Raw genomic sequence first — 144,179 nt, forward strand, 5'->3', positions numbered from 1 at the left:
GAAAAGTGGGACATCAAAGCTATCCGGTGCGGCCTATAAAACGAAGGAAGGAGGAAATACGGGCTGAAAGCAGAGGTATGTATGCACCTTTAGCTGATTAATTTTTAGCGTTAGCATCATGACTTTTCTTATATGAGCTAGCAGCAACGGACTGTTGTTGTCGTTCCTATTCAGGGACAGCGAGAGTCGTTTGCACACGGTAACTATCCGCTTAATTGGGTGAACTTCTGAAGTAAACAAAAAGTACCGTATTTTTCGGACTATAAGTCGCAGTTTTTTTCATAGTTTGGCCTGGCTCCAGTGCGACTTATATATGTTTTTTTTCCCTTCTTTATTATGCATTTTCGGCAGGTGCGACTTATACTCCGGTGCGACTTATACTCCGAAAAATACGGTAAATAAGCAACATCTGTAAAGCAGAAAACCCAGAAATGCACGAATGGTGACAAAGTTGGTAACTTAAACTGTATTTATTTTAAGCTTTGCAATTGGTTAATTTGGCTGTAATGTAAACTATTTTTTTAAATGAAATAATGGATGCTCTTTGCGATGTGAAGCAATCAGAACATATTTACAGGCACATGGAGACTTGAGCCTCGCCGTGAAGAAACATGTAAGTTTGTCACTTTTGGAGTTTGATTGAAGGGCAATTTCTTCCCATTATCTCTGTTTTGTTCATCAATAAATACAATTAGAATGTAGAAAAAGTCATTTAGAGTTACAATGCATGCAGAAATTACATTTGTGCCATTTTGTGTTTTACACTACAGCATTTATTCAGACAGCAAGCAGCAGCAGCAGCAGAGAGACAGTTTCAACATGTAGATCCAGGTGAGTGTTTGTTATCTGTGACAGACTGTAGCAACAATCATTTTCAATTAAAAGTACACAACATATATGTTCAATGGTAATACATCTAAATATCAGAGTTATTTTTGCCACAATTATGTTTAAATACTCTCAAGAAATCCTGGCCTATTCATCAGAAATAGTTGTCTTACATTGGCTGCATTAAAATGAGCGCTTAGATTATTGTCTTACAAATAACATCATGCTGCAAGAGAAAATAATGGATTTTATTAATGGACGTTAACATTCATGCTCATACTAAAGTAGCTTTCAGTGCTGTGATAGGGACTTTTTAGCAATAGACAAGTAGTTAGTATAACTATTACTGGAAGTAAGAAGTTATACTTTACATATATCATGGGTTGCACCTTATCATGCTATGCTTTTATGCTTTGATATATAATTACAGTATATAATTATATATACAGTACAGGTAGGGGTGTAACGGTACGTGTATTTGTATTGAACCGTTTCGGAATGGGGGTTTCGGTTCGGTTCGGAGGTGTACCGAACGAGTTTCCACACTAAGTAGCGTACCGCGCGTTGTGTAAACAATGCACACCGATGCACAACACACGGCATGCTAGCAACGACCGGGCTAGGACAACATGCAAAAGCCAGAGCTGGAAGACCCTCCTGCCTCGTTAAGATCTCCCGTTTGGGAACACTTTGGCTGCGCGATACAACAATGGAGGACGGAGGTTTGCCAACATTGTTCAGCAGCTGCTTCTGACAACAAGTCAAACATGCTAACCTATTTGAAGCGTCACCACCGCATTCAAGCAGCCTCTCCTCGGCGAGTCAGGCAGGTGTTATGAGAGTAGCTTATGTGTGTGTGTGGCCCTTTAATATGTGACAGCATGTGAGGTGAGTGTGTGTGCGAGAGAGGTGAGAAAGCGGTAGCTTGAGTGCGGGGAGTGGCTAGTGTTTTGTTGGATTGGCTGTGTGCAAGACCTCAATAAAGCCACAATTTGCAACTAATCGCCGGACTCGTCATTTACCTTGGAGTCCGGAGCTGTGGAGACCCACTGCCGGGTAGAGTGAAGCGTTGCCCCCGAGAATACATCGGCCCTGGAGGAGTGTCTCCCCTGCGCTCCTCGACTACGGTCTGGGAGCCGGAAGCAGGAAAGGTGCAACACAGGGCTAAAGCAATAACAAATGTTTTTATAGCAGCAGATTTCAGACCATATTGCTTTAAAAACTAGATTTTGACCCACTTCTATGGTGGAAGAACAATAAACCCATATATCCTCTTAACTGCCAAGTTAGCCAGGCTGGGGGGGGGGGAAAGAAAGGTTAATCTGAGGCTGAGTTGACTTGAAACTGTTTAATGTTGCACTTTTTATATGTAGAAGAAAAGTTTTGTCATTTTATTTAATCTGAGCAACAACTTGAGGCAGTTTAATGTTGATTAACGTGGACCCCGACTTAAACAAGTTCCATCCATCCATTTTCTACCGCTTATTCCCTTTGGGGTCGCGGGGGTCGCTGGAGCCTATCTCAGCTACAATCGGGCGGAAGGGACTTAAACAAGTTGAAAAACTTATTCGGGTGTTACCATTTAGTGGTCAATTGTATGGAATATGTACTGTACTGTGCAATCTACTAATAAATGTCTCAATCAATCAATCAATCAATCAATCAAAAAAAGCACCCTATATGTAGAAAGGTTTTGTTAAGAAACCATTCTGAGCCTTATCTTATTTAGATTTTATTTTATATATGTTGACCACATTAACCCTGGTAGTGGACCCTGTGTGTATATGTATGTTATGCCATTGTTTACAAATTTGGTAAATAAATAACCACAAAATTTATATTTTGTTGTTTTCTTACTGTACCGAAAATGAACCGAACCGTGACCTCTAAACCGAGGTACGTACCGAACCGAAATTTTTGGGTACCGTTACACCCCTAAGTACAGGCCAAACGTTTGGACACACCTTCTCATTCACAACACAAATGATGGTCCCAACCCCGTTGATAAAGCGAGAATTTCCACTAATCAACCCTGATAAGGCACACCTGTGAAGTGAAAACCATTTCAGGTGACAACCTCTTGAAACTCATCGAGAGAATGCCAAGAGTGTGCAAAGCAATAATCAGAGCAAAGGGTGGCTATTTTGAAGAAACTAGAATATAAAACATGTTTTCAGTTATTTAAAGTACATAACTCCACATGTGTTCATTCATAGTTTTGATGCCTTCAGTGACAATCTACAATGTAAATAGTCATGAAAATAAAGAAAACACATTGAATGAGAAGGTGTGTGGCCTGTACTGTACTCATATGAACAGGGCATAGTGAACACTCAAAACAGAGTGAAAATTGAAAATGTTGGCCTTGTAATTGAACTAAAATCATCATTATTATTACATCTACATATATATTTCAAAGTTGTTCTGTGTGTGTGTTTAATTTTCATACAGGATAATGAAGCAGTAGCAGCAGACTCGGTGTTACAATCCAACAACCTGAAGACACATCTTCAGCTTCAACAGATGCCTGTGGATCTAATAAAGTTGTCCCAATTGATCGTGCTGACTGGTCACACCATTTGACTGACACACTAAGAACTCAATTACTTAGCCAAGGAAGTTAAAAGGTAAACTAGGCTTCACCTTCCCTAAAAGAGAGGATGGAGGAAGTTTCCACCACTACTCGTACTACTATTAGTGAACGGAGAGAAAATTAAGAGAACGTGACTCATGAATTCCCCCTAATTTCCCCCCCAAGCCATGTGCACTACATTTGTAGGTGTTACGTTATTATTTCATTCTCAGGGAAATTATTTAAATGGCTTATATTTTTTCTTCATATTGCATTTTTTTGTCTTTAAATGTCAAATAAGTAATTGCTAACTGTGTAATGCTGCATATCGACTTTTCTCTGGGGATGGGGGGTAAACTTTTCAGGCGGGGGAATTCACTTTCGCCTGGGGCGTCAAATAGTCTAGCCACCAAAAGTGTCCAATAAGACCAGAAAATGTCTCTTTTTTGAAAGTGTATCTTGCTGAAAGTCACAAAATTGCCAACGCGGATCCCTCTTGATACGTTGTCCTAGGCTTCGTTCACACTGCAGGTCAATTCCGATTTTGTTGTCAATATGCAACCTGTATCGGATTTTCTTCATGTCCGTGTGAAGAGTGAAATGTAGAATTTTTCATATTCCACCCAGGCCTCTTTCATATGTGGAAATAAATGGTATATACCGTATTTTTCGGACTATAAGTCGCAGTTTTTTTTCATAGTTTGACCGGGGGTGCGACTTATACTCAGGAGCGACTTATGTGTGAAATTATTAACACATTACGGTAAAATATCAAATAATATTATTTAGCTCATTCACGGAAGAGACTAGACGTATAAGATTTCATGGGATTTAGCGATTAGGAGTGACAGATTGTTTGGTAAACGTATAGCATGTTCTATATCTTATAGTTATTTGAATGACTCTTACCATAATATGTTACGTTTACATACCAGGCACGTTCTCAGTTGGTTATTTATGCCTCATATAACGTACACTTATTCAGCCTGTTGTTCACTATTCTTTATTTATTTTAAATTGCCTTTAAAATGTCTATTCTTGGTGTTGGGTTTTATCAAATAAATTTCCCAAAAAAATGCGACTTATACTCCAGTGCGACTTATATATGTTTTTTTCCTTCTTTATTATACATTTTCGGCCGGTGCGACTTATACTCAGGAGCGATTTGTACTCCGAAAAATACGGTATATGCGATGCGTCCTTAATGTGAACACTCTCGCACTCAGGTTGCTTTCTTCCAACAAGAACGTCTTTAAAAAGCGATAAACATCATAATAAGTTGCCAAAATAGGCGCTTACAAAATAAATAGTTGACGACATAACAGAAAACAGGTGAAAATAATATGTTTTAGGAACTCACGTGAAAGTTCCACCACTCTTCTGTAAAACGTCCAACTTGATTCTCACAACTTTTTAAAATTATTTCATTGTTTATTTTTACTACCAATTTTCTCTGTGCTTTTTTAATATATGACAGGCACTGTAATTGTTTTCTTTATAAATAAAAAAGTCAATGTAAAAGGACAAGATATTGTATAATTTTGTGAAACTTTACAATACACAAATAAAAACAAGTTTCGCATATTGCATAACAAAAATTATGCAATATATTATAACTTTTTATTGCTGTGTAAGGCTCCAACTTTATGCTATAAAATTACAGAATGTTCCCCATAATTTCACAACTTTCTTATTATGCTACAACTTATTTCTCATAGAAATGTCTTAATTATTTAATTAAATTATGATTTTTTTTCTTTCTTTCAATTGTTATGTCTTTATTCAACTTAAATTTTGTGTTATTTCACCTTTTATTCTTGTAAAAGTACTTAATTTTTGGAAATAAAACGGCCTTCTTTCATCTCCGTAATATCGCTAAAATTCGTTCTATTTTATCCACTAGCGACGCTGAGATCATTATTCATGCGTTCGTTACGTCTCGTCTCGACTACTGTAACGTATTATTTTCGGGTCTCCCTATGTCTAGCATTAAAAAATTACAGTTGGTACAAAATGCGGCTGCTAGACTTTTGACAAGAACAAGAAAGTTTGATCATATTACGCCTATACTGGCTCACCTGCACTGGCTTCCTGTGCACTTAAGATGTGACTTTAAGGTTTTACTACTTACGTATAAAATACTACACGGTCTAGCTCCGTCCTATCTTGTCGATTGCATTGTACCATATGTCCCGGCAAGAAATCTGCGTTCAAAGAACTCCGGCTTATTAGTGATTCCCAGAGCCCAAAAAAAGTCTGCGGGCTATAGAGCGTTTTCTATTCGGGCTCCAGTACTATGGAATGCCCTCCCGGTAACAATTAGAGATGCTACCTCAGTAGAAGCATTTAAGTCCCATCTTAAAACTCATTTGTATACTCTAGCCTTTAAATAGCCCCCCTGTTAGACCAGTTGATCTGCCGTTTCTTTTCTTTTCTCCTCTGCTCCCCTTTTCCTTGTGGAGGGGGGGGGGGCACAGGTCCGGTGGCCATGGATGAAGTGCTGGCTGTCCAGAGTCGGGACCCGGGGTGGACCGCTCGCCTGTGCATCGGCTGGGAACATCTCTGCGCTGCTGACCCGTCTCCGCTCGGGATGGTGTCCTGCTGGCCCCACTATGGACTGGACTTACTATTATGTTGGATCTACTATGGACTGGACTCTCACAATATTATGTCAGACCCACTCGACATCCATTGCTTTCGGTCTCCCCTAGAGGGGGGGGGTTACACACATATGCGGTCCTCTCCAAGGTTTCTCATAGTCATTCACATCGACGTCCCACTGGGGTGAGTTTTTCCTTGCCCGTATGTGGGCTTTGTACCGAGGATGTCGTTGTGGCTTGTGCAGCCCTTTGAGACACTTGTGATTTAGGGCTATATAAATAAAGATTGATTGATTGATTGATTGAATGTTATGAGGTAAAAATATGCGACCTGTGTTAGATTTTTTCATGGCAGTGTGAACGCTGCAATTATTAAGTTTTCATATCCGACCCAGGCCTCTTTTTGTATGTGGAAATAAATGGGATATATATGCGATGCGTCCTTAATGTGAACGCTCTCGCACTCAGGTCGCTTACTTCCGACCAGAACGTCTTTAAAAAAGCCATAAACATCATAATAAGTTGCCAAAATAGGCGGTTACAAAATAAATAGTTGACGACGTAACAGAAAACAGGTGAAAATAATATGTTTTAGGTACTCATATGAAAGTTCCACCACTCTTCTGCAAAATTTTCAACTTGATTCTCACAACTTTTTAAAAATAATTGTTTTTTAACTACCAATATTTTTTTTTCTATGTAATGACAGTCACTCTAATTGTTTTTCTTTTCTATTTTAAAATAATGTAAAAGGACAAGATATTGTATAATTTTGTGAAAACTTTACAATACACAAAAACAATTTTCGCAGTATATTGCATAACAAAAGTTATTTTTGTTTTTATTGCAGTATAAGGCTCCAACTTTATGCTATTAAATTACAAAATTTTCCCCATCATTTTACAACTTTCTTATTATTATGCTACAACTTATTTCCCATAGAAATATGGCTTAATTCTTTCATTTTTCCATTAAATTATGATTTCTTTTTTTTTAATAAATGTTACATCTTTATTCAACTTTATTTTTGTGTTATTTCACCTTTTATTCTTTTAAAATTACTTAATTTTTGGAAAAAAAATTTGAGGTAAAAATATGCGACCTGTATCTGATTTTTTCATGTCAGTGTGCACACTGCAATGCTGAATTTTGTATTTCCCACCCAGACCTCTTTTGTTTGTGGAACTCAATCGGATATAAATGCAATTTCGTCCTCAATGTTAACGCTTCTGCGCTCAGGTCGCATTCATCCGACCACAACGTCATCAAAAAGTAATAATCATCATAATTAGTTGCCAGAATAGACGGTTACAAAATAAATATTTGACAACGGAGCAGAAAACCGGTGAAAATAATATGTTTTAGGAACTCACATGAAAGTACCACCGCTTTTGTCTCTGACTTATTGTGCACAGACACGCTCTTCAAACATCGTAACAAAAATATTCCATAAAACTGCCAGAGCCAAAATACTTGTCCTCTTTCGTCTTAATCTTCTCGGCGCCAAATTGCACAAAATCCTTGAAATTGCCACAAATGCGCCATGACTGAGACCGACTTGAGCCGAAGCAACAGTCGTGGTCAAAAGTTTACGTACACTTGTAAAGAACATAATGTCATGGCTGTCTTGAGTTTCCAATCATTTCTACAACTCTTATTTTTTTGTGGTAGAGTGATTGTTGTTGTGATTTTTTTTTTTCCTTATTTAATTTTCGATTTCACCATTCTGTAAAATTTAAAACTAAATTCTCACAGCTGTAGAACTTTTTTTGTGAATTTATGCGATATATTGTTACTTTTTATTACATTCCTACAACTTTATGCAAGTAAAATTACATATTTTTCCCCTTAGCATTGCAGTCTCTCATAATGCTATTGTTTATTTCTCGTTGGATTATGACTTTTTTCATGTGAAATTGTTGTTTCCTTGTGAAAATGATATATACTCTTCATCATCGAGATCTCTTTATCATCTTTTAATTATCTAAAATTTTTATTTCCTGTGATTTAGGAATAGCCTCGCAAACTTTGAACTTCCGACCTTATTCTTGTGCAAGTTCTCGTAAAACAAACAAACAAATAAATTCCTCCTAACTTTCCGATTTTGCTCTTCTGTAAAATGTCCAACATGATTCTTACAACTTTAAAAAAAAATATTTTTTTATTGTTTTTTGTACTCCCATTATTTTTATTTATTTTGTGTCTGTACTTTTTTAATATATAATAGTCACTGTCATTTTTTTTTTTATTGTTTTGAGTAAAAATAAGTCAATATAAGATGACAGGATATTGTATAATTTTGTGAAACCTTTGCAATACACAAGTAAAAACACATTTTCGCAACATTAAAACGTTTTGTTTATACAAGATATAACTTTTTATTGCAGTATAAGGCTACAACTTTATGCTATAGAATTACCTAATTTTTCCCAGAGTTTCACTTTTTATTCTTGTAAAATTACTTAATTTTTGGGAATCTTATGAGGTTAAAAAAATAAGTTAGGATCGTACTTTTAACAAAACGTTTATTCTTGTTGTACTTTTTTACAAAAAAAGACGGAAATTAATGAGAAGAACGTTTCGGTTTTTTTTTTTAGATTAAAGAGGTCGTAATATTATAAGGAAAAAAGTCATAATGTTGCAGGGAAACATTGAAAAAACATGAGAATAAAGTTTCAGGAGGGAAAAAGTATTGACAATACAATTACTATTACGGGGCAAATATTGTAATTTATCAATAATAAAGTTGTTTTGCCACAATACAGTTGTAACGTTTCTTATAAAAGTATAGTATTATACCTTGGGTTGGTTTTATTTACCTCATATTTCCAAACAGGAAGTAATCTTATAAGAATAAAGGGTGAACTTGCACAAAAATAAAGTTAAACAAAGAAGTAACATTTAGAAAAAAAAAATCATAATTTCATGAGAAAACATCGTAATCATGCCATAATTTTAAAAGAAACAAGTTATAGCATTATAATAAAAATGTCATAATATATACCCTAACTTGATTATTGCGTGTGCGTGTGTGTGTGTGTGTGTGTGTGTGTGTGTGTGTGTGTGTACAGTGCATCCAAAAAGTATTTACTGTGCTTCACTTTTTCCACATTTTGTTATGTGACAGCGCTATTCCAAAATTGAATAAATCCTTTTTTGTCCTTTAAAATTCTCTCTCTCTCTCTCTCACTCTATCTATACCTCTCTCTCTATCTCTATCTCACTTTCTTTCTCTTTCTCTTTGTCTTTCTCATGCGTTTTCTTTATTTTCATGACTATTTACATTGTAGATTGTCACTGAAGGCATCAAAACTATGAATGAACACGTGGAGTTATGTACTCAACAAAAAAAGGTGAAATAACTAAAAAACATGTTTTATATTCCAGTTTCTTCAAAATAGCCACCCTTTGCTCTGATTACTGTTTTGCACACCCTTGGCATTCTCTGGATGAGCTTCAAAGCTTGAAATGATGAAATGGTTTTCACTTCACTGGTGTCATAGTTTTGCATTTGCATTCAGTGACAATCTTCAAAGTAAATAGTCATGAAAATAAAGAAAACACATTGAAATGAGAAGATATGTCCAAACTTTTGACCTGCACTGTTGCACTGTATATGTATATAATATAACATTGGGTGGGTGGCTCTTTTTTCCTAAACTTCGAGCTTTATTCCTCTAGTATTAAAGTTGTTTTTTTCCATTGTGGCGTGGCCCTAATAATCCTTGGTGTACAGTAGCACCCAAACAGTACAGATTAGTGACCAAAAAGCTTGACAAATCCAGTAAATCTTGGGCTGTGGAGCACGAGTTCTATTTAGTGTGTGGTTTTTTGGGGGGATTTTTTTTTTTTGCTTTTTCGTTTTTGTTATTGTGATTGATTACGGGTTATGATCGTGTGACGATGGTGCGGTGCGGTTTTTTGCTTTAGTTCACAGCAAGGAAGTACAAAGTGAAAGACAAGATGGAGTTGTTTTCATGACTTAATAAGCGAGTTGGCCAGTCCGGCCGGCTCTATGGACCTGACGCCGATCCACACAAATAGTCTCGTATCGTCCTCGCTGTCACAGCTGCTGCCCTTAATACATTTTTTATTACTCTGCGCGAAACTGATAGCTGCGTGTTTGCGTCTCGAGAAGTCTCGCTGTTCTTTGTCTATGTCAACATTTTGTAGACTAATTACCTGCACTGGTTAGTTTTCTGAGGACCACACTAGCAAGTTTACTGTAAAACTAGTCACCAAACCAGGTGACCAGCAAGCTGCCAGCAGACTACACATGTTGTGCTATTCACTCTTTTTCAATCAATCAATCAATCAATCAATCAATGTCTATTTATATAGCCCTAAATCACAAGTGTCCCAAAGGGTTGCACAAGCCACAACGACATCCCCGGCTCAGAGCCCACACAAGGGCAAGGAAAAACTCTCAACCCAGTGGGATGTCAATATGAATGACTATGAGAAACCTTGGAGAGGACCGCAGATGTGGGTGACCCCCCCCCCCCCCCCTCTAGGGGAGACCGGATGCAATGGACGTCGAGTGGGTCTAGCATAATATCGTGAAAGTCCAGTCCAGAGTGGATCTAACATAATAGTGAGAGTCCAGTCCATAGTGGGGCCAGCAGGAGGCCAGCAGGAGACCATCCCGAGCGGAGACGGGTCAGCAGCGCAGAGATGTCCCCAACCGATGCACAGGCGAGCGGTCCACCCCGGGTCCCGACTTTGGATAGCCAGCACTTCACCCATGGCCACCGGACCTGTGTCCCCCCTTCCACCAGGGAGAGGGGGTCAGAAAAGAAAAGAAACGGCAGATCAACTGGTCTAAAAAGGGGGTGTATTTAAAGGCTAGAATATACAAATGAGTTTTAAGATGGGACTTAAATGCTTTTTCCTCTTGAAATGACAGAAAGGATCTGTTCCTGGGTCAAGCTGCTGTCGTCAGTACTGTAACATTCTTAACTCTCATGTAAGTGTAAAAATAAGCGGACCGGCGGGCCAGATGCGGCCCGTTAATGTTTTCAATCCGGCCCGCCGGACGTTCTACATCATTTTTTTTTTAGACCTTTAACATCAAAACTGTCGCCGCCTTTATGAAGTGCAGTGCTGTTTTTAAATGACCGTAAGTCTTGAACTATAGAAAGTATTTCAATTAGAGATGTGTGATAATGGCTTTTTTGCCGATATCCGATATTCCGATATTGTCCAACTCTTAATTACCGATTCCGATATCAACCGATACCAATATATACAGTCGTGGAATGAACACATTATTATGCCTAATTTTGTTGTGATGCCCCGCTGGATGCATTAAACAATGTAACAAGGTTTTCCAAAATAAATCAACTCAAGTTATGGAAAGAAATCTCAACATGGCACTGCCATATTTATTATTGAAGTCACAAAGTGCATTATTTTTTTTAACATGCCTAAAAACAGCAGCTTGGAATTTGGGACATGCATGAGGAGGTTGAGGTGGGCGGGGTTTGGGGGGGTTGAGGTGGGGGAGGGGGGGGTGGTAAGCAGGGGGTGTATATTGTAGCGTCCCGGAAGAGTTAGTGCTGCAAGGGGTATTTGTTCTGTTGTATTTATGTTGTGTTACGGTGCGGATGTTCTCTCGAAATGTGTTTGTCATTCTTGTTTGGTGTGGGTTCACAGTGTGGCGCATATTTGTAACAGTGTTAAAGTTGTTTATACGGCCACCCTCAGTGTGACCTGTATGGCTGTTGACCATACTTACATTCACTTGTGTGTGTGAAAAGCCGTAGATATTATGTGATTGGGCCGGCACGCAAAGGCAGTGCCTTTAATATTATTGGCGCTCTGTACTTCTCCCTATGTCCGGGTACCACTCCATACAGCGGCGTTTTAAAAAGTCATAAATTTTACTTTTTGAAACCGATACCGATAATTTCCGATATTACATTTTAAAGCATTTATCGGCCGATAATATCGGCAGTCCGATATTATCGGACATCTCTAATTTCAATGGTCGAAATCTCTGCTTTTGAGTGATGTTCGAGTTATTACGGTAGTCTACGTCACAGCAGCTCAGACGAGGAACAAAGCAGAGTGGGCGGGGTTTGTTTTCAGAGCAGCCAGCCCGAAACGCGTGTGTCAGAAACAGATGCGGAAGCACATTTTTACGTGATAATACATCATATTGTAGGTGTTTATTACACTTTGCATTCATATTTTGCTGTTTGTTACATTTTTGTTGTGTTTTGCTTGATTGTAAAAGATACACAACTATCGAGGAGCTGGTCTGAGCAGTAAAAGATGAGCGATGTTCATAGGTTGTTAATATTCAGTGTTTTATTGTTCATAGTTAATATAGTAAATCCCACATTCTTTATTTTAATGTACATTTTGGGTGTCCCATTCAGTCAAAAACTGTAAAATTCCATTCCGTTTTTTTTAGTTGGTCTGTCATAACTTTTTTTAGAACTCAATGGGACTTTGTGACTTTTGGTATTAGTGTTCTAGGAAAAAAGGGACCCAAACACACATACTGTACAGCAGTATAACAACACATATAATTTATACACACATACACCTTGGCACCCCAGACAAAAAAAAATCTCTACTCTTGGCCCCCAAGTCAAAGTATTTGCCCAGCTCTGCTTGGAGGTGGAATTGAAAGGAAGCAGTATAAGCCATATAAACTATCTGAACAAAACAACATGTTAGCCTTGTGTTGTAGGAGGCATAGGAAATTAGTGTGATATCAAATGATGTGCCTCGTTAATAATTAATTGATTTAAGAACGTGACACATTTTTCAAAATAACCTTTGGGCCGCACTTATGTAAAATGTAGAATTTTTTTTCCCTCCATTGCCTTTTTATCCTCATAATTATGTTTTTATTTTTGTAGAAAGTTCATACTTTATTCTGGTAAAATTAAGACTTTATTCGCATAAATTTGCAATGTTTCTCTTGTGATATTCTGCCTTTATACTCATTGGGATTTTATTTTTGCAGGAATATTGACTTTATTCTTGTAAAGAATTTTATTTCATGTTGGTTAGATTTAATTTTAATACAGTTGACTTGTTTTTTGTAATGTTCGTTTTTTATTCTCTTGTTTTGTATTTTTAGACAAATCTTTTTATGTTGTTTTTGTGAAATAATTTGTATTTTTTTAAATCATAATAGCAAGATTTTATTACGACTGTGTTTTTTGTTTCCATAAAATTATATCATATTATATTCCTGTAATATTACAACGTTTCCTAGTAAATGTATGACTTTTTTATTGTAATTTTGCCTCTTTATTCTTTTAAATATGTTTATATTTTTGTACAATTCTTTTTCTTTTCTTTTTTTGTCTTAATAGTCTGATTTTATTCTTTAAATTAAGACCCTATTCTGGTAATACAATATTTGCTCATAAAAAGTATCTTTATTCTCTTAATTATGATTGCCTTTTTTAAAAACATTTTTACTTTGTTCTCTTAAAATAATTTTTCATAATTTATTTTCAGTAGTTTCATGAAATTAGGACTCTATTCTTGTAATATTACGGTATTTCGTCAAATTATGAGTTTATTCTTTTTTTCTTTCTATTTGTGTAAAAAAAATTTAGTTTGTTTATGTAAAATTATCTATAATTTCTTTTTTCTCTCTCTCTCAATAGTCAGATTTTATTCTCTTAAAATGACCACTTTTCTCGAAAGATTCTGGCATTTTTCTTTTTTTTTCCTTTTTTTATTCTCTTAATTTTGATTCCATGTTGGTATAAATTTCAACTTAATTTTTGTAAAATTAATATTTTTCTTCTTGGTGTAAAATTCAGAAAGTTTTTTTCTCAAAAAATCAAAACCTTTTGTTTAATATGTTTTATTATTTAATTTTCTTCTGAGATATTTAAAAATGATGACCTAGTAGTTTATGAAATGATATTAATGATGCATCATGGTCTTTAATGTCAATAGGATTATTATATTACAAAACATGTTTAAAGCCTGATAACATGAGATGAGTTAATATTCATTTATTTGCTCTGCATTCTATATCAAACATTGCATGCACTTCATTTTTTGTCTGTTGTTTTTGTCCAGCCCTCCTCCTCGATGTGCTGACGGTGGCAGGAGTCCAGCGACTGGTGAAGCGCAAAGGACCCTGGGAGATGGTGCCGAGCTTCCTGGACTGCGTGGCCATGGACGTGTACTCGTTCCCAGCGGCGCACGCCAGCCGCGCCGCCATGGTGTCCAAATTCCTGCTGTCCCACCTGGTGCTGGCGGTGCCGCTCCGCATCCTGCTGGTGCTGTGGGCCTTTCTAGTGGGCGTGTCCCGGGTGCTGCTGGGGAAGCACCATTTGACGGACATGCTGTGCGGCTTCGCGCTCGGCCTCTTCCACTTTGGCTTGATGGAGACGGTGTGGCTGTCGTCCAACACCTGCCAGACTATCATCTCAATTGGCACCCTCAGCTGGAGCCCCTTCCCATGATCCTCTTCTCATACTGCCAGGTTCTCTGTCAAAAGGACTTTGTTGGTGTCGTGTCCCACAGCATTCTCGCTGCAGGGCTGCATGGAAGACCTTAAGACACATGACTTGTTTTTAGTTTACATGAACTAAAAATGAGGCATTTTACTTATTATCATTTTCTTTCATCATAACTTTATTATAGGCGTCATACCTTTCGACAAAGCAGTATTAGGGCTGATATTAAAGGAAGAAAAAGTTGTTATAATAAAGTCGTGTGTTGTCCAGTTAATGTTAATTCTCGTAAAATCACAAACGTATTCTCCAAAAATTATTTAAAAAATAAAAAAAACTAATATTTTTAATAGTTAGTAATAAAACGTTTTATTTGGAAAATTCTGACCTTAATGAAGTATTGAATTACATGTTTTAAATATCATGACTCCTTTTGGCAAAATTACGACTATTTTTAAAATGGGATCTTTGTTCTCTAACATTATAGTTTTATTCTTGAAATATTACAACTTTATTTGATCATATAATTCGAATTTATTTGAGTAACATTTTAACTTTTTTCCTCTGATATTACATTTTTCTTCTTGTAATCTTACAACTTTATTCCATCTTGTATTAGAATTTATTCTGAGAGTTTTCTTTTTTTCCCTCATATTAAAATTGTATTTTTGCAATATTACGACTTCACTTTATCATATAATTAGAATTTATTCTCGTAAAATTGTATCTTGTTTTCTAACATTACAATTTTATTCTCATATATATATATATTCTCGACTGTCGTAATATGTATATTTTTTAATCAGCGTAAAATTACTACTTTTTTTTTTCTAAAACTGTTTCTCTTCATACAAATCCAACTTTATTCTCATGCATGCAATTTAAATTTTTGAAATTCTTTGACTTTTTTTTTCTTTCAGAGTGGCCCTAATACTCCTTTGTTGTGTATTCATTGAAAAACACATGGAAAGGGATGAAAAACAGTGCCGTTTGCTGGACCTGACTGGACACTGCTCCTACACAGTATGTTCCTTTTGCCAAACTTCTTCCAAACATTTTCTGACAGGTGTAGCATTAAACGTAACTCACTTTCTGAGGTCACGCATTTCTGTATGTTCATAATCTAAAGGGCTGAATTGTTTGATTCAAACTAGTACCAGAATTAGTGCAAACACGCATTGTTGCATAACAGCCATTTTCATGTATTGAGTTTTTGTCCGATGTCTTCAGTTGAGCTGCAGTTTTAACGATTGTGTGTTCCCAACATTTCTCAAATAGTTTTGTGTACATTTAGAGGAATTTTTTTTGTGCGGGTATATTATGTTTTTACCTATTTACTCCCCCATCCCACTAATAAAAGGAAGTAAAAGGTTATTGTTATTTCATGTGTGCATTTAGCAGTCATGGTTTAAACGGTTAAGAAGCATAATTCACATTTCTGCGCCAGAGCACTTCACACAAAGCTCGAGGGTTGTAGTTCTGTTTTTCTTTAGGTTTTTTTTTTTGTTGCTGCACACATTCATGCACTGATGCAACAACTGACGTTTCCTGTATGTTGCCACATGCAAAAACTCTTGGCAGGAAACACAGAGTACACTACAGAGGTCATGAAAACAGAAACTGCACGCAGGCACCAAGAAAATCAGATGTGATGCCAAACTCTGTCTGCAAAAAATCTATTCGAAACAATGAAAAAGACATGACACAAATTCAAGTCTTTGGTATATAAGACCTACAGTAATTTCTGAGCATAATAATGTACATTAAAATGGCCCCAATATGCATTTTCCCCATTTAAAACAATAGTGGAAAGATGTAGCAATGTCTTCCTCTAGTGGCCTTAATATGTTATTACAATGGTTTTGCCTCATGCTGGATGTATAATTAAGGAACTAAATCGACAATATGCTGTGCATACATACGCTTTTATTTTGATTGGCTTTTGAATTGTATATTTTATATCATATCGAATATTTTTCCTGTAGTTATCTAAGCCAACCAGCAGATTGTAAATTGTGCCCAGTAAGAGTCAGAGGTGGCAAGTACAAAACCCAAAACCAGTGAGGTTGGCACGTTGTGTAATTCGTAAGTAAAAAGAGAATACAATGATTTGCAAGTCCTTTTCAACTTATATTCAATTGAATAAACTGCAAAGACAAGATATTTAATGTTCGAACTGAGAAACTACATTTTTTTTGCAAATAATCATTAACTTAGAATTTAATGGCAGCAACACGTTGCAAAAAAAGTTGGCACAGGGCCATTTTTACCACTGTGTTACATGGCCTTTCCTTTTAACAACACTCAGTAAACGTTTGGGAACTGAGGAGACCAATTTTTAAAGCTTTCCAGGTGGAATTATTTCACATTCTTGCTTGCTTAAGTTCTTCAACAGTCCGGGGTCTCCGTTGTGGTATTTTAGGCTTCATATTGCGCCACACATTTTCAATGGGAGACAGGTCTGGACTACAGGCAGGCCAGTCTAGTACCCGCACTCTTTTACTATGAAGCCACGCTATTATAACATGTGACTTGGCATTATCTTGCTGAAATAAGCAGGGGTGTCCATGATAACATTGCTTGGATGGCAACATATGTTGCTCCAAAACCTGTATGTACCTTTCAGCATTAATGGTGCCTTCACAGATGTGTAAGTTACCCATGCCTTGGGCACTAATACACCCCCATACCATCACAGATGCTGGCTTTTGAACTTTGCGCCTATAACAATTCATGATGGTTCTTTTCCTCTTTGTTCCGGAGGACACGACATCCACAGTTTCAGAAAACAATTGGAAATGTGGACTCGTCAGACCACAGAACACTTTTCCACTATGCATCAGTCCATCTTAGATGAGCCCGGGCCCAGCAAAACCGGTGGCGTTTCTGGGTGTTGTTGATAAATGTCTTTCGCTTTGCATAGTGGAGTTTTAACTTGCACTTACAGATGAAGCGACCAACTGTAGTTACTGACAGTGGTTTTCTGAAGTGTTCCTGAGCCCATGTGGTGATATCCTTTACAAACTGATGTCGCTTTTTGATGCACTACCGCCTCAGGGATCGAAGGTCACGGGCATTCATTGTTGGTTTTCGGCCTTGCAGTGATTTCTCCAGATTTTCTGAACATTTTGATGATATTATAGACCGTAGATCTCTAAATTCCTTGTAATAGCAAGGAATAGAAATTATGTTCTTAAACTGTTCGACAATTTGTTAACGCATTTGTTCACAAAGTGGGGACCCTCGCCCCATCCTTGTTTGTGAATGACTGAGCATTTCATGGAAGCTGCTTTTATACCCAATCATGGCAACCACCTGTTCCCAATTAGCCTGTTCACCCGTAATATTTTCCAAAAAAGTGTTCGATGAGCATTCCTCAACTTTCTCAGTCTTTTTGCCACTTGTGCCAGCTTTTTGAAACATGTTGCAGGCATCAAATTCCAAATGAGCTAATATTTGAAAAAAATAACAACGTTTTCCAGTTCGAATATTAAGTATGTATTCAATTGAATATAGGTTGAAAAGGATTTGCAAATCATTGTGTTCTGTTTTTATTTACGATTTACACCGGTGTTGTTCAACCTTTTTTGAGTCAAGGCGCATTTTTTTCATTGAAAAAATCCGTAGGCACACTACCAGCAGAAATCATTAAAAAATGAAACTCAGTTGACAGTAAAAATTTGTTGTCACAATTGTTGGATATGACTTTAAACCATAACCAAGCATGCATCACTATAGCTCTTGTCTCAAAGTAGGTGTACTGTCACGACCTGTCAGATCACGCCCTGACTTATTTGGACTTTTTTGCCGTGTTCCTGTGTGTAGTGTTTTAGTTCTTGTCTTGCGCTCCTATTTTGGTGTTTTTTTCTCTTGTTTTGGTATTTTCCTGTAGCAGTTTCATGTCTTCCTTTGAGCGATATTTCCCGCATCTACTTTGTTTTAGCAATCAAGAATATTTCAGTTGTTTTTATCCTTCTTTGTGGGGACATTATTGATTGTCATGTCATGTTCGGATGTACATTGTGGACGCCGTCTTTGCTCCACAGTAAGTCTTTGCTGTCGTCCAGCATTCTGTTTTTGTTTACTTTGTAGCCAGTTCAGCTTTAGTTTCGTTCTGCATAGCCTTCCCTAAGCTTCAATGCCTTTTCTTAGGGGCACTCACCTTTTGTTTATTTTTGGTTTAAGCATTAGACACCTTTTTACCTGCCCGCTGCCTCCCGCTGTTTCCGACATCCATAAAACAATTAGCTACCGGCTTTCACCTACTGATATGGAAGAGTATTACACGGTTACTCTGCCGAGCTTTAGACAGCACCGACACTCAACAACAACACATAATTTGCAAACTATAATTACTGGTTTGCAAAAAAGATTTTTAACCCAAATAGGTGAAATTAGATAATTTCCCACGGCACACCAGACTGTATCTCACGGCACACTACACACAACGTGCCAACTTCACTGGTTTTGGGTTTTGGATTTTGTATATAATTAATTATATTTAATTGCCTTGTTTGTACTTTTATACTGTCGTTTTGTAAAATATGCACCTGTATTTTTTATGTTGTTTTTTCATCAATATAATAATAAACAATATAATGATTTTAAAATGTATTTTCAGAGAAGTAGTGAATGGTGGGCACGACAACCAAATGGAGGAAAATGCATCAGAAGAGGATTTTCAAAAATTTTGCAATTAATTTCTACATTTTGTTTAACTTTTCTTTTTTTTACAGAACACAAGAATCAACTCTTTCAAAAGTAAATTTCACTTTTTTTAAAGACGTAAAATAAAAATATGTATATATTAAAAAAAGGGTAACCAGAGGGTGTGTTCCTACTATTGTGGGATCACACTGCTCAGCCTTCCCGGGAAGGTCTATTCAGATGTACTGGATACGTCGGATAGAACCGTGGATTCAGGAGGAGCAGTGTGGTTTTTGTCCTGGTCGTGGAACTGTGGACCAGCTCTATACTCTCGGCAGAGTCGTTGAGGATGCATGGGAGCTTGCCCAACCAGTCTACATCAGTTTTGTCAACTTGGAGAAGGCATTCGAGGGTGTTCCTTGGGAAGTCCTGTGGAGAGTGCTCAGAGAAGATTGGGTATCGGACCACCTGATTGTGGCGGTCTGCTTCCTGTATGATCGTGTCAGAGCTTGGTCCACAATGCTGACAGAAAGTCGGACGCGTTTCCAGTGAGTGTTGGACTCCGCCAGGGCTGCCCTTTGTCACTGATTCTGTACATAACTTTCATGGACAGAATTTCTCTGCTCAGTCAGGGCATTGAGGGGATCCGGTTTGATGGCTGTAGAATTAGGTCTCTGCTTTTTGCAGATCATGTGGTCCTGATTGCTTCATCTGACCAAGATCTTCAGCTCTCACTGGATTGATTTGCAGCCGAGTGTAAAGCGACCGGGATGAGAATCATCACTTCCATGGTTCTCGCCGGGAAAAGGGTGGAGTGCCATCTCTGGGATGGGGAAGAGATATTTCCCCAAGTGGAGGAGTTCAAGTACCTCGGGGTCTTGTTCACGAGTGAGGGAAGAGTGGATTGTGAGATCAACAGGTGGATTGGTGCGGCGTCTGCAGTGATGTGGACACTGTATCGAGCCGTCGTGGTGAAGAAGGAGCTGAGCCGAAAAGCAAAGCTCTCAATTTACCGGTCGATCTATGTTCCCATCCTCACCTGTGGTCATAAGCTTTGGGGTTGTGACCAAAAGGACAAGATCACGGGTACAAGCGGCCGAAATGAGTTTCCTCCGTCGGGTGGCGGGGCTCTCCCTTAGAGATAGGGTGAGAAGCTCTGCCATCCGGGGGGAGCTCAAGGTAAAGCCGCTGCTCCTCCACATCGAGAGAAGTGGAGATGGTTCGGGCATTTGGTCAGGATGCCCCCTGAATGCCTCTCTGGAGGTGTTTAGGGCATGTCCGATCGGTAGGAGACCACGGGGAAGACCCAGGACACGGTGGAGAGACTGTCTCCCAGCTGACATGGGAACATCTCGGGATCCCAAGGGAAGAGCTGGAGGAAGTAGCTGGGGAGAGGGAAATATGGGCTTATCTGCTTAGGCTGCTGTCCCCGTGACACGACTTCGGATAAGCGGAAGAAGATGGATAGATGGATGGATTTAAACAATTTTTAAAAATGTTTTATTGGATGTGTATTTATCCTTGTAAAGTACATTTCTGAAAAGTAGCAATGTTTTTTTTATTTTTATTTTAAATAAGTATATATATATATATATATATATATATATATATATATTATAAAAATTGCCCAACGGGTAGCTGGCTCATGTTATGCTGAGGATCGCACACTAAAATATTAAAACATTTGTCGGGGCCATTTATAAATTTTTCATTTTCAAAAGCAATACATTATATATTGTATCCCCTCAATTTTGGTGAATGTTAAAGGTTTCTTGGACCCAAAAGGGTCTCAGTCATTAAAAAGTCAAAAATAAGTTGTAATATATATATATATATATATATATATATATATATATATATATATATATATATATATATATATATATATATAATGTGTATATACATACATACATACATATGTATATATATATACACTCATTATATATATATATATATATATATATATATATATATATTACATACATATATATATATATATACACATTATATATATTACATACATATATATATACAGGTAAAAGCCAGTAAATTAGAATATTTTGAAAAACTTGATTTATTTCAGTAATTGCATTCAAAAGGTGTAACTTGTACATTATATTTATTCATTGCACACAGACTGATGCATTGAAATGTTTATTTCATTTAATTTTGATGATTTGAAGTGGCAACAAATGAAAATCCAAAATTCCGTGTGTCACAAAATTAGAATATTACTTAAGGCTAATACAAAAAAGGGATTTTTAGAAATGTTGGCCAACTGAAAAGAATGAAAATGAAAAATATGAGCATGTGCAATACTCAATACTTGGTTGGAGCTCCTTTTGCCTCAATTACTGCGTTAATGCGGCGTGGCATGGAGTCGATGAGTTTCTGGCACTGCTCAGGTGTTATGAGAGCCCAGGTTGCTCTGATAGTGGCCTTCAACTCTTCTGCGTTTTTGGGTCTGGCATTCTGCATCTTCCTTTTCACAATACCCCACAGATTTTCTATGGGGCTAAGGTCAGGGGAGTTGGCGGACCAATTTAGAACAGAAATACCATGGTCCGTAAACCAGGCACGGGTAGATTTTGCGCTGTGTGCAGGCGCCAAGTCCTGTTGGAACTTGAAATCTCCATCTCCATAGAGCAGGTCAGCAGCAGGAAGCATGAAGTGCTCTAAAACTTGCTGGTAGACGGCTGCGTTGACCCTGGATCTCAGGAAACAGAGTGGACCGACACCAGCAGATGACATGGCACCCCAAACCATCACCCAACCATGCAAATTTTGCATTTCCTTTGGAAATCGAGGTCCCAGAGTCTGGAGGAAGACAGGAGAGGCACAGGATCCACGTTGCCTGAAGTCTAGTGTAAAGTTTCCACCATCAGTGATGGTTTGGGGTGCCATGTCATCTGCTGGTGTCGGTCCACTCTGTTTCCTGAGATCCAGGGTCAACGCAGCCATCTACCAGCAAGTTTTAGAGCACTTCATGCTTCCTGCTGCTGACCTGCTCTATGGAGATGGAGATTTCAAGTTCCAACAGGACTTGGCGCCTGCACACAGCGCAAAATCTACCCGTGCCTGGTTTACGGACCATGGTATTTCTGTTCTAAGTTGGCCCGCCAACTCCCCTGACCTTAGCCCCATAGAAAATCTGTGGGGTATTGTGAAAAGGAAGATGCAGAATGCCAGACCCAAAAACGCAGAAGAGTTGAAGGCCACTATCAGAGCAACCTGGGCTCTCATAACACCTGAGCAGTGCCAGAAACTCATCGACTCCATGCCACGCCGCATTAACGCAGTAATTGAGGCAAAAGGAGCTCCAACCAAGTATTGAGTATTGCACATGCTCATATTTTTCATTTTCATACTTTTCAGTTGGCCAACATTTCTAAAAATCCCTTTTTTGTATTAGCCTTAAGTGATATTCTAATTTTGTGACACACGGAATTTTGGATTTTCATTTGTTGCCACTTCAAATCATCAAAATTAAATGAAATAAACATTTCAATGCATCAGTCTGTGTGCAATGAATAAATATAATGTACAAGTTACACCTTTTGAATGCAATTACTGAAATAAATCAAGTTTTTCAAAATATTCTAATTTACTGGCTTTTACCTGTATATAATGTGTATATATACATATATATATATACATAAATATATGTATATATATATATATATATACATATATGTATATATATATACATATATATATATATGTGTATATATATACATATATATATACATATACACATATGTATATATACATACATAAATCCATCCATTCCACCCATCCATGGATGGATATATGTGTACATATGTGTGTATGTATATATATATATATATATATATATATATATATATATATATATATATATATATATATATATATATATATACATATATATACAGGTAAAAGCCAGTAAATTAGAATATTTTGAAAAACTTGATTTATTTCAGTAATTGCATTCAAAAGGTGTAACTTGTACATTATATTTATTCATTGCACACAGACTGATGCATTCAAATGTTTATTTCATTTAATTTTGATGATTTGAAGTGGCAACAAATGAAAATCCAAAATTCCGTGTGTCACAAAATTAGAATATTACTTAAGGCTAATACAAAAAAGGGATTTTTAGAAATGTTGGCCAACTGAAAAGTATGAAAATGAAAAATATGAGCATGTACAATACTCAATACTTGGTTGTAGCTCCTTTTGCCTCAATTACTGCGTTAATGCGGCGTGGCATGGAGTCGATGAGTTTCTGGCACTGCTCAGGTGTTATGAGAGCCCAGGTTGCTCTGATAGTGGCCTTCAACTCTTCTGCGTTTTTGGGTCTGGCATTCTGCATCTTCCTTTTCACAATACCCCACAGATTTTCTATGGGGCTAAGGTCAGGGGAGTTGGCGGGCCAATTTAGAACAGAAATACCATGGTCCGTAAACCAGGCACGGGTAGATTTTGCGCTGTGTGCAGGCGCCAAGTCCTGTTGGAACTTGAAATCTCCATCTCCATAGAGCAGGTCAGCAGCAGGAAGCATGAAGTGCTCTAAAACTTGCTGGTAGACGGCTGCGTTGACCCTGGATCTCAGGAAACAGAGTGGACCGACACCAGCAGATGACATGGCACCCCAAACCATCACTGATGGTGGAAACTTTACACTAGACTTCAGGCAACGTGGATCCTGTGCCTCTCCTGTCTTCCTCCAGACTCTGGGACCTCGATTTCCAAAGGAAATGCAAAATTTGCTTTCGTCAGAAAACATGACTTTGGACCACTCAGCAGCAGTCCAGCTGGTGTCGGTCCACTCTGTTTCCTGAGATCCAGGGTCAACGCAGCCGTCTACCAGCAAGTTTTAGAGCACTTCATGCTTCCTGCTGCTGACCTGCTCTATGGAGATGGAGATTTCAAGTTCCAACAGGACTTGGCGCCTGCACACAGCGCAAATTCTACCCGTGCCTGGTTTACGGACCATGGTATTTCTGTTCTAAATTGGCCCGCCAACTCCCCTGACCTTAGCCCCATAGAAAATCTGTGGGGTATTGTGAAAAGGAAGATGCAGAATGCCAGACCCAAAAACGCAGAAGAGTTGAAGGCCACTATCAGAGCAACCTGGGCTCTCATAACACCTGAGCAGTGCCAGAAACTCATCGACTCCATGCCACGCCGCATTAACGCAGTAATTGAGGCAAAAGGAGCTACAACCAAGTATTGAGTATTGGACATGCTCATATTTTTCATTTTCATACTTTTCAGTTGGCCAACATTTCTAAAAATCCCTTTTTTGTATTAGCCTTACACAATATTCTAATTTTGTGACACACGGAATTTTGGATTTTCATTTGTTGCCACTTCAAATCATCAAAATTAAATGAAATAAACATTTGAATGCATCAGTCTGTGTGCAATGAATAAATATAATGTACAAGTTACACCTTTTGAATGCAATTACTGAAATAAATCAAGTTTTTCAAAATATTCTAATTTACTGGCTTTTACCTGTATATATATTAGGGCTGTGAATCTTTGGGTGTCCCATGATTCGATTCAATATTGATTCTTGGGGTCAACTGTTTATTATCTACCGTCCAGACCTGTCATCCCTCAACAAGCGCAGCGAAATTGTAACAACATGCCGCCATAGACGAAAACACCTCCTAGGTAACACATGAACCAATCACCACGCCCCTAGGCCAGCCTGTACCCACCCACTCTGTGCCCTATATAAACCATGGTATGCGAATGCTCCCATTAAAATCTCCTGACGATTGAGGGTACCCCCCTCATGAAACAGGCCTGTAGAGATGAAATAGTCTTGTGATTTTTTTTTTTCCCCACACATACATATATTGCGCTCTACTACGGTATCGAGCACTATTTTTTGGATAACCTTATTAAGACATATATATATATATATATATATATATATATATATATATATATATATATATATATATATATATATATATATATATATATATATATATATATATATATATATATATATATATATATGCGTGTGTGTATATATATATATATATATGTGTATATATATATATATATGTGTGTATATATATATATATATATATATATATGTGTATGTGTGTGTATATATATATATATATATATATATATACATACACACATATATATATATAAATATATATATATGTGTGTGTATATATATATATATATGTATATATATATATATGTGTGTGTATATATATATATATATATATATATGTATATATATATATATATATATATGTGTATATATATATATATATGTGTGTGTATATATATATATATATATATATATATATATATATATATATATATATATATATATATATATACAGGTAAAAGCCAGTAAATTAGAATATTTTGAAAAACTTGATTTATTTCAGTAATTGCATTCAAAAGGTGTAACTTGTACATTACATTTATTCATTGCACACAGACTGATGCATTCAAATGTTTATTTCATTTAATTTTGATGATTTGAAGTGGCAACAAATGAAAATCCAAAATTCCGTGTGTCACAAAATTAGAATATTACTTAAGGCTAATACAAAAAAGGGATTTTTAGAAATGTTGGCCAACTGAAAAGTATGAAAATGAAAAATATGAGCATGTACAATACTCAATACTTGGTTGGAGCTCCTTTTGCCTCAATTACTGCGTTAATGCGGCGTGGCATGGAGTCGATGAGTTTCTGGCACTGCTCAGGTGTTATGAGAGCCCAGGTTGCTCTGATAGTGGCCTTCAACTCTTCTGCGTTTTTGGGTCTGGCATTCTGCATCTTCCTTTTCACAATACCCCACAGATTTTCTATGGGGCTAAGGTCAGGGGAGTTGGCGGGCCAATTTAGAACAGAAATACCATGTTCCGTAAACCAGGCACGGGTAGATTTTGCGCTGTGTGCAGGCGCCAAGTCCTGTTGGAACTTGAAATCTCCATCTCCATAGAGCAGGTCAGCAGCAGGAAGCATGAAGTGCTCTAAAACTTGCTGGTAGACGGCTGCGTTGACCCTGGATCTCAGGAAACAGAGTGGACCGACACCAGCAGATGACATGGCACCCCAAACCATCACTGATGGTGGAAACTTTACACTAGACTTCAGGCAACGTGGATCCTGTGCCTCTCCTGTCTTCCTCCAGACTCTGGGACCTCGATTTCCAAAGGAAATGCAAAATTTGCATGGTTGGGTGATGGTTTGGGGTGCCATGTCATCTGCTGGTGTCGGTCCACTCTGTTTCCTGAGATCCAGGGTCAACGCAGCCGTCTACCAGCAAGTTTTAGAGCACTTCATGCTTCCTGCTGCTGACCTGCTCTATGGAGATGGCGATTTCAAGTTCCAACAGGACTTGGCGCCTGCACACAGCGCAAAATCTACCCGTGCCTGGTTTACGGACCATGGTATTTCTGTTCTAAATTGGCCCGCCAACTCCCCTGACCTTAGCCCCATAGAAAATCTGTGGGGTATTGTGAAAAGGAAGATGCAGAATGCCAGACCCAAAAACGCAGAAGAGTTGAAGGCCACTATCAGAGTAACCTGGGCTCTCATAACACCTGAGCAGTGCCAGAAACTCATCGACTCCATGCCACGCCGCATTAACGCAGTAATTGAGGCAAAAGGAGCTCCAACCAAGTATTGAGTATTGTACATGCTCATATTTTTCATTTTCATACTTTTCAGTTGGCCAACATTTCTAAAAATCCCTTTTTTGTATTAGCCTTAAGTAATATTCTAATTTTGTGACACACGGAGTTTTGGATTTTCATTTGTTGCTACTTCAAATCATCAAAATTAAATGAAATAAACATTTGAATGCATCAGTCTGTGTGCAATGAGTAAATATAATGTACAAGTTACACCTTTTGAATGCAATTACTGAAATAAATCAAGTTTTTCAAAATATTCTAATTTACTGGCTTTTACCTGTATATACACAAATCGCCATCTTGAGGGATCCAAAAGTGTCCCATTTATAAAGGTGTTAAAAACAAGTCATGAATTAATATACGTATATATTTTTTTTTACTTTTAACGCTTAAATCTCTCGGTCAACTTCAGATCCATTTCCTCCATTATAAGTCATTATTTATTTCTGTTTTCTCATGTCGTATGCCATTTTTGTGTTGTTTTACTTATATGACAAAAACACAAAATATGCCATATTTTCCCCCAAAACATGTTTCAAAGTGAAGTAATTGGAGACCTCAATAATTTATACCAACATTTATTTTAAATAAGTATTATATTTTGAGCAATGACAGTTAAAAACTGCCTGCATGGCAGCTTTGTGTTATTAGTTATTGCTTACATTACACCTGTTTGCTTTTTATGTTTGTTTGTTTTGTAATAGTATTTTTAAAATGTACCGCAAGCCTTAAAAAAATCGCTGCGGGGCGCACTTTTGACACCATTAGTGTATAGCTCGAATTTTCCTCCACTTGTAGTTACTTAAATTGACCAAAGAGGACGCTCGTCATACCACAGTGTTGACGTCACCGGACGACGTCAGACGCAGAGAGCGCAGCAGAGGCAGCCTCCTCACTGGTTGTCTTCATTCTCAGGCCGGGTAACAGCCCAGTAACAAGTCCCCGATCGGTGGAACCTACGAAGATTGGGCTTCACAATCCCCATCCATCCTTCCCGTCGACAACGTTTCACGGACATTAACCCCCGCTGTTATCCGAAGGCACAAACACACGTTGAAACGGTAAGTTATGGACGTCGTCGGCGGTGTCCGTCTTCCCTCTTCTTGCTCGGTTTTTATTGTTGCTTTGTTCTTTTGGCAGCAGCCATTTTTAATCGCCTTGTTGGTTGTGGCTGTTTTCGCCCCCTTTTTCCGAAAGCCTCGCCGGGATGTTATTAAGTCACTTTAACGGTGTCCAAACATATACTTTGTATGTAAATGTTGTCTTTTTTTCCGTGACAAACACACACAAGGGGTGTTGTGAATGCCCCCGGCCCGTCTAGCTTGTACGTTCTCAAGGCATTCGTTTCCACTGCTATTTTCCTCAACAAACTGTGTAAACGGGCAGTTTGCTGGCTTATTTGGACTCTTTTATACGTTTTGTGTTGTTATTTATCCACGTGTGTTGACTAATTCAAATTGTGTTAACGGCACAACAACAACACTGCTTGGATGTTTACATAGCTATTTTCCATTAGCTGCCCAAGCTAGCATAGCTTCGGCTTACGGTGCACACTCACATCGCTTAATTTTCTACCGTAAACTAAACTAGTGCACATTTGCAGTCTTTTCTATTTTTGCATTGCAATAATCGTGTGATTTTATTTGTTATTCTTTAAAACACCCATCACGGTGGAGTTTACATGCGCTAGCATTAGCCAAAACGTCACTAGGAGACCTTCAATCAGTTATTTTGTTGATTTGATATAACTGCATAATTTTTCACTTGCTACTTTATTTGATAATTTATAATGAAGGTCAGGTTAAAAATAAAGGTATATAAGTGTGTGTATGTGTGACAGCAGCGAGGTGGCTGTCATCACATTAGCTTCCATGTGTGATGTCATAATGCCGTTACATGTTGTTAAAATGATGTTGCAAAGAATGGTTTATTTGTGTTAAATGTTGTCTAGATTTTCAGGTTACATGTTTGTGGGTTTGTCATGAACTGTTTTGACAACATTAAGCTAACATGTACTTATATTGTAGTTTTTTTTAATATTTTTACTAGAGATGTCCAATAATGGCTTTTTTGCAGATATTCCGATATTGTCCAACTCTTAATTACCGATTCCAATATCAACCGATATATACAGTCGTGGAATTAACACATTATTATGCCTAATTTTGTTGTGATGCCCCGTTGGATGCATTAAACTATGTAACAAGGTTTTCCAAAATAAATCAACTCAATTATGGAAAAAAAAATGCCATATTTATTATTGAAGTCACAAAGTGCATTTTTTTTTAACATGCCTCAAAACAGCAGCTTGGAATTTGGGACACGCTCTCCCTGAGAAAGCATGAGGAGGTTGAGGTGGGCAAGGTTGAGGTAGGGGGTAGCAGGGGGTGTGTATTGTAGTGTCCCGGAAGAGTTAGTGCTGCAAGGGGTTCTGGGTATTTGTTCTGTTGTGTTACGGTGCGGATGTTCTCCCGAAATGTGTTTGTCATTCTTGTTTGGTGTGGGTTCACAGTGTGGCGCATATTTGTAACAGTGTTAAAGTTGTTTATACGGTCACCCTCAGCGTGACCTGTATGGCTGTTGACCAAGTATGCTTGCATTCACTTGTGTGTGTGTGTGAAAAGCTGTAGATATTATGTGATTGGGCCGGCACGCAAAGGCAGTGCCTTTAAGGCACGCCCCCAATATTGTTGTCTGGGTGGAAATCGGGAGAATGCTTGCCCCGGGAGATTTTCGGGAGGGGCACTGAAATTTGTGAGTCTCCCGGGAAAATCGGGGGGGTTGGCAAGTATGACAGGGAGACGCAACTGCTCTGTACTTCTCCCTACGTCCGTGTACCACTCCGTACAGCGGCGTTTTAAAAAGTCATACATTTTACTTTTTGTAACCGATCCCAATAATTTCCGATATTACATTTTAAAGCATTTATCGGCCGATATTATCGGACAGCTCTAATTTTTACATTTATACACTTATCTTGCTTTTTCTAAATGCTACGATTGATCCATTTCAAGTAAAAGACTAATATTAATTTTACACCTGTCGATAGATAGGGCTGCGCAATTTTGAGAAAAAAGTAAATATGCGATGTTTCACTCAAATTGGGATTCAATTTGCGATTTTTATATTTTACACATAAAATAAGTGAAGGAATACATATTACTTTTGGACTGTCAATCAACATTTTCTGGTTTCAAGGTGCCACACATTAGAACATTATGTAATGGTTTACTGTGTTCCAGGTTCGATCCTCGCTTCCGTCATCCTAGTCACTGCTGTTGTGTCCTTGGGCAAGACACTTTACCCACCTGCGCCCAGTGCCACCCACACTGGTTTAAATGTAACTTAGATATTGAGTTTCACTATGTAAAAGCGCTATGAGCCACTAGAGAAAAGCGCTATATAAATGTATTTCACTTCACTTATACATTTGGCTTTCTTCAGACAGACTCTGTGCTTTTGTCTACATCATGCCCTAAAACTGAAGAAATAACCAATAAAACTATACAGTATTTGTAATGTTATGTAATCATAATACATAATAATGCAACTAACTATTTAAAAGGATATACATTTATTTCTCATCACTGTATAATGGTTTACCATTGCACTGTAATTGGAAGGTAAATAACTGTTATCCTAAATAAATAAACAAATAAAGTAAAATGAACTCATATATGTACCGTATTTTCCGCACTATAAGGCGCACCTAAAAACCACAAATTTTCTCAAAAGCTGACAGTGCGCCTTATAACCCGGTGCGCTTTATATATGGATAAATATTAAGATTCATTTTCATAAAGTTTAGGTCTCGCAACTACGGTAAACAGCCGCCATCTTTTTTCCCCGTAGAAGAAGCGCGCGGTGCATGCTGGGATATGTGACGTTTCATTTCCATTTGTGTGTTTATGTAAAGACCCCAAAATGGCTCCTATTAAGTGTGTTGTCTGTCTAATTATAAATAATGCAGACGAGGCGTGTTAACTGAGTTCTCAACGTTTACTCACAGCGTGCTAACTGCCAGCATACAACGCTTCTCAGGGCTACCGCGCATGCTCGTAACTATCGTTGCATGCTGGGTAGTGTAGTTGTTATATTTGCTAGCTCATAACAGCACATTGAGAGACACGCTTACGCGCTTAATTCAATACTCGCCGTCATTCCGGGTGGATTGACAAAAGACCTCCAGCCGCTAGATATTGGTGTCAACAGGGCATTCGAAGCTAGACTGCTAACTGCGTGGGAACAATGGATGACGAAGAAGCGCGCGGTGCATGCTGGGATATGTGACGTTTCATTTCCATATGTGTGTTTATGTAAAGACCCCAAAATGGCTCCTATTAAGTGTGTTGTCTGTCTAATTATAAATAATGCAGACGAGGCGTGTTAACTGAGTTCTCAACGTTTACTCACAGCGTGCTAACTGCCAGCATACAACGCTTCTCAGGGCTACCGCGCATGCTCGTAACTATCGTTGCATGCTGGGTAGTGTAGTTGTTATATTTGCTAGCTCATAACAGCACATTGAGAGACACGCTTACGCGCTTAATTCAATACTCGCCGTCATTCCGGGTGGATTGACAAAAGACCTCCAGCCGCTAGATATTGGTGTCAACAGGGCATTCGAAGCTAGACTGCTAACTGCGTGGGAACAATGGATGACGAAGAAGCGCGCGGTGCATGCTGGGATATGTGCATTTGTGTGTTTATGTAAAGACCCCAAAATGGCTCCTATTAAGTGTGTTGTCTGTCTAATTATAAATAATGCAGACGAGGCGTGTTAACTGAGTTCTCAACGTTTACTCACAGCGTGCTCATAACCACATTCTAACTGCCAGCATTCAACGCTTCTCAGGGCTACCGCGCATGCTCGTAACTATCGTTGCATGCTGGGTAGTGTAGTTGTTATATTTGCTAGCTCATAACAGCACATTGAGAGACACGCTTACGCGCTTAATTCAATACTCGCCGTCATTCCGGGTGGATTGACAAAAGACCTCCAGCCGCTAGATATTGGTGTCAACAGGGCATTCGAAGCTAGACTGCTAACTGCGTGGGAACAATGGATGACAGAAGGCGAACACACCTTCACTAAGACGAGGAGGCAGCGCCAGACGACGCCAACATCTGCCAGTGGATCGTAAATTTGCCCAACTTTTCACTTCGGACACCGAAGACGAAGGATTTACGAATGAAGAATAACTTCAGAAAGTGAGCGCTATGTTTATTTTGTGTGTTGTGACATTAACGTTCGAGCAACATTATGTTGCTATTGCTCTGCACTATTTTGAATTTTACTATGTTTGTGATTGCACATTTGCGTACATTTTGGGAGTGAACAGAGTTGTTAGAACGCTGGTTTTTAATATATTATTAAAGTTTGACTGACCTATCTGACTGTTTTTTTGACATTCCCTTTAGCGCAGCGTAGGCGCGGCTTATAGTCCGGGGCGGCTTATTGGTGGACAAAGTTATGAAATATGCCATTCATTGAAGGTGCGGCTAATAATCCGGTGCGCCTTATAGTGCGGAAAATACGGTAAGCAAAAATTCAACTTAAATTTTGAACATCTTAAAGGGGAACTGCACTTTTTTGGATTTTTGCCTATCGGTCACAATCCTTTTGAGAGACAAGAAGGCAAAAGGTTTTTTTTGTAGTCTCGCGTGTAAAAATTGTCTCGTTCTAGGTGGCTAGCAATGCAGCTAATGGGAGCAATCAATTTTCCCTCCAAGTCACTTCACTTCGGGGACGTTTTTCCGGTTTATTTTGGGTAAGCACTACATTTATGTCGAAATAGCTTTGCTCCAAGTTCCACATTTACAGCGTGAAGGTCACGCTGACCTCACTCTCAGTTTCCGTCTGCTCCAACTTTTCATCCTACCTTCGTGCTCGCTTCTAGAAGTAGCAGTTTCTCCTCCGTATATTAAGCTTCAAAGTGATATGGTTGTGAATCTTCATTAGTCCAAAAATAGTAATTTTCATTGTGTTTTACCAAGTCTGCCATGTTTAGAAAACCCTCACGTTTGTTTCCGGAAGTAGGAACACACATTTGTTGCCGGAAGTCCGAAGTGCGCTGGTAATACGGTAAATATCATACATATGACCTATTGTTATGAGCGTGTCTGTTACTACATTTTATATGGACTTGCAGTGTGTATATGAAACATTGATGGTGGGTTTTGTAGGATTCAACTCCCATTTCCTTTTTTTATTCTTTATAATCCTAAAATAGACATGTTCTTGTCTTTCATAATGATTGTGAATGATGCGCAAAATTCCCCCCAAAAATTGCAGTTCCTCTTTTAAAATGCATTTTTTTCCAGTTGGAAAAACTCGGTCGGACATTCTTTTTGTTTATTGCCATCATGTGATCAGAGCATTCTCGCTCGTTTGTCCGTGTTGATGGGCTCATATTGCCCATCCAATTTGAAGCTGAAATATTACCACAACAGAACATTTGGCATTGGAATCATATATTTTTCTTTCTCATTTTCAAATTTGTGTTACTTTGCAGCACTAGGCTCTCCGTGCTTCTTGTCTGTGTGAAGCTGGCGCCCGCTCTCTGCCAACCGAGACAAAGATTGACTGAAAAGAGGGCTTACTGTGTTCAGTTAATTCTAATGGTAAATAAACACGCTTAGTTGCTAAAAGCAATGTACAGAGTGAGATGTATTTCTCCCTCTTTTAAAGTGAGAAACAAACTAACGCGATGCTCATCAATTCTGATTGCCGAATATGTGCCGGCGGAGGAAAAAAAACCTCAGCCTCTTGCAGTTATTTGTCGCGCTAATTAAAACCTAATTGTGGATTTGATGTTGATTAATCGTGCAGCACTACTGCCAAAAATGTTGAGAATACACTGGTTTCATAGTATTTTTATGTTGAATTCTGAATAGTATGACACTGCTTTGGGTATTTTGCTGACAGAAAAATGGGTCAAAATAAAGGAAGGTGGTTCCTAGCATAGAAATTAACGTTTACTTCCTGACTACTAGCCTGTTGGATGTCATGGTTATCATACATCAGCATTATAGAGTCTGGTTCAGTCATACCATGAGGTGTCTCTGTAATTAAGGTCCATGCGGTTGGCAATGCTGATGTGGCGTCTAAACGCCAAAGGACAATTGTGCAGGTGCAACATATTACAGCAACTAGCGGAGGCTAATAATTTTCTGTTTTCATTGTTTGATTTTGTCCTAAAACTTATTAAACTAGTGATCTTTTTTTGTAAAATTGTTACATTTACAAGACTGAGAAAGTTGGTGCAGCGATCATTAACTGCCCTCAGTAGTTGGGAAATACTCAAGATCTAAACGGTATGAACATTTAATGTACGGATGTAACTATATTAAAATGTCATATCACGGTTATTGCAACCAAAATTATCACCGTTATTAGTATTGTGGTATTGTTGTGAGCTCAAATAGTACTTATACACATTATAAAATCTTTTGAACAAGTTATTTTGGTTTTAAAATAACTCCAATTAATAGACACACTGTTATAATGATCACTATTTTGCAAATGTGTGTTTGTTATGCTCCACTGCTAGAGTTTTAGTCTTGTATTTTTTTCTGTTTTAATGGCTATGCTTTTAATGTTTTAAAAATGGTTTGTACCGTAGCATTTATTCAAATTAAAAAGTGCGTAAAAAGTCAAATCGAATATTTATTATTTTTAGCTAGCGTTGTGGCGCCCTACTGTGTCCAGTGGCCTTTGAACGCACCGTAAAAACACCTCAATCTCATATTATTCTGAGTTTAGAACAATCACTCCGTTCTAAAAAGCACAGCCTGTCGGTTCAATATGCACAATTGAATAGCTTGTTGCTTGGACCAGTGTTTTTCAACCTTTTTTGAGCCAAGGCACATTTTTTGCGTTGAAAAAATCCGGAGGCACACCACCAGCAGAAATCATTAAAAAAACAAAACTCAGTTGACAGTAAAAAGTCGTTGTCGCAATTGTTGGATATGACTTTAAACCATAACCAACCATACATCAATAAAAGTTAAAGTTAAAGTACCAATGATTGTCACACACACACGAGGTGTGGCGAAATTATTCTCTGCATTTGACCCATCACCCTTTATCACCCCCTGGGGGTAATATAGCTCTTGTCTCAAAGTAGGTGTACTGTCACCACCTCTCACATCACGCCATGACTTGTTTTGACTTTTTTGCTATGTGTAGTGTTTTAGTTCTTGTCTTGCGCTCCTATTTTGGTGGCTTTTTCTCTTTTTTTGGTATTTTCCTGTAGCAGTTTCATGTCTTCCTTTGAGCGATATTTCCCGCATCTACTTTGTTTTTATCCTTCTTTGTGGGGACATTGTTGATTGTCATGTTATGTTCGGATGTACATTGTGGATCTTTGCTCCACAGTAAGTCTTTGCTGTCGTCCAGCATTCTGTTTTTGTTTACTTTGTAGCCAGTTCAGTTTTAGTTTCGTTCTGCATAGCCTTCCCTAAGTTTCAATGCCTTTTCTTAGGGGCACTTACCTTTTGTTTATTTTTTGTTTAAGCATTAAATACCTTTTTACCTGCACGCTGCCTCCCGCTGTTTCCGACATCTACAAAGCAATTAGCTACCGGCCGCCACCTACTGATTTGGAAGAGTATTACACGGTTACTCTGCCGAGCTCTAGACAGCACAGACACTCAACAACAACACATAATTTGCAGACTAATATTTTTTACCCCATCCATCCATCCATTTTCTACCGCTTATTCCCTTTGGGGTCGCGGGGGGCGCTGGAGCCTATCTCAGCTACAATCGGGCGGAAGGCGGGGTACACCCTGGACAAGTGGCCACCTCATCGCAGGGCCAACACAGATAGACAGACAACATTCACACTCACATCCACACACTAGGGCCAATTTTAGTGTTGCCAATCAACCTGGTTGAAAAACACTGGCTCAGACAGTAATATTTATATAAGTTTAGATTAGGGTATGTAGTTTTTTAAATGGGGAAATATGTTAATGTCTCCTGTTTTCATGTTAGCGTTCAAGCGAGCGGGCTGGCACCAGTCAGTCCGTGAGTTTATCAAAGTGTTGCTCTCATTTAAAATGTTTTGGATCATTTTAATTTAAAATGGTAATATTGCATTAGGGATGAGCGATATGGCCTAAACTCTATATCGCGATATATATTGCAGCCTCCTGCAATAATTAAGATATATATCACAATATATTACTTTGGTTTGTACATTGGTACCTCAACTTGGGGAAATAAGATCTGCCTTGAACACAGAGTATTTTATTTTGTAAGTGATACAGATCATTTATTTTGTCTTCGTGCATGATGTCTTGTTCCGCACAATCACATGAATCTGCCATGCCGCGGCGACCGTCTAAAATAGAAGCTCTGCTTATATTTAATCCAAGCTTGCAGAATGGTGCATGTGTAAATTGTCACATTGACAGGAATGGAAGCATATCGATGGAGAAGTTTAGTAGCCATTACTCCTCTCATAAATATGATTAAATTATCTACAAACCGCTTGATAAAAACATCTGAACTGAAGCTCCATATTTCAGTGAGCGTCATCACAATTGTCTTTGGCTTTTTTGTCACGCTGTTTCTGAGAAAAGCACGATCCTCCAGACAGATTCTAAGATAGGAGTGTCCCAATACTTTATCCTGTCGTTATAAGCGCTAACACAGACAAACTATTCATAGCGGCTCCACGATCACTAGCGTGTGTGCCAATGTTTACATTGAGTGGTAAGATGCTTTCTTTGCTTGTGAAAGTTTATTGTAGTTTGTTGTGACTTTGACAGCCAATTTAGAACCGTAAATGGCGAATACAACATGAAAAGAGGCTTGGTTCCACTCCCTTTTCTTCACGGGGATTATGAGGCATTTTGCATCGAAACGGAAATATAACAAGATTCTATCAGTCGTCATCCTAATGACAGCAGACCTTGTACAGTAAGTGATGTTTTATTATGTTTGTTGGCTCTCATTAAGTCTGCAGTGAGTTATAATCAGTGATGTTGGGGAAAAAAGCGAACGTTGTGATGCATTTATAAAATAATCAAAATACGAAAATATTAAATGTTATAAATGTGCCCGTTACTACATTACATATATACTTACATCGGGTAATAAAACACTAATGGATGTGTTTGGATGTTTTTTTAAGGGCTTTTATAGGCAGAATAGAGTGACTCCCATAGGCTCTATTGTAAGCGGACTTACGATTGCATTTATTTAATGTTTAGTATGCATTAAAAATACATCTATTCTCAGGTCTTTCATAATGATTGTGAACGATGGGCAACATTCCCCCAAAAAGGGCAGTTTCTCTTTAAGACAGGTATTTTGTTTAGAGCTGCAGCTATTCGTGGGGCGGTATAGCTCAGTTGGTAGAGCGGCCGTGCCAGCAACTTGAGGGTTGCAGGTTCGATCCCCGCTTCCGCCATCCTAGTCACTGCCGTTGTGTCCTTGGGCAAGACACTTTACCCACCTGCTCCCAGTGCCACCCACACTGGTTTAAATGTAACTTAGATATTGTGTTTCACAATGTAAAGCGCTTTGAGTCACTTGAGAAAAAGCGCTATATACCGGTAAATGTAATTTACTTCACTTCACTATTGAATAGTTTAGTATACGAGTATCCTATCGAATATCCCGATTAATTAATCGAGTAATCGAATAAATCATATTTTTCCTTTAAAAAGAAAAAAACCCAATATATAAATGTTTTTTTTTTTTTGTCCTGTCCAGCTTCTCAGGCAAATCATATTGTTGATGTAGATGCCCATATCGGCTGTACAAATGTACTTTACAAAAGAGAAGTGTGGGATACTTCTCTTGTTGCCTTATTTGTATTTTGACTTTGTTAAACGGATTTATATTATTATTTGGTGCAGCCTAAGGCCATGTCTACATGAACAGAGAGTTTCAAAAACACATATTTGGGGTTAAAACAATCTCTATCCACACAAGTGTAGTTTCAAAACTGTCTGTCTATATACAAACACAAACACATACACCTACTGTTATGCACATCTTGTCCAATCAGAAGCCGGAAAAAAACAGCAATATCTGACTTTGTGGCATTACACCTCTTTTATGTTTATTTTGATCGACTTTAGATGTACAATGACATGTACGTTATCTTAAAACCAGCCTGCACGTACACAGAATCCTGAGAACATTATTAAAGAGGGAATGCACGCCTGTGCTGCTGAAACCCAACATTCATAGAATTATAACGTGTTCAGCAACATGGTGATGTATTTTTTTTTTTACGTGCGAGCACGGTCGTGCCCGCTCCATCTACAAAAATGGACGCAAGACACGTAAGTTAACTTCGTGATTTGTCATTAAATTTATGAAATTATTAAGTATCTGTGTTCGTGTGACCATGGTCTTAACGAGGCAAAATGCTGTAAAAAAAACTTGACGCCTCGACACAGTGAAAATTCCTCGAATACATTTTGTAATCAAATTACTCTAGTTACTCGAGTAATCGTTTCAGCTCTAATTTTGTTGTTTCTGCTGTAGTTTTTTTCTGACAGTTAAAGCGGAACAGCGCTTTGTTTTTGAATTTTGCCTGTCATTCACAATCCTTACGCAAGACAAGAACAGATGTTTTTCTTTTTTTGTGCATTCTAAATTGTAAATAAATGCGATCAAAAGTCTGCTTACAGTGGAGCCTATGGGAGATGCTCTATTCTGCCAACAAAGCCCTCTATTAAGGTTTTAGATACATGCTCTAAGTATATATGTAATGTAATAATGGGCAGATTAATTTAAAAAACGCATCACAACTTTTCTTTTTTCAACAACATCACTGATTATTACTAACTGTAGATTTGATGAGAACTGATAAACATAATAAAACATCACTTACTGTACAAGGTCTGCTGTCTTTAGGATGTTGACTGATATAATCTTGTTATATTCCTGTTTTAGATAAAGAAGGACTTATAATCCTCGCAAAGAAATAGGGGGTGGAACCAAGCGTCCTTTCGTCTTGTACTCGCCATTTCCGGGGTTGAAATGGCTGTCAAAGTTGTTTATAAATTATTTTTATTTTATTTTGAAATGGAAGCCAAGTTCACATACTGTTTGTTTAAAATGGAACGTGCAATAAAATATATTTTTATTCACACTAAATAATTGTGATTGATAATCTTGATTTCAATATTGATAAAAAATGTTGATTATTATTTTGACCCTAAATCATGCAGCCCCAGTCTGAATACTCGCTAACTATAGCAACAAAGTGCTGCATTTGGCAACCCAACTTTGACAGACCAGGTGTGTTAGGATGATAATGTACTGTACGGCGATGGGAGGACAAGTTACATTCACACAAATCAATTAGTGGCAGTCCAAATTTTCATGTGGAGGGCTGCCACAAGTAATTAATGTATGTGAAACACTGCTTTGCAATGAATTCAGCTCAAGTGGTGATTTTTCATGTCCATGCATTGTTTCATTATGATGTATGGTTTTGAACCATGGAAATAGGTGGAGTTGCTAAAAACAGTTCCTGATATTTTTCTTTCGTTTTCCACTATAGAACAAGAAAGGCACTGGGAAGAGGCGCAAAGAAAAATTTCCATACTCGATGACATTACATCGCAATGTCCGATCGTTTGGGGCAAATAACCAAGTCCAGGGATGGGAAAAGCAAGTACTCCTCACTTAGCCTGTTTGACAAGTACAAGGGAAAATCAATAGAAACTCAGAAAAACTCAGGTATGATTTATTATTATGTATTCTATTATTGGTAACTTCTTCCAAGTATAATTTTACTATGTGTTCACTCACACTTTGTCTGGTGCCGAACCAAATCACTTTTGGTTTACATATTTAGTCCTGGTTGACCTCACTTTCAAATATAGGGCTCGAAAGGGCGCATCATTTCAGAATGCATTGTGGTGCTGCGGTAGCCAATTTTGTTGCATAAAAGCTTTTGTTTATACGACTGTACTGTACACACGGTAATGTAAGAGGAAGCAACGAACTGACTTAAAAATGTTTGTGCGAAATAAAAAATCAAGGGACCGTAACGCGAAACTTTACATTATTCCATATGAGCATGTCCAATGGAAAAGAGATTTGAATAAGCTGCCGCGATTGTCGAAGCAAAACTTGTCTATAAATCCTCAACGAAGTCCGTCTATACACCAGTGAAGAATGTCAGAATACAGGGTCTGTTTAGGCTCATTCCCCTGCGTCTGATTGCGCGTAATCTACGACTTTCGCCTCTTTTGTGTCCTAGGTGAGTGAGGGATCCGGGCTTGTTAAATAAACAAAAAACAAAGCCTATTATTACTTTTTTAATATATGTTGATCATGGCGCTACTTCTCCGGAAATAATACTTATTAATTTAGACTTAGACTTCCTTTTTATTGTTATTCAAATTTGAACTTGACAGTACAGATAAGAACAAAATTTCGTTGCATTAGCTCATGGTAGTGCAGGATAAAAAAGCAATAAGGTGCAGATGTAAATAAATAGATTACTGTACAGATAAATATATTGCACTTTTGCATATGCATCCAGGTTTATGGATGTATGTTATATTGTCTTTATATTCCGGCAAGTTGATCCATTTTTGGGGGGAATTGAGGAGATTATTATGATGCGTTCAAGAGTTTTACGGCCTGAGGGAAGAAGCTGTTACAGAACCTGAAGGTTCTGCTGCGGAACCTCTTTCTAGAGTCCATCAGTGAGAATTTTTGTGCTTACCCAACACTAAAAGTAAACAGACAGGCCTTTTTCCAAAATACTGTATGTTGTTTGAAGCCCGCAGCTAGCTTGACTAACAATGACAGCCTTCTAAATGCTCTGTGTGAAACTTAATTAAACATGCTTTGATTGAAACTTACCGGTCTGAAAACGCTATGAACACACCAGGTGATTTGCATTAAAAGTGATGTTTGATAGTCTCCCGACTGCTATCCAGGACATTTACCGTCTCTTTATTAGCACACTAACCCACTTCCTTTGCTTGGTTTTCATGCTGAAAATGAGAAAAATCTCACAGAATCGTTTTTTTCCCCCTGAAGCGATCATGACGATTCTAGCAGTGAGTAATGCTGCACATTTGTGCCATGTTTTTAATCTTGTTAAAGAAAAGAACAAAAGTTAAGGACAGAGACTTGCGTTCAGCTGCGTAAATAAGCTATTCAGAGGCCCGCAGGACCCACAATGCATTGTGTTTACAATGTCACACTCTCAAGCCCTATACGCATCAACTCTGTAAGCGTTCTCGGCCTGCCTTGTTTGGTTTGGGAAGCTCGCATTCACGCTTGATCAAATCAACCGCACTATCAAAGTTATGGCACCAGATTATCTTAATATCCAAACCAGTAGAATGTGAACACACGCTCGGATCCAATGTCCCCTTGTCTTACCGAATACCATTCCTACCGTCAGCAGTTCCGCGACATGGCTTGCAGAGTCTTGGCAAAGTGGCCGCAGCCCGGCGCATGCCCCCGCCCGCTCACTTACCGAGCTTGAAATCTGAAAACAAAGGAAACGATCCCAACGTGATTATTGTCCCAAAAGACGGCACAGGATGGGCAAACAAGCCGGAGCAACCCGATCAAAAGAGGTAGGATGGGCGTCTTTATCTGCTGACTGACAACTGAACTCTGACAAGGCTCATCCTTTTTTCTTTTTTTCTTTGGTAGTTCTATTGCATCGATACCTCAGCTGCCGGAGTCGCAGCTGCAGCCGGCTTCACAGAAATCTGTCTCCAATCTTCAGAAGCCTCCACCAGTAGCCACCCAGGAGGTGTGTACATTGTTCACCTTTGATCATATGCAGCTGTAATTTAGCTTATTTTTCATAGTCTCCACCTTGCTGTAGAGCTCCATACTCTTGCTGCCCTCAGTCTCTTATAGCATAAATGTTAATTATAAACGTTGTTTGTTTGCGTCTCATTCCGACTGATTCGTTCAATGCTGCTTGGTTTTATCGTTTCCATCGTACAACCAAGCTAGCCTTGTGTTGTAAAAAAAAAAGCATGATTGGACCTTGTGTCTGAGATGGGGGGTTAATTTTTTTTCTGTTTTCCTGTTTCCGTAGAACACAAACACAGGTGGACCAAAGCAATGGGCACAGCTCAATGGAAAGGCAGTAGAGCCAGATGGTGAGTCAGCTCGGGTTTAAACTATAAGAGCAGGGGTGCCCAAACTTTTTGCTTCCAAGGGCCAAAGTGAAAATGCTCCAGCGGCTTAAACACAGCAATTTTAAGTGTTAAACACAAATAGCCAAAAATGTCATATAATTAGTACTAAGCCTATAACGATATTAAAATTTCATATGACGGTTATTGTGACCAAAATTATCACGATTATTACTACAGTATTGTTAAATGTGCTCAAAAAGTACCATTTTAAATTTTTTGTGTTTTTAATGCTTCACATATAGTGTTTTAGTCTTCTTATTTTTCTGTTTTAATGGCTAAGCTTTTATTTTTGTAAATATTGGTTATTACCTTCGCACTTTAAGATTTATTTAAATGGAAAGTACATAACAAATCGAATTTGTTAATACTCCTGGTGGCCGACTCCTACTCTGTATAGCGGCACTGGAACACACAGTAAAAACACCTCTGTCTCGTAATCTTCTGTGAAAAGAATGCTCACTCTGAGAGACACTAACAGAACATCTTGAAGGTTCAAGTGCACAATTGTAGCATTTTAGTTGCTCAGACAGCAATGCATTTGGATTGGAGTACCGTATTTTCCGCACTATAAGGCGCACCTAAAAACCACAAATGTTCTCAAAAGCTGACAGTGCGCCTTATAACCCGGTGCGCTTTATTACGATTCATTTTCATAAAGTTTCGATCTTGCAACTTCGGTAAACAGCCGCCATCTTTTTTCCCGGTAGAACAGGAAGCGCTTCTTCTTCTACGCAAGCAACCGCCAAGGAAAGCACCCGCCCCCATAGAACAGGAAGCGCTTCTTCTTCTACCCGCCCCCGGAAGAAGAAGAAAAAACGCGCGGATATCACCGTACGTTTCATTTCCTGTTTACATCTGTAAAGACCACAAAATGGCTCCTACTAAGCGATCCGGTTCATAAAAAGACGCAATCTCTCCATCCGCACACGGATTACTACCGTATTTCACAGCAACTGATATTCCTGTGAACCGCACTGTGGAACGGGAGCACGTACGGTGAATATTCGCACCACAGGGAATGAGAAGTCATCCTTCACTGTGGTTCTAGCTTGCCATGCTAACTTCCACCCATGGTGATATTCAAAAGGAAGACCTTGCCAAAAGAGACCTTTCCAGCCGGCGTCATCATAAAAGCTAACTCGAAGGGATGGATGGATGAAGAAAAGATGAGCGAGTGGTTAAGGGAAGTTTACGCGAAGAGGCCGGGTGGCTTTTTTCACACAGCTCCGAAGGCGAACACACCTTCACTAAGACGGGCAGACAGCGCCGGACGACATACACCAACATTTGCCAGTGGATCGTAAATGCCTGGGCAGATATTTCGGTCACAACTGTGGTCCGAGCTTTCCGGAAGGCAGGATTCACAGAACAACAGCGACACTGACTCCCGATGACTTCGACGAGACGGAACCGGCCATTTTGGATACCACGCTTGCGCAACTTTTCAATTCGGACACCGAAGACGAAGAATTCGAAGGATTTACGAATGAAGAATAACTTCAGAAGGTGAGCGCTATGTTTATTTTGTGTGTTGTGACATTAACGTTCGAGCAACATTATGTTACCGTATTTTCCGCACTATAAGGCGCACCGGATTATTAGCCGCACCTTCTATGAATTACATATTTCATAATTTTGTCCACCAATAAGCCGCCCCGGACTAAAAGCCGCGCCTACGCTGCGCTAAAGTGAATGTCAAAAAAACGCTGCGCTAAAGTGAATGTCAAAAAAACAGTCAGATAGTTCAGTCAAACTTTAATAATATATTGAAAACCAGCGTTCTAACAACTCTGTCCCAAAATGTACGCAAATGTGCAATCACAAACATAGTAAAATTCAAAATGGTGTAGAACAATAGCAACATAATGTTGCTCGAACGTTAATGTCACAACACACAAAATAAACATAGCGCTCACCTTCTGAAGTTATTCTTCATTCGTAAATCCTTCGAATTCTTCGTCTTCGGTGTCCGAATTGAAAAGTTGGGCGAATACGGGATCCAAAATGGCCGGTTCCGTCTCGTCGAAGTCACCGGAGTCAGTGTCGCTGTTGTTGTGCAGCAGTTCTGTGAATCCTGCCTTCCGGAAAGGTCGGACCACAGTTGTGACCGAAACTATCTGCCCAGGCATTTACGATCCACTGGCAGATGTTGGCGTATGTCGACCGGCGCTATCTGCCCGTCTTAGTGAAGGTGTGTTCGCCTTCGGAGCTGTGTGAAAAAAGACACCCGGCCTCTTCGCGTAAACTTCCCTTAACCACTCGCTCATCTTTTCTTCATCCATCCATCCCTTCGAGTTAGCTTTTATGATGACGCCGGCTGGAAAGGTCTCTTTTGGATGGGTGGAAGTTAGCATGGCAAGCTAGAACCACAGTGAAGGATGACTTCTCATTCCCTGTGGAGCGAATATTCACCGTACGTGCTCCCGTTCCACAGTGCAGTTCAGTTGCTGTGAAATACGGTAGTAATCCGTGTGCGGATGGAGAGATTGCGTCTTTTTATGAACCGGATCGTTTTGTAGGAGCCATTTTGTGGTCTTTACAGATGTAAACAGGAAATGAAACGTACGGTGATATCCGCGCGTTTTTTCTTCTTCTTCCGGGGGCGGGTGAAGCGCTTCCTGTTCTATGGGGGCGGGTGAAGCGCTTCCTGTTCTATGGGGGCGAGTGCTTTCATTGGCGGTTGCTTGCGTAGAAGAAGAAGCGCTTCCTGTTCTACCGGGAAAAAAGATGGCGGCTGTTTACCGAAGTTGCGAGACCGAAACTTTATGAAAATGAATCGTAATAAAGCGCACCGGGTTATTAGGCGCACTGTCAGCTTTTGAGAAAAATTGTGGTTTTTAGGTGCGCCTTATAGTGCGGAAAATACGGTACTATTGCTCTACACCATTTTGAATTTTACTATGTTTGTGATTGCACATTTGCGTACATTTTGGGACAGAGTTGTTAGAACGCTGGTTTTCAATATATTATTAAAGTTTGACTGAACTATCTGACTGTTTTTTTGACATTCACTTTAGCGCAGCGTTTTTTTGACATTCACTTTAGCGCAGCGTAGGCGCGGCTTATAGTCCGGGGCGGCTTATTGGTGGACAAAATTATGAAATATGTAATTCATAGAAGGTGCGGCTAATAATCCGGTGCGCCTTATAGTGCGGAAAATACGGTATGTAATTTCTTAATGGGGTAAGATATAGTTAAAGTCTCTTGTTTTTGCGTTAGCATTTAAGCAAGTGAGCTGGTGCCCCTCAGTCCGTGAGTTTATCAAAATTCAGTTTTCAATTACATTTCTTTCATAATTTTAATATAAAATGGTGATACTAACAGTCGGGAGTTTTACCTCGGTTATCATTAGGCCCTTTTCCACCAAAAATTTACAAACTTTTGGTTCCTGTAATTATATGTTCCTGTCGAAGTGTGTGGTTTTTGTCCTCTTCCATCGCATTTCACAGTTCCAGGTAGTTTATACCTATGGAAAAGTGGTTTAGTATATTTCTACACTGACACCAAGAAAATAAACAGACAATATTAGGTCACAGTTATTTTATTAAAGTCTAAGTAAATTAAATACAAAGAAATAATATAAAAACACCCCCAACTGTGTTCAATCAATCAGGATTCGACAGCACATCCCCACCCCCCAAAAGGTTCCAGGAACCTTTCAAAAGTACCGCCTATCTGGCAAAAACTCGAAAAACATTCCTGAAGAACTAATTATCTGGGTAGTTTTTGGTGGAAACACAGCGGGAACTCTCATTTCATCTCATTTGTAAATGGGAAAGTTCCTGTATAAGTTTCAGCGGTGGAAAAGGGCCTATCATTACCTTTTTATTGTTACATCCCTGCTCATGATGAAGTAAGTTAAATGATGCAGATTCGTTTGTTACTTGATACTTTCTAATATAGTTCTGTCTTTGTATGTGTAAGTAATATGCAACTATAATTGTTTGATACTTGTTTATATTGACAAGTGTGGTGTTTTCGAATGCAATATTGGTCAATTAAGAACTAGTTTGTGTGCTTAGATGTTTTGTAGCTGCTAGTTACTCTTAGCCAATCATGTTTACCTTTTGTAAATGACTTGGCTAAAATACAAGAAAATACTGTGCCAGCTTATTGGAGGACATTTAGATGTTAACTGGCTGTCCATTTTTGTACAAGTAAATGTGCTGCAGGACTGCTTGTATTAAAACTAATATTGGAAAGATTAGATTAGATGCAAGCCAATATAATCCGATACTTGTTTTCTATGCTTATATTGGACCGATAAAGGATATCAATATCGGACCGTGACACCCCTAGTGAGCTTAAAAGGTCAGTATGACTATTTGGAAAGCAGCCCACCCAAATGTTTGATTGGTCAAATTTGGCCCCAGGATCCACTTTGGGCACCCTTGTACAAGAGTATGACAAGAATATCCCGGTACTGTTAGTAGTCTAATGCTTTCTTTCCTGCACACCTACCCTTAGGTTTAAGGGTCTTAAACCGACTTCAGCCCTTCTCTCACGAGGAATTTCCCACGCTGAAAGCCGCTGGAGAACAGGACAGGGTTGGCAAGGAAAAAAGCGGCTACGATCTGTCGTATGGGCCCGGACCAAGCCTCCGCCCTCAAAGTATGACTTAACCTGGTTTTAGTTTCGACACATTTTTGAGGGTGGATGAAGCCATAATATTCCAATTAATCTCCTACCAAGATGTGACAAGCTGGAGGGAGGGTGGCGGCAGGAACCTCCAGCCCTCATCCTTGACCCTCGGCCTGCCAGCGGACCCCGAGGGCAAACTCACTGCCCTGGGGGAAGCTGGCACCCCACCGGCCGCATCTCACCCGACCTCTGCTACCAGCGTCGCTTCATCTAGCGTCGTGGCCACTCAGTCTTCAGGCCTCGACCCGAAGGAGCCCTCCTTGCGTCCCGCCCAGCCTATCCGGAGAGCAGCTGTCCCCTCAGTCCTGCAGCATCAGCTCCGCCATACCTCCAATGCGGTTTACCATGACATGTTGCCAGCTTTTGTCAGTACCATTATCATTTGACGGTATCGTTCTTGTTAAAGGCATTAATGTATTTTACTGTCAACATATATCATTCTGATGTTGCCAGATGTGCTCCAAAGAGACGCGTGAGGCCCCAGGTACAGAACACGTTCCGCCTGCTGTAGCAACACCAGCCCGATTTGATCCCAAACCAACTTTTAGACTGAGCTACGCTAAACTTGAGCTTGTCAAGTAAGTACGCAGTTATGTTTTAGCATCTCGTCATTGTAGCTCTTTTAAAACTATTCGCCCTTTCACCCTTAATTGTAGTGGGGACGCAAGAAGGGAGAACCGCTTTGCCCGCGCGGCGCCCCGACTCTCTTCCCAGCCCATTCGTCGGCCCGGTGACCGACCACAACGACCCGCTATCATTAACCCTGAGGACCTGAAAGATCTGGATGATCTTGACAATGACTGCGAGGATGGATGGGCTGGTCAGTAGCACTTAAATTTTTCTTGACCACCTCGAGTCCACCTTTTAACAGAATCTAGTCTTTCACGCATAGAGACACACAGGCACCAATGTTTAATCATAAGATTAAACATACTATCTATTAAATAGCCAACAATTTAAGAATTAATATAGTATACAATTCTACACATTGAGTCTATTACTGCTAAAACTGCCAAGAGTTAATCAATAGTCAATATGCCAGTGTGCAGCTTTTTAAACATAATCACAAAATGCTTTTCATTTTGAGGTAGTTATATTTTGTTTTGTTTGTTTTCATTTCTAACTTTTTTTTTTTTAAGAAACAAGGTTAATTTTTTTTTTTTAGCACTTTGCATTTCCTTCCTTTTAAATGGACAACATTTTAATACTCATTTTCATTTTTGTAACAGCTGAATGAGCAGCACAGCTACAATATAAATAAATATTTGTGAATAAATTAGTCATGTTTGTTCGTAAGCACATGCCTAAAATAACTTAAGCTGCATTTAGAAGTCGATGGAAAAATTCAATTACCGGTATGTGTAAGCTTTATTATCTGATTTGTCGACTAATCAATAAGATAATTGTTGACAAATTGACGATCAAAATAAACGTACAAACCCCGTTTCCATATGAGTTGGGAAATTGTGTTAGATGTAAATATGAACGGAATACTATGATTTGCAAATCCTTTTCAACCCATATTCAATTGAATGCACTACAAAGACAAGATATTTGATGTTCAAACACATAAACTTTTTTTTTTGCAAATAATAATTAACTTAGAATTTCATGTCTGCAACACGTGCCAAAGTAGTTGGGAAAGGGCATGTTCACCACTGTATTACATGGCCTTTCCTTTTAACAACACTCAGTAAATGTTTGGGAACTGAGGAGACAAATTTTTTAAGCTTCTCAGGTGGAATTCTTTCCCATTCTTGCTTGATGTACAGCTTAAGTTGTTCAACAGTCCGGGGGTCTCCGTTGTGCTATTTTGGGCTTCATAATGCGCCACACATTTTCAATGGGAGACAGGTCTGGACTACAGGCAGGCCAGTCTAGTACCTGCACTCTTTTACTATGAAGCCACGTTGATGTAGCACATGGCTTGGCATTGTCTTGCTGAAATAAGCAGGGGCGTCCATGGTAACGTTGCTTGGATGGCAACATATGTTGCTCCAAAACCTGTATGTACCTTTCAGCATTAATGGCGCCTTCACAGATGTGTAAGTTACCCATGTCTTGGGCACAAATACACCCCCATACCATTAGAGATGCTGGCTTTTCAACTTTGCGCCTATAACAATCCGGATGGTTATTTTCCTCTTTGGTCCGGAGGACACGACGTCCACAGTTTCCAAAAACAATTTGAAATGTGGACTCGTCAGACCACAGAACACTTTTCCACTTTGTATCAGTCCATCTTAGATGAGCTCAGGCCCAGCGAAGCCAATGGCGTTTCTGGGTGTTGTTGATAAACGGTTTTCGCCTTGCATAGGAGAGTTTTAACTTACACTTACAGATGTAGCGACCAACTGTAGTTACTGACAGTGGGTTTCTGAAGTGTTCCTGAACCCATGTGGTGATATCTTTTACACACTGATGCCGCTTGTTGATGCAGTACAGCCTGAGGGATTTGAAGGTCACGGGCTTAGCTGCTTACGTGCAGTGATTTCTCCAGATTCTCTGAACCCTTTGATGATATTACGGACCGTAGATGGTGAAATCCCTAAATTCCTTGCATTACCTGGTTGAAAAAGTTTTTTCTTAAACTGTTCAACAATTTGCTCACGCATTTGTTGACAAAGTGGTGACCCTCGCCCCATCCTTGTTTGTGAATGACTGAGCATTTCATGGAATCTACTTTTATACCCAATCATGGCACCCACCTGTTCCCAATTTGCCTGTTCACCAGTGGGATGTTCCAAATAAGTGTTTGATGAACATTCCAACATTGCCACCTTTCCCAACTTCATTGTCACGTGTTGCTGGCATCAAATTCTAAAGTTAATGATTATTTGCAACAAAAAAAAAAAGTTTATCAGTTTGAACATCAAATATTTTGTCTTTGTAGCATATTCAACTGAATATGGGTTGAAAATGATTCGCAAATCATTGTATTCCGTTTATATTTACATCTAACACAATTTCCCAACTCATATGGAAACGGGGTTTGTAGTTGCAGCCCTAAACTTGTAACTGTCAGTAGACTTAAAAAAAAAAAAAGTACATAAAAACTACACCATGGCTGACGGGATGGATGCAATTGAAGGGGGCTTGACCTGGAGGAGTGCGTCGGCATGTAAGTAAGACCACCCACAAAATGGCGCATTCTAAAGAGACGGTCAGAAAGCGGTTTGAAAATGCTCTGTAAAACATAATCTATGCAAAATTTGGACCAAAGCACATCCATTACTTATGTAGCCCAAAACAAAGTGTTTTAAATGTAGAACAAAAATCACAAAAGAACCCCTTTGAATTAAATTGGACGATATCGGGTAGAATATGCTACAGTCATCTACGACCATGTGTCATGTTTACTCAGTTTGATTTCACTTTTCTGAAACTATACCGCTCCACTTATTGACAAGTTGTGGTGATGTTTTTTTTTGCAGGACTCCACGAAGAAGTTGACTACAGCGAGAAGCTCAAGTTCAGTGATGACGAGGAAGAGCATTCAGCCAGTGATAAAAACAAGATGTGGTATGAAGTCATATTTCACATTTTGTCCACTCTCCTGCATCCATCTTTAGCAACTATCAAATCTCGCAAGAAATAATCCCAACAGAGTGAGGCTTAGTTGTATTGTTTGACAACATTATCCACTTTAGATAAGGGAAGCATGCACAAGAGTATTGACACAAGAATAATATAGCATAATGTGTAAAATATTATTCTCATAAGGTTCTGTCTTTAAATTTCCAGGGCTGAGTGGGACAGGGAGAATCGGCGTGACTGCCAGTCTTACCTCAGTTCGGGTGAGGTACCGTACACACACGATGGCCCTGAAGAGAGCTATTCTAATCACCACCAGGAGCCTCCGAGGAAGACCAACAGCAGATATCTCTCTGCAGACACTCAAGTAACTACACGCCATGCACCTTTTATGTTCTTCACTTTTGTAGGCCTTTATTGCCTGCAATAAGTCATGCATCTCTTGAGAACTATTCATATTATGAAAGGAATATGAATAGATTATCCAAATGACACTCATTAATTAGGGTTTTGGCAAGTCATTAAAAAGCATTAAATGTCATTTAATTAATTTTGGGGGAAAATAAAGCCTAAATAGCATTAAAATTGATTAAATTCGATGTCCAGAGGCATTAAAAAGTTAATACAATTGTAGGCCTGGACTCATAAATTGAACGATAATTGAAAATTAACTCAATAACTTGGCTGTCATCGATTAATCGCTATGTCTTCATTTCTGGCTTTCAAATTGGATAGAAGAGGTCTCTGCATCGCTCTCAGCACCTAAGCATGTTTATACGACAGTAGAATTGCACAAACAGACTAAACCTCTTGTCAGTCATCCACAAACTTTGATTCGGTACGTGCAGGCGGAACCCACTTGTAATTATCTTCCACACGATAGGCTCCAACACCCCCGCCCCCCCACGACCCTGAGAGGGACAAGCAGTAGAAAAATGATGGAAGTTTTCCTGTGTGTTGTAGCGGTAGCTACACTCACTTTAATGTCTGAGCTGGAACTAATCATTTTGAAACGAAAACGGTCACTTTTAAAGTACACATTGCTTCGGAATTGTAGGAGAAGACGTTTGCGAAGGTGACTGGTGTGAACCTCGGAAATGATAGCGGAACAAGCTGGCCGATCGCAGTTCTTTTTTTTCTTACTTTATTCAAATGATACATACAATTGAAATAATTATAATTGATAAATACAATTGATATAATTAAGAGATATAAGTAAATATGTCTTGTAAATTAAAAAAAATATATGTTCTTTGAAATTATTTTTATCTATAATTTTTAAACAGTAATTACGAATTTACTAAACTACCATAAGGAAAGAATAAACAAACATGAAACATTTTTTATATTTCTATTTTTCATTTAATGTATTATTACTAGTATCATTTTACTTGTTGTTTAATTTGTAAATTATTTATATCTGCTTTTTAAACTATTTAAAGTAGATTTTTTGTGTTGCAATAAATATTAACGAATAGTCCTGTAATTAATCGTGATTACAATATCAATCAAAACTAGAGATTATGCAATTCCTACCGGAATGCCCCAATCATTGCTGAAGCTGAATTGACAAACTGCATGACTGATTAATTAATTTAGAATTTTTTATTTTTTTTTAAAGTTTGAATAAACGGTAGGAATGGTTTAAAAATTGAAGAGCGAAAGCTCAACTGAAATGCTAGTCGAATGAATAGTAGAAACGTATTAACGATGAAATGATTTGAATCTAAAAGATTGGAAAGTGTATTGAAACGTACTATGAATATAGAAAAGATGAATGTATGTGGTGGTAGTTAGAATCAAACTAAGATGTAAAATTGCCTAAAAAATATTTAGTTTTGTTCATTCTGGGACTCGAACCCACATTACTTGGGTGATAGCAATGGGTGCTATCCTCTTGGCCAAACAGCCTTGCTGTAAAGGTGATGCCCGTTTTGGATGTTAAAGGGAGCGATTTAGCCGTTGAAAATTACATCTAAGAGTTCTTTGCTGCAACAGTGTGCGCACAACGGCATTACATTTTTTTAAGTGGCATTAAAAAGCATTAAATTACATTAGATGTGCTGAAATCCTGCTAACACATCTGTTCCACCTTTTCAGTCCCAGCAGAAAAGCCACAGTGAGCCGCCAACTGACCAGGAGGATCACCAGCGCCAGTCTCAGCCTCTGGCGAGGGCAAAGTATGCGTCGCCTGAGCTGTCCGAGGCTGTTGAAAGAGCCCGCAGGCGTCGGGAGGAGGAAGAGAGGCGTGCCCGTGAGGAAAGGCTGGCGGCCTGCGCAGAGAAACTCAAAAAGTTGGATGAGAAATTTGGGAAGTCTGAAAGGCAGATCTCAAGAGCAGAGGAAAGCAACAAAGATGTACATGGCAAAGAATCTCCCTTGTCCCCCAATAGGGAACATGTCAAAGTACATAACTGCCAGTACAGTGCCAAAGGTAGTGAGCGAAAGATAAACATTTTTTTAAATATGAATAATTGAATTATGATTGGATGTAATGTCTTCCAGATGTGCCCGAGTGCTCATCTGACGATTCCCCCAGTCCTAGTTACCGTGAGGAGCCCAGCTTTCCTGCCTATCGCAGCAGCGAGGATGACGGTCAGGAGCCCTCATCCCCCGCTGGAGATTACACCGGACGTCCATCGAAACCTGTTCCACCCCGCTTTCAGAAACCGCCGCAGCACCAGCAGCAGGTGAGTTAGTGAGTGCAAGGATGCCTGGACTTGTATCAAAAGTACCAAAAACTGTTGTCCACTATGCAGGAACAGGTCTACAAGATGCAGCAGCAGTGGCAGCAGTCTGGTCACCCAGCGCCCTCCGGCTCAAGCCTCACACAGCGAGGCTACTATCCACCGCATGTACTTGGGTTTGACCCCCGCTGGATGATGATGCCACCTTTCATGGACCCCCGTGTGAACCAAGGAAGATCACCCGTTGATTACTATTCGAGTGCTGTCCACTCTTCGGGTAAGTATAACCTCGGGCTGGGCGATTAGATGATCGTGATTAATTTGAGTTCGATCACCGTGGTCAGCTGTTAGCAATTTCACCTCGATCAAACATGGCGGAAATGTCTGAAAAGTTACCGCAGTAGTAAACAGTGGGGAAGCAACAATGCTTGGTAAAATCCTTGACGGAATAATCCGCCTTTATTGACCGTGTGTGTGTGTGTGTGTGTGTGCGTGTGTGCGTGCGTGCGTGCGTGCGTGCGTGCGTGCGTGCGTGCGTGCGTGCGTGCGTGCGTGCGACCTCCCGTTCCACCATCGCGAACATCTGTTGTCACGACATAATGTTCAACTAGTGTTGTGCCTCTTCCCCCTTACACAGCTGAAAGTGCAGCCCAGAAGAATAAAATAAACTATGACTAACACTAGCATAAAAGTTGAAACACAACGTTTAGACGGAGCAGCAACTTCCGTGACACACTTTAGTTTCACTATCTGCTGCAGCTGACCAGTAATCCTGCCGTGAATGCGGACTTGCAGACAAGCAGGCACAGAACCTCTTTGGGACTGTACAACTGTATTAGTCTCGACTGGGAGAATAAACACACCCACTAATTTAATCAGAGAAAGGCATTTCTATATGTACATTTTTTTAAATCAGATTTTTGTTTATGTCTGCAAAGATTCAACTCCTCTGATATAGCATGCACTAAAAAACTCTGCAGACACTGTGTTCAAATCATATTGGAGTTTGGTTAAACATTTTGTTTCTGAAATAATCATTAAATGTGTTTTATTAGTTGGTAAACTTTATTTTATCGTACTTTAAATTCAAACTGCACTTGAATGTACTTTTATTAAACATAAACTACAGAATTTTAGTTTTTAAAAAAAATTCACAATCTGGGTGACCCGCTTGGCGATTGCCAAACCACTGCTGACAAGCACTAATGTATATAAGTAATCAAAGAACACAATAAATAATTTACCATTTGAAAGTGTTGTTTAGTAAATGTTAACTTGAAAGAAAAGTCTTATAGTATTTAGTAAACCAATGATACTTTGTTTACTGCAGAATGTTTGTGATGATGTGCAAAAAAACTAAATAACTTTGATAGGAAATAAAAACTTGTCTTCACCCCCCAAAATTTATCAAAAAAGTTCCAGGACCGTGGCCTTAAAACTGAGGTACTGTCCGTAGCGTGGGATACCTGTACTGTTGCACCTCATCATCGATCTGAACAAAATGTTAGCATATATTACCTCAGACAAACGTGGCGGAAATTTCTGTTAAGATTCTGCAGTAGTACCGTATTTTCCGCACTATAAGGCGCACCTAAAAACCTCCAATTTTGTCAAAAGCTGACAGTGCGCCTTATAATCCGGTGCACCTTATATATGGACCAATATTGAGCCATAACAAACCTAAACTTCATTTTCATAAAGTTTAGGTCTCGCAACTACGGTAAGCAGCCGCCAACTTAATTTTCCCCCGTAGAAGAAGAACTTCTTCTAAGCAGCCGCCCCCGTAGAAGAAGAAGAAGCGCGCGGTGCGTGCTGGGATATATGACTGCGCGAGGCGTGCCATTTTGATTTCCATTTGTTTGTTTATGTAAAGACCCCAAAATGGCTCCTATTAAGAGACACGCTTACGACGCAGAGTTTAAACTTAAGACGATCAGTCACGCAGTAGAACATGGGAATAGAGCAGCACCGACACTGACTCGATTAATGACAACGTTGACGAGACGGGTTTGATGCCGTATCCGCCAAAACTGTTTAATTCGGACACTGAAGAAGAAGAATTCGAGGGATTCGTGGATGAGGAATAACTTCATAAAGTGAGCTTTACATGTTTATTTTGTGTGTTGTGTTGTGTGACATTAACGTTTGAGCAACGTTGAGTTATTGATATATTGTTATTGCGCTGCACAATTTCGAGTGTTACTATATTGTGATTGCACTAACGTTTGATTTACCGTAACAGTATCACTGTTTTTTACGTGTTTATTGAATCAGGGAAAAGTTCCCCTCCACTATGTGATATAATGTTGCACTACTGTTATACCTTGCTGTTGTTAAAAGATAAACAAAACACCACGTCACTGACTTTGCCTCGGGGAAAATAATAAAACAGCTGTTTATTCATTTTGGGAGTGAACAGAGTTGTCAGAACGCTGGTTTGTAATCAATTAATAAAGTTTGACTGACCTATCTGACTGTTTTGTTGACATTCCCTTTAGCGCAGCTCCATCTAATGGATGCATAGGTGCGCCTTATAATACGGTGCACTTTATATATGAACAAAGTTTTGAAATATGCCATTCATTGAAGGTGCGCCTTATAATGCAGAAAATACAGTAAATAGTTGGGGTGCAACGATACACGCTATAATCCAGCACAGGACAATCACCCTTTAATTAAAAAAAATTGATATTAATCGAGATCGGATGATATGGAAAAATTAATTTTTTTGCCATATCGCCTAGCCCTAGTATCAGCGCTCACATATCTGAAAATAACTTCCTAACAAAAACTCCTCTGGAATCCAAACAACAGGAATGATGAAACCTATGATGCACCAAGACCACCTAAACAGTCCCAGTTCTGATGAGGGCCTACACCAAGAGAGAAGAACCCCTTCCACTGAACCTTATCCTGTCTGGAGCCAGGATGGTTACCCCATGCGCAGTTTCACCCCACCTTACCAGAGGCACCATGATACCCAGCTTGATGACAGGTCTTTTCCTCTAATTGCAAATAACTCATGCATTCAGATTATTAAGGCTTTTTTGTTGTAATTACGGTATACTTTTGTTGTCTCCAAAGAAGTGATATGGCCCCCTCGCAACAGGACACTTATGAGGAGAGATCTGATGAGGGTGTATCCCACCTTCAAGAAGATCTTCACCACCATCATGCCTTCCGGAGCCAATCCTCAGACAGAGAACACCACGACCAGGGGCTACTGAGTGCTCAGACCCACAGCCAGCTTCATACAGATACCGAATACTCCAAACAAGAATTAAGAGACCAGCATCTTAAATATAGTCCTGATGAGAACTCAGATGGCTCTAAAGACAACTGGAAACGAGACATAGGCAACAATGCTCAAAGCCAGTGGTCTGAATCCAATTCCTGTTCTAGTGCCGGTGTCAGCCATCAATCAGAGACCACCGTGCGCACTTTGACACGCAGAACTGGACCGATTAAGAAACCTGTTCTCAAGGCTCTCAAAGTGGAAGACAAGGAGAGTGAGAAGCCGAAACATGAGCCCGAAGACAAGCCTGTCCCCTACCGTCTGGAGAAGGAGGTTCTTACCAACGTGTATGACTTAAAGAAAGATAGCCAGCCTGCGAGCAACAGGCGCTCAGGCTCACCTGTTGTGGAGAAACACTCAGAAGAGATTCAACGTCAGTCCCCGGCCATCACTAAAGTGGACCGGCCTCTCGGCACCCAACAAAGTGAGGATTCCCCCAAGGAGAGCGTTTGGGACACTAGCAAAATCCATCCACCAAGAGATGTTCAGGAAAATCTAGAGCCACAAACACCAAGGCGCAACAACTGGATCTTCATCGATGAAGAGCAGGCCTTCGGTGCTGTCAGAGGATCAGGAAGAGGCCGGGGCCGGGGTTTTAGGGACTTTAATTCTCGAGGAGGAGGCCGCGCTGTCCGAGTCGGCGATAATGTTCGAGGAGCTTATAACAACAGTGCTGTTGCTCAGCGGACAGGCAGAGGCAGAGCTCAACCAAGGGAGCTGAAGGTGGAGGAGTTCCAGAGAGGCCAGCCACGAAGGCGCAATGTCAGCGAGACCTTAAGCGAAGCCTCCGAATACGAGGAGCTGCCCAAGAGACGGCGACAGAAGGGCTCTGAAAATGGAGAAGGTTACCTCGAAGCCGCGGAGGCTCGCAAAGTGGATCGGGATTCTTGGAGATCCAACAAGGTGTACACAGATGAGCAGGCCGCCGCTGATTCCAGAGAAAAGGCCAAGACGAGCAGGAACTTCGGAGGTCGCACGCTGCCTCCCAGACTGAACACTGGGAATTACAGCAGGGGCTACGGAAGCACCAGAGAGATCTCCTCATGGAGGGGTCGTGGTCCTCAGTTTGGAAGCAGCGGTGGCTCCATGCAAGAAAATGGTTATGGTCCTGGGCCTGACAGTACTTTTCCTCGTAAACCCCATATTGACCGTGACACACTCAAGTACGCCCCCAAATTTACTGGCCCCTTCATAGAAAACTGTTCAGAGGAACGTGAAGGCGAATATTACTTTGACTGCGACAACCCCGACAGACAAGCTTTGAGGAGACGACGTCCACCGCGTCAAGACAAGCCTCCACGCTTCCGTCGTCTGCAACAAGAACGGGAACCTGGTTCGAACCAGTGCACAAGCGACGAGTACGTCAATGGCGAATTCACCAACCCTTGGCCTGCTCGTCCCAAAGGGAGCGGAGAAGACACCTGGCCCAGTGGCCCGTACTCCGGAGTACGCACCGGCCAACATGCACCGACGGAGGACTGGGAGACGGGATCAGACAACAGCGATTTCAGCGACTGGAAGGAAAAGCAGGCAGGACGCGGAGGCACGCCCACGCAGGGACACGGCGACGTTCCCTCAGACCCGTGTCACGGCGAAGCGGGCTCTATTGAGAAAAGGGAGCTTTCCAAGCGAAGCTTTTCCAGCCAGCGACCGCTGATAGAACGACAGAACAGGAAAGGCGAGCCTTCATTGCTGGAGACGAGTAAGATGATTCGTGCTCCTGATAATTCCCAATCTGCTCCTTTAAACAGGAGTGACACCTGGCAGAATGGAGGCATGTCTTGTAAGAGGTGAGCTTTGGACCAGAAAACGCACAGAAGCAGAAGTTTGCATCAATTAAACATTTATATTGCTTCTCTCCCCCAATCCACCCAGCAGGAGCCAAGATGAGTCAGGCCCTATGTACAGTATTGAGCAGTCGGAGGAGCTGAGTGAGTCCTCCAGAAAGAAATTTGACAAAGAGCTGAAGCCAGTAGCTCTCAAACCAGACATTGCGGAGTCTCTGTCCCAGTATGAGCTCAGCGCCTACCCAAGTAAGTGCTGAATCACTTTGCTTTCTCCCTCTCTATGCAAGTTTAGTTTTGGATATCAATATTTCTCTGTATTTTAGTAGAAGACGACGCTGGTGGCCCCGTTTCTAATCCAGACAGTTATCAGGAAGCATTGTCCAAAAAGCAAAGACATCCACAGGAAGATGACAGGAGGAGGAAGGATCAAGGAGTTTCTGTCAGTTAGAACCATCTGTTCCCCAAACAAATGACAAAGGCAAGCTTTTTATTGTGTAATATCTGCATTACAGGTGCCTGTAAAGAGCAGGCCAGTTGCATCTAAGATACCGCCTCGTTTTGCCAAGAAGCAGGGAGGCATTGGAATCGATCAACCAGAGGAATCTCTTTCGTCTAATAACTTGGGAACGGAAATCTGGGAGACAAACAGCTCAGGTAATTGAGAGGCAGAGTGCAGTTGTGGAAGCAGCTTTTGAATAACAATTACAAACAAATAAATGTTCAATTAGATTATTATTTCCCAGCTCTTTCAGTGCAGTCTTCAGGGGGAGACTCGTGGACTAAACAGGTGTCTTATACCGGCAGTGAACCAAACTCTGAGGTACCATAAGACACTTGTTAATGAAAATATTTCTCATTGTTATTCACTAATGTTAAGCCTCTTCTCTTATTGTCCAAGGACTCTGATGCTGGCCCCGAACAGACTAAAGAGCAGCACAAACCAGGGCCCATTGGAAATGAGCGCTCCCTAAAGCACCGCAAGGGCTCCGAGGTCGTGGATCGCCTGGAAGTTGGCCCCATCACCCCAGTCAACGGGGTAGACCTCCACGTGGATACTGTGCTCCCCGTGCCCCCAATAGAGTTTGGTGTCAGCGCCAAAGACTCTGATTTTAGCCTGCCGTCAGGTTCCACCCCAGTGCCTGTGTCCAATCCTGTCAACAAGCTGCAAGATCACCTCACCACCAATGTGAGTGATACCTGTGATGATCTTATCTTTGGAATCAGTCATGGACCATTATTTTTATGAGTATTACAATTTTCAGCTCATGAGTAATTTGTTTTCTCCTCTTGCAGACTATTCCCATGCTCCGTTCAAATCATCTGCAACCCGGCATCAACCTCAACCCTATGTCATTTCCAAGCGCTGACCTCACTCTTAAGGTATCACAAATGATACTTCAAGGAGAACTGCATTTTTGGAGGAATTCAAAATCCCTATATAGGACAAGAACAAGGAGTATTCTATTGCGTCCATAAAAACTTCCAAAAAAACACCAGAAACAGCCAACAATACTCATTTACGTCTTGTGACCTGAATATTAACCAAGTGTTAGCAATATTGTAATTAGCGCTTACGCTGAGGGACTACTTTTAGCGGCGTTGTAATCACAAAAAGCTAACTAGCTTATACAGCTTTTGACATATTGAGCTTGTGAGCTGCTGCATCGCCTCTGAGTTTGGTAAAAGTTTATGTGCATTTATAAGTCATGCTTCTTACTTATATAGTACAAGGTTGTGTCCAAAAACCGGAGAAGTTGGTGAACTTTGGCATTCAACTTGGACCCGGAGATTGCAAGAAAGAAAAAAAGACGCTTGTTTAGGTTTTATTTTTATTTTGTTTAGCACTTAGCACTTAGCAATAGTGCTACTAGTTGGATCTGCTTATCACTCAGATTCTAAAACTTGTAGCTCATCTTCCGTATATTTAGGCTCATAAATATAAAGCCCTGGATCATCATTTGTCCCAAAGTAATGATAATTCTCTCTCATAAAGTCTGCTATGATTAGTTGTTGTTCTTGAAGGGAAAAGGGAACATTGTGATACTTCAGTAAAATTAATATGCTGCTTTATTTTAAAAAAAAGGAAATATTACATTATGAATGTGCCTGCTGCTACAATACATATATACTTACAGCATGTATATAAAACGATGGAGGTTTTTTAGAGCGTGAGAGTGTAATAGACACAATGACATGGTGACTCCCATTACCTCTATTGTTATCTGACTTTTGCTAACATTTATTTATGAGTTAAAATCGATTGGGGGAAAAAAAAATTGTGTGTGTGTGTGTGTGCTTGTCTTATGTAGGGATGGTGAATGATAGACTAAATTTCGAAAAAGTGCAGTTCCCCTTTATTACAACCTCATTAGAGTGGAGGAAATACCATGCACTGGCCAAATTGTGTTTTTTTGGGGGGGTTTTTACGCAAATATTTCAACTATTGTGTCTTTTCAGATGGAATCGGCACGTAAAGCGTGGGAGAACTCTCAGTCCCTTCCTGAGCAGGGCTCTCCAGGGACCGGTGTCTCAGGAGTTCCGCCCCCATGCAGCATTGGCTCATCCAGCGGCGTCAGCTACAGCTCTTTTGGAGGGGTTTCCATGCCTCCGATGCCTGTGGCGTCCGTAGCACCTTCCATGTCCATGCAAGGTACAACTAACTGTGTGGTATAAAGGTTCCATATTATCGTATTTTTCAACAATTCTAAATATGTCTGAGGGTGCGACAAATTTAATCGCATATGCGCCTGAAAATAGACCATGCAACTTAAAAAAAAAAAATACAAATAAATTTCAACCTTTCCATCACATTTTGCTCCTCAAAAAATAAATCCAAATTTGATAAAATAGAGTAACATTTTCGTCCATCTGTAGAGCATGTTTGAAATAAATGTAAACCATAATAACCATTGAAAAATCAGACTGTGATTGACCGGAAGTGTTGATCACTCATGCCAAACAGCTCAATTTTTGTTTTATCTGAACTTTCCTCCAGAAGGTCTTATCGTTGTCCATGTGATGTCAGATGAAACAAAAATTTAACTGTTTGGCCACAATACCCAGCAATATGTTTGGAGGACAAAAGGTGAGTCCTTTAATCCCAGGAACACCATTCCCACCGTCAAGCGTGGTGGTGGTGGTAGTATGCCCTGGGCCTGTTTTGCTGCCAATGGAACTGGTGCTTTACAGAGAGTAAATGGGACCATAAAAAAGGAGGGTTACCTCCAAATTCTTCAGGACAACCTAAAATCATCAGCCCGGAGGTTGGGTCTTGGGCGCAGTTGGGTGTTCCAACAGGACAATGACCCCAAACACACGTCAAAAGTGGGAATGGAATGGCTAAATCAGGCTAGAATTAAGGTTTTAGAATGGCCTTCCCAAAGTCCTGACTTAAATGTGTGGACAATGCTGAAGAAACGAGTCCATGTCAGAAAACCAACAAATTTAGCTGAACTGCACCAATTTTGTCAAGAGGAGTGGTCAAAAATTCAACCAGAAGCTTGTGGATGGCTACCAAAAGCGCCTTATTGCTGTGAAACTTGCCAAGTAACCAAATATTAACATTGCTGTATGTATACTTTTGACCCAGCAGATTTGTTCACATTTTCAGTAGACCCATAATAAATTCATAAAAGAAGCAAACTTCATGAATGTTTTTTGTGACCAACAAGTATGTGCTCCAATCTCTCTATATCACTAAAAAATAAGAGTTGTAGAAATTATTAGAAACTCAAGACAGCCATGACTTTATGTTCTTTACAAGTGTATGTAAACTTATGACCACTACTTTTATATATACACATATATATATATATATATATATATATATATATATATATATATACATATATATATATATGTGCGTGTGTGTGTGTGTGTGTAAAAAGGGACAAGCGGTAGAGGATGGATGTGTGTGTGTGTGTGTGTGTATATATATATATATATATGTATATATGTGTGTGTGTGTGTGTGTACATGTGTATATATGTTTGTGCATATGAATGTTTGTATATATGTTTACATATGTGTGTGTGTGTGTGTGTGTGTGTATACCGTATTTTCCGCACTATAAGCCGCCCCGGGTTATTAGCCGCACCTTCAATGAATGGCATATTTCAAAACTTTGTCCACCTATAAGCCGCGCCGGACTATAAGCCGCGCCTACGCTGCGCTAAAGGGAATGTCAAAAAAACAGTCAGATAGGTCAGTCAAACTTTAATAATATATTAAAAACCAGCGTTCTAACAACTCTGTCCCAAAATGTACGCAAATGTGCAATCACAAACATAGTAAAATTCAAAATAGTGCAGAGCAATAGCAACATAATGTTGCTCGAACGTTAATGTCACAACACACAAAATAAACATAGCGCTCACTTTCTGAAGTTATTCTTCATTCGTAAATCCTTCGAATTCTTCGTCTTCGGTGTCCGAATTGAAAAGTGTGTGTATAAGGTAAGACATATTATCTGGCACTTTGTTTCGCAATATTATGCAAACACAACTTTTCTTACCTTCTGGTACCTGCTGATCTGTATTTGGGATCTCTATAAATCCTGAAAAATTGTGCGAGTCCGCCTTTGTATAGTCCGTGACGACACCGTGGTCTATAAGCGTCTTTTCATGAACCGGAAACACCAAGAAGCACCACCTTTAAAATCATCCAGGTGAAGTTCGCTTGCTAGCGTTGTTGCCTTCATTCGAATAGTGATGGTGCTGACACTTCTGCTTGCTGCTCTCTGCTCAACAACCCACTGTTCGAGTTTGTCCTCCAACAGTTGCCATCTTGCTTTGTTCCCTCGGAAACTCTGTTTTGTCTTCTTTACCTGGCGCAGTTCATCTTCTTGCTTCCTCCACCTACGCACCATTGATTCATTTATGTTATATTCTCTTGCTGCTGCTCTATTTCCGTGTTCTTCGGCATGACTTATTGCCTTAAGTTTAAATTCTGCGTTATACGCGTGTCGCTTAGTAGGAGCCATTTTGTGGTCTGGTCTTTACAGATGTAAACACACAAAGGAAATGAAACGAAAATCCGCGCGCTTCTTCTTCTTCCGGGGGCGGGTGGTTGCTTACAGTAGAAGTAGAAGCGCTTCCTGTTCTATGGGGGCGGGTGCTTACCTTGGCGGTTGCTTGCGTAGAAGAAGAAGCGCTTCCTGTTCTACCGGGAAAAAAGATGGCGGCTGTTTACCGAAGTTGCGAGACCGAAACTTTATGAAAATGAATCTTAATATTTATCCATATATAAAGCGCACCGGGTTAAAAGCCGCACTGTCAGCTTTTGAGTAAATTTGTGGTTTTTAGGTGCGGCTAATGGTGCGGAAAATACGGTATATGAATATATATATAATATATGACGAAACGTTCGTCAAGTGAAACAGATTTCCCCATAAGAAACAATGTAAACATGAATAATTTGTCGTAGCTTCGACAAAATTCCCTATTTTATCTTATAAAATGCACACTTTATCGGTTGTCCTCTCCTCCGTTCTTGTTTGGCCGCATTAGTTCTGCATTTCAGAGCCAACTCAATTACATTATTTACATAAAATAATAATCGATACTGGCACTTTTTTTCCAACGATTTAGAATTGTCCACGTTCCAATTGTGATGCATGGAAGAGTCGATAATTTTTCCCAACTCTGTTTAATACTGACTAATGTGTTTTTCTACAGGAAGTCATATCCCCCCATTATATCTGGATGGTCATGTCTTTCCCAGCCAGCCCCGTCTGGTTCCACCTACAATGACTCAGCAGCAGAGCTACCAACAAGTATGTCCACACACAGCCACAGCATTGTGTGTATTTTGTCAGAATTGTATGTTTCATTTGTAAACCCTTTTCAGGCAGCGCAGCAGATTCCCATTTCTTTGCACACGTCTCTTCAGGCTCAGGCTCAGTTGGGTCTAAGAGGAGGTCTGCCAGTGTCCCAGTCCCAAGACATGTTCAATTCTATCCCCCCGTTCAGGTACAGAGCAGTACTTCATGTAGTTTGTGTTGTGTGAGTGGCTTTGTTGTCTGACTTATTATCGCCCTTCAGGTCGCAGGTTTACATGCACCCCAACCTTTCTCAGCCCAGCCCCATGGTGCTGTCGGGCGGAGGTCCTCTGAAGGGGCCATACTCCCCTTTTCCCGGCCTGCAGCCCTCAGACATAGTCAAGCCCACGTCGGGCTCGCACTATCAGCCGATGAACGGCAGCCAGCAGCTGGTGTATGACAACCAGTTGAACCAGGGGCCCAGCATGGGTTCCTCCCAGTTGATGGATTCTCAACTCATCCAGGTCAGCGCACCTGCTGAGAGTTTTCCGGTGTAACGATTAACCTCAGGCTGATTATCTCAACGCCCGTGTGGTTCCTCTCATCAGGTGACCATGCCTTTACCTGGCTCTCAGCTGCGCTACGGCTCGGCTCAGCAGCATCTCATCCTCCCTCAGTCCATCCAGCTGCAGCAAGGCCAGAATCTGTCAGTAGGAGCGACACGCCGAATGATGCCGCCCGGCTCGCAGCCGCAAGTCATGCCCGGTAGCCGGGAGGTAAGTCACCCCTGAGTGACTGCATGGCACGGCTGGATTAAGTTTGTTTGACTTGCTGTTTTCCTTTTGTTCATTAGAGCTCACAGATGGAAATGAAGGCTTTCCAGTTCTCGGAAAAGCTCAGTCATTCGATGTCTGGAGGCTCCTACAGGTCAGTGCAAGTTACCTATCTTCATCAATAAATGTTTGATGCAGGACTTAATTGCCTCTGTTCATCAGGCCTGGATCTGCTAGCCCCAGTGGCAAGCCATCTGGTCACGGGGGCCCGGTTGGACCTTTGCCCCCTCATTATACACAACAGGTACCCTTTTGCTTTAGTCAGTAAACGCCCTTTCCCTAGAATTATTACATATTTTTAACTGAACTATTTATGTTTCTGCCCTACAACCCGACCACCCACAACCATCAGGTCCAAGCCGCTCAGGGCAACATGGTGATGCACATGCGACCCCCCACCGGCCCCTTCCCCAGCCCCATCCAGAGACCAGTCATGCAGGTCAACAAGCCTGTCATCATCCGCTCCCCCCCTTACTCCAATCCCGGTCGCGACCTCCCCCACCACCGTACCCCTCCCTCGGCCCCCGAGGCCCTTGTCAAAGGGCCCGAGGATGGCATGAAGGTGAGCCACCCCATGTAAACCTAGGTAATTTCATTTCTTTTTCTCAATATGTTTTGATTGCTTGTGTGAATGTGATGTTTATGGTCTGAAGGCTGTTTAAAGTAATAGCTGGGATTATGTGCGTGGGAACACTGATGTTGGAGATTGTTTGCATTTTGGGGAAATAATAGGTATAAAATGAAGGCGTTTCCATGGTAACACGGTGTTCATCCTAAAACTTAAGTACCGTATTTTCCGCACTATAAGGCGCACCGGATTATTAGCCGCACCTTCTATGAATTACATATTTCATAATTTTGTCCACCAATAAGCCGCCCCGGACTATAAGCCGCGCCTACGCTGCGCTAAAGTGAATGTCAAAAAAACGCTGCGCTAAAGTGAATGTCAAAAAAACAGTCAGATAGTTCAGTCAAACTTTAATAATATATTGAAAACCAGCGTTCTAACAACTCTGTCCCAAAATGTACGCAAATGTGCAATCACAAACATAGTAAAATTCAAAATGGTGTAGAGCAATAGTAACATAATGTTGCTCGAACGTTAATGTCACAACACACAAAATAAACATAGCGCTCACCTTCTGAAGTTATTCTTCATTCGTAAATCCTTCGAATTCTTCGTCTTCGGTGTCCGAATTGAAAAGTTGCGCAAGCGTGGTATCCAAAATGGCCGGTTCCGTCTCGTAGAAGTCATCGGGAGTCAGTGTCGCTGTTGTTCTGTGAATCCTGCCTTCCGGAAAGCTCGGACCACAGTTGTGACCGAAATATCTGCCCAAGCATTTACGATCCACTGGCAAATGTTGGCGTATGTCGTCCGAGGCTGTCTGCCCGTCTTAGTGAAGGTGTGTTCGCCTTCGGAGCTGTGTGAAAAAAGCCACCCGGCCTCTTCGCGTAAACTTCCCTTAACCACTCGCTCATCTTTTCTTCATCCATCCATCCCTTCGAGTTAGCTTTTATGATGACGCCGGCTGGAAAGGTCTCTTTTGGCAAGGTCTTCCTTTTGAATATCACCATGAGTGGAAGTTAGCATGGCAAGCTAGAACCACAGTGAAGGATGACTTCATTCCCTGTGGTGCGAATATTCACCGTACGTGCTCCCGTTCCACAGTGCGGTTCAGTTGCTGTGAAATACGGTAGTAATCCGTGTGCGGATGGAGAGATTGCGTCTTTTTATGAACCGGATCGCTTAGTAGGAGCCATTTTGTGGTCTTTACAGATGTAAACAGGAAATGAAACGTACGGTGATATCCGCGCGTTTTTTCTTCTTCTTCCGGGGGCGGGTGAAGCGCTTCCTGTTCTATGGGGGCGGGTGAAGCGCTTCCTGTTCTATGGGGGCGGGTGCTTTCCTTGGCGGTTGCTTGCGTAGAAGAAGAAGCGCTTCCTGTTCTACCGGGAAAAAAGATGGCGGCTGTTTACCGAAGTTGCGAGATCGAAACTTTATGAAAATTAATCGTAATAAAGCGCACCGGGTTATAAGGCGCACTGTTAGCTTTTGAGAAAATTTGTGGTTTTTAGGTGCGCCTTATAGTGCGGAAAATACGGTATATCTAAATACAGATGAAACTCAAAAACTTAAGAATATTGTGCAAAAGTTAATTCATGTCAACAATTTAACTTCAAATGTGATATAACATTTTTACATGCAAACTGAGATATGTCAAGCCTGTATTTGTTATAATTTTATACAGTTTTAGAAAACCCCACATTTTCTGAGTTTCTATTTTAGGTCTTCATAAGCTGTGAACCATAATCATCAAAATTATATCTTGAGTTGTATGTCATTTTTAGTTTAACCTTGTAGATCTGCCGTATTATTCGGAGTATAAGTCGCACTGGAGTATAAGTTGCATTTTTTGGGGAAATGTATTTGATAAAACCCAACACCAAGAATAGACATTTGAAAGGCAATTTAAAATAAATAAAGAATAGTGAACAACAGGCTGAATAAGTGTACGTTATATGAGGCATAAATAACCAACTGAGAACGTGCCTGGTATGTTAACGTAACATATTATGGTAAGAGTCATTCAATTAACTATAACATATAGAACATGTTATACGTTTACCAAACAATCTGTCACTCCTAATCGCTAAATCCCATGAAATCTTATACGTCTAGTCTCTTACGTGAATGAGCTTAATAATATTATTTGATATTTTACGGTAATGTGTTAATAATTTCACACAAGTCGCTCCTGAGTATAAGTCACACCCCCGGCCAAACTATGAAAAAAACTGCGACTTATAGTCCGAAAAATACGGTAATTGTTGGAATAAACAAACTTTTGCACAATATATATATATTTTTTGTTTCACTTGTACATGTAAAGTTTGAGGTATCCAATCCACATGTTTGGGTTTGGAAACAAATAGAACAATAACTGGAACTAGTCAGTTCCACTGTCCAACTACCACCATGATACAACTTTATTTACTGTCATTTAGTGTAAAAAAAAAAATCATGTTTTGAAATGCAGGGGTTTTTATTGTATGCAATGCAGCAGCTTGAGAAAAAAACTTTTTAAAGTTGTTAAATAGTAAAAAGTAATGTTTTAACATTTGTGTTATTCAAGTGTAAATAAGTAAATAATAACTTACTAGGTCATTATCTTCAATTAAATTGGCATTATTGTCTTGTGTAACGGTATACACACACAGTCATATATGAAGCCCGAAAAATACTTCAATTATACTACAATTATACTAAAATCTGATTTTTTTAATCATCTCATAGTGTTTACTCTTCACTGTCAAAATAATAATTATTGCCCCTAAACTTAAGTTAGCAAGTTGAAAAAACAACTTTATTTTTGTCCAGCTGCAGCACATTGCACTGATAACCACTGCCCTACAGAATTGTGTGATTTGCTGTATTTATTTTAGTGATTCATGCTGTTAGTAATCCCCCACCCCTTTTTTTTAAAAAATGGCACAGAATAAAAGCCTGCGAGACGTGCGCAAAGCAGTATGCGAGGGCAAGATGCTTTCCGGGGGGATCATGACCAGCAATCTCCAGGAGCCCCTCTCCTCTTCCACAGGTCACGCCAAGCCAGCACGCACTGGAGCCATCAAACCCCAGGCGGTCAAGTTGGAGGAGGGCAAGGCGTAGTAAAAACAATGGACCTAAACGACAAACATCAAAATATATATGTACAAAAAAATCACCACCCAGCCTACAAACACACAACAAAAGCTCCTTGCACAAGGTCAGAGCCTTAAGAGACCATCTGAAGCAGAAGGCAGGGCACCTGGACAATTCTTTATTTCACATGCAAGACATATAAATATATATATATAAATAAATGAATACATAACATCATTTTAAACAGATCTCCTCTAAGGTCCTCTTTATTTATTTCTTTGTTAAATCCTTTCTTGCCAAACTGTAATAACTCATAATAAAAATAATAATGGACTTGAGCCTTTACAAATAGGCTTGTTTGGACATTTTTTTTTTTTTTAAATAAATTCAAATACAGATGTGTTTGTCGGTGAATGTTCTTGTCACCACAAATTTTATTATAGCAGGAACAAAGAAAATCTGATTAAAGAACATGATTGCATGTCAAGTATCCCTTCTGGGGGAAAAACGACTTTTACACTCTTGGCGATTTGTTTGGTTTTACTTACCCCTCCGCACAAAGAAATCATGTTTCTTTCTTCTATGTGAGAGGAATGTGTGCATGTGGGCACTCTTACTTTTTCCCCCCACCCTCCAGAACATGTTTTGTACCTCATCAGCTCTTGAGGATGTGAATGAAATGTTGGCTTGTAGGTCCATTTTGTTTGAAGGCTCCCCACAATTCCAATGATCATTTCTTTCCGCAGCTCCTATGTGGTCTCTGAGGTGGCACGAGCAATAAATGCCACAAACCAGGGTCCAAATATCTGAACGAAAGACAAACGGGGAGCAGTTTGCATTGCGTAATTCAACATTTTTTTGCTTTTGTGTGTGTGAGAGCACAGTTACAGTGAACCCACAAAGGACTTTTCTAGTGTTTTGAAAATGTGAAAACCGTTGGAGTCACCTGTTCATTATTATTCTGATTTTGTTTTATAACAAGACACAACAAAGCTGGTTAATTCAACAAGTATGCTTTACTGTACTGCAACGCTCTATGACACTACTACACAAAAAACATGATTTTGGGACATCTCTGAATGGACTTGCTTTTTGGGAGTGCCCCTTTCTTTATTTTTCTGCAAAACCCCCAACTTAACGCTTTGTTATCTACGCAAAATGTTGCCCACTTTTTTTCTTTTTTTTAAGATGCATATTTAATTTTTGTCACAAAAAAATGGACCAGCGCTTTCTAAGGCTGATCCAAGCATTTTATTTATCCTTCCTTGATAACTTTTTGGTCATTACTTGCCCTTGTTTAAAAACAAAAAAAGAGCTTATTGAAAGAAAATGAAATAAAGCGGTTGTGATTTCTTAAATGTTGATTCTGTATTCTCAATTTTCTTAATTAACTTTTTCAATCGGTTAAAACTTTACTACCATTTTGCTTTACAATACCGTTTCTGCTACCTTCACACTTAAGCTTGCTGTATATTTTTTCAGCAAATCTTTGTTTAATAAATGTGTATTTGTACAATTATTTCATGTATATCCAATATGATTTCAATGAGTGTACAAACTTTTTTCCATCAATGGCTGCATAAAAACAATCAAGGATTCAGGGGACTACGTCGGATATTTTTTTTCAACAAAATAAATAAAATAAAATAAACGATTGTCTTTACATTGTGCCTTTTTCTCTCAAGTCTGTCTAATTTTATTTCTACATCGTGTCCCTCACCAATGGTTCTCATACCATAGTTTGAGGATATGTGATCAAAATAAGCTTTTAAAAAAAATAAAAAAATTAACACGATAGGGACACGCGGCAGGAAATAGATGATTGATTGATTGATTGAGACTTTTATTAGATTGCACAGTACAGTACATATTCCGTACAATTGACCACTAAATGGTAACGCCCGAATACGTTTTTCAACTTGTTTAAGTCGGGGTCCACGTTAATCAATTCATGGCAGATGTGGGGTTTTTTTCTTCAATGTATATATTTTTTTATTTACTTGAATAATTTGTTTTATTTTTCTCTCTTTGATGTAATAATTTACTAATATGTTTTTTTATTTTTTTTTATTTCTTAAACGTATTTTTAAACGCACCTCCATCTTTCTACTCTGACGTCACAACTGTACAATTCCAAACATTTTTTGGAGCAAAAAAAAACTTGTCCGGACAAAGACCACCAATTATTTTGTGAATACAAAGACACGTCGTGGAGTCTTGCGCTGCATTTTGAATAATAAAGGTAAGCTTTTGTTGTTTAAACTTTTATCAGTTGGTGTTTTAGCCAAGTGCTAAAAACAATGTAATGTCGACACTAGCAAGAATGCTAACCGTAACATGTTTATATGATTAGTACTTTACGTTAAACCACAATAACGTCACTAAACTCACGGTGTTTATTTGTTTTCACGAACAAGACTAGATATTGGCTAAAAGCTGAGTTTAAAAAGTTAAAACTTCGGAAATGGCCACAAATGGAAAACAATGCTATGAGAAGGACTCCACATATATGTCACAAATTGCTACAAAACACGAAATTTTTTGTAAGCGTTATCACCTGACGTCACTAATACACCTCAAATGCTATTAGTTGCCTTGTTTAATAAACGCAGGCATTTGCTTAAAAGAAAACGTAGCACAGCGACATCTCTGATTTCCGAGGGACCTCAAAAGCAACATGTGTTTCTACTTCTGCATCCACGAATATAATATTGCATAGTTTACTTTGACCGTCAGAAAAATATGAGTTTATGCATGAGTATGGTTTGCAGTGGTGTGTAACTATAGTGGTGTTTCTACATTTGTGTTATTCACATGGTGAACCCCAGTGTGTGTTTCCAATAGCAAAGGTGTGTTGCTTTAGGATGGCGAAGAAAGTGGCCATGCGGCGCGATGAAGGCCTGATGATGATGCAGGAGCTTGACGACCGCCTCAAGGAACAGATTGACAGACTGGAGCATGTCCGCTTGGCAGCCATTGAACTCAAGGACAACCTGGCTTTGGTGAGTGACACTCTCTCATATAGCATATGGCAGTGTTTCTCAACCTTTTCTGAGCCTAGGCACATTTTTTTTATTGAAAAAATCCCACCCGCAGAAATCATTGAACAATTCAACTCAGCAGCTGATATTGACAATTAAAAAGTCGATCTTACAATTATTGGATATGAATTCAAACCAAACCCAACCATGCATCTCTATAGCTCTTGTCTCAAAGTAGGTGTACTGTTTTTTGATTGAAACTTTTATTAGTAGATTGCACAGTACAGTACATATTCCTTACAATTGACCACTAAATGGTAACACCCGAATACGTTTTTCAACTTGTTTAAGTCGGGCTCCTCTTAAATTGATTCATGATACAGATATATACTATCATCATAATACAGTCATCACACAAGATAATCATCAGAGTATATACATTGAAGTATTTACATTATTTACAATCCGGGGTGTGGGATATGGAGGGGGGGTTAGGTTTCGTTGGTATCAACACTTCAGTCATCAACAATTGCATCATCAGAGAAATGGACATTGGAACAGTGTAGGACTGACTTGGTAGGATATGTACAGCAAGTAGTGGACATAGACAGAGAGATCAGAAAGTATAAGAAAAAGTGTCTACATTTGATTATTTACAATCCGAAGGGATATGATGTGGAAGGGAGGGTGTTAGTTTAGGGTTGAAGTTGCCTGGAGGTGTTCTTTTAGTGCGGTTTTGAAGGATAGAGATGCCCTTTCTTTTACACCTGTTGGGAGCGCATTCCATTTTGATGTAGCATAGAAAGAGAATGAGTTAAGACCTTTGTTAGATCGGAATCTGGGTTTAACATGGTTAGTGGAGCTCCCCCTGGTGTTGTGGTTATGGCGGTCATTTACGTTAAGGAAGTAGTTTGACATGTACTTCGGTATCAGGGGGGTGTAACAGATTTTATAGACTAGGCTCAGTGCAAGTTGTTTTACTCTGTCTTCCACCCTGAGCCAGCCCACTTTGGAGAAGTGGGTAGGAGTGAGGTGGGATCTGGGGTGGAGGTCTAAAAGTAATCTGACCAGTGGATGTTTGGAGTCTAGATTTGAGGGTTTTGGAGGTGCTGGGGTACCAGGAGGTGCATGCGTAATCGAAAAAGGGTTGAATGAGAGTTCCCGCTAGAATCTTCATGGTGCTTTTGTTGACCAGAGAGGAGGTTCTATAGAGAAATCTTGTTCGTTGGTTGACCTTTTTGATTACCTTGGTTGCCATTTTATCACAGGAAAGATTAGCCTCTAGAATGGAACCTAGGTAGGTGACCTCATCTTTCCTGGTGATAACAATGTCACCCACTTTTATAGTGAAGTCATTGACTTTCTTAAGGTTGATGTGGGACCCAAACAGGATGGATTCCGTTTTGCCCAAGTGTCACATCACGCTGTGACTTACCGGTATTTGGAGTTTTTGGGTGTTTTCCTGTGTGTAGTGTTTTAGTTCTTGTCCTGCGCTCCTATTTTGTTGTTGATTGTCATGTACGGATGTACTTTGTGGACGCCGTCTGCTCCACATGCTGTAAGTCTTTGTTGTCGTCCAGCATTCTGTTTTTGTTTACTTTGCAGCCAGTTCAGTTTTAGCTTCGTTTAGCATAGCCACCCCTAAGCTTCAATGCCTTTTGTTTATTTTTGGTTTAAGCATTAGATACATTTTTACCTGCACGTGGCCTCCCGCTGTCGTCTGCATATTGTGATCACGACAAACCATGTTCCCGACATCTACAAAGCAATTAGCTACCTGCTGCCACCTACTGATATGGAAGAGTATTACACGGTTACGCTGCCGAGCTCTAGACAGCACAGACACTCAACAACAACACATTTGCGGATTATAATTAATGGTTTGCAAAAAATATTTTTAACCCAATTAGGTGAAATTACATCATCTCAATCAATCAATCAATCAATGTTTACTTATATAGCCCTAAATCACGAGTGTCTCAAAGGGCTGCACAAGCCACAACGACATCCTCTGCTCCGATCCCACATCAGGGCAAGAAAAAAACTCAACCCAATGGGATAACAATGAGAAACCTTGGAGGGGACCGCAGATGTGGGGACACCCCGCCCCCTGGATGACCGGTCCAATGGACATCCAGTGGATCTAACATAATAGTGAGAGTCCAGTCCATAGTGGGGCCAGCAGGAGATCATCTTGAGCGGAGACAGGTCAGCAGCGCAGAGACGTCCACAACTGATGCACAGATGAGTTGTCCACCCTGGGTCCCGACTTTGGACAGCTAGCGCGTCATCTGTGGTCACCTAATATGTGCCCCCCCCTCCACGAAGGAGAGGGGGGCAGAGCAGAAAAGAAATGGCAGATCAACTGGTCTAAAAGGGGGGTCTATTTAAAAGCTAGAGTATACAAATGAGTTTTAAGATGGGACTTCAATGCTTAAATCATCTCCCACGGCACACCAGACTGTAGTGTGCCGCGGCACAGTGGTTGAAAAACACTGCCATATGGATATCAGTGTTGGCGCTAGGAATTTTCTAAATGGGGTCCGAGGGACCCCATCAAGTCATAAAAACGGGGGCCCACAGTTCATTTTTGGGGTCCCACTTTTTTGTAACCGTTTTGAAAACAAATGATAAATGTATGCATTATCGTGTTATATCTCGCATTCTATATTGTGTTTTGGAAAAATGTTGTCATAAATGTTACTTAATTCATTAAAAAAAATATACAAAGGAAAACAAATTTTTATGTACCGGTATATGTAAATGTATTCAGTTATAAACGTTCATTCACTTTCTTCTTACCTTCATGGATCTAAACTTTACCGCTGCCTGTATTTTTTTCTATATTTTCATTTAATAAGTTGTATGTGTATTTATTTCAGTAGAAAAGTGTAAAAAGTTTTTTGCTTCAGTCATGAAATTATGACATGCATATGACAAATTTAATTGACTATTCTCACCGGTATGTAGATCATCAGTCGTTTAAAAACCGCCACATCTACACTTTCATGGTAAATAATGCCAACAAACTTAGAATTTGGCAAGTTCGTTTCAATGTCATTTAATACAGTGGCACTCAATGCCTCTAGCATTTCATCTCTGGCTTTGTGATGGCCATAAGCTGTGTGTTCCCCTTTAAGAAGGGTAATATGTGGGGTGAGTGTTATGTGTAAGTGAGTGGGCAAGTTAGGAGAGGGAGCGCTAGCATGTTCAGGAGTGTTAATATCATGGTGGATGTCCGGTTGGCTTTGTGGATAACATAAATAAAGAGTTGTAACAAATCGACGGCCTCGTCATTCCGACCAAAGAGTGGAACTGTAGGGACCTTCTGCCGGGGTGTTACCCTCGACAATACATCGGCAATGGAGGGAACATCTCCCCTGTGCTCCTCGACCACGGTCTGGGAGCCAACAAGCAGTAAAGGTGTAATAAAATGTTTCTTGGTGCCTGGTGAGGCTGGATCTTTGAAAATCAGTGCACAACAATTAATTTTTTCAGCCCGTTTACATGGCGTGCAAAACATCTTTCCATCTTCATAAGTGAGCCATTTGCTGAAAAGTGGCTCTTGAAGCCACTTTTCATTGATGCTTCGCTTCTTGGGTTTATTGCTAGCTATGACAAAAACAATAACACGCGGGAGTCGTATTACCGGAAATGCAGTATTTGTGATTGATAAAACTTTCGGCGAATCAAAATTTAGGAAATTGTACCGGAAAGTTCATTACTTTGAAGTCGACCAAAAAAACCCCGCAATAAACGGGGACGGAAATTTGACTTTGCAAATATAAATAAAACAAAACACCGGCGGAAAGCGATAATCGATAATAAAAACAAGTAAACCGTAGTTTTGACCCGGAGAAGGCAGGGTCGGTAAAAAAAAAATCTGCGCCCCAGGGACGTGGGGACTTCCGGAAATGCGCGTCCTTTCTGATTTCAATGTGTAAAAAGACACAAAAAGTGCGTTAATGCCAACAGTGGATATGTTTGTCATCATGAAGTGACAGTCACGTGTCGTTTTCACCTGCAGAGCGACAACGAGATCTCTCAGTCGCTCAGTGATCATCTGGAGTGGTTGAATCATTTGTCAGAACGGGTGGAGAGTCTTCACATGAACACTGCAGTTTTTGTGCAGGTAAGCACTCGAACAAAATTGTGTTAAAGCTTTTAATGTAATCCCTCTAACTTACTTTGTAAGCCTGACTTGTTGACGAACTACAATCGAAACACCACCTCATTTTACACGATCTGTGCTTGGCATATACAGTAGATAGAGCCAATGACTCACCCACTACACCAATATATCATCCCACTACCATCAGGGCGCAGGTACAGAACTATCAAATTCCGGAGGGCCCGCCTCGGAAAAAGCCTTATCCCTGCAGCTATAGCCGCCCTAAACAGCAGGCCGACCTGTCTGACAAGCCTGTAAATGTGTTGGTCATGTATGATGTCTTTTTGTTATTTTTGTTCGTGATGTGTAATGTCTATTTAAATGTACGGCAGTGAAAATGAATTTCCCCAACGGGGACCAATAAATCAAAATCAAAATTAATCAATAGGTGGGTTGCAATCACGTGACCTCGAGGCACATCTGGGTGCTTCTGGGTTTCAGGCGACGCTCTAAGCCCCATTAGGCTACTGTTTATTTACCTGAATCAGTGCAGATTTAGGCTTATTTTGAAGGGTTTAGAGGCAAAAAAAGCGATCATGAAAAAATATTTATAATAGAATGGAGTGGATTTTCACTCCACTCCATTCACTAACAGACCAACAAAGTGCTTGACTGGCTAACTTATTGGCCTACTGACCAAATCAGTGACCAACTAATTGATTGGATCACTGACTAAGTAACTATCAAATCTGATTTAGCAACTCACCAACTAACTAAGTCATTAACAAATTGATCAATTGGCCTGCTAACTAACTAACTGATCAACTACCCTACTTGTCAGCTAACTTACTTATTGACCATCTGACTTTCTAATTGATTAAACAACTTACAAACTGACTGAATAATTAACTGGTTGACAGACTGAAGAACTAACAAACTAACAGGCTGATCAAACTATAGCCTCTCACCTGGCACTGTTAGTGCCTGGTGTAGGTAACCACCATAAGACATGTTCTGTAGGTGTTGATAGATCGTGTCTACTTTTGTATGGTGTTTGACTTCTTGTTTCCTTCCAGATGAATCCAAAGCCTCGGGCCTGGTCAGGGAAGCAAGGCTCCAAACATGGCTACAGCTGGGGGCGTGTCCATGCGGCTGATGATATCCAGTCTGAGATGGGATGGTCGCCCGTGCGCACCCGGAGAAACAGTGACGCTGCCTCTGAGATGTCTTGTAACTGGTGACCCCCATGGTGAAGGCTTAAGGGACTACACTACCAAGGGGATATAACTCAATATTACATCTCATGCCTCATTCCCCTCACTGTTATTACTAACTATGTTTACGTATGCTGTCGTCGTCATTACATGTGCAGATAGGGCCACTAAACCACCAACTAACTGGCAGACAAACTCATTGACAGAGAAAGTGATTCTTAAACGAACCAACTAACAAACACGCTGACGAACTCACTAATCGGTTAAGTGACAAACAACCTAAATCATTGATCAACTGATTAACTAACTCATTGGCTAACAGACAAACTAACAAGGGGACTGACACAAGTCACCAACTAATTGACTAAGTGTCCAACAAGCTAAGGGCCTAAGTGACAGACAAATTGTCTAACTTGTTAACTAACTGTCCAACCAACTATTTTGCTGACTAATTAACTGACTCACAAACCAAATGTTTGACTAAGTGACCAACAGTTAGGTTAACTGTTTAACTAACTGACTGACCATTGGACTAACTAATGAACTAACTGATTGACCAAGTGACCTACTACAAATGGGATAACTGACCAATTAACACATTATTTGACTGATGGTTTACCCAACTAACCAACCAACTGTTTGGCTAACAAATAACCTAACTAGCCAAATTAACAATTACCAAATAACAAACTTTGACTAAGTGGCCAATAAATGGGCTGCCTGGTTAACTAACTGACCAACAAACTATTTTCCTAACTGATTTGATAACAGACCAACTAAAAAAACTGACTAGGTGGCCAACAAATTGTTAAAATGATTAACTAACAGACCGACCAACAAAACCAACTAACTAACTGATTAACCAAATGACCAACTAACAAATGGGATAACTGATTAACCAACTGACCCTCCAACTCTTTTTCCAACTGACTAACTAACACATCGATTGACCAATTGACTGACTAACACATTGGATAACTGACCAACTGACAAACTGTTTGAAGAAGTTAACAACTAACTAATTGGCTGAGGAACTAACTAACTAATTCTGACCAACTGTATATGATTTTTAAGAACAATAGTACCTCCTTGTTAAAACCAATAAAACAAAATATTTTGATTTGTGTTATTTTGTTACTGCAGTAAATAGACGATAGGAATTGGTGAATTTTATTGCCAAAACATGATTCACAGTAATAGCAATTGTATCATCTATGTCGACCCCAAAAGGGACAAGCGGTAGAAAATGGATGGATAGATGGATGTTGATTAGGTGTAACTACAGCAATGTTTTTCAACCTTTTTTTAACCAAAACACATTTTTTTCATTGAAAAAATCCAGGGGGACACTATCCCATCCTCGTCGCCATTGTTGTGTGCCAAAAATTTTACTTTTTAGCAATCTAAGCTTAATAATACACCAAAAGAAAGCTTATTGGCTTTTTCTGCCTTTTATTCCCGCCCTTACTTTTTCTACTTCCAGGTGTCCAACACATGTCATCATATCCTGTGTCCCCCGCCCTTAAGTTCCCCTTACAATGGTTCCGGTATTGTCCTGTGACCCGAGTAACCAATACATGACACCACCAGCAGAAAATGTTAAAAAACGAAACTCAATAGCCTATATTGAAAATATAAAGTCGTTCTCATCAAATACCTGACGCAATTGTTCGATATGACTTCAAATCATAACCATCATTAATTATCTTGTCTCAAAGTAGGCCTACAGAGCAATGAGATACCGGCTGCCACCTACTGATACGGAAGAGTATTACATGGTTACTCTGCTGATCGACAGACACTCTACAACGGCACATTGTTTGCGGATTTTAATTATTGGTTTGCAAAAAAACATTTTTCCGACCAATTAGGAGAAATTGCATAATTTCCCATGGCACACCAAACAATATCTCGGCACAGTGGTTGAAAAACACTGATTTTTTTTTGATTTTTTTTAATCTTATATATCTTTATTTATAATCTGCAACATTTACAAACAATCGAGAAATAATAATCAAAACAAGTACAAAAACAGTACAAATCAACGCCAGGGGGTTGTAAACTCATTAAAGTAAATAAAATAGAATGCAAAATATATATATGTAACAAAAAGTAAAGCCATAGACTCACACAAGTTCAGTAAATAATTAAAATTTGGAACACAGCACCATAGTTTTCACAGCTTTTTGGTTGTTAGAGGTAGAGAGTGTTTTAAAGTAGAGTTCTAATTATTTTTTTAAAGGCACAAAAAACAGGTCGGGTTTATTCATAAACTTACATTTATGAATATAAACCTTCAAAAAATCTGAAAAATATTTTTTTTAATCTTTTTTTCTTTTTTTTTATTGACATCCAGCATCAGACATTCCTATCCATTACATCATATTCACATAAATCATATCTATTGTCTGCCCTAAATGTCAAAAGTATTTTTTTTTATATTCCACCCATACCACCCCCCCCCCCAAAAAGAAAGAAACGACAAAAAAAACCTAAGTAATATCTACAAATACATCGATTAAATAAACAAAGAAAAAAAAATAAATACATTGGTAATAATGATAATCAAAAATAAAATATAAACATATATATACACATACATATAAATAAATATATATATATATACATACATATACACATATAGGGAGTAATCCCTTTTTTTTTGCAGTACAATCACTAATTCGAAAAATTAAAAGGGATTTTTTTTAAATTCCTTTTCAAAAAAAATTTCATACAGTGAAAAACACTGAACTACAGTACAGTTGTTCGGGGTGAATGACGTAATGTGACGCCAAGTGTGAAATCAGGACATGTCCATATATGGGTGTCAGTTCCCGGGCTTCCCCAGCGGTGGCGCTGGCGTGCTGTGTTGACTCCGCGTCACTGTTCACTCGTGTGGTGTCAATAAAGCTTTGGGAAGAACGCGTGGGGTTGGCTCAGCTGCCATAAAAATACTTCTAGAAGCAAAAGAAGGTCGGACAGGAAATACGAATAACAACTCTTCCTGCTTCGATACACAACGACTTGGGAATTGTTTTTAAGGCCTTAAATCGACTTCGAGCGTGTGAAAAGACGACAGAAGATGGCAGAAAGCGACTGGGACACCGTAACTGTTTTGAGGAAGAAGGGGCCGAGTGGTGCTCAGTCCAAGTCGAAGCAGGTCAGAAAACAGGACATAACACTCGAATAATGCTCTTTCTGGACGCCATGACTCATCAAATGTCGTCAAGACTGCACTAAGTAAACAATACACCCGAGTCTTCGACATAGACGTCAGCATGCTAGTTTTGAGTCGTCGAGCTAACAATGCTAGCACTTCGGAGCTTACAATCACAACAAAAATGTTTGTGTTTTTATAATGGAGAAAAAGGAACAATGTTAAACGATAATACATGTACGCACAGTAAAAGTGAGCCAGTTTGACCTGTTATACCGCTTTTAGGTTTGGCTACGCGTGCAATTAAAACCTTGTTGACAGCTAAATATAGCGAGCTTATTACTGTTAATGAAGCATATCACGCTTTTATGTGTATTGAACACCAATACACCTGGAAAAAAAACATTTCAAATACCGTATGAGGATAAAAATAAACGCACTGGTAACTTAAAACTTCCTTAAACTACTAGTTTGACTATCCCACTTACACGACTAACCAAAAAAACAAAACAGTTAGCTTTAGCCATTGCTCGTCAAATCCGTGCGTGTGTACACGAAAGTGTCACTTTTGCTTTTATGTCATTTATTCCATTTTGAAATAAAGCTGTAACATAACAAAAGGTGGGGCGAAAAGTGAAGCGCTTCGGATGCATTTCATGTATACACATGTTTGCTGTATGTGCTATTTTGACTACGTCGGATTGCAACGATTGTATTGTTTTCATCCATCATATTCTAATTGCAAGACGTGTCAGAGAGCACCAAAGGTACATATGAATTAGGGCTGGGCGAAATGGCCTTTTATTAATATCTCGATATTTTTAGGCCGTGTCACGATACACGATATATATCTCGATATTTTGCCTTAGCCTTGAATGAACACTTGATGCATATAATCACAGCAGTATGATGCTTCTATGTGTCTACATTAAAACATTCTTGTTCATACTGCATTAATATATGCTCATTTTAAACTTTCATGCAGAGAGGGAAATCACAACTAAGTCAATTTATCAAAACTGTATTAACCAGTTATTAAGCAGTGGCACAAACATTCATGTCATTTCAAAACAAAGTGCAAGATTGTCAGAGACATTTAAAACGAGCTATTAGTGCACTTTTGTGCATGGTGTCACTAAGATGACGTATCAAAACAACACTAAATTAAAGTGCACTTTTTGTACAGAATGCCACGACAATATTTTAAAACAAATAAAGTGCACTTTTGTGCATGCTGTCACACAAGATATTTAAAAAACCTGTGAAATAAAAATGAGCTGCATAACAGGAAATCAAATTGTCCTTCGATATGTGGTAGGTTACTGCGGACGTTATCTCCTGTTTTTGACTATTCTTTTCATACGGTGTTGATCTGGAAATGGAAGACGCCAGGCTCAATTGGGTCAGTGCTGGTTGCTTCGGCATTCTGTTGAGTGTGGCAACGGCTGGAGATGTTGACATGCAGAGTTTCAAGCACTCTTCATTCTTTAGCGGGTGACTTTTCAAATGATGGTACAAATTAGTAGTGCCGCTACTTTTTGTAGCAACGCTTTTGCCGCATACTTTACATGTTGTCTGTTCAACATCTTCCCGCTTGAAGCCAAACCACCACTAGACGATGGACCCCGTGCTGTTTTTCTTAGGAATTAATTCTTCTTTCTCCATTTGTTACCAGATTCGCACCTTCTCTCTCTTGTATTACCACTCGCAAAGTTCCGCTTGCACCTCCTGCCACAGTTATCGTTACCATGCCGCTACCTCTTTGCTCGGCGAGGGCGTATGACATTGCACGACAGTATGTGACGTATGTAAGAAGGTGCGCTTGTTTTATGTCTCCTTGAGAAGGAGAGACAAGAAAGAGTGAGAAGAGCCTGTAGTGTAATGCCCACAACGAAAAGCAACTGCGTGAGAACATATACTCGAATACTCACAAAATAGTCATTTTCTACAGAGACAAACCCACGATACATTGAGTATATTCGATATATCGCCCAGCCCTAATATGAATTGTGATTACGATAACTCTATTACCAAATTAATGTTTTCAACTGTCTATGTTTTCCCTTGCAGGCAATCAACTCAGCTCAGAGACGTGGGGAGGACGTGGAGACAACCAAGAAATGTAAAATTATATTCTGATAAAAGCCACATGAAATTGTGAAGTGATGTTTCATAACAAAGTATTTGCAAACTGTTGTGCTGGCAAAGATGTGGCTTCCTTGCATCTTAACAGCTGTTATTTTGTTTTTTTGCACCACAGTAGAGCGAAACCATCCAGGATGAATAGTTTGTCCACGAGGCGCTCAGACGTAATCTGTTTTAGTAAGTCTGAGCGTCGAGTTGAACTGATGAAGCAAAACGTCTTCTTAGACAAACCTGAACAGTTCAGTTGCAATTAATTCAATGCCCTGAGATAACACTGACCTGGATGAGAATAACCGTAGGAAACGAGTATTTGCAGACATTAGTCACCTTTCGAAGTTGCTGCTGTGGTTCAAAATGGACACGCATTAAACTGTGTGTACTTGTCAAAGATCACCGTACACGAACTGGGCCTGTATCGGGTTCCATGAATTAAAAAGTGTTCTTTCTATTTAAAACTAGAATTGTAGTTTTTTTAGATTCAGAAAAAGAACAGCCAAAAGTTTGGACACACCTTCTCAAACAATATGTTTTCTTTATTTTCATGACTATTTACATTGTCGATTGTCACTGAAGGCATCAAAACTATGAATGAACACGTGGAGTTATGTGCTTAACAAAAAAAGGTGAAATAGCTGAAAACATGTATTATTTTCTAGTTTCTTCAAAATAGACACCCTTTGTTTTGATACCTTCAGTGACAATCTACAATGTAAATAGTCACAAAAATAAAGAAAACACATTGAATGAGGAGGTGTGTCCAAACTCTGTGTGCGTGTGTGTGTGTGTGTGCGCGCATGTGTGTGTACACACACACACACACACACACATACATATATATATACAGGTAAAAGCCAGTAAATTAGAATATTTTGAAAAACTTGATTTATTTCAGTAATTGCATTCAAAAGGTGTAACTTGTACATTATATTTATTCATTGCACACAGACTGATGCATTCAAATGTTTATTTCATTTAATTTTGATGATTTGAAGTGGCAACAAATGAAAATCCAAAATTCCGTGTGTCACAAAATTAGAATATTACTTAAGGCTAATACAAAAAAGGGATTTTTTAGAAATGTTGGCCAACTGAAAAGTATGAAAATGAAAAATATGAGCATGTACAATACTCAATACTTGGTTGGAGCTCCTTTTGCCTCAATTACTGCGTTAATGCGGCGTGGCATGGAGTCGATGACTTTCTGGCACTGCTCAGGTGTTATGAGAGCCCAGGTTGCTCTGATAGTGGCCTTCAACTCTTCTGCGTTTTTGGGTCTGGCATTCTGCATCTTCCTTTTCACAATACTCCACAGATTTTCTATGGGGCTAAGGTCAGGGGAGTTGGCGGGCCAATTTAGAACAAAAATACCATGGTCCGTAAACCAGGCACGGGTAGATTTTGCGCTGTGTGCAGGCGCCAAGTCCTGTTGGAACTTGAAATCTCCATCTCCATAGAGCAGGTCAGCAGCAGGAAGCATGAAGTGCTCTAAAACTTGCTGGTAGACGGCTGCGTTGACCCTGGATCTCAGGAAACAGAGTGGACCGACACCATCTGGACTGCTGCTGAGTGGTCCAAAGTCATGTTTTTTGACGAAAGCAAATTTTGCATTTTCTTTGGAAATCGAGGTCCCAGAGTCTGGAGGAAGACAGGAGAGGCACAGGATCCACGTTGCCTGAAGTCTAGTGTAAAGTTTCCACCATCAGTGATGGTTTGGGGTGCCATGTCATCTGCTGGTGTCGGTCCACTCTGTTTCCTGAGATCCAGGGTCAACGCAGCCGTCTACCAGCAAGTTTTAGAGCACTTCATGCTTCCTGCTGCTGACCTGCTCTATGGAGATGGAGATTTCAAGTTCCAACAGGACTTGGCGCCTGCACACAGCGCAAAATCTACCCGTGCCTGGTTTACGGACCATGGTATTTCTGTTCTAAATTGGCCCGCCAACTCCCCTGACCATAGCCCCATAGAAAATCTGTGGGGTATTGTGAAAAGGAAGATGCAGAATGCCAGACCCAAAAACGCAGAAGAGTTGAAGGCCACTATCAGAGCAACCTGGGCTCTCATAACACCTGAGCAGTGCCAGAAACTCATCGACTCCATGCCACGCCGCATTAACGCAGTAATTGAGGCAAAAGGAGCTCCAACCAAGTATTGAGTATTGTACATGCTCATATTTTTCATTTTCATACTTTTCAGTTGGCCAACATTTCTAAAAATCCCTTTTTTGTATTAGCCTTAAGTAATATTGTAATTTTGTGACACACGGAATTTTGGATTTTCATTTGTTGCCACTTCAAATCATCAAAATTAAATGAAATAAACATTTGAATGCATCAGTCTGTGTGCAATGAATAAATATAATGTACACCTTTTGAATGCAATTACTGAAATAGATCAAGTTTTTCAAAATATTCTAATTTACTGGCTTTTACCTGTGTGTGTGTGTGTGTATATATATATATATACACACACACACACACATACATATATATATATATATATATATATATATATATATATATACACATACATATATATATATATATATGTGTGTGTGTATATATTATATATATATATATATATTATATATGTATATATTATACATACAGTGAATCTGGAAAGTATACACAGCGCTTCACTTTTAGTTTTTGTCAATATTTTAAATTTTTTTTCCCATTTATTTATTTCAGGCAATGACATAAAAAAAGTACAAAATTGACAACACATAATATAAATTAATATAGTGCAAAAGGTAATTTATAGTATGTAATGCATGAATGTCCAGTTTTGCCTGAAAGGGAGTAGGAAGAAGATAATTTATTTAATCCCACCCCCAGTTCTCCATTCAGTGATTATTCACATGAGTTTCACTCTTACTTTGTTCAAGGATTATAATACAGCTGTATCATAGTGGCATTACCACAGATAACAATAATTATTACACTGTAACAATAATTTGTATCAACAATGTAGGAATAATGAATATACCAACAATGGTAATAGACAACAAAGCAATAATGGTAAGGAAACATTGAGCACATGTTAACACTTTGAGACAGTACAGCAGCAGGTCAAATCAAAGACCACCATCTCTATTTGAACCAGACCCCAAGTTTGTATAATAGTTTAAATCGATTAATAGTTTGGCATTGCTTATGTTGTAAGTCCAGTTTGTTCCATAGTTTTACTCCGCATACAGACACACAAAAACGTTTACGAGTGGTTTGAGCTCTCTGCAATAAGAAATAGCCAAAGCCTCTCAAGTTAAGAGCCTTCCATATATATTCTACAGACAATACCCCATAATGACAATGTGAACAATTTTTATTTTACAAATTTATCAAGAATAAAAAAATCACATGTACATAAGTATTCACAGCCTTTGCTCAATACTTAGTTGATGCATCTTTGGCAGCAATTACAGCCTCAAGTCTTTTTGGATACGATGCCACAAGTTTAGCACACCTATATTTGGGCAGTGTCGTCCATTCCTCTTTGCATCACCTCTCAAGCTCCATCAGGTTGGATGGGAAGCGTTGGTTTTCATCCAGGATGTCTCTGTACATTGCTGCATTCATCTTTGTCTAGTCAGGGCGGTGATTAAGAACCCGATGGTCACTCTGTCAGAGCTACAGTACTCCTGTAGGGAGAGGAGAACCTTCCAGAAGGATAACCATCTCTGCAGCGGTCCACAAATTAGGCCTATATGGTATAGAGGCCAGACTGAAGCCATTCCTTCGTAAAAAGTTTGCTAACATGGGTTAGTTAATCTCAAACCATGATAAACACAATTTTCTGGTCTGATGAGACAAAGATTGATCTCTGGCATGAATGCCAGGCATCAACAGGTAAATACCATCCTTACAGTGAAGCATGGTGGTGGCAGCATCATGCTGTGGGATTTTTTTCAGCGGCAAGAACTGGAAAACTAATCAGGATAGAGGGAAATATGAATACAGAAATGTATAGAGACATTCTGGTTGAAAACCAACACTTTCAATCCAATCTGATGGAGCTTGAGAGGTGCTGCAAAGAGGAATGGGCAAAACTGCCCAAAGATAGGTGTGCCAAGCTTGTGGCGTCGTAATCAAAAAGACTTGAGGCTGTAATTGCTGCCAAAAATGTATCAACAAAGTATTGAGGAAAGGCTGCAAATGCGTATGTACATCTGATTTTTTATTATTTTTAAACACATTTTCATAAAAAAAACTTTTCACATTGTCATTATGGGGTATTGTGTGTAAAATTTTGGGGACAAAATTGAATTTTATTCCTGTTTTGGAATGAAGCTGTAACATAACATGTTGAAAAAAGGAAGCACTGTGAATACTTTATCGATGCATTGTAGATAAATCCGATTTATAGCTAATTTCCCTTGTGGATCATTAAAGTTTTTCTAAGTCTATATGACTGCTCTTTCTGGCAGGGGCTGCGGGGCAGAACAAGCAACAACTTGTGACAAAGAACACGGCCAAACTGGACCGCGAGACGGAGGAGCTCCATCACGACAGGGTCTCCTTAGAGGTGGGCAAAGTCATCCAGAAGGGGAGACAAGATAAAGGCTTCACCCAGAAAGATCTCGCCACTGTGAGTCTGATACAAAACATAAGCGGTTCAACTTAATAAATCACCATCGAAACTCTGTTTTGCAAAATATTCTGTGTTTTTATGAGCATAAACTTGAATAATGCAGTAGTCCTTAAAAGTGTAACTGTCAGTAGCTGTTCTGTTCCAAGTTATAAAATCAACATCACTTGAAAGTCTTACATTGTTGTATTTTCGTCTACGCCTTTCCACAGAAAATCAACGAGAAGCCGCAAGTCATCTCAGATTACGAGTGCGGGAAAGCCATCCCCAGCAACCAAGTCATGGGCAAGATCGAGAGAGCCATCGGTAAGAATGACCTCGTCTTTATTGATGTTTCTGTCAGCCTCTGCATAAATGCATTCCCACTTAAAGTACCGTATTTTTCGGAGTATAAGTCGCTCCGGAGTATAAGTCGCACCGGCCGAAAATGCATAATAAAGAAGGAAAAAAACATATATAAGTCGCTCTAGAGTATAAGTCGCATTTTTTGGGGGAAATTTATTTGATAAAACCCAACACCAAGAATAGACATTTGAAAGGCAATTTAAAATAAATAAAGAATAGTGAACAACAGGCTGAATAAGTGTACGTTATATGAGGCATAAATAACCAACTGAGAACGTGCCTGGTATGTTAACGTAACATATTATGGTAAGAGTCATTCAAATAACTATAACATATAGAACATGCTATACGTTTACCAAACAATCTGTCACTCCTAATCGCTAAATCCCATGAAATCTTATACGTCTAGTCCAGGGGTCGGCAACCCGCAGCTCTAGAGCCGCATGCGGCTCTTTAGCGCCGCCCTAGTGGCTCTCTGGAGCTTTTTCAAAAATGTAAGAAAAATGTAAAAAGATGAGGGGAAAAAAATCTATTTTTTGTTTTAATATGGTTTCTGTAGGAGGACAAACATGACACAAACCTCCCTAATTGTTACAAAGCACACTGTTTATATTAAACATGCTTCACTGATTCGAGTATTTGGCGAGCACCGTTTTGTCCTACCTCATTTTGGTGGTCCTTGAACTCACCGTAGTTTGTTTACATGTATAACTTTCTCCGACTTTCTAGGACGTGTTTTATGCCACTTCTTTTCCTGTCTCATTTTGTCCACCAAACTTAATGTTGTGCATGAAAGGTGAGTTTTGTTGATGTTATTGACTTGTGTGGAGTGCTAATCAGACATATTTGGTCACTGCATGACGGCAAGCTACTCGATGCTAACATGCTATTTAGGCTAGCTATATGTACATATTGCATCATTATGCCTCATTTGTAGGTATATTTGAGCTCATTTAGTTTCCTTTAAGTCCTCTTAATTCAATTTATATCTCATGACACACTATCTGTATGTAATATGGCTTTTAATTTTTTGCGGCTCCAGACAGATTTGTTTTTGTATTTTTGGTCCAATATGGCTCTTTCAACATTTTGGGTTGCCGACCTCTGGTCTAGTCTCTCACGTGAATGAGCTAAATAATATTATTTGATATTTTACGGTAATGTGTTAATAATTTCACACATAAGCCGGCCAAACTATGAAAAAAAACTGCGACTTATAGTCCGAAAAATACGGTATCCTATTTTTCGGACTATTAAGTCGAAATTTAGCGATTAGGAGTGACAGATTGTTTGGTAAACGTATAGCATGTTCTATATGTTATAGTTATTTGAATGACTCTTACCATAATATGTTATGTTAACATACCAGGCACGTTCTCAGTTGGTTATTTATGCGTCATATAACGTACACTTATTCAGCCTGTTGTTCACTATTCTGTATTTATTTTCAATTCCCTTTCAAATGTCTATTCTTGGTGTTGGGTTTTATCAAATAAATTTCCCCAAAAAATGCGACTTATACTCCAGTGTGTCTTATATATGTTTTTTTTCCTTCTTTATTATGCATTTTCGGCTGGTGCGCCTTATATTCCGGAGCGACTTATACTCCGAAAAATACGGTACCCTATTTTTCAGACTATAAGGCGCATTTATAATCCTTTCATTTTCTCAAAAATCGACAGTGCGCCTTATAACAAATTTGAAACAAATGTGCTTGTCTTGCTGGTGTGAAAGCATGGAAGTCTCTAAAGAAAGACTTAAAAAGTTGCAAGAATATCTTTGAATTTAAAAAGAGTTACAAAAAGAGACAACTAGGATTATATCAAACTGATTTTTGATTTTGATTGGACGTGTCATTGTGAAAATGATTAAACGAAAATTAAAAAGTATGTTGGAGTTCGGGTGTTGGTGGAGGGAACAGTTATAAAGTCATCTATAATAATGTGTGTTAAAAAAGAGGGCAGATAAATATAATAATAGTATTCTTCCATCTGCTCCTTTCTGATCATGAAAATGTATAAGAAACAAAAAACAATGAAAGTGTCAACTGTACGTGGCTTGTATATATGCATTTTCATGAAAGGAATAAAAAGAAATGATGACGAATGATAACCCAGTGCGCCTAATGTACGGAATATCAATCAACGTTTATTTAGATAGCACCTAAATCACAAGTGTCTCAAAGGGCTGCACAAGCCACAACGACATCTTCGGCTCAGATCCCACATCAGGGCAAGAAAAAACTTGTACAACATTGTATCCCAATGGGATATAATGATAAACCTTGGAGGGGACCACAGATGTTTTTTGTAATATTTCTTAAACAGGACACACAGGACGCTGTATCGATCCGTTGTGGTGAAGAAGGAGCTAAGCCGGAAGGCAAAGCTCTCAATTTACCGGTCGATCTACGTTCCCATCCTCACCTATGGTCATGAGCTTTGGGTTATGACCGAAAGGACAGGATCTCGAGTACAAGTGGCCGAAATGGGCTTCCTCCGCCGGGTGGCGGGGCTCTCCCTTAGAGATAGGGTGAGAAGCTCTGCCATCCGGGAGGAGCTCAAACTAAAGCCGCTACTCCTCAACATTGAGAGGAGCCAGATGAGGTGGTTCGGGCATCTGGTCAGGATGCCACGCGAACGCCTCCCTAGGGAGGTGTTTCGGGAACGTCTGACCGATAGGAGGCCACGGGGAAGACCCAGGACACGTTGGGAAGACTATGTCTCCCGGCTGGCCTGGGAACGCCTCGGGATCCCCCGGGAGGAGCTGAACGAAGTGGCTGGGGAGAGGAAAGTCTGGGCTTCCCTGCTTAGGCTGCTGCCCCCGCGACCCGACCTCGGATAAGCGGAAGAAGATGGATGGATGGATGAAGGACACACAGGGCTGTTTACGCAGTAACAAAATGAATGGCGCCCTCTGCTGTTTGCTGCTAACACATTATGACTTCACTGCATAACATCCCAATGGTTGTGTTTCCAGGCCTGAAACTGCGTGGGAGGGAAATTGGCCAACCCCTAGAACCAAAACCCAAGAAGAAATGAACACAAAGCCTCGAAATCAGCCCCTCCCCCACGCCGACCCTCAATCCTGCTCCCCTCTCCCCGGGCTGATGTGACCAGCGTTCCTGCCTTAGGACCTGGTTCTCCACTTGCATCACAGGCTGCACTCGGACAAGTGGTACCAACACAACAGAGCGTTTTCTTTTTCTTTTTGGCTCCTTTTGGCCAACTTTTGCTTCCACTGTGGCATGACTCGCTCTAATTATGGCGGAAGACGGCGTATAATCCTTTTCAACGTCGGTGTGATCAGGTGAAGGTTTGAGCATGTTTCAACGGCCAAAAGTGCTTGATTGCGTCTTTTTTTCACACACTTAGCGACAGTTTGCGTGGATGTCATTAACAGTGCTGAAAAGTTTTTAATGCTCTGCTTTGTTTCGTTGGAAAATAAAGTTTGGCAATTCACACCCGAAAGTCTTTTGATTGACTAAGGCATATTACAATGTTTTATTGTTTTACAGTCAAAGCTACATGTTTAAAAACATGTTTTTTTTTTCATTAGAAATGTTCCTTATTTTTGGACTAAAACAAAAATGATTAGAGGGTATATGGAGATTTTACCTTTTTTTTGTAAAAAAAAAAAAAGTATTTAAAAAAAAATGTTTTAATGCTTATACTGACTAAAATAATTGACAAAAACATGAAATCAAGGATTTTTGTTTTCATGTATTTTATTGTTTTACAGTCACTGTTTGTTTAATAACGTCATATTAAAAAGTAAAATATTCCTTTTTGAACTCACTTTAAAATGATAAAAATAATTTTTGCAATTATGTATTTAATTGTTTTTTATGAATTATTTTACAATCAAAGCTGCTGTACATTTTGTCACTCCATTTCAAATCATGTCTCCTTTTTTATTAAAAATGTGCCCTGTTTTTTGACTAAAACAAATAATTAGCAGGTACATGAAAATTGTACCTTTTGTTGTGGAAAAACTGTCTTCTAAACAAAACAACAAAAAAATGTTTAATGCACAAACTTTGGCTAAAATAATTGACAAAAACAAAAAAATATTTTTGCAATTAAGTATTTCAATGTTTGTATTATTTTTGTCTGTTTTACAATCAAAGCTACATTCTGTTGCTGTGTTTTTCATTAGAAATATTACTACTTTAGTTTTATTTTTTGTAATTATTTTTTTTTGGGAGGGAGGGGAAAAAGTGTCTGTTTTCTCAGTACCTGTATTATGATTTCCCTATCGAATGAATAAATATTAGAAAGACATATTCTTACTTTTCTGAAAGACAACAAACAGAGGGATTTGCTTTTATGAAGATTTTATAAAAAAACAAACATGCAATAAAATATGTTTCTTAGTATTTTTTACAGAACTAACACTTTAGTTTCTGCATAAAAACATTTTGAATGAATTTATTGGACTAAACTGTATGCCTTTATTGAGGTTTTGCATTTTTTATAAATTGACAAAAACAAACATGCATCAAACATTTTGTAGGCTTGTTTAGAACAGTAAAACTAATTTTTAGTGTATGCATTGAAATGTGTTTTTGGAGATGCTTTTTTGTATAAAAAAACCCAAAAACGATAATACGACATTTAAAGCAAGTTTCCCACCCAGATAGATTGCTTTTTGTCCTTTAAGTAGTTATAGTATACATTTGTGTGTGTGTGTGTGTGTGTATATATATATATATATATATATATATATATATATATATATATATATGTGTGTGTATATATTTTAACACACACACACATTTTTAAGTATTTTTTTGTTTTTGGCAATTATTTTACAGTCATAGCTACATTTTGTTCTTGACAATTTAAAACATTTTTTCTTTAGAAATATTCTCAAATTTTAGGACTAAAACAAAAATGACCTATAATGAAGATATATGCTCTCATGGAAAGGTATACGATTTTTTTTTTGTAAAACCCCAAAAATATGCATTCAAATATTGTTTTGTTTACTAAACTTTTTTTTTCGCATTGAAAAAGTATTGTTGGAGATGCTTTTTGTACAAAAATATTTCTTGTTTAGGAAACCCAATTATTTTTTTGTTTTTGTATTAAAATATTTTTTTTGAGATGCTTTTTTTGTACAAAAATCTATTGTTTCCGGATAATATAAGGCGTACTTAAGATCCTTTAATTTTCTCAAAAATCGACAGTGCGCCTTATAACCCGGTGCGCCTAATGTACGGAATAATTCTTGTTGTGCTTACCCACCTCGAATCTATTTTTATTTGGTACATGGTGTAATGATAAGTGTGACCAGTAGATGGCAGTCACACATAAGAGATAGGTGTAGACTGCAATATGACGCCAGTAAACAACACCAAAACTTTAAATGTTCCATTAAGAATATAGAACATTACACACGGCGTTAAAAAATCTGTCAAAATGTTTTAGTATGACTTTGGTAAGCTATGAACCGCTTAATGGATTGTCGGCGCATTACAGCTACTACCATAGTCAGACATACAAGTATTACTATGGTGTGTGTATGAAGACCCCAAAATGGCACCCATTAGCAGACATATTATTATCTGGCGTTTTGTTTCACAATATTATGCAAAACCAACATTTCTTACCATCTGGTACCTGTTGATGTGTATTTGGGATCTGGATAAGTCCTGAAAATTTGCGCGCGTCCACCATTGTAGTATTATTGGAGATGCTTTTTGTCCAAAAATATTTTTTGTTTAGGAAACCCAATTTTTTGTTGTTTTTGCATTAGCTGCGTGGGTTCCCTCCGGGTACTCAGGCTTCCTCCCGCCTCCAAAGACATGGACCTGGGGATAGGTTGATTGGCGACACTAAATTGGCCCTAGTGTGTGAATGTGAGTATGAATGTTGTCTGTCTATCTGTGTTGGCCCTGTGATGAGGTGGCGACTTGTCCAGGGTGTACCCCGCCTTCCTAGTCCTGGGCATGACGTTAAAGTCCATCCGGCAGTGGAGGCTCCTCTGTGGGGTCTTAGGGCACTTGGAGGTAAACCCCTTTACTACTGTTACCCCAGGTGGCCCTTGGCAAAGGCCTAGTACCTGACTGCCCCCTAGCCAGGGATACGGTGAAGACATCAACGGCGGAGCAGGCGGAAGACGGTAGATGTAAGAACTACCACAACGGCTGCGATGGCGGAAGAAAGCACCCCCACATTCATGTGGGCCCAGTTATGGGGAAATAACGACCCAAGACCTCAACGGTGGAACAGGCGGAGGATGACTGCTAACCCTATGGAGCGTCACAACGGCTGGGATGGCGGATGAAGGCTGCAGCAGAAAAGGGTCCCCAGTCGTCTTGGACTCCATGCCACTGGACCCTGACCCGGATCTGTCAAGGATCGTGTGGTGACTGTCTGTGCACCAGTCTCCCCACGTTAAACTAAGTCACGCACAGGCATCCTCCATAAAGGGATACCCCCCTACCAGGAGGATCATCATACTCGCTTCGAGTGACCGCCGATGATGATGATGACCCCGCCTTCCGCCCGAATGCAGCTCCAGCACCTCTGCGACTCCGAACGGGACAAGCGGTAGAAAAATGGATGGATGGATGGGCTTTTTTTGTACAAAAAGCTATTGTTTCCGGATAATACAACATTTTGTATCTTTTTTTCTCCCCGCATAGATCAATATTTCTGCTTTAAACAAATATCATATGTTATATAAAAAACAAAAATTCAATACCTTGATTTTGAAAACATTTTTAGATATTTGATCCTATTTTTAGTAGATTACATTTTGTTCACTCATGCATTTAATTGCATCGTGACGTTTTTTTTTTCTGTATAGAGAGCGGATTAAACACTACCTACATTTGACCACTAGATGTCAGCATAGCTCTATAGATATTAAACCTTTACAATTTGGGATAGGCACACGATGACGTATGCCATTACAATAAGCAGTTATTCAACTGCAATCATACTAAAACTGATTGCTTCTGACAACAATCATAACGCGTTTGAAGTAAAAAAAAAAAAAAATGGCCCTAGTGTGTGAATGTGAGTGTGAATGTTGTCTGTCGATCTGTGTTGGCCCTGCGATGAGGTGGCGACTTGTCCAGGGTGTACCCTGACTTCCGCCCGAATGCAGCTGAGATAGGCTCCAGCACCCCTGCGACCCCGAACGGGACAAGCGGTAGAAAAATAGATGGATGGATGGGCGTTTTTGTACAAAAAGCTATTGTTTCCGGAGAATACAACATTTTGTATCTTTCCCCCCCCCGGATAGATCAATATTTGTACTTTAAACAAATACAATATATTATATAAAAAACAAAAAATCAATACCTTGATTTTGAAAACATTTTTAGATATTTTATCCTATTTTTAATAGATTAGATTTTGTTCACTCATGCATTTAATTGCATCGTGACGTTTTTTTTCTGTATAGAGAGCGGATTAAACACTACCTACATTTGACCGCTAGATGTCAGCATAGCGCTATGGAGATTAAACCTTTACAATTTGGGATAGGCACACGATGACGTATGCCATTACAATAAGCAGTTATTCAACTGCAATCATACTAAAACTGATTGCTTCTGACAACAATCATAACGGGTTTGAAGTAAAAAATAAAAATTTGGTCTGATCTTTGTTTGGTTAATGTTTACTGTCAATCAGAGGATTTGGTCTCAAAATAAAGCATGCATTGGGACAAATAAAGAGGGGCAGCAATTGTTCCTAGAGGATATTACAACTGCTTTTTCTGCTCTCCTGGAAAAGCTTCTCCATTGGCCAGATCTCCATAGCAACATGCACAGTCCCACCTATGACAAGGAGCAGCCAGTGCTTTAGAAGCTGGGATGTGAAGCAGAGAGGGTGTGTGCTGGGGGTTCAGTCAAGGAGGGGTCTACAAACACAGGATTTGGATGTGCAAACTTGACGGGGGGTTGCTGTTTTAGCCCAAGGCTGCAAACCGAACATTCCACAATAAAAACAACCTGTTGTAGTTTTAACTTAAAAAAATAAAATCTACATGTTCCCCACCCACTGTAGGCAATAACCTTTAAAAATGTCATGCACAAAACAGCTAAATTAAAAAAGATGGCCAATGCATACAAAATAATAATAATGTTGTAAATAAAAAAATATTGTTTTGTCACAGAGAAGTGTAGAAGTGCGCTCTACGACTCATCTGGCGTTTTGTTGTTTTGCGACATCAAAACTTCACCTACGACAACCCTCTCTTTAATGGGCGGCGTTCCTGTTACGAGGTAAAAACATTCTGTTCGCTAACACGCTAAGTCGACTATATAAATACGTGAAATGTAGTTTTATTTCGCGTATCGTCACCTTTTTCCTACTATTTTACAAGTACGTGAAATGTAGTTTTATTTCGTCTACCGTCACTTTTTTTCCTACTGTTTTCCCATGTTAGCCGGGAGTGCTAATTAAACATAGCTCCAGCTAGCTGCTATTGCTTTGATTGATTGATTGATTGATTGATTGAAACGTTTATTAGTAGATTGCACAGTACAGTATATATTCCGTACAATTGACCACTAAATGGTAACACCCGAATAAGTTTTTCAACTTGTTTATTAAGTCGGGGTCCACTTAAATCGATTCATGGTACAAATATATACTATCAGCATAATACAGTCATCACACAAGTTAATCATCAGAGTGTATACATTGAATTATTTACATTATTTACAATCCGGGGTGTGGGATGTGGAGGGGGGGGGGGGGGGGGGGGGGATTAGGTTTGGTTGATATCAGCACTTCAGTCATCAACAATTGCATCATCAGAGAAATGGACATTGAAACAGTGTAGGTCTGACTTGGTAGGATATGTACAGCAAGTAGTGGACATAGAGAGAGAGAGAGATTAGAAAGCATAAGAACAAGTATCTACTAGAGATGCGCGGTTTGCGGACACGTCTGCGGATAATCCGCGGGTGGGGCGGGTGACATATGACGAAAAAAATAGATTTTAAATAGATTCGGGCGGGTGGCGGTTGAACCAATTCGGAAATATATATTTATATATTTAGCCTGCTTTGTTTGTCGTGACCGTCTATTTTCGTTATAATTCAAGTTTGATGATAAAGTGCAGTCTGATGGGTTTGATTTCCCCCCTTCAGCTATATGCCTTGGCCAATAAGTTGCAGGTAATTTATTGTTATTATTTATTTAATTTATTTTTGTTTAAATAGGGATGACATACATATGTTATTGTATAATTTAAGTTTGTGCGCGTGATTGACAGCCTAAGGCTTATGAGGCACATTTTTTATTAATTTTTTTATTTCAACTTAAAAACGTATGAGCCTATATGCCTATGCCTACAACATAGGCTATGTGTTTATCTTTATTTTCCTGCCTGTCGTTGACAATGGAGATTGTCTGATATTTTGTCATGGCTGCAGATCAATCAATAAAGGTTCATCTTTGTTGCGAAATTTTTCACTGTGCACCCCGCCCTCGTCCCTATTTGAGCATTATAACGTTAACAAGTTAATATTCATTGAAATAAATTCAGAACATTTTTTTTGCCTAACGAAAATATAGGCCTAGTCTTTCTAAAACATTTTTTTAACTTCTTAAAAGCATCGTTCTGCTTGCTGCAACTGCGCACACAAAGTGTGAGGAACGCACTCCTGATCTGAGGGCATTGGCAACAATAGTCAACACTTTCTTAATGGAAATGACAATAATACTATAATAATGATAAATAATATTATCACGCATTAATATCTCTTAGCCACTAATGCGTGGCCAAGAGATATTAATGCGTGGCACGCATTGAATGTCTCTGCTGCATTGGATCAGTCTCCTTTCTTTAACAGGCAAAAGCTTTATAACCTCACTAATGCCTTGCATCGTCTATATTAGATACAGTATATAACAACGGGCGGGTGTGGATTTGATAAAATGTTAGTTCGGGTGGATGGCGGGTGGATGACGACTTTTGTGATGCGGTTGCGGATGAAATAGGTTAATTGCCTATTCGCGCATCTCTAGTATCTACATTTGATTATTTACAATCCGGGGAGGTGGGATGTGGAAGTGGGAGGGTGTTAGTTTAGAGTTGAAGTTGCCTGGAGGTGTTCTTTTAGTGCGGTTTTGAAGGAGGATAGAAATGCACTTTCTTTTACACCTGTTGGGAGTAGGGATGATGTTTGATAAGAAATTATCGAGTTCGAGCCTATTATCGAATCCTCTTATCGAATCGATTCCTTATCGATTCTCTTATCGAGTCCAGATAGGTTGTTGTATATGGAAAAAAAACACAATATTTGGTTTAACAAAAGCTCACTTTTATTATATAAGAAAAAAATAAAATCTAATAAATAAATAAATATTGACTGTTACCCCCCTAAAAAAATAAAATAAAATAAATAAATATTGACTGTTGTTACTCAAAGTATATTAAGTGGGATTTTTCAGAAAAACAAATATATACAGTAACACAAAAACAACCCGTCTCTGTGATCACTATAGGTGTATAAATAATAATATAGTTTTAAATAAAATCAGTCCCTTGGGCACAAAACTGAAAATAATACAGCTCTCCAAAAAGTGCACGTCTGCTGCTATTTGACATAACTGTTTGTTATGATGCTTTGACATTTTTGCACTTTATTTCTTTATTGAAAGAAAATTCTATGAAGAGAAAAGTTGTTTGCAAATGTGGTTACAATGCTAAAAAATGAAAAGTTAAAGCTAAAAAAAGAAATACACTTTATTGAGTTAACATTATTTCTTTATAGGGGGAAAGATGTGATGTTATGAGCTAGGGAATATAACAACTACACTACCCAGCATGCAACGGGAGTGACGAGCATGCGCGGTAGCCCCGAAAAGTGTTGTTGCATTTCGCCACCTGGCAGCTAAGAATGAGGTTATGAGCACGCTGTGAAAGTAAACGTCAAGAACTCAGCCAACACGCCTCGTCTGCATTATTTATAATTAGACAGACAACACATATACAGTGTGATTTTGTTTTGTTTACAAGGAAAGAAAAATAAAAGTTAAAAAAGGGAGATCATGTCATATACAGTATATGTATGTGCTGCGGTTGCTTTACAAACTTTGCGACAGCTGCCGTAAAGGAGGTGCGTTGCTAGCCTGGTTGCTATGTTTCCGGTTGGTCGTAAAAGTGTTGGTCATGTGTTTGTACCCTGCTCAAATCTCTCAGTAAAGTTATTCATTGGATTATACCTTTTGTTTTGAACTTTATTACAACTTGGAGCGCTTTTTCCGGTCCATTGTTTTTCCTGCTTTCGCTATCTGCGCCTAATGACTGAGCTACTTGACGTCATTTCTTGTGACGTCCCACGGAGCATTTCTGGTCGGGACGGGATTCGTTCCCTGGTATTCGAATAAAGAACCAACTCTTTTTATTTACTATAGTGGTTTCGATAACGGGTACCGGTTCTCAAAAAGGGATTCGAGTCCGAGGACTCGGTTCTTTTCTTATCGAACAACCGGGAAAATCGGTTTCGTGTATCATCCCTAGTTGGGAGTGCATTCCATATTGATGTGGCATAGAAGGAGAAGGAGTTAAGACCTTTGTTAGATCGGAATCTGGGTTTAACATGGTTAGTGGTTAGCTAAGTCAAATGAAAACCACCAGATTTTAAAGTGAGAAAATAAATGCAGTTTATTGTTGGACACACACAAAGTTAGATGATTAACAACGACATGAAACCATTTGAAAATAAAAACAAATGCATGCAGTCCGTTCTCACCACTTTTATTAGATATAAAATGTCGCTACTTCCTAATAAAACGGGCTTCTGTGATACAAACTCCAGTGACAACTACAGGATAACAAATAACATCATAAATATTACATTTAACTTCCGCTCACAATGCAAGTTTGTTTTTCAAGACCTGCTTGCGGCGTGTTGTACTATTGACTGTACAAAAAAAGGATAGTTTTTGTGAAAAGCCAGTTTCACAACAACAACCCTGCCATACATTTATTTACATTTTGCGGAGTCACACCAAGAGCAGAAGGCACGGCGTCAAAATCTTTTAGATAGAAGGAAACAAAAGTGAGCAGAATGCCGAGTTGCATGTCGTTTCATCAGCAGATGATTAAATTCACAACACAATGTTGTACTTCAGTGTACAATACTTTGCTCGAGACAACAGCATTGGTGCCAATTAATACTTTAAATACAGAATGGAACTCCAAACAGTGTTACAAGTGTAGCATTAAAAAAAAAGAAAAGAATTTTAGCGATATGAGAATGTTACAAAATGGACGGTTGGTTGAAGAATGTCTTACAGTGTCTCCTTTTTTAAAAAGCAAAACCTTGGCCTGTTTAGCTGTACACTATAAGGTAAAAGTATTAGGATACACCTCTGCTGTAATTAATCAGATAGTACACAACTCCTTAATTCTTAGATTTTTTAAATTAAAATAGGTGGGGATCGAGAAGGGAGCCCAGAGGGACGCCAATCCCTAAATATTTGATTGAATGACGATTATGGAGGTCTTTCAAGTGTAATAATTTGATTTAATATTTGGTTTTGGAAGCCAGTGTTAAATGAACACAAGTGGGGATCAATGAGTGAACCCTAAGGTACTCTACTTTGATGGAAGCCAATAAGAAACCATTAGAAGAGCAGTCAAGCTTCACTGAAGATACACATAATTTTTCCAAGACGTATTTAAAAAATTGTATGCTTTTAACTTTGTGGGAACAGTTTGTGAAAGACAGTTTCTGTTCCGGAAGAATGCATAATAATTCCCATATTTTCCTCCAATTTTAAAGGGTGTGTCCTAATACCTGTGTCCATATCCAGTGGTTTGTGACATTATCAGTCTCTAATAACTTATTTATATGCTCTCATTTCTTCCAGCAAAGTGAGCCATCACTTGAGCAAGTACAGCAGCTCAGCAGTGTGACACAGAGCCAGGGGGTGAGCCGAGGAGAAATACTGACAGCACAACCAGTCCTCCAGCTCTGCGTTCCTTTCAGGCTCCAGTGAGCGCTCAGCGAATTTCATCATCAGCAGTGCCCGTTTTACGTCCAGCCAGTTAAGGAGGCCCTCGTGTCGCGCTCCGTCCGCCAAGCCCCTGCTTTGTCCCTGCCTCTCACACTGTTGATCCATCAGGTCCTTTCTGGGTCCCCACAGCAGGCTCTGTAGGATGCGCTTGGCATCCTGAATGTGTATGCGCTTGATGGGGTCCGGTTGAAGGAGGAGCTGCGCTAGTCGCTGGAGTCCGGCAGAGTACAGCGACAGAGATGGGATGGCAGGTAAGTCTTCGCAGCGGTAGTCCTGTTCCCTCAGGACTGGGCTGACCTCAAAAGGGTTGGGCTGGTGGAGCAGCTCATAGATCAGGATGCCTGTCTGGAATTCATCAAATTTGCGGTATTGGGCGGCCGACACGATCTCAGGCGCCAGCCGTGCATGGTCCCGTTTCACACGAGGGTCAACGGCGGTTGACGCAGCATCGTCGGTGGTGCGCCGCTTGGCTTTGGAAAAGTTGCTGATCAGGAGACGAGGGAGGCGACGCTGACTGTCTGCGGTGCTGAAGCCATTAAGTGTCTCACTCTTCTGGATGGACAGAGTGCTTTGTTTGTGCTGGTGAGGAACCAAAAGGAGATTCTCTAGGCAGAGGTCGCGGTGCGTGACTCCATGCTCCTTCAGATGTTCCAGACCGTTGCAGAGCTGCAGTAGGAGGAAGCAGACACGCCGCTCGTACACTTCCGGCTGGCTTTTGTGAAAGGAATCAAACTCTCGAGCGAAGTCAGCTGTTGTCTGACGAGGGATCTCGGGCGTGATGACCACCACTCGCTCTCGCTCTGCCTGCTGACCGGATGAAATCCCTGCAGGCGAGGTCGGCACTGCAACCTGATCGGACGGCAACATGCTCTGGGGGACGCACGCCAGAAAGTGTCCACAGTCCTGCTGCAGGTTGAAATGGGCGGGCACGCTCTGCTGCACCGACAGACCGTAGAGGTGGCCCTGCTTGGTTTCCAAGGACGGACTCTTGCAGATCTGACGAGGGAGGAGGGATGAACAAGAAAGGAATGGAGAGGGGAGGGGAGGAATTCCAGGGAGGGAAGCCAAGGAACACAAGAAAGGAATTGTTGTTAGAAAGGTTTCAAGGTCAGTGCCAATTCAGTTCCTGTTCCCATTCATGTGAAATCAATGCCACTGATGCAAATCTAAACATAATCCCTGGCTGAAGGTTTTAGACACCATAAGAAGAATCATTTTTTGGTTTTAATAGCTATTTTTTTGTTCTAATTTTGAGATACTAAAGTAAAAACAAGTATTCAAGACTGTTATCAGTGCTTTTGGGTCACATTTAAACATTATTATTCTTTGTGTTTTTCCTTTGTATTATCATTCCAGTTGGGTCAAGAACATAACATTCTTGAGTTAGATTAATGTTTTGAGGTTTTATCAGACTGGAAATTCCACCAGGTTAGTAAGAATGAATGAATAAGCCTGTGGGCATCCGGGCTGGAGTTTCAAATACTGTACAAAGAGCCACTAAAGACTTTAGGACAAAGGTCATGGTGGGACTGAATACTTGTGTTTACATAGGAACCTCTATTAGGACCATAATGTCTTGTAATACCTGGACAAAAGTATTAGAATTAATCAAATTGTACAAGCCTCGTGAATTATTTCTTATATTTAGATTGAAATATGGGGGCATCAGGAAGTGAATCCAGTGGAACGCTCCTCCATATATTTGATCGAATAAGGATTATGGAGGTCAAATACTATGCCTTTTAAGTGTAATAGTTTGATTTAATATTTGGGATTGTAAACCTGTGTTAAATGAAAACAAGTGGGGACCAATGAGTAAACATTGAGGGGCTTCAAGCTAACAAGAAATCGTATTAGAAGAGCAGTGAAGCCGTACTGAAGAGACACAGAGAGATAATATAGCTTGATCTCGTTAATCCTTATTCATAACTTTGGCAAGACATATTTAGACAGTTGTTTGCTTTTAGGTTTCAACAGTTTGGGAAATACAGTTAGTTCCTTTTCTAGCTTTGCATCACCAGCTTCACAGACTGCTATTTTAGTATATTATTTTCGGGTATTCCTTCCCGCCGGTCCTCTGCCTCGAGTCTTTCATGGGTCGTACAGCTCATCTTCGCGAACGTCTTCTCCGGTTTTAGAGCTATATAGCCAATAAAAGTGATTGTTGTTTCAAAATGATTAGTTCCATCTCCGACAACAATGTGGATGTAGCTTTAGTCGCCATTGTTTCCTGCAACTACTACACACAGGTACCTAATAGCTGGTCAACAAGAGCCTGAACTACTTCACTCAAAAGAGGATGCATACATAATAAAGTGTGTCGGAAATTAAGGGACCTCTGACTGATTAATTCACCGATTTGGAGGATTACTTCAGTGACTGTTTTAGTCTTAAACATTGAGGGGCTTCAAGCTAACAATAAATCGTATTAGAAGAGCAGTAAAGCCGTACTGAAGATACACAGAGAGATAATATAGCTTAGCTTGATCTCTTTAATCCTTATTCATAATTTTGGCAAGACATATTTAGACAGTTGTTTGCTTTTAGGTTTATGACAACAGTTTGGGAAAGACAGTTAGTTCCTTTACTTTTCCGGCAAGACAAAGCGAGATTTATAAAGAGCCAGACCTGGAATAATGCACAATGATTCCCATACTCTGAAGTTAGATTAAGGTTTTGAGGTTTTATCGGACTGAAAATTCCACCAGGTTTGTAAAGATGAATGAGCAAGCCTGTGGGCAGCCCTGTTGCGGTTTCAATAACTGTACAAAGACACACTAAAGACTTTAAAACAAAGGTCATGGGGGGACTACACTATACACCCTTCCTACTTTTGTAGAGTTTACATAGGAACCTCTTTTGGGACCGTCACCTAATTTTAATCTCTTGACCATCGTACAACATCTACTCGGCAAATATCACCACATGGGTTCTAAACCAAAAGTCGTATTTTGAAATTACCTTCACAGCGTAGGAGTTGCTGGGGTCGGAGGCGCAGGCAGCAGAATAGTACACAGCATCTCCTGCGTTGCAGCTCGGCTTGTTGGACGTGAGCCTGAACAGCGACCAGTTGCTCTCCTCGAATCTTAGTCGGTTCTTTTGGGAACCTGTGAAGTGTTCCTCGCATTTTAGAGATAAGCGGCGCAAGGACTCCGCATACAGGCCCCCTAGTTTTGAGTACACTCCTTCCCTGCTGTCAATGTTACTCAGGAGGGTTTGTAACTGCAGACTGGAGCCCAAATTGGCAGCGGGGCTTCCTTCAGACGGCGTAAAAGGTGCGCTTAGCTGAGGGGAAGAGGAGCAGGTGATGCTGCTTCGGCAGTGGACACCCAAACGTCCATGATTCTTAAACGGATCCTCCAAAGTCCAGGACCTCAAAGGTCGGGCAAGCGGGGCATGACAGTGCTCTAGAGACTCATTGGAGGAGAAGATAGGTCTTGGGTCATCAGAACTGGACGGCAAACTGACCCTGCAGGTTCCATCGTTGGGTCGGCACACATTGTTTTCCGAACCAGTGAACGGGAGACGTGGGTAGCCTCGGACAAAGCCCTTCGAATTGGCGCTATCGGGAGCTGACACTGTGCGGTTGACCATCTTTTTCTCCGGCAGCGGAGGTGGCTGGTTAGCTGAGATGCTAAATGTGGGAGGGTGAGGAGAACCAGGCGTTGAGGTCGCCGGACTTCTCAGGAATGGAGAGGAGCAGGACAACCTTGTGGCATCCCGAGATCCTGATAAGAGAAAGAATTGTTCATTGTTGGAAAAGATCTGTTGTGAATCCATAGAAAACAACTTCCTGAAACTAACCTTCCTACTTATTGTAAGTCAAAATCTCCTTACCTCTTGTCTTTAATAGAGCTGAAAACTTCCATCGTTCCACCCGAACATGAGACATTTGTGAATCAAGACTTTATGGCAACGCCAGAGAAGACAAATACTGAGATAATAGTGTGCTATGAAGGAGGGAGGAAGGACGACTGTACAAGAAAAAACTAAGGATGTAGCCAATCCCTTTTTGCCTCGTTATCGGACTCTATGATTATCTCTTCAAACAACGCTGGAAGCCAGGAAGTTGCAGCAATTACAAGTGGGTTTTTCACATGGAGGATGAGGGTAATTTCCACTAAAAAACAAGAGGGGGACACTTGGCGGCTCATACTTGCATTTAAATTTTAGGCGAGAGTTCATACTAGTAAAAATTTAAATTTCTGGTCTCAGTCACAAAAAAGTGTGTGTTTGTGTGAAAGGGGAAAGATAAGATGACAGACCGCTGCAATAAAAACCTTGAGGGGAGTTCCTCTACTGTTCACTGTGGACAAAGTGCATCAGAGTGCAACAGCAGCACTGACAAATATCTGACTAAAGGCTAAAATATTCTCTGGCGTCACATAGTTTGCATGACTGTCTGGCTCCTCCCCCGCTAAAACCTCCGACAGATATTTACGTGCATCTAAAAAAATCTAGCTTTGCATCAGCAGCTTCACGGACTGCTTTTTTAGTACATTATTTTCGGGTATTCCTTCCCGCCGGTCCTCTGTCTCGAGCCTTTCATGGGTCGTACAGCTCATCTTCGTGAACGTCTTCCCCGGTGTTGGAGCTATTACCCAATAAAAGTGATTGTTTTTTCAAAATGATTAGTTCCATCTCCGACAACAATGTGGATGTAGCTTTAGTCGCCATTGTTTCCTGCAACTACTACACACAGGAACCTAATAGCTGGTCAACAAGAGCCTGAACTACTTCACTCAAAAGAAGATGCATACATAGTAAACTGTGTCGGAAATTAGGGGGCCTCTGACTGATTAATTCACCGATTTGGAGGATTACTTCAGTGACCGTTTTAGTCTTAATTTACAGTTAACATTACCGAAGCAACTTTTTACACTGGTTTCCTATCCCAAACTGTAACTACTGTATTGTATGCATTTCACTATTTACAGTAAACCTCTCTTCTGCTGGTGTTCTAATGTATTTTCAGTCTAATGCCTTAATCCTTTGTTCTATTACAGTAACCAAATATGAAAACTAGTACCATTTGGAACGCATAACTCAGAAGGAGACATGTTAGCAAACAATGGAGGAGAATGAGGGCCTTCTGTATTTTTGAGAACTGAACTGAGAGCAGCAAGAAATTATAATTTTCCAGCTAATGGTGACTGGGGAGTGTAATACTGCAGTGGCCAAACTTGACAAATGTATAACCCCTGTATGATCAAGTAGTCACAATGCTAGCATCCTAGATAAATGGTGTCCCTCAAGGTTCTGTGCACCAGCCTCACTTCTTTCCTTTCCTGTGTTTACGAAAGTGACCTTTTACACTGGCTTAGTATGAACAAACCAATGACTATTTGGATTACACTATTTAAACCTATTTTCTGTTTGATTTCTAATATATTTTCAGTCTAAACCATGGCACATTAGTCGGTACAGGCTAGCAAACAACAACAATTGAGTGTTAGGGCCTCCTTCATTTGATTTGATACTCAAGGAGACTCAGAGCAAAAGGAAAATGAACCCTTGCATAACGAATGCTAGTTAGTGTGGTTGTGCTATAGTACCTTATGTAAACCTCACCCCCCATATCTTAGATGACAATATAACTCAGTCAGTGTGCAGGGCTGGACTGTGGAGTATAATACTGCAGTTTCCAGAGCCACCTTTTGAACACCAGGTGACTAGGTACTAGAAGTGAAAGGCTCCAATATCGAGTAAAGCTGCGTAGGTATCGTTCACTGAAAAGGTGGTGCATTCGATCTAAGCTACTCACCAGTGTCAGCTGTTAGACTATCAGTGGAGGCTGTACGTAGGCTGGCGCTGCCCAGGCCTCGCGGAGATGACGTCGGACTCTCCAGCGAGCGGTTCAGCTCCATGTTGCTGCCGCTCATGTGACCAGACACCCTGTGGTAAACACAGACAAGAAGAGGACCGAATTATTATAATTTCGCTCAGATTTGCATATGTAGTGCACTTCTTCATTTGCAACAGTGCAAACATCTTGCTTCCTATTTTTAAAGGGGAACATTATCACAATTTCAGAATTGTTAAAACCATTAAAAATCAGTTCCCAGTGGCTTATTATATTTTTCAAAGTTTTTTTCAAAATTTTACCCATCACGCAATATCCCTAAAAAAAGCTTCAAAGTGCCTGATTTTAACCACCCGTCCATTTTCCTGTGACGTCACATAGTGAAGCCAACACAAACAAACATGGCGGAAAGAACAGCAAGCTATAGCGACATTAGCTCGGATTCAGACTCGGATTTCAGCGGCTTAAGCGATTCAACAGATTACGAATGTATTGAAACGGATGGTTGTAGTGTGGAGGCAGGTAGCGAAAACGAAATTGAAGAAGAAACTGAAGCTATTGAGCCATATTGGTTTGAACCGTATGCAAGCGAAACCGACGAAAACGACACGACAGCCAGCGACACGGGAGAAAGCGAGAACGAATTCGACGATCGCCTTCTAACCAACGATTGGTATGTGTTTGTTTGGCATTAAAGGAAACTAACAACTATGAACTAGGTTTACAGCATATGAAATACATTTGGCAACAACATGCACTTTGAGAGTGCAGACAGCCCAATTTTCATCAATTAATATATTCTGTAGACATACCCTCATGTCAGCAGGCCAGGGAAGCTAGGGTCGATATTCTTCTCTTGATCATCTTCGGGACGGTGTGAGCCAAGACATCCAGGGGGTTTAGCTCGCTCGTCTGCGGGAACAAACTGCCGCCATTGCTTGCCGTGCTACCGAGGCCCTTTGTCCCTGAATTGCTCACACACTGCGGCAGATTCAATGGGGGTCTGGCGGCAGATTTCTTTGACTTTATCGTTGGAAATGCATCTGCTTTGAGTGTAGCAGGATATCCACACATTCTTGCCATCTCTGGCGTAGCATAGCTTTCGTCGGTAAAGTGTGCGGAACAAACGTCCATTTTCTTGCCACTTTCGCATCTTTGGGCCACTGGTGCAACTTGAATCCGTCCCTGTTCGTGTTGTTACACCCTCCGACAACACACCGACGAGGTATGATGTCTCCAAGGTACGGAAAACAGTCGAAAAAACGGAAAATAACAGAGCTGATTTGACTCGGTGTTTGAGAAAATGGCGGATTGCTTCCTGATGCGACGTCACATTGTGACGTCATCGCTCCTAGAGCGAAGGCGTTTAATTCGCCAAAATTCACCCATTTAGAGTTCGGAAATCGGTTAAAAAAATATATGGTCTTTTTTCTGCAACATCAAGGTATATATTGACGCTTACATAGGTCTGGTGATAATGTTCCCCTTTAAGACAAGCACCGTGCTAGTGCCTAGTATTTACTCATACTATTGCTGATTAAAACTGCACATGCAGACTTCCTAATCAAGGCGATCAATTAGTGTGAGTGACAGCCACTCACTTGTCCAATTAGAGCCGCTAATGTCTGAGGCAAACAGCATCTTATCCCTCCGTCTTCAATCACAAAATGACTCCGCCCTCCGTTTATTTGGCGGCCTTTGGCTTCACGTTCCCCATAAATCATGACAACAAATGGACGAGGAAAACGAAAAGGAGACAAATGTTTCTCGGAGGTATCATTTTACACGTCACTGAAAGAGGTGTCCAGTTTAAACGCTTAAACTTTTAAAAGGATAAGCGGTCAAGAGACTCCACACGCTTGTGCACGTCTTCCGCTGAACGACCAAGAGATTTGTTTCTAAAACATGAGATTTTCATCGGTGAAAGAATGTCAAACGCCATCTGTGACCCGTGGGACCAATGAGTCCCTGGAGACTTAACTCCTATTTGGAAAAAGAAGGAAATCCCTGCTTTCTGCTTGTGTAGAATCCGATGTCAGAGTAGCACAATATCAAGTAAAGCAGTGGTCCCCAACCTTTTTGTAGCTGCGGGCCGGTCAACGCTTGAAAATTTGTCTCACGGACTGGGGGGGATGGGAATTTTTATTTTTTTATTTTTTTTTTGTCATAAAGAAATACAATCATGTGTGCTTACGGACTGTATACCTGCAGACTGTATTGATATATAATGTAGGAACCAGAAAAATTAATAACAGAAAAAAACAACCCTTTTGTGCGAATGAATGGGAATGAGTGTAAATGGGGGAGGGAGTTTTTATTGGGTTGGTGCACTAATTGTAAGTGTATCTTGTGTTTTTTATGATGATTTAATAATTTTTTATTTTTTTATTTTATTTTATTTTATTTTTTATTTTTTTTATTTCTTGTTCGGCCCGGTACCAATCGATCCACGGACCGGTACCGGGCCCAGTGGTTAGGGAACAATGATGTAAAGTACAAAATACCATCATGTACTTTTACAGTGTGATCTTTGACTCTTTTACCCAACTGCAGAGAGTACCAGGCTTCTTTTAGGCGTAAGGCCTTTATTTGTACAATTGCATTTTTTATATAATAATTAAAAAAATCTAGTTCTTAATTTTTTTTCTTACAAATATTCTTTATAATGAAATTATAGTGAATAATATATTTGTATATATATAATAGTGCTATCAAATGATAAAAAAAAAATCAGATTAATCACACTTTAGTATTTGGAATTATCATGATCAATCACAGGTTATTACTTTGTTTGCATAATGTAAATAAACTCAAAATAGAAGCCTCTATTTGGACATAAATGCAATTTTATTGTCAGAAGGTCATAAAGGACCATTTTAAAATGTTTTACATGTTACTTGGAAATAACTTTTTTGTGATTATTCACAAGTTAAATCGTTAATTTTAACATATATACAGTATATATATGCATATATATTAGGATTTATGTATACATACATATATATACTGTATATATGTATACATATACTGTGTGTGTGTATATATATATATATATATATATATATATATATATATATATATATATATATAATGTTCAATTGTTATTTTTCAATATATCCATCAAGTTATTTTAAATGTATGTATGTATATGTATTTATTTATTTTTATATATATATATATATATATATATATATATATATATATATATATAATTGTATAAATTGGTATATCCCGTTTATTGTTTAATATTTGCATAGGTATATCAGAGCTTTTTATGTGCTCTTTTAAACTGAGTTACTTGTACAGTAAATACTATACGTCAGTGGTTATCAAACCTTTTTCACCAAGTAGCACCTCAAAAAAAAAACTTGGCTCTCCAAGTACCACCATAATGACCAACATTACCAACATCTACCATGAATTGATTTACGTGGACCCCAACTTAAACAAGTTGAAAAACTTATTCGGGTGTTACCATTTAGGGGTCAATCAAATCAAATCAAATCAACTTTATTGTACGGAACATGTACTGTACTGTGCAATCTACTAATAAAAGTTTCAATCAATCAATCAAAATGAAAATACAGTAACGTAGTAGGCCTAAGTATTAATTAAATACAAGGCATAGATTTTATTTAACAAGTATATTTAATATTTTTGACCACTGTAACATTGAACATAGTTTGAACAGTAACACTGTTTAAATATCGGAAAATTAAACCTTATTTCAGTTAAATCAAGTGATTCTTTGGAGTACCACTTGATAGAGCCCACGTGCCACTAACGGTACACGTACCACAGTTTGAAGATCCCAGCTATATATTGTTAGAAAAATAACAAGTTATAATAATAACATGACATAATTATGAATATTAGTATTACTATTGTTGTAAAGTTTAACAAAGGTTGCTTTGGCACAGGGATGTCCATAGTGCACCCTGCAGGTTATTGTTCAACGGACTGCAGCGCATACTAAGATTTTTCTTTAAAAATGAATGTATATATTTTATTTGTAAATAATAATGTTTCACTATACTTGATATCTTGTAAAAACATACATATGTTGTCATGACACAAAAATGCAGCACTCACCAGGATGTTTTCTGTTTATATAAGGGATGTCCGCTTTAAGTCCGAATAACACTTAAATCAACATCCTAACTGCATATTTCCTCTCTACCAGACGTCTTGACGTATCCACAAATGTGATTTACAAACCTTTGATTGCACTGACCTGGGTTTTCAGAGTATAAACACTATCATCTAACCGTGATCCTTGTAGTCACTGTGTGGACCAAAAGTTAGCAGTAAAAATGTGACACGCGCATGTTGTATTTGCAGCGATATGGACTACTGACGTCAAACCTCCACGCCCCCTCCAAAAAACCCCATCTATCAAGCGTTTAATGTGCGTGAGAAGTTATCAGGTCTGTTGTTTGAATAATGACACATTTTATGGGACAGTACTTCAGCAAGGCGAAACTTGGAAATAATAGGGGCTGACTCACAATTTGGGAGAGAAGGGAGGAGGGACACCTGACGTGATGCAACACCTCGATACAATCATGCAAAATTTTCACAAACAGCAGGTTTATACAGAGAATCAAACAACAGTTCCATACTAGATTTTCTTCTTAGTACTTCTGACTCGTTTTATGCAGCATGTGGAGGCTCTAAGGTTGAACACAATATTTTTTTTTCAAATAGTAAGAAATGAACATGGAATTAATTTGTCGCTTCAAGAGTTAAACAGTTATCATTATGTCTATTAACTACACATGTAACATCTGTCATACAAGTATAAAAAGGTTAAATACTGTTAATTTCAACACGTCAAGGCAGTACACAATCAGTTTTGATATTAATGACGTGTATTGTACTGGATGTCATTTTGAGAATTCTAACACAAAGTCAGCATCTTCCCAGTATCAAAAGACAAAGCTGCCTACCTCATGATGAAGAGGCTGAGGTTCGAGTCCCCCCCAAATTTAGCCACATGAGTTGTAACAGAACCCTGTCAGCCATCCAGTCGCGTGTGTGCAGCTAAAGTCAGCAGATAGATGAGCTCCTGTACTGTCAGCGCTCATATAGCGAGTGGTCAGACTATTAATTTGACTTCTATTGGCGGCCGCTGCCAGAATGGGGCATTTTGGGTGTTGCCGGGGGCAACAATCTGCTCAGTCGAGCCCCTCCACTTTGGCTATCTCCAGCTATAACCAGCTGACACGCCTTACCCCTGTCAAAAAGTCCTTTTACTTCCACACTAAAACGCAACGTGTGCACTAACCTGCAAAACGATTTAAAAAGACGTCACTAGCTGCTAAGAAAACAAAACATCTTTGCTTTTTTAGACTGCTCAGAGTCCTATTTCCTCAACCATCTGTGGCTTTTAAATGATTCATGACGTAATGCTTCCAAGTGCACACAGTAAGAATCGAAAATAACTGAACAACTGTAAAACATCAACTGAAAAACAGAAGTACCCGCAGTTTTTTTCATAATTTGCGACTTATACTCAGGAGCGACTTATGTGTGAAATTATTAACACATTACCGTAAAATATCAAATAATATTATTTAGCTCATTCACGTAAGAGACTAGACGTATAAGATTTCATGGGATTTAGCGATTAGGAGTGACAGATTGTTTGGTAAACGTATAGCATGTTCTATATGTTATAGTTATTAGAATGACTCTTACCATAATATGTTACGTTAACATACCAGGCACGTTCTCAGTTGGTTATTTATGCCTCATATAATGTACACTTATTCAGCCTGTTGTTCACTATTCTTTATTTATTTTAAATTGCCTTTCAAATGTCTATTCTTGGTGTTGGGTTTTATCAAATAAATTTCCCCAAAAAATGCGACTTATATATATTTTTTTCCTTCTTTATTATACATTTTTGGCCGGTGCGACTTATACTCCAGAGCGACTTGTACTCCGAAAAATACGGTAAAGTAAATTCTATGTGTGGTCATCTCCCACATGGAGCATGTTTGACTTTAGAAAACAGCAACGATTTTGAAATATTTAATAAAAACCTCACACAATTATTGAAAAGATTAAGCATTGGAATGTAAATATATCAAGTTGTTGTAGTGATACCGCACAGCAATAGATGATGTAGACTAATAACTGTTCACTTTGTTGAAGAGTTACAAACACAACAGTGATGTTGGCTGCCATTTTTGTCGAGCCAAACACTTAACATATTTTTACAGATCAGCATTTTTAGCATTTACACAAACAAAAACAATAGCTATTTAAAGGGACGGTTTGCAAAATTTACACAGATGCCTAGAGGGCGCTAACTTTCCAATGTACAAACCCCGTTTCCATATGAGTTGGGAAATTGTGTTAGATGTAAATATAAACGGAATACGATTTGCAAATCCTTTTCAACCCATATTCAGTTGAATATGCTACAAAGACAACATATTCGATGTTCAAACTGATAAACTTTTTTTTTTTTTTTTTCCAAATAATCATTAACTTTAGAATTTGATGCCAGCAACACGTGACAAAGAAGTTGGGAAAGGTGGCAATAAATACTGATAAAGTTGAGGAATGCTCATCAAACACTTATTTGGAACATCCCACAGGTGAACAGGCTAATTGGGAACAGGTGGGTGCCATGATTGGGTATAAAAGTAGATTCCATGAAATGCTCAGTCATTCACAAACAAGGATGGGGCGAGGGTCACCACTTTGTCAACAAATGCGTGAGCAAATTGTTGAACAGTTTAAGAAAAACCTTTCTCAACCAGCTATTGCAAGGAATTTAGGGATTTCACCATCTACGGTCCGTAATATCATCAAAGGGTTCAGAGAATCTGGAGAAATCACTGCACGTAAGCAGCTAAGCCCGTGACCTTCGATCCCTCAGGCTGTACTGCATCAACAAGCGACATCAGTGTGCAAAGGATATCACCACATGGGCTCAGGAACACTTCAGAAACCCACTGTCAGTAACTACAGTTGGTCGCTACATCTGTAAGTGCAAGTTAAAACTCTCCTATGCAAGGCAAAAACCGTTTATCAACAACACCCAGAAACGCCGTCGGCTTCGCTGGGCCTGAGCTCATCTAAGATGGACTGATACAAAGTGGAAAAGTGTTCTGTGGTCTGACGAGTCCACATTTCAAATTGTTTTTGGAAACTGTGGACGTCGTGTCCTCCGGACCAAAAAGGAAAAGAACCACCCGGATTGTTATAATCGCCTAGTTGAAAAGCCAGCATCTGTGATGGTATGGGGGTGAATTAGTGCCCAAGACATGGGTAACTTACACATCTGTGAAGGCGCCATTAATGCTGAAAGGTACATACAGGTATTGGAGCAACATATGTTGCCATCCAAGCAACGTTATCATGGACGCCCCTGCTTATTTCAGCAAGACAATGCCAAGCCACATGTTACATCAACGTGGCTTCATAGTAAAAGAGTGCGGGTACTAGACTGGCCTGCCTGTAGTCCAGACCGGTCTCCCATCGAAAATGTGTGGCGCATTATGAAGCCTAAAATACCACAACGGAGACCCCCAGACTGTTGAACAACTTAAGCTGTACATCAAGCAAGAATGGGAAAGAATTCCACCTGAGAAGCTTAAAAAATGTGTCTCCTCAGTTCCCAAACGTTTACTGAGTGTTGCATAGGAGAGTTTTAACTTGCACGTACAGATGTAGCGACTAACTGTAGTTACTGACAGTGGGTTTCTGAAGTGTTCCTGAGCCCATGTTGTAGATATCCTTTACACGCGTATGTCGCTTGTTGATGCAGTACAGTGAAGTGAAGTGAATTATATTTATATAGCGCTTTTTCTCTCGTGACTCAAAGCGCTTTACATAGTGAAACCCAATATCTAAGTTACATTTAAACCAGTGTGGGTGGCACTGGGAGCAGGTGGGTAAAGTGTCTTGCCCAAGAACACAACGGCAGTGACGTGGATGGCGGAAGCGGGGATCGAACCTGGAACCCTCAAGTTGCTGGCACGGCCACTCTACCAGCCGAGCTATACCGCCCCATATACAGCCTGAGGGATCGAAGGTCACGGGCTGAGCTGCTTACGTGCAGTGATTTCTCCAGATTCTCTGAACCCTTTGATGATATTACGGACCGTAGATGGTGAAATCCCTAAATTCCTTGCAATAGCTGGTTGAGAAAGGTTTTTCTTAAACTGTTCAACAATTTGCTCACGCATTTGTTGACAAAGTGGTGACCCTCGCCCCATCCTTGTTTGTGAATGACTGAGCATTTCATGGAATCTACTTTTATACCCAATCATGGCACCCACCTGTTCCCAATTAGCCTGTTCACCTGTGGGATGTTCCAAATAAGTGTTTGATGAGCATTCCTCAACTTTATCAGTATTTATTGCCCCCTTTCCCAACTTCTTTGTCACGTGTTGCTGGCATCAAATTCTAAAGTTAATGATTATTTGAAAAAAAAAAAAAAAAAGTTTATCAGTTTGAACATCAAATATGTTGTCTTTGTAGCATATTCAACGGAATATGGGTTGAAAATGATTTGCAAATCGTATTCCGTTTATATTTACATCCAACACAATTTCCCAACTCATATGGAAACAGGGTTTGTATGTTCCCTTTCAATCCTTAATGTATCATTGTGTAACGTCATATTGAACAAACCTCAAAGAACACACAATTTGCCTTTATTGGGACTGTAAGCTCTTGTCAGTTCGCCTCATAGCATAGTTTTATTTACATTTTTTATGTACCTTTTATTATTTTTTTAGCATTGTTTCTGTATTGGTAAATTCTTGTTGTGTGGAAAATTGTTTAACCTGGAAGTTATCCAGAACTTGCATCATTTTTATTGTGCCACAAAGTAACAAAAAAACAGTGATATCACTGTGAAAGTATGAGGATATGGCACTGCCTTATAGAATGTGTTCAATAAAAGACAGATTATAGCATATTATTTACATTAAGTATTTCAGACTAATTTGTGTTAGTTTGAAATATTCTGATCCAATCTAATCGCTACGAAACATTGTTTGCACGATAGAAACGAGTTTCCACTGGTTGACTTCTCAAGCTTACGTAAAATAACAAGCCAATGACGCAGAACACTGGTGTTCTGATGAGATGCGCATTATGTGTGTGTGTTTTGGTGGGTGTACCAAGTCGGTAAACAGGAAACGGTGGTGAAGAAAGCACAAAAGATTTACCACAGAGGCTGAAAAGCAAGCCCAAATAAAGGTTAAAAAATAAGTTAAAAAAACCCCCGCTACTTGCATCTCACAAGATTTGCAAGTGAAAAAAACCAAGCCTAAAGTTGTTTATAATAAGAGTTTTTGCTGTATACAACTGATGCGCTTGAGGGGGGCTGTGATTGGATGACAGGCGATGTGTTGCTGCCTTTTTCATCTAAACTAGTGCATTTACAAGAGCTAACAGTCAATACTCGAAGCCAATTTATCCTGGCTAATACAGGACAGTTGACTGTCCTAATTGTAACCTCCAAAATCAACCACAATCCGTTTATCAATTTGTTGTAATTTAAAAACGTTTTTGTGCAATTTAGGGGCTTATTTTTCTTAATAATTTTGGTTTCAAGTCCAAACTGTAAGACTTTGAAGGCGCCACTGTATTCCACCGCAAGAATAATGATTGCTGTAGCTTTACCACAGTGCCCCAATGTTATTGGAGCTATTCGGCTGCAGTCAATACAAAGGGCGCCATTTAACAGACCGATTTTATGTGTTCATTACAATTGAAAAAAAGGTCGCATTAGTAGCATGAATAGGACAACACACGCATTGAGGAAGACGCTGTCACTGTTTCAATGATCCCAAAGTGGTCGAAATAAAGCTTGCACAGTGAGCATCACACATGCAATGGCAGTCAGGTGCAACCGACACTAGATCGTTCCACCAGAGAGGAGAAAAAAACATACATGCTGTTAAAGAGTAGGTGCCCATACATTATGTAGTATGCGCAAAGCAGCGTTTCATAGACGGATTACCGTCCCGTTAATGCTTGTGTGAGTCACAGGTAGGCACAGTACGGACTACGGGGATGTCAGATTGTGGTTCCAATTTGATTGCATCCATCTGGGGAGCATGACGGATTCACATAGTGTCGATAGAAAATCCAAACTATACCCTCAGAATGGGTATTGTTTGAGACTTGACCTAACAATTCAATGAATATATGCTCCTAAACTGTAACATGAACCTCAACAAGAACAGGATGAGACGAGCAGTACCCAGGACCCCTGGAGACTTCACTGAAAAAAGTGCAAACACTCGCTTTGGATTACTGTAACTAGTTTAAAGTTTGAAATATACCTTAAAGAAGACTATTATACTTTTACATCAGGGCAGTGTAGTCAAACAGATACCACATAAATGTTTAAATGGGTCACACGTACCTGTGCTGTTTCTTGGGTGGAGGTGGTGGTGTTGGATTGGTCTCATGATTGCTTGATCCCATCTTCCCCGCTACCAGAGGCTCTGTTGTTGCGCTGTCATGTTGCTTGGCCGGCATGCTCCCGCTCTGCTTGCCCTTCTCCTCTGCAGCGGCAACCTCACTATCCCCCTGACAGGCACCATTGTTAGGTAGAGGCAGGGGGGCCGTGCCTGGCTCTGTCATCTGAGGGGGGCTGGTCAGGGCCTTACAGTCTCTGGACTCCTTCCAGACAGCAGCACCATTGACTGGGCCTGTTACACGAGACCCAGGATTAGTAGTCAGCGTTTTTTTTTCACCCCCTTTCCGCTCCCGTTCTTCCTCCTCCTCTTCCTCCTCGATGCGACAGTTCCAGGTGGAGCTGTGGTGGTTGTGGTGCTTTTGCCAACGATCGGATGCTGCTGGGCTGTGGTTTTCCGGTTGGACCTTGAAGTGTCCCTCTTTGGCGGACACCAGTAAAAGCATGGAGAGTTCCGGGAGAGGAACCGGAGACGATATGAACGGCGAGAGACTAGGGGTGCTCAGTCTGTGGAGATCTGGAAGTGGAACCGGTGAAGAGATGGACGGAGAAAGGCTGGAAGTGCCAAGTTTGGGTGACCGGGTGGTTCTTTTTGGTGGAATGGGCGGGCTAGACTGAGGCTTGGGATAGAGAGGAGGGGGAAGGCTGAATTCTGTAATCAAGGAGGGTGCACTGTGGCTCGGACTGGGCCAGCGAAAGGCTGTGCTGACGGGGTCCTTATGTGCTGTAGGGCTAAAGTGGTACTGAGTGCTGATGGCAGAATCTGGGCTGCTCAGGTAGAACATCCTGTTGTTCCCCTCTGTGTGGGCAGCCATTACAGTAATGGTGGCCCGTTGACTTTCTTCTGAGGAGTTCTTGGTCTGGTTTTGAAACACATTTCCCTGAGGCTTATGCTTTTTCTTGGTGCTCTCTGCATAAATGGGTTCAGAGTCTGGTTCACTGGGAGAATTGGGTGCAGAGTTAAGCGTTGCTTGGGGACTTTTGGGGCTCCCAACGGAACCCTCGTGGACTGGTAGAGAATCTGTACTGCTATCAAATGAGGAGGAAGAGTCTAAGGGGCTGTTTTGTTTAGATAGGACAGGAGGAGAGTAGATGGAGGACTGACTGTTAGTGAGAGTGTCCAAAGATAATGCAGAGTTTAGGGAAGTGCTGGACGTCTTGGTGGGGAGAACTGTGTTACCTGTTCCGTTACTACAAAGTTTGGCAGGACTGGTTGGAGGAAAAAGTTTCTCCACAGAATTTTGGCAATGATAATTTAATCTCTTAGCGCCAACACTTGAAGTGCTATTAGTTCTGGGGGCGGTGGTACTATTCTGCTGATTACAAATGTCCCCATTAGCTTTGTTCTTGACACCTTGAGGACCTCTGTTGCTGATGATCATAGAGCCTTTGGGCGACAAGGAAGGGTGAGAAAAGCAATAGTCCTTCTTGGGTTCCGGGCTTTGAAGAGATGAATCTCTCTGGGTTTTATTGCAACTGTTGCCATCAATGTAAAGTGAAGAGAGGTCCAGAAGCTTCTTTAGACCTTTTGAGTTTTTCTGTAACAAAAAAGCACTGGTTAGAGAACATAAGCATTTATCAGACACTTTAAGGACAATCACCTTCTCTATGTTCATGTTAACGTCAGCCATGGAGTCGCTGGTGTCCATGCTCATCATAGTGGGCTTGACGGCGATAGTGGGCTTGCTGTAAGGTGAATGCACCGTCACTGCAGTTTCTTCATCGCCTCCGAGGCCGCTCTTCAGACACGCGGCGGACGCAGCGCCATCCGGGCCACCGCCGACCGTCTGCCTGTGCGCGCTGAGCTGGTGGAAGCAGTTCTTACAAGAGCCGGGTTTCCACACGTGTTCTGCAAAGTCGCTGCACACTGACATCTTCGTCGTCACTCGATCGTTGGGAAAGGTCAGAAGCGACGAAGGAGCGTTTCAGCAAACGCAGAACACACGTTCATGGCTAGAAAGGAAAAAAAGAATGAGGTTAGAGTAAGAATCTTAGCTGCTTTAGATCATGTGATAATAAAGCGGTCTTTGATCATGGCATCAAATGACTAATTTTGCTTTTGAAGATCATATATGATGTGTCACATCAAAGTAAGCATTAATCATTTATGATGAACATGAACTCGGCTACACGACGCGGCTTTCGGAAGAAAATTGTGTTGTTTAGGTTGTTTGTTTACATAACAATGGTAAATGAAGCGCAACCTGCAGAGGCGCTGTTGTGTTTCAGTCTCAACTAGTTTGTCGTCTTAGGAAGAATACTGCTTTACAGAACTCTTTCCAGTAACATTATTCTGATCAAATATTATCTGTAACTGCATAGAAAACATTATATCAATAAACTACTGGCACGGCATACATTTTACAGCTTTTTCAGTTATTTTTACTGGTCTGTTTCCAGATCATTATGACATCGTAGACATCTTTTTGTAATATCTTTTCCAAAAACCCCAACATGGAAACAATAATACATTTCTTTATGTGAAGTTAACAGTTTGACAAAATGAAAAAAAAAGTTTTAAAGGACATTCAATTTTAATTATCTTCAACGCCAAACAGGACATAAAATCATTTTCTTTTAAATTGACATTTTTGAAGGCCTTTCATTAGATAATCTCACAGGTTTAAAATTAGTAAAATAACTGGTGTTATGCAATTTAATACTAATTGACTCATTTGATCAAAAAAGCCTTAAAAGGATTACAATATCTTTAAAAAAAATTGTGTTTTTGTTTAGGGCTGAAGTTGTTCAGCAAAAAAGTAAAATAAATTAAATTATATATATATATATATATATATATATATATATATATATATATATATATATATATATATATATATATATATCCATCCATTTTCTACCGCATATTCCCTTCGGGGTTGCGGGGGGCGCTGGAGCCTATCTCAGCTACAATCGGGCGGAAGGCGGGGTACACCCTGGACAAGTCACATCACAGGGCCAACACAGATAGACAGACAACATTCACACTCACATTCACACACTAGGGCCAATTTAGTGTTGCCAATCAACCTATCCCCAGGTGCATAGGTTGATTGGCAACACTAAATTGGCCCTAGTGTGTGAATGTGAGTGTGAATGTTGTCTATATATATATATATATATATATACAAAATGTTTTTGTGTCATTTTGAGAAATAAATGACTTTTATGAAGAATGAGGACAACTGTTTATTTTACCCAATTTTTTGGAAATAAATTAAAACATTGCTTTGTTTATGTTTCATTTAATGTATCCATCCATCCATCCATTTTCTACCACTTATCCCTTTCGGGGTCGCGGGGGGTGCTGGAGCCTATCTCAGCTACAATCGGGCGGAAGGCGGGGTACACCCTGGACAAGTCGCCACCTCATCACAGGGCCAACACAGATAGACAGACAACATTCACACACTAGGGACCTTTTAGTATTGCCAATCTAAACAGTTCCTATTTTAAAATATTATTGTATGTAGATATACCCTAAAATTTGTTTCGATAATTAAAATAAATTTAAATTATGAAAAAAAATCAAAAAGCATATTTACTCGAAGGCCAGATTTAAACAATATTTACAAATATGACTCTGTTTCTATGTATTTTGGCATTTCATCCAAATGTAATATGCATATGTAAGCTTTTTTTTTTTATAAAATGTGAATATTTGGCCTATGGGCCAAAGAAAATCCCATTAGATTTAAATGCAGGTAATTTTCCCTGAGACGTGGCTTGTTCTATTTAGTGGATGAAGCATGTATGAATGACAAAATTCAGGCATACGCAGGAAATATTTATCCATGAATTTGATGTACGTGTACTGCGCGGCCTTGGCTGAGCGCTTAACTGTACTAGATCCTTTTCCCTGGTCTGAATCCAAAGGACTAACATCCAAAGTAAAAACAGCAACAAGGAAGCCTGATAGGAAATCTCCGTTAGGTCAAAAATGTCATCATGTGTGGATGTAACCTAAGGAGAACCGGCACTACTTTGCGTTCCCATGGTCTCCTAAATTAGCGGCTATGCGGCGTCTGCTGAAGCACAGACAGACTTCTTGTTGATCCCTGCGACATAAAAGCCCCCGCCCCCCAAGGTCCTCGGCAGACCCCGACAAGCTAGAAGAAGACAGAGGAGCCTCAAGCATCCCAGAGGTCGGAATGTCAGGAATGTGTAAAAGGCGCAAGTCTCACCAGGGTGAATCTCACACCCTCAAAAAAAAAGCCTCCTCCTGCGCACAAACAAAGTGCACCTCCTTCCTCCTGTTGTACAACAGCGACAGTGAGAGGATCAGCGCTACTTCAGAGGGATCATTTGTTCCCCGGCATCTGGCTGCACCCCAGCTTTATTTTCCTTACACCGCTTTAATTGCCTTTCAACGAGGTGCTGCACTGACACACAACCCCACGAGACCGCCTCTTCAAAAAGATCCACAAACATGTAGCGCACGTGCTGAAATACGTAAATATGAGCTTTTACAACAAGGGTGAAAAATGTGTTGACTTAGAAAGGTGGCGTCTTCCTGTTGGTTAGTAAAAGAAGACACAATGAAGGCATGTTTACATTTGATTTGGTTCACTCTGACTCACTTTGGGCAGGAAAGCGCCTACTTGCTCCGTGTTTGTTTAGTTGTGCCTGTGACGACAACCGCGGGGAAGAAGCGAACCTCGCCTATAGACCTTGTGGTATCTCGCCTCAGTCCAAACCCAGCGATGACTGATCAGTTTTATGCTTGCATTTATTTGATTGTGGTCTTTAAGTGGTCACAACGTCTTCCAGGTTCCTCTCTTAAACTAATACAGCTTGCAGTTTGGGTGATTTAAGGTATGTTTACAAACGTGCCAAAACATCGTAGTATGCATGCTAGGCCAGTAGATGGCAGGTGTCAAACAAAATTTGATTATGTCGTTCACAAAATGTTTTACTTTGTATCCAGGCACTAAAACGCACAATTTTGATCTGTCGGTTAAAAAAAAATCTATATTCTATAAAGATGTCCGATAATATTGGACAGCCGATATTATCGGCCGATAAATGCTTTAAAATGTAATATCAGAAATTATTGGTATCGGTTTCAAAAAGTAAAATGTATGACTTTTTAAAACGCCGCTGTACGGAGCGGTACACGGACGTAGGGAGAAGTACAGAGCAGTTGCGTCTCCCAGTCATAATTGCCACTCCCGAAAATCTCCCGGGGCAACCACTCTCCCGAATTTCTCCCGATTTCCACCCAGGCGTGTCTTAAAGGCACTGCCTTTGCGTGCCGGCCCAATCACATAATATCTACGGCTTTTCACACAAGTGAATGCATACATACTTGGTCAACAGCCATACAGGTCACATTGAGGGTGGCCGTATAAACAACTTTAACACTGTTACAAATATGCGCCACACTGTGAACCCACACCAAACAACAATGACAAACACATTTCGGGAGAACATCCGCACCGTAACACAACAGAACAAATACCCAGAACCCCTTGCAGCACTAACTCTTCCGGGATGCTACAATATACACCCCCCGCTACCCTCTAGCCCCCCCCCCCCCCACACCTTAACCCAACCCCGCCCACCTCAACCTCCTCATGCTCTTTCAGGGAGAGCATGTCTCAAATTCCAAGCTGCTGTTTTGAGGCATGTTAAAAAAAAATAATGCACTTTGTGACTTCAATAATAAATATGGCAGTGCCATGTTGGCATTTTTTTCTATAACTTGAGTTGATTTATTTTGGAAAACCTTGTTACATTGTTTAATGCATCCAGCGGGGCATCACAACAAAATTAGGCATATCGGTGTCGGTTGATATCGGAATCGGTAATTAAGAGTTGGACAATATCGGAATATCGGATATCGGCAAAAAAGCCATTATAGGACATTTCTAATATTCTATATATGTTTCTTATTTTTTTGGATACAATTTTTCTATAATAAGCTTTTAGCATTTAATCACTGCCTTTTTATACCGCATTTTATTTTATTTATTTAAAAGCTTGACAGATATCAACCTTGCAATATATTATTCACTTTTTTGGTTTTTTAGTTGGGGTGTCCCGATCTGATATTGATATCAGCAAAAAAAAAACAAGTATCTGTCCTGCAGCGTATTTACTCGTGCAAAAGTAGGACGGCCTGTTAAAATCTAAATGTCCCCCAATAAGCATAGGCTTGGTCTTTTCTTGTACTCTTGTAAAGTCGTTTACAAAAGGTAAACATGGTAGGCTACTAGGAGCAAGCAGCTTCACAACAGCTAAGCACACAATAGCACACAAGCTAGACATTCATAATACATGTCCTTAAATGAACAATATTGCAGTCTAAAAAATATTTGTCAATACAAACAAGTATCAAATTATTATATTACTTACATGTACAAAGTCTAGAAGGGAGAAGCGTATTAGTAAGTATCCAGTAACAAACGTGTCTGCATCGTTCAATTAGAGTCATCAATAAGAGTCATGCGCTAAACTTAATAAATTATTGTGACCACGAGGTGTCGCCATAAACAAATGTCCACTTCAATGAAATTAAAGAAAGTATAATAAGTCAATAATAAATAGGTTAGTATGTGTCATATACTATACATTGTTCTGGAGAATTTTACTTTAAAGCCTTTTGTAATAATCTACGCTACAGAGTAACACAAGTATGTGGTATGAGTTGTGCTGATATCGTATCGGACTAACATCGGTATTGGCCAATACTCACATCTCAAATATCGGTACGTTATCGGAAGTGAAAAAGTTGCATCCATCAGCGAGCTTGCTCGTTACGCAAAATTGACTTCGGAATTTTGTGGAACTTTGAGCAAGTCTGGGGGATATCCCAACGAATAAAATGCATTTTGATTCGAAGGTGTATCATCAATGTTAAAACATTTTTTGGTGCATTTTTCAACATTTTCCAGAATTTCTCTGACTAAAAACCAGACATGCGGAGAAAGTGTGTCAACCATGAAAGTGTGCCGTTTAATGCTGATCCAAATTGAGATTTCTGAGCCGGCTGAGTTGTGTTCTGTAAGTTGATCTGTTGTATCACTTTACCAGCAGAGGATCAATGACAACAACAAAGAGGGAGAGGACATGTTGGAAAATCATCTGTGAATACTCAACATTTTTGTTCTGTGTCTGCCAAACTAACCAAACTAACGTTACGTCTCTATTTAGGTCATTCCTGCGTCCACCTATTGTTTGACAAGAGCTAGACCCCGCTGTCTACATTCCCCACACCTCCTCAAGCTCAAGGTCCAATATTTCTCACTTCCTCCAACAGCAGAAAAACACCAGAAGTTTAGTCACTTGACAACTTTCAAAATAGCAGAAACGTATTTCACGACGATGTTAAAAAAACATCAGTTATAGAGATAGGAAAAACTAGGTCAATGTGGAATTTGCTGATGTTGGCAACGATTACTTTAATGCTAGTTTGTAAGAACAAAATTAATACATACCAGTATGGGTGCTGAAAAGAATGTACTCACATCCAAATTGCAAGTTTTACTTATTTAGATTCTAAATCGATTCATAATTTTCTCGTTTATTTATATTAAATGGTTCCATAGTTTGCCCTGCCTTCCGCCCGTGTGCAGCTGGGATAGGCTCCAGCACCCCCGCGACCCTGTAAGGGACAAGCGGTAGAAAAGGGATGGATGGATGGGTTCCAAACATTTCCCAAAGTAGGAATCAGTAGTTATAAATAAAACATGTCACAGCTTGAGCAAAAAAACCTGTTTATGACCTAAATATGTTTTTCAACATTATGAGAGCTCTCGAGACATAAAATCATACTTGCCAACCCTCCCGAATTTTCCGGGAGACTCCCGAAATTCAGCGCCTCTCCCGAAAACCTCCCGGGACAAATTTTCTCCCGAAAATCTCCCGAAATTCAGGCGGAGCTGGAGGCCACGCCCCCTCCAGCTCCATGCGGACCTGAGTGACGTGTTTTCCTCTACCGTAAAGCAGTTCGTCTGCCGTAAACAGCAATGTTATGACACTCTTAAACAGGACAATACTGCCATCTAGTGCATTTCACACAGCAATGCATCATCAGAGAGGGTGTTCAGCATGGTTCGAAAGATAGTGACAGAGAATAGAACAAGGATGGACAATTCAACCCTTAACTCAACAATGAGTAGATGAGTGTTATGTGTGTGTATATGTGTAAGTAAATGAACACTGAAATTCAAGTATTTCTCTTATTTTTATATATATAATAAAAGAAATATATATTTATAGCTAGAATTCACTGAAAGTCAATTATTTCCTATATATATATATATATATATATATATATATATATATATAGGAAATAATTGACTTTATATAAATATACATAAAATAATTGACTTGGTGAATTCTAGCTGTAAATATACTCCTCCCCTCTTAACCACGCCCCCAACCACGCCCCCCCCCCGCCCTAACCCCCCCCCCCCCCCCCCCCCCCCCCCCCACCTCCCGAAATCGGAGGTCTCAAGGTTGGCAAGTATGCATAAAATACCACCCTTTAGTCACCTTTACACTCTTTTAATTTTTGCTAATCAGCGGCCACGATACTGAACAGTGCATTCTGATTAATCGCCTCCCGTGGGCAATACTACTGTATTATTTATATTTTTAGTTTATTTAGCCTTATTTGCTTGAAAATACTTAAAGGCCTACTGAAATGCGATTTTCTTATTCAAACGGGGATAGCAGGTCCATTCTATGTGTCATACTTGATTATTTCGCGATATTGCCATGTTTTTGCTGAAAGGATTTAGTAGAGAACATCGACGATAAAGTTCGCAACTTTTGGTCGCTGATAAAAAAGCCTTGCCTGTACCGGAAGTAGCAGACGAGTAGCGTGACGTCACAGGTTGTGGAGCTCCTCACATCTGCACATTATTTACAATCATGGCCACCAGCAGCGAGAGCGATTCGGACCGAGAAAGCGACAATTCCCCCATTAATTTGAGCGAGGATGAAAGATTCGTGGATGAGGAAAGTGAGAGTGAAGGACTAGAGGGCAGTGGAAGCGATTCAGATAGGGAAGATGCTGTGAGAGGCGTGTGGGACCTGATATTCAGATGGGAATGACTAAATAAGTAAATAAACACAAGACATACTCTATTAGCCACAACACAACCAGGCTTATATTTAATATGCCACAAATTAATCCCGCATAACAAACACCTCCCCCCTCCCGTCCATATAACCCGCCAATTCAACTCAAACACCTGCACAACACACTCAATCCCACAGCCCAAAGTGCAGTTCACCTCCCCAAAGTTCATACAGCACATATATTTCCCCAAAGTCCCCAAAGTTACGTACGTGACATGCACATAGCGGCACGCAGGTACGGGCAAGCGATCAAATGTTTGGAAGCCGCAGTTGCGTACTCACGGTACCGCGTCTGCGCATCCAACTCAAATTCTTCCTGGTAAGAGTCTCTGTTGTCCCAGTTCTCCACAGGTCAATGGTAAAGCTTGACTGTCATCTTTCGGGAATGTAAACAATGAAACACCGGCTGTGTTATCCGGCACAACAGTCAGGAGGTGCATTCTACGGCGGGGGTGCGTTATCCAGCACAACACCTGCCGCAATACACCGCTTCCCACCTACAGCTTTCTTCTTTGCTGTCTCTATTGTTCATTGAACAAATTGCAAAAGATTCACCAACACAGATGTCCAGAATACTGTGGAATTTTGCGATGAAAACAGACGACTTAATAGCTGGCCACCATGCTGTCCCAAAATGTCCTCTACAATCCGTGACGTCACGCACAGGCGTCATCATACCGAGACGTTTTCAGCAGGATATTTCGGGCAAAATTTAAAATTGCACTTTAGTAAGCTAACCCGGCCGATTTGGCATGTGTTGCAATGTTAAGATTTCAACATTGATGTATAAACTATCAGACTGCGTGGTCGGTAGTAGTGGGTTTCAGTAGGCCTTTAATTTAGGACCCAAAAATGGTAGAATATGCTTTAAAAAATCTGCGTTGTTGAAGCTGAAATATTTGAAGTGCGATGTGGCGAGCGACGACTGTACGTCATATGTCAGCATCTAACAGGAGCTTATGTGACCTGTTTTAAAAAGTTTTTTGGTATAGCTCTTACACCAAATAATAAATTGCAAGAATCGCGTTGAATCGAATCGTCACACCAAGAATCGGAATCCAATGGACTGGCGAGTTGTGGTAAGATTCACATATCCACGTCACAGCATATTTTAGCAATACATTTAGCTAAGCAACTGTGCTCCCTGGTGGCTTTAAGCACAATAGGTGATTTATAGGGGAACTGCACTTTTTTGGGGGAATTTTGTCTATCGTTCACAATCATAATGAAAGACCTGACGACGGATGTATGCATTGGAACTTGTAAATAAACGTAAATGAAAGTCCGCTTAAGACAGAGCCAATGTGCGGTCCTCTATTCCGCCCAAAAACCCCAATAAATAACCATCCAAAATGCGCCAACAATACTAAATTTTTATTTTGTGACTTACATATTAACCAAGTATTAATGATATTGATATTATGAGCGCTAACACAGACAAACTATTTATAGCGGTGCCATGATCATGAACTTGCGTGCCAATGTTGTCATGATTGACTGGTGAGCTCCTTCTTTGCTCGTGGAAGTCTATTTCAGATCATAAATAATTAGAGATGTCCGATAATGGCTTTTTTGCCGATATCCGATATTCCGATATTGTCCAACTCTTAATTACCGATTCCGATATCAACCGATACCGATATATACAGTCGTGGAATTAACACATTATTATGCCTAATATAGTTGTGATGCCCCGCTGGATGCATTAAACAATGTAACTTTACCATGAATTGATTAACGTGGACCCCGACTTAAACAAGTTGAAAAACTTATTCGGGTGTTACCATTTAGTGGTCAATTGTACGGAATATGTACTGTACTGTGCAATCTACTAATACAAGTTTCAATCAAAAACAACAAAAACTGCCATATTTATTATTGAAGTCACAAAGTGCATTATTTTTTTTTAACATGCCTCAAAACAGCAGCTTGGAATTTGGGACATGCTCTCCCTGAGGTAATCCTAATACCCACTACAACTATGGGAAATACTATACTTTGATTTTCACAAAGTGCATTATTTTTTAATTTTTTTTAAACATGCCTCAAAACAACAGCTACAAAAACAATGAAGGCACACAGCTTCAGTCCAGAGTATACTAGAGCATACTTGCCAACCTTGAGACCTCCGAAATCGGGAGATGGGGGGTGGGGGGGGGGGGGTTTGGTGGTATCGGGGGGGGGTGTATATTGTAGCGTCCCGGAAGAGTTACTGCTGCAAGGGGTTCTGGGTATTTGTTTATGTTTTTGTTGTTTATGTTGTGTTACAGCTCCTCTCTGAGCTGCCACCTTAACGTGGTAGAGGAGTTTGCGTGTCCTAATGATCCTAGGAGCTATGTTGTCCGGGGGCTTCCATGCCCCCTGGTAGGGTCTCCCAAGACAAACAGGTCCTAGGTGAGGGATCAGACAAAGAGCAGCTCGAAGACTTCTATGGAAATGCAAGAACCGAGACTCAGATTTCCCTCGCCCGGACGCGGGTCACCGGGGCCCCCCTCCGGAGCCAGGCCCGGAGTTGGGGCACGATGGCGAGCGCCTGGTGGCCGGGCCTGTCCCCATGGGGCCCGGCCGGGCACAGCCCGAAGAGGCAACGTGGGTCCCCCCTCCAATGGGCTCACCACCCATAGCAGGGGCCATAGAGGTCGGGTGCAATGTGAGCTGGGCGGTAGCCGAGGGCAGGGCACTTGGCGGTCCGATCCTCGGCTACAGAAGCTAGCTCTTGGGACGTGGAACGTCACCTCGCTGGGGGGGAAGGAGCCTGAGCTAGTGTGCGAGGTAGAGAAGTTCCGGTTGGATATAGTCGGACTCACCTCGACGCACAGCAAGGGCTCTGGAACCAGTTCTCTCGAGAGGGGCTGGACTCTCTTCCACTCTGGCGTTGCCAGCAGTGAGAGGCGACGGGCTGGGGTGGCAATTCTTGTTGCCCCCCGGCTCAGAGCCTGCATGTTGGAGTTCAACCCGGTGGACGAGAGGGTAGCTTCCCTCCGCCTTCGGGTGGGGGGACGGGTCCTGACTGTTGTTTGCGCTTACGCGCCAAACAGCAGCTCAGAGTACCCACTCTTTTTGGATTCACTCGAGGGAGTACTTGAGAGTGCTCCCCCGGGTGATTCCCTCGTTCTACTGGGGGACTTCAACGCTCATATTGGCAACGACAGTGAAACCTGGAGAGGCGTGATTGGGAAGAATGGCCGCCCGGATCTGAACCCGAGTGGTGTTTTGTTATTGGACTTTTGTGCCCGTCACGGATTGTCCATAACGAACACCATGTTCAAGCATAAGGGTGTCCATATGTGCACTTGGCACCAGGACACCCTAGGCCGCAGTTCTATGATCGACTTTGTAGTTGTGTCATCGGATTTGCGGCCTCATGTTTTGGACACTCGGGTGAAGAGAGGGGCGGAGCTTTCTACCGATCACCACCTGGTGGTGAGTTGGCTGCGATGGTGGGGGAGGATGCCGGACAGACCTGGCAGGCCCAAACGCATTGTGAGGGTTTGCTGGGAACGTCTGGCAGAGTCTCCTGTCAGAGAGAGTTTCAATTCCCACCTCCGGAAGAACTTTGAACATGTCACGAGGGAGGTGCTGGACATTGAGTCCGAGTGGACCATGTTCCGCACCTCTATTGTCGAGGCGGCTGATTGGAGCTGTGGCCGCAAGGTAGTTGGTGCCTGTCGTGGCGGTAATCCTAGAACCCGTTGGTGGACACCGGCGGTGAGGGATGCCGTCAAGCTGAAGAAGGAGTCCTATCGGGTTCTTTTGGCTCATGGGACTCCTGAGGCAGCGGACAGGTACCGACAGGCCAAGCGGTGTGCGGCTTCAGCGGTCGCGGAGGCAAAAACTCGGACATGGGAGGAGTTCGGGGAAGCCATGGAAAACGACTTCCGGACGGCTTCGAAGCGATTCTGGACCACCATCCACCGCCTCAGGAAGGGGAAGCAGTGCACTACCAACACCGTGTATGGTGCGGATGGTGTTCTGCTGACCTCGACTGCGGAAGTTGTGGATCGGTGGAGGGAATACTTCGAAGACCTCCTCAATCCCACCAACACGTCTTCCTATGAGGAAGCAGTGCCTGAGGAATCTGTGGTGGGCTCTCCTATTTCTGGGGCTGAGGTTGCTGAGGTAGTTAAAAAGCTCCTCGGTGGCAAGGCCCCGGGGGTGGATGAGATCCGCCCGGAGTTCCTTAAGGCTCTGGATGCTGTAGGGCTGTCTTGGTTGACAAGACTCTGCAGCATCGCGTGGACATCGGGGGCAGTACCTCTGGATTGGCAGACCGGGGTGGTGGTTCCTCTCTTTAAAAAGGGGAACCGGAGGGTGTGTTCTAACTATCGTGGGATCACACTCCTCAGCCTTCCCGGTAAGGTCTATTCAGGTGTACTGGAGAGGAGGCTACGCCGGATAGTCGAACCTCGGATTCAGGAGGAACAGTGTGGTTTTCGTCCTGGTCGTGGAACTGTGGACCAGCTCTATACTCTCGGCAGGGTCCTTGAGGGTGCATGGGAGTTTGCTCAACCAGTCTACATGTGCTTTGTGGACTTGGAGAAGGCATTCGACCGTGTCCCTCGGGAAGTCCTGTGGGGAGTGCTCAGAGAGTATGGGGTTTCGGACTGTCTGATTGTGGCGGTCCGCTCCCTGTATGATCAGTGTCAGAGCTTGGTTCGCATTGCCGGCAGTAAGTCGGACACGTTTCCGGTGAGGGTTGGACTCCGCCAAGGCTGCCCTTTGTCACCGATTCTGTTCATAACTTTTATGGACAGAATCTCTAGGCGCAGTCAAGGCGTTGAGAGGATCCGGTTTGGTGGCTGCAGGATTAGGTCTCTGCTTTTTGCAGATGATTTGGTCCTGATGGCTTCATCTGGCCAGGATCTTCAGCTCTCACTGGATCGGTTCGCAGCTGAGTGTGAAGCGACTGGGATGAGAATCAGCACCTCCAAGTCCGAGTCCATGGTTCTCGCCCGGAAAAGGGTGGAGTGCCATCTCCGGGTTGGGGAGGAGATCTTGCCCCAAGTGGAGGAGTTCAAGTACCTCGGAGTCTTGTTCACGAGTGAGGGAAGAGTAGATCGTGAGATCGACAGGCGGATCGGTGCGGCGTCTTCAGTAATGCGGACGCTGTATCGATCCGTTGTGGTGAAGAAGGAGCTGAGCCGGAAGGCAAAGCTCTCAATTTACCGGTCGATCTACGTTCCCATCCTCACCTATGGTCATGAGCTTTGGGTTATGACCGAAAGGACAAGATCACGGGTACAAGCGGCCGAAATGAGTTTCCTCCGCCGGGTGGCGGGGCTCTCCCTTAGAGATAGGGTGAGAAGCTCTGTCATCCGGGGGGAGCTCAAAGTAAAGCCGCTGCTCCTCCGCATCGAGAGGAGCCAGATGAGGTGGTTCGGGCATCTGGTCAGGATGCCACCTGAGCGCCTCCCTAAGGAGGTGTTTAGGGCATGTCCGACCGGTAGGAGGGAAGACCCAGGACACGTTGGGAAGACTATGTCTCCCGGCTGGCCTGGGAACGCCTCGGGATCCCCCGGGAGGAGCTGGACGAAGTGGCTGGGGAGAGGGAAGTCTGGGCTTCCCTGCTTAGGCTGCTGCCCCCGCGACCCGACCTCGGATAAGCGGAAGAAGATGGATGTTGTGTTACGGTGCAGATGTTCTCCCAAAATGTGTTTGTCATTCTTGTTTGGTGTGGGTTCACAGTGTGGCGCATATTTGTAACAGTGTTAAAGTTGTTTATACTGCCACCCTCAGTGTGACATGTATGGCTGTTGACCAAGTATGCCTTGCATTCACTTATGTGTGTATTTAAAAGCCGCATATATTATGTGACTGGGCCGGCATGCTGTTTGTATGGAGGAAAAGCGGATGTGACGACAGGTTGTAGAGGACGCTAAAGGCAGTGCCTTTAAGGCACGCCCCCAATAATGTTGTCCGGGTGCAAATCGGGAGAAATTCGGGAGAATGGTTGCCCCGGGAGATTTTCGGGACGGGCACTGAAATTCGGGAGTCTCCCGGGAAAATCAGGAGATTGAAACCGATACCGATACTTTCCGATATTACATTTTAAAGCATTTATCGGCCGATAATATTTATCTCTATAAATAATGCCTTTCACCTGGACAGTAGAAGCATGAGGATATGTTCCGACGAGTTGGTCCGCCCACCTTTTCTTTGCGAGGATTGTGAGTCATTCTTCCTCTAAACGGGACTGTAACAATATTCTATCAGTCGGCATCCTAATAACAGCAGACTTTGTACAGTAGGTGATGTTTTATTATGTTTGTTGGCTCTCATGAAGTCTGCAGTGTCGTACTCAGTTATGTTGTTAACAAAAAAAAGCGAATGTGCTGCGTTTTTTAAATTAATGCGCCATGCATGCCTAAAATGAGCAAAATATGTAAATATTAAATATTATTATAAATGTGCCCGTGATTATAATACATACATACTTATATCATGTATATAAAACCTTAATGGAGGTGTTTTTTTAAAGGCTTTTTAGGCAGAATAGAGCGACTCCAACAGGCTCCGTTGTAAGCAAACTTTTGATCGCATTTATTTACTATTTAGAATGCATAAAAAAAGAAAAGCATGTGTTCTTGTCTTACATAAGGAATGTGAATGATGGGCAAAATTCCCCCAAAATTGCAGTTCCCCTTTAAAAATTTCGAAAATCTTGGAATATAATTTGTGGAGTGGGTTCCAATTCAATGTGGTGCTACTAAACATGATAAAGATAAAATGACATAAAAACTAGAGATGTCCGATATTAGCTTTTTTGCCAATGTCCGATATTCCGATATTGTCCAACTCTTAATTACCAAACGATACCGATATATACTGTACAGTCGTGCGATTAACACATTATTATATATATATATATATATATATATATATATATATATATATATATATATATATATATATATATATATATATATTGTTGTGATGCCCCGCTGGATGCATTAAACAATGTAACAAGGTTTTCCAAAATAAATCAACTCAAGTTATGGAAAAAAATGCCAAAATGGCACTGCCATATTTATTATTGAAGTCACAAAGTGCATTATTTTTTTTAACATGCTTCAAAACAGCAGCTTGGAATTTGGGACATGCATGAGGAGGTTGAGGTGGGCGGGGTTGAGGTGGGGGGAGGAGGGGAGCGGGGGGTGTATATTGTAGCGTCCCGGAAGAGTTAGTGCTGCTTGGGGGTTCTGGGTATTTGTTCTGTTGTGTTTATGTTGTGTTATGGTGCGGATGTTCTCCCGAAAAGTGTTTGTCATTCTTGTTTGGTGTGGCACATATTTGTAACAGTGTTAAAGTTGTTTATACGGCCACCCTCAGTGTGACCTGTATGGCTGTTGACCAAGTATGCCTTGCATTCACTTGTGTGTGTGAAAAGCCGAAGATATTGTGTGTCTGGGCCGGCACGTAAAGGCAGTGCCTTTAAGGCACGCTCCAAATATTGTTGTCTGGGTGGAAATCGGGAGAAATTCGGGGGAAGTTCGGGAGAATGGCTGCCCCGGGAGATTTTCGGCAGGGGCACTGAAATTCGGGAGTCTCCCGGGAAAATCGGGAGGGTTGGCAAGTATGACTGGAAGACGAAACTGCTCTGTACTTCTCCCTACGTCCGTGTACCACTCCGTACAGCGGCGTTTTAAAAAGTCATAAATTTTACTTTTTGAAACCGAAACCAATAATTTCCGATATTACATTTTAAAGCATTCATCGGCCGATAATATCGGCAGTCCGATATTATCGGACATCTCTATAAAAACCCACACAGTAAAGACATTTTTTTAAACAAAAAAACAAACATGTCACAAAATGAACTGCTGGAAACACAATCACAATCGCCATATTTAATACCTTCATTACCGTACACAAATGCCATCCTTATTTATGTATCACACACACATCAACAAAGGGTAACCAAAAGGCGGTTTGTTTCTTTACCGTGTGATGTCTCCCAACTACTGGTCTGTAATGCATATAACACAGTATTTGGACAGTTTTTTACAAGTGCTAAAAAATAAGTTCCCATTTTGTGTTGTCATGCTATTAAGTGTACGAAAAAGAAACATAACAGAAATATATATATATATATATATATATATATATATATATATATATATATATATATATATATATATATATATATATATATATATATATATATATATATATATATCATAAATGAAAACAAAGAGGCTCAGTATAATGAAACCCCTCATTACCTTTGACAGTGTTCTCAGTAATTGCCTGAGTAAAAAGCTGCTTTTGATGCCTTTTTATAGGTTCCTGTGCATGCTTTTTCAGGAAGAGCATGCCATACACCACTAAAGGCAAGAGGGTATCTTACTTGTGACTGAGCGAGACTACAAACATGGTGGCCGAGGGGAGCAGTAATAAAAGGTTAGTAAAAGCTGGAGGGCTTATCAACACACAGCAGCTGCTCTTTGAATACCAGTTGTGTAGTATCAGAACACTTATTGTTCTGAAGTTAGTGCACATGTGTGAGAGCCACTTGAATCATTTAGTCAAGAAGTTATTTAAAAGTGAGCAAAATTTCTTGAATCACAATTATAACGAGAAGTTGTCGCCATTTAAAAACTGTTTTTTAAAAATTTAACTTGAAAAAATGTTTTCCATTTGAAAAAATGTATAAAAAAAAGCGCCACATGTTTAAGCCTAATAAGCCACATTAGGAAGGTTAGTGCAGCTTACCTGCTCTGACTTTCTTGTTTTGCCTGGCAACACAGAATCCACCCCTTTCAACATCTAAAAACGTACACCCCAAAGACCGCAGAATAAAAGTCGTGCATTTGAATCCCTCCAGGGGCACGCATATATCCGTCTTGTCTTATCCGGCAGACAGGTTGACAAGGCGGGGGAGCCGCAGCTTGTTTCCGCTTGTCCTTGCAGGCATGCACGTTGCTGCTGTTTGCGCTGAGAGTGTGTGCTGTGCAGAGGTGCAGCAGGACTCCTCTGCAGCAGCCTGTGGGAGGAGGAAAAGGGTGTGGGAGGAGCTCCCAGCAGCAACCATGCAGTCTGACCACCGGTGGCTTTTTAATACCTCCACCGAGAAGGAGGCTAGGTTTTATTTGTGTGCATGAGTGTCGGTTACCAGGATCACGTAAACTCCCAGTGATGAATTCACATTCAATTTAGTGTGCAATGTCATCTAGATTCGGATCAAGGACCTGGCCAGGACATTTATAAGTGGCTAGGGGTGAAATAACTAACCTTCAGTATGGACAATTCAACATTACCTCTAGGTCAGTGTTTTTCAACCTTTTTTGAGCCAAGGCACATTTTTTGCGTTGAAAAAATCCGGAGGCACACCACCAGCAGAAATCATTAAAAAATTAAACTCAGTTGACAGTAAAAAGTTGTTGTCGCAATTGATGGATATGAATTCAAACCATAACCAAGCATGCATCAATATAGCTCTTGTCTCAAAGTAGGTGTGCTGTCACCACCTGTCACATCACGCCGTGACTTATTTGGAGTTTTTTGCTGTTTTCCTGTGTGTATCGTTTTATTTCTTGTCTTGCGCTCCTATTTTGGTGGCTTTTTCTCTTTTTTTGTTTTTTTTCTGTAGCAGTTTCATGTCCTTCTTTTGAGCGATATTTCCCACATCTACTTTGTTTTACCAATCAAGAATATTTCAGTTGTTTTTATCCTTCTTTGTGGGGACATTGTTGATTGTCATGTCCTGTTCGGATGTACATTGTGGACGCTGTCTTTGCTCCACAGTAAGTCTTTGCTGTCGTCCAGCATTCTGTTTTTGTTTACTTTGTAGCCAGTTCAGTTTTAGTTTCGTTCTGCATAGCCTTCCCTAAGCTTCAATGCCTTTTCTTAGGGGCACTCACCTTTGTTTATTAATGGTTTAAGCATTAGACACTTTTTTACCTGCACACTGCCTCCCGCTGTTTCCGACATCTACAAAGCTATTAGCTACCGGCTGCCACCTACTGATATGGAAGAGTATTACATTGTTACTCTGCCGAACTCTAGACAGCACCGACACTCAACAACAACACATAATTTGCAGACTATAATTACTGGTTTGCAAAAAATATCTTTAACCCAAATAGGTGAAACTAGATAATCTCCCACGGCACACCAGACTGTATGTCGCGGCATGCTAGTGGTTGAAAAACACTGCTCTAGGTAATGTTGAAATTTCAAAATGAGCAAAGCAAGTACTTGATAGAAAACACTCAAAAGTAAAGTAAGGCTCCACTTTTCCAAAATGCGCTAGCTTGATGCTAATTTACACGGGCTTTGCCATAGACATGCTACTGATTAGCATTACAAATTTTACATGGTGATTTTAACACCTCCAAAATTGAAAATGATAACTACAACTAATATGTACGTTACAATCAAACCGAAAGTGTGTACTTAATGCAATACCTGTGAACCCGTTCTCAAACAATGGCAATAAAAACTCTTCTGATTCTGATACTTACAGTATAAACATTAAACTGGCACATTCAGATTCATGGCAAAGGCTACTTTCGAACTAGGCAATAAAGTATAAACTGTACACTACTGCCATCCAACGCCTTAGAATGCAAAGTCTACTATATAATACTCACAAATGAGACTCAGAAGTATAATAAAAAACAGATATAACTAAACAGTACAGTTATCATAATCAGCTCATTTTAAAAAATTATGTAAAAAAATTTAGATTTTATTAATAAACAACAATTGCCGAAAATTGGTACCGTCGATATAACCTTTGTATCAGTTCATATGTGAAAGGTACCCATCCCTACCATAATCTGAATCCTGATCAGTTTTGTAACACAGATCGGTGAACAGATTTTGACGAGAAGCTTTGGATCAGATTTTGTAAATTGATATCAGAATCAGAATCAGAATCAGAATCAGCTTTATTGTCATTACGCAAGGTAACGAGATTGAGGCCATTCCATACAGTGCGATGTGTGCATGCTAGAAAAATACAGTGCGATGTGTGCATGCTAGAATATGGCTTGAATACGGAATGTTGCTTCAATATAAACTGGGTGAATGGATTGACTTTTGATCATGATCCATATCTGGATTGGTTTTGTAACACAGAAACTACTCATCAATTGTTATCATATTTGGTGTGTGTTGCTTTTAAAAAGACACCAGTGAATCCAGATAATTGCTTATATCCAGATCCAAGGTCAGGATCCGGAGCAAATTAAACTCAATTTGTGAGTGGATTTTGCTGAATTTTGTAATGAGAATGTTCTTGTGTTGCTTCAGTGTAGAAGATGAATTGATTACATTTTGATTAGGATCAATGTTAACAAATTACATGTGTGTAGCTTCAAAAGTGTAAATGAACTGACAAACTTGTGATCCTGATCCCAGATTTAAAATGTATTATGCTGATCAAAATTGGGTTTGCGGTCTAGCAGGCTTCTTGCCAGGGATTTTGTCTTAATGGTTAGCATGTGGAAGTTTTTAATGAATGAATTGATGCCACACATGAAACAATTATGGGCTCTTTGTGCAGTTTTAAGTCTAAGTAATCACCATGAAGTCTTTGATGTGGTGGCTAGCTGGAAGGGGTTTTTCACCCCCTTTCCACCCCCCTTTTTCTACCCCCTATGGACTACTTTGAATGCCCTGAGTCAAGTTGGGCATACTCTTAGAATTTGAAAAAAAACCTTAACAATAGGGTTGCACCTTGGATGGTAACACTGAAAAGTTTGTACCACTAAAAGTACATTGATATGCTGTAAGTACAACAATGTTTGTATCCAGATGGTCTGTGTGCACCATGTGTCGGGGTCTACGTGAATGGATTAGTGGTGCAGCAGTGACAAGGGCCAGGAAAGCAGCGAGTATATCTGCCCTGACAAGACCACCTGTCGAATTAGCAATACAGTAGTTTTGTCTGTATGGTGCAACACCATGTGCTTCGCAGCGATATATGAAAAAGAGAACTTTTCAGGTACTCGATTACCATACTTGCCAACCCTCCCGATTTTTCCGGGAGACTCCCGAATTTCAGTGCCCCTTTCGAAAATCTCCCGTGACAACCATTCTCCCGAATTTCTCCCGATTTTCACCCGGACAACAATATTAAGGGCGTGCCGTGATGGCACTGCCTTTAGCGTCATCTACAACCTGTCGACGCGTCCGCTTTTTCGCCATACAAACAGCGTGTCGGCCCAGTCACATGTTGTATGCGGCTTCTGCATACACACGAAAGTGACTGCAAGACATACTTGATCAGCGGCCATACAGGTCACACTGAGGGTGGCCATATAAACAACTTTAACACTGTTACAAATATGCGCCACACTGTGAACCCACACCAAACAAGAATGACAAACCCATTTCGGGAGAACATCCGCACCGTAACACAACATAAACACAACAGAACAAATACCCAGAGTCCCCTGCATCCCTAACTCTTCCGGGCTACATTATACACCCCCACTACAGCCCCCCCAACCCTGCCCCGCGCCCCCACAGCTCAACACCCTGTTAATAGCACTGATGCAATAATCCCCATGCTATGAATATAATGAAAATAAAATGAAAATAATAAAGCATATATATATGTATGTATGTGTGTATATATATATATGTATGTATGTGTATATATATATATATGTATGTATATATATGTATGTATATATATATATATATATATATATATATATATATATATATATATATATAAGTATAAATAAAACTAGAATTAAGGAATAATAAAAATGTGAACATAAAAAAACATAAATACAAATGTTTTTTTTTTGACTGCCTCATTTTCTAGTCCAAACACCAGTGGGATGGCTAATTGTCGAGAAACTGCTTTCACTTAAAAAAAAAAAAAAAAAAAGCCGTTCATAAGACTCGATTCGTTCATTATAGTCACATCTCAATAACATTATTATGCATGCCGCATGATGTTTTTTTTTTTTTTTTTTTTTAAAGGTATTTGCGGTAAAGTTAAATAATTAAAACAATAAAAAGGCATAATAAAAATGGAAAAAACATATAATGTTTTTTTTTTGACTGCCACGTTTTCTAGACACCATGATCACAACGTCTGTCAATGTCAGGTTTAAGGTCGGTATAGGTTTGATATTTTGGAGCCCAGGTATGATGGATCAGGTCCTTTGCCTACATGCACAAGCTCTGTCTTCGGCCAGCTTATCATCAGGCCTAACTTTTTGGACTCCTCGTCAAACACACTGAGGACTTCGTAGAGCTGGTCAGCAGGGTTGTGTCATCTGCGTATTCGAGGTCCTTGAGGGTGTAGTTACCAAGTGGCACCCCGGGGATCCCTTCGCAGACACGTGACATCAAGTGGTCAATGACGCAATTAAAGAGCTCAAGAGCCACGACACAGCCCTACCTTACCCTACTGTTTATGGGGAACCACTCAGAGTCCCGACCATTCACTCGTACGCAGCTGTCTAAAGAGTGTGATGATTTTGGTTGGGGCTCCAAGGGACTTCAGGATGTTCCAGAGGGTCCCATAGTCCACTTTGTCAAAGGCAGCCTTAAGGTCAATAAAGGCGATGAAGAGGTGCCGGTCCTTTCTGAACTCCCGGGCCTTTTCTATAATGAGCGAGAGAGCAGAGATGTGATCGATGGTGGAACGGTTGGGCATGAATCCGACTTGTCGTTGGCGGCGTCCACTTTGGTTGCAGGTAAAGCGCGGGTGAAAAGTTTACCGGGGATGGAAAGGAGGGTGATGCCTCTGTGGTTGCTGTAGGTCAGCTGATTTACCCTGTGTTTTCAGAAGGGAAGTAAAATGCCCCGCCTCCAGTCATCTGGCAGCAACTCAGAGACCCCCAAACGGTTAATAATTTGTGAGAGCCATAGAATTATGACTACCACTAAGAAAAAAACAACAACAAACCAAGACTGAAGTTTAAGGTCAGAAAATTACTTAAATGTTGGAGGAATGGGCCACCACACAAAATAATTTTCCTTGGTTGAACAAGTCATGTGGGGGAAGACTATTGTTGCCATATTTCATGCACAATGTCGGCCTGTATCCCTTAAAAAAAGAAAAAGGTTAATTAACAGATTTATTCAAAAATGTGTCCTTTAAAATGGTTCCTTGCCTAAATAATGGATAATTCGTAAGACTACAGTTAATGTCAATGTACAGCAGTACCTCAACTTAAGAGTGTCCCAACTCAAGAGTGTTTTGTGATAAGAGCTGTCTCTCAGCTTATAAAGTGCAACTCCCTAAGATCTGCCCAAAACATCTGGTCTTACTTGCTAGCATTAACTTATAGGTAGAGATCGACATAACTTTGTTTTTCCAACCATGGGAAGGAAGAAAGTGATATGAAGGACAGTGGATGATATTCGTTGAATTAAACAAAGAAATCATCACCAACTTCACAAAGCTAGCTAACTGCGAAACTAAACAGTTAGCTAGTTTGCACCATACTGAAGCAAAATGAGTCTAACGCCAGCCAAGAATGTTAAAATAATATCCAAATAGCAGACATTTATCCATGAAAATACAAAGAAGCTGAAAGGACATACTGTATAAGTCCACTCTCCCAGGTAAATGTTGTACATTATTATGACATTACTTCATTAAACTACTGTAGTTGTTTGGGGCACATTGTATTGTATTGTTTTTCAGACAACATTTATATCTAGAAATATGTTTTTCTTTTTTGTAACATATTAAAATTGTGCTCTTTTAGGGGCGGGCAAGCACCAATTAAATTGATTTCAATTCAATTTGCAACACTGATTTAAAATATTAATGTTTTGAGGTATATAAAAGCTCTGTCACAGAACCAAATAGGCTCGTAAGTTGAAGTACTACTGTATGGTCATTTGCGTTGAAGCGTCATAACATAAGAGTATCACTCAATTACAGTTTATTTGTATAGCCCTTAATCACAAGTGCCTCAAAGGGCTTCACAAACCATAACATCTCCTGATCTGAACCCACATCCGGGCAAAGAAAAACTCAAAAAGCCCAATATAGGGAAAAAAAGAAACTTTGAAAAGGGTGTGCAGATGTGGGGACCCCTCTCCTGGGTGACCAGCTGCAATGGATGCTGATTGGGTACAATTATTGAATTATTACATTCATGATAATGTAAGAGTCTAGTACATCTGCAAGCCAGCAGAGGGTCATAGGGGGTTTTCTTCCATGTAGACAATTCAACAACGCAGAGACGTCACCAACTGATGCATAGAGGAGTGGTCTACCCCGGGTCACGACTTAGGACAGTTAGAGCCTCTTTCTGACTGGTACCTCTCCAGAGATTATCCGTGGCCACCTGGTAATCGCTCCATGCAGGACAGGGGGGCAGAAAAGAAAAGCAGCAGGTCAACTGGTATAACAGGGTTCTATTTAGTTTCTAAAGTATGTAAATTTGTTGAATTGCTGAATTCCCCCAGGGATCAATAATGTACTTTCTATTCTATCTATTCTATTCTAAATTAGTTTTATGGTTAAGACTTGAATGCTTCCACTGATGTAGAATCTCTTACTGTCCAGAGTACTGGACACCGGATAGAAACCGCTGTGGATCCTGCAGACTTTTTTTGGGCTCTGAGGAACGCAGATTTCTGGACGGAACGTGGGGTGTAATACAATCAGCAAGATAAGATGGTGATAGACCGTCTAGATCATACTTGCCAACCCTCACGGATTCTCCGGGAGACTCCCGAAATTCAGCGCCTCTCCCGAAAACCTCCCGGGAGATATTTTCTCCCGAAAATCTCCCGAAATTCAGGCGGAGCTGGAAGCCACGCCCCCTCCAGCTCCATGTGGACCTGAGTGACTTGTCGACAGCCTGTATTCACGTCCGCTTTCCCACAATATAAACAGCGTGCCTGCCCAATCACGTTATAACTGTAGAATGATGGAGGGCGAGTTCTTGGTACCTTATGTGGGTTTATTGTTAGGCAGTTTCATTAACGTCCTCCCAGCGCGGTAACAACACACAACAACAGCAGTCATGTTTTATTCTACCGTAAAGCAGTTCGTCTGCTGTAAACAGCAATGTTGTTGTAATATATTGAGTTGGAGGCAATAACCAGGCGAGGTGATGAAGTACGTCTCTTTACTGTAGACTTCAGAACAGACTCACACACTTGACGTCAGGTGCGCAACACCACGTAAATCGTTGGCCAACCAAAAAGTAACCCCAGTACGCTATAGCCAACATTCACCAGGAGATGGCAACAGACAAACATAGATCACTCTATTACATTCCTCCCCTTTTAGAAATGTAGAAGTTACTCAAAATAAATAAACAACCCAACCAAAAAAATGCAGCAGCTCAATTAAAAAACTGTACTTAAGCCACATTCTTTTTTTTTTTTTTTTTTAGTACTGAACTCTTAACCCTCATTTGTAAACAATAACATGCTTATTATACAAACAGTATTTGTACACCTTTAACACAGATTTGTATACTGTCTTCAGAGATTCCGTTTTTTTTGGTGGTACTCGAAACCTTTTTGGGTACCTGCGAAAGGGTGTTCAGCATGGTTAGAAAAATAGTGACAGAGAATAGAACAAGGATGGATAATTCAACCCTTAACTCAACAATGAGTAGATGAGTGTTATGTGTGTGTATATGTGTAAATAAATGAACACTGAAATTCAAGTATTTATTTTATTTATATACATATATATATATATATATATATATATATATACCGTATTTTCCGCACTATAAGGCGCACCGGATTATTAGCCGCACCTTCTATGAATGACATATTTCATAATTTTGTCCACCAATAAGCCGCCCCGGACTAAAAGCCGCGCCTACGCTGCGCTAAAGTGAATGTCAAAAAAACGCTGCGCTAAAGTGAATGTCAAAAAAACAGTCAGATAGTTCAGTCAAACTTTAATAATATATTGAAAACCAGCGTTCTAACAACTCTGTCCCAAAATGTACGCAAATGTGCAATCACAAACATAGTAAAATTCAAAATGGTGTAGAGCAATAAATAGCAACATAATGTTGCTCGAACGTTAATGTCACAACACACAAAATAAACATAGCGCTCACCTTCTGAAGTTATTCTTCATTCGTGAATCCTTCGAATTCTTCGTCTTCGGTGTCCGAATTGAAAAGTTGCGCAAGCGTGGGATCCAAAAATGGCCGGCTCCGCCTCGTCGAAGTCATCGGATTCAGTGTCGCTGTTGTTGTGCAGCAGTTCTGTGAATCCTGCCTTCCGGAAAGCTCGGACCACAGTTGTGACCGAAACTATCTGCCCAGGCATTTACGATCCACTGGCAGATGTTGGCGTATGTCGACCGGCGCTATCTGCCCGTCTTAGTGAAGGTGTGTTCGCCTTCGGAGCTGTGTGAAAAAAGCCACCCGGCCTCTTCGCGTAAACTTCCCTTAACCACTCGCTCATCTTTTCTTCATCCATCCATCCCTTCGAGTTAGCTTTTATGATGACGCCGGCTGGAAAGGTCTCTTTTGGCAAGGTCTTCCTTTTGAATATCACCCTGGGTGGAAGTTAGCATGGCAAGCTAGAACCACAGTGAAGGATGACTTCTCATTCTCTGTGGTGCGAATATTCACCGTACGTGCTCCCGTTCCACAGTGCAGTTCACAGGAATATCAGTTGCTGTGAAATACGGTAGTAATCCGTGTGCGGATGGAGAGATTGCGTCTTTTTATGAACCGGATCCTTGTCCTTTGTAGGAGCCATTTTGTGGTCTTTACAGATGTAAACAGGAAATGAAACGTACGGTGATATCCGCGCGTTTTTTCTTCTTCTTCCGGGGGCGGGTGAAGCGCTTCCTGTTCTATGGGGGCGGGTGAAGCGCTTCCTGTTCTATGGGGGCGGGTGCTTTCCTTGGCGGTTGCTTGCGTAGAAGAAGAAGCGCTTCCTGTTCTACCGGGAAAAAAGATGGCGGCTGTTTACCGAAGTTGCGAGACCGAAACTTTATGAAAATGAATCGTAATAAAGCGCACCGGGTTATTAGGCGCACTCTCAGCTTTTGAGAAAAATTGTGGTTTTTAGGTGCGCCTTATAGTGCGGAAAATACGGTATATATATATATATATATATATATATATATATATATATATATATACTGTATATAATATATATATATATAATAAATATATATATATAGCTAGAATTCACTGAAAGTCAAGTATTTCTTATATATATATATATATATATATATATATGAAATACTTGACTTGGTGAATTCTAGCTGTAAATATACTCCTACCCTCTTGGCCACGCCCCCAACCACGCCCCCCACCCCCCACCTCCCGAAATCGGAGGTCTCAAGGTTGGCAAGTATGTTTAGACGTGAGTAGTAAAACCTTACCATCTTACCTACACAGGAAGCCAGTGCAGGTGAGCCGGTATAGGCGTAATATGATCAAACTTTCTTGTCCTTGTCAAAAGTCTAGCAGCCGCATTTTGTACCAACTGTAATCTTTTAATGCGGAGAAACAAAAATAATTTGTATCACCTTCAGCGGCAGTAGGGAGTCGATATGTCCAATTTTTCTTGAAATGCATTCCTTTCATTGGACAGCTACGATACATGTTTGTTTCGCCGTTTTCATGGAAACGGTAAAGCTGTCAATTTCCAACCTTAGCAACTGTTTGCGAGACTTCAAAGACGCTGTTGCTATGTAAACAACAGACCAAAGTGACAGTTTTTGGTCAAACGCGGTTCACTGCACTTCAGAACATACTTTGCAGTCTTGTGTTGTAACATGGCATGCAGCCTATCCTATAAATCTCATCTTTTACAACATTTACTTGAATGAATTTCACGCGGTTGTCTGTGAGGTGAAAATGAAGTGGCAGCTGGAGGAGAGCCAGGTTCATGAAATATTCCTGACACCTCTGTGGCATGTGTGACTTTTTTATTCCTCCACTTTTCTTCCTAAGCGGCACAATCGAACACACAAATGAGTCAGCTTGGAACGTGCCGTGTTGCGTGTACCTGAATTCTAAGGTCGAGCCTGCCGCACTTGGCCTTTTCCCTCTCTGAATTATTAAAGGGACATTCATCGCAAATTCAATTCTGCGAGAAGAGAAGAGGATTTTAATGCAAAGTGGCAACAAATTGACTTGTAATGATAGCAGGTCAGACAGACTTTTGAATACCCTTGAGAGGATAAGCGAGAGTGCTTAGAGAGCAAATTAATCAAGTGAGATTATAATTTTGTAAAAGCTTGCAACAGACTGATGAACTCCTCCAGGGTGTACTAGCAC

General features: G+C 40.2%; 4 protein-coding genes across 12 annotated transcripts in view; 3 read left to right on the forward strand and 1 right to left on the reverse strand.

Moving 5' to 3' along the window:
• The window catches only part of LOC133575029 (inactive phospholipid phosphatase 7), a 19,719-nt gene extending 3,305 nt beyond the window's left edge, over positions 1–16,414 (forward strand). Inside the window, exons 2-5 of one of the 8 annotated variants that reach the window (XR_009811449.1) lie at positions 2–75; positions 578–613; positions 771–831; positions 3,280–3,316. Coding sequence is in view for 3 of the 8 variants with exons in the window: in XM_061927498.1 (XP_061783482.1) it covers positions 14,059–14,447 (389 nt within the window). In the remaining 5 variants the exon portion in view is untranslated. Of the gene's footprint in view, position 1; positions 832–3,279; positions 4,240–14,058 lie in introns of those variants that run through there. The other 7 variants (XR_009811448.2, XR_009811447.1, XR_012049271.1 and 4 more) reach the window with 7 other exon arrangements.
• An 11,192-nt stretch (positions 16,415–27,606) lies between these two features.
• Positions 27,607–69,612, forward strand: prrc2b (proline-rich coiled-coil 2B). 2 transcript variants are annotated; one of them, XM_061926958.1, is made up of 31 exons: positions 27,607–27,817; positions 39,293–39,471; positions 41,159–41,336; positions 41,416–41,518; positions 41,813–41,876; positions 46,383–46,526; positions 46,608–46,921; positions 47,010–47,134; positions 47,213–47,376; positions 49,991–50,078; positions 50,301–50,457; positions 52,191–52,524; positions 52,596–52,780; positions 52,850–53,054; positions 55,592–55,772; positions 55,862–57,862; positions 57,948–58,105; positions 58,183–58,298; positions 58,372–58,513; positions 58,588–58,679; positions 58,758–59,045; positions 59,153–59,239; positions 60,317–60,509; positions 63,535–63,632; positions 63,707–63,828; positions 63,901–64,141; positions 64,226–64,393; positions 64,471–64,544; positions 64,613–64,694; positions 64,803–65,012; positions 67,947–69,612. In XM_061926958.1, the coding sequence occupies exons 2-31, from the start codon at positions 39,357–39,359 to the stop codon at positions 68,118–68,120; spliced, it is 6,603 nt and encodes a 2,200-aa protein (XP_061782942.1). In that variant the 5' UTR covers positions 27,607–27,817; positions 39,293–39,356; the 3' UTR covers positions 68,121–69,612. The 2 variants fall into 2 exon arrangements, with proteins under 2 accessions (XP_061782942.1, XP_061782943.1); XM_061926959.1 differs by having other exon boundaries at positions 58,603–58,679.
• A 9,668-nt stretch (positions 69,613–79,280) lies between these two features.
• edf1 (endothelial differentiation-related factor 1) lies at positions 79,281–90,093 on the forward strand. Its single transcript, XM_061926860.2, has 5 exons — positions 79,281–79,559; positions 81,627–81,678; positions 86,125–86,285; positions 86,498–86,591; positions 89,610–90,093. Exons 1-5 carry the CDS (start codon positions 79,482–79,484, stop codon positions 89,669–89,671), a joined length of 447 nt encoding a protein of 148 aa, XP_061782844.1. The 5' UTR covers positions 79,281–79,481; the 3' UTR covers positions 89,672–90,093.
• An 8,151-nt stretch (positions 90,094–98,244) lies between these two features.
• LOC133575003 (inactive tyrosine-protein kinase PRAG1-like) lies at positions 98,245–133,911 on the reverse strand. Its single transcript, XM_061927447.2, has 6 exons — positions 133,687–133,911; positions 117,486–117,837; positions 115,831–117,422; positions 105,393–105,523; positions 102,590–103,356; positions 98,245–100,624 (listed from the first exon to the last, which is right to left on the reverse strand). The coding sequence occupies exons 2-6, from the start codon at positions 117,756–117,758 to the stop codon at positions 99,494–99,496; spliced, it is 3,894 nt and encodes a 1,297-aa protein (XP_061783431.1). The 5' UTR covers positions 117,759–117,837; positions 133,687–133,911; the 3' UTR covers positions 98,245–99,493.
• Between the last annotated feature and the right edge of the window lie 10,268 nt (positions 133,912–144,179).

The sequence above is a fragment of the Nerophis lumbriciformis genome, linkage group LG32 (assembly GCF_033978685.3).
Source record: "Nerophis lumbriciformis linkage group LG32, RoL_Nlum_v2.1, whole genome shotgun sequence".
Taxonomy (NCBI): Eukaryota; Metazoa; Chordata; class Actinopteri; order Syngnathiformes; family Syngnathidae; genus Nerophis; species Nerophis lumbriciformis.

Bases quoted from the DNA above. Each gene is read 5' to 3' on its own strand.
- prrc2b (XM_061926958.1), top strand. From the start codon at position 39,357: ATGTCCGATCGTTTGGGGCAAATAACCAAGTCCAGGGATGGGAAAAGC. The intron at 47,135-47,212 runs GTAAGTACGCAG...CCTTAATTGTAG, and splicing joins GCTAAACTTGAGCTTGTCAA to TGGGGACGCAAGAAGGGAGA. The intron at 50,079-50,300 runs GTATGAAGTCAT...TTAAATTTCCAG, and splicing joins AGTGATAAAAACAAGATGTG to GGCTGAGTGGGACAGGGAGA.
- LOC133575003 (XM_061927447.2), bottom strand. From the start codon at position 117,758: ATGTCAGTGTGCAGCGACTTTGCAGAACACGTGTGGAAACCCGGCTCT. The intron at 117,423-117,485 runs GTGATTGTCCTT...TTTTTGTTACAG, and splicing joins TTAACATGAACATAGAGAAG to AAAAACTCAAAAGGTCTAAA. The intron at 103,357-105,392 runs GTGAGTAGCTTA...TTCTCTTATCAG, and splicing joins TAGTCTAACAGCTGACACTG to GATCTCGGGATGCCACAAGG.
- edf1 (XM_061926860.2), top strand. From the start codon at position 79,482: ATGGCAGAAAGCGACTGGGACACCGTAACTGTTTTGAGGAAGAAGGGG. The intron at 81,679-86,124 runs GTAAAATTATAT...TCTTTCTGGCAG, and splicing joins CGTGGAGACAACCAAGAAAT to GGGCTGCGGGGCAGAACAAG. The intron at 86,286-86,497 runs GTGAGTCTGATA...GCCTTTCCACAG, and splicing joins CCCAGAAAGATCTCGCCACT to AAAATCAACGAGAAGCCGCA.